Source organism: Cryptomeria japonica, chromosome 2 (assembly GCF_030272615.1).
Source record: "Cryptomeria japonica chromosome 2, Sugi_1.0, whole genome shotgun sequence".
In the NCBI taxonomy this organism is placed as follows: Eukaryota; Viridiplantae; Streptophyta; class Pinopsida; order Cupressales; family Cupressaceae; genus Cryptomeria; species Cryptomeria japonica.
Genome location: NC_081406.1, coordinates 107,482,140 through 107,626,318, shown reverse-complemented (window position 1 = coordinate 107,626,318; position 144,179 = coordinate 107,482,140). Strand labels below are relative to the sequence as shown.

General features: G+C 35.4%; 1 protein-coding gene across 1 annotated transcript; it reads right to left on the bottom strand.

Annotated features, from left to right (window-relative positions):
* Nucleotides 1-34,502: 34,502 nt before the first annotated feature.
* LOC131859402 (heat shock 70 kDa protein 18-like) lies at nucleotides 34,503-122,343 on the bottom strand. Its single transcript, XM_059213097.1, has 4 exons — nucleotides 121,219-122,343; nucleotides 50,214-50,228; nucleotides 44,756-44,791; nucleotides 34,503-36,329 (listed from the first exon to the last, which is right to left on the bottom strand). The coding sequence occupies exons 1-4, from the start codon at nucleotides 122,341-122,343 to the stop codon at nucleotides 34,503-34,505; spliced, it is 3,003 nt and encodes a 1,000-aa protein (XP_059069080.1).
* Between the last annotated feature and the right edge of the window lie 21,836 nt (nucleotides 122,344-144,179).

Genomic DNA, 144,179 nt, shown 5'->3' with positions numbered 1-144,179 from the left:
GTGAATATGAATATAGAACATGATCCAAAGACTCAAGTGTCTCCTCTAAAGATAAAGATACGTCCAAATTTTGTACATAAGGATCCATAATCACATCAAACTTGAAAGAATGATCATGTAGAGAATGAACAAGAGGGTCAAAGTGCTCCCTCACAACAACTAGAGAAGAATCATCTCCATCATAGAGAATATAAATATCTTCAATGATGGCCCCCAAATCTGGAATCTAGGACTCCACAAGCAAACATGCAATATCTGCCAAGTAATAATCCCAGGGACTTGTAGCTAGAAGACAAGGTATATCTTATTGCATTGAATCATAAGAAGCCAAATTGTAGCAACTCAAGTATCATTAAGAGCTGCAATATTAGTTTGGTATCAATAGGCGGTGATGAAATGCAAGGCTCAAGAACTATATCATATATGACAACACCCAAGTTCAAGCAACCAAAGTTCTCCTCAATATCAAAAATGCTTGCTCGAAGTATGATCATCATATAAAGAATTAAACTCATGAATAGGAACAAAATCTGTTCAAAAGGAGTACAATTGAGATACATGATGCACCACCCTAGTATCAATGGTAGCTCTACTCTCCAAGTCTCTAAATAACTGAATCAGGTGTGAACTCTACGATCTACCTTGTTGTGCCATGAGTGATTTGATAGATGGAAATAAGATTGTTTGTCAAGTGAGGTACACAACACATCATTGAAGTTTCCATCACCAATAGAAATATATCCTTTCTCAATCACATCCATATATGTATGGTTTCCCATCAAAATCAGTGGCATGTTGCAAGTCTCAAATGAAGAAAACATAGATTATGAAGATGCCATATGATGAGAAGCTCCTGAATCTAGAATCCATCTCCTTGAATCATGACCTATAGTAGCACAAAGAGTTGGTTCTTTACTTGTCCCAAAAGTGTGACTCGTTCCCTTATCAAATTCTTTTTCTTTGGAAGAAGAAGCTAAAGTAGACATTCTAGAAGGCAATCTGATTCTATTCTTTTCAAGAAGATGCTTCCATCATCAATATCCTTCTTGTGACAATGGTATTCATCATGTCCTAACTTCTTGCAATATTCACAAGTAATATTATCCTTCTTGTATGATTTCTCACTAAGAGAAGATGTAGATTCCTTTTATCGAGGTGAGGAAGATTGTGCTCTATCCTTCTGTGGCTTTCTCTTTGCTTTCTTTTAATTCTTGTTGGAACCTTTCTCATGATTAGCCACCAAGGCATGCGATTTGGATGACTTGAGAATGCCCATTGTGTTCAAATTTTCTTTTTCAAGCATCAACATATCTGTGAATGAAACAAAGGATGGTGTAGTATAGGCATTCCCCATTGTCAACTGATGAGTGTGGAAACTAGAAACAAAAGTTGCATACTTTGAAGAAGCTTGTCCAACAATTTGAAGACCAATTGTGCATCCTCCTTCTTAATGCCACAATCCTTGAGTTGTGCTCTTAGCTCATTTTCTTTAGTTACATAGTCTTGGATTGTATCAAAATCCTTAGGATCTAAATTTGTAAGATCATTATACAATTGACCAAACTTTTTCCAAGCATCTTTAACTATCTTACACTTATCAATATGAAAGATAAAATCATTTGATACATACTTCCTCAATGTTGAAAGAGCCATAGTATTTTTAGTGAGTCATAGCATTTGAGCATTTGGATCATCTTTAGTATTCAATGGTGCTTAAAAAGTTTCATCAATGTAATGAGTTAGTCTTTTTTCATTAAATTACTCAATGCTTTAATTTTCCATTATGCATAATTATGTGGAGTTAAAAGTGAAAATTTAGGAGAACCCATATCTAAAAATGAAAAAGAACAAGAGATATAGAGAGGCACAATCACACAAGACACCCCCCAATTCACTTAATCAAAGAACCCCCCCCCATCCCCAAAATGACGATTTGGCACTTTATACTTAGTGCGTGTACAATGACCACTTCCAAAATAATGCAAGGTGGACTTCTTCTTTCAATGTTTACAACTATCCAAAGTAGGCTATAGTAGACTCAAATGTCTAATGCAAAAGACCAAACTGAGATCCAACCATTATATAAGCCAAAATAGGCCAAAAATGATCATATGTTGAAAGTGAAAATTCTACTCACAATCACTACAAAATGGTAGGATAAAATTGAAGTAGACCAAAAATTATGCACTTTAAAACTAAATGGCACCTGAAAAGGAGTCCGTATGAGTTCGAACAAAGCCTTCGAAGTTGCAAAAATGGGGATTACTTAGCTACAATAGTGAAAAAATATATTTTTTGAAAATGTTTGCATCAAAATGGAAAAAAAATTATACCATTAGAAAAAGCACAAATTCTACCATAAATAAAAAAAATGCATTGAGAAAGGATTCCAAATGACTAGGATATGAGTGTTTGAAAATCAACTTCAAAATTGAAAAGCTCAACCATGAGCCGGTGGGCAAAATGAATTATTTTACATTCATTATCTGTGGGTTATTTTTTCTATTTAAATACTGAAATGCACAAGCATAATAGAGAAGCATTATAAAGAGTTATGCATAAGTTGAGATGTAGTTGTATTTTGACTAATGCATGCGTTGACAAAACTGTGGACATGTATACATATGGTAGCTTTGACCAGTGTTGATTGGCACCCACTATATGCTAATGTGTTAAAGTAAAATGTGTGAATGTATGTTGATGTGTAAAATTCCAATGTGTGAATTTTGTTGACCTCAATACAAACTAAAAACTTGCAAACCAATATTACCGTGGGTGACCTACAGAAAAATGTGGGTGCGCCAAAGAGAAATATGCCAACTGAGAAATAGCAACGATCCTTATACCACGATCCAATAGATTATAGCTAATGGAGATCATTAAATCAGTAATATTGTCGATGCTAGTAAAGAGGCCAAACAAGATGAAATATGCCAATCTAGCCAAAAAATGCTAGAAACCACCAACTCACTTCCACCAATTAGTGCATCGCTATAAAAAGAAAGGGTTGAGCCTTAGATCTGTGAAATACAATTCTGCAAGATATAAATCCTTCACAAACACCAAATAAGAATCGGCCTCAAGCTCACAAGGAAACCATGATTGAGGCAACATACTTAACCAGTGAATGGAATCTGCTAGTTAAGAAGATTTGCGAGTTGACCAACAAGTTAGGGAAGATTTAGTAAATATCTACCAATAAAAATATTACAACAAACAACACAAGACCTCTTCCAAAGTGCCAACCAAAAGTACATCACAATGTGAATAGACTATATTGAAGTCATGCCAAAAAGTGAAATGTTGATGTAAAGAGTTTGGGTTGACAACCAATTTTTGATTCACTTGCAAATAAATAATTGATAATAATGTTTAGGCTCTAGGCCAAGGAGCTCACTACCCTTAAAGGACTTGTAAAATTAACATGCACAACCTTAGGGAAAGATACAAAGGGCTACACAAATTGTCAAGAGGAACACACTTTCTTCTGAGAAGTGAAAAGGATAAATAAATTGAAATGAACAAGATCTTTGGAGCATGAAATTGTCCTTCATCTACTATATCAAGCAACATATATCATGGCAAACACATCAGACAACTAACACTATCTCAAGGCTCTTCACAAATTATCTTTCGCACTTTTGCTATATGAAATTTTCTTGTGCATCATTCATATCCAGTTCAAATCAATTCACATGCATCCCATACTCAACTCATACATCCACACTCCTATATATACAATATAATTCATTGAAAGTCTCAACGAGGTTAGCCAAAGACAAAATTATACAATATTACATAAATCCAGCCACCTAGACCTATAACATCTACTGCGGTCTACTCCAGGAGATAAAGGGGACCCAAAAATATCACAACACATCCTTTACAAATGATTCCAAAAAATTGCACATGCTAACACATCCTCCAAGGTTGGAATCAAATGAAATATGTAGATAAACAATATAGCATACCAATCAGCTGGCCTGAAACCATTCTCCAATACACAAAACTTAGTGTAGATCTACACACACCATGGTGACACCCATATCAACATCACAACTCCACCAAAGTATATCTAGACCAAAAAGGACATGATCTGCATTTGGTGTGTGTTCAACAATTGGTATTAGAGAAAGGTTCCTAGAGCAGATTTATTTAACAATTGAGGTATAGTTTCATAATTTTCAAAATAGTCCAAGCTTGGTGGTCCTTATTGGTCCCAATTTATAAGCTCAGGGTATACTAAGGGCATGTCATCATTGATCTAGTATAAGTCTTAGGTTGAGGGGCTTATGATCATGACAAAGATTTTATCGAAGTCTATTACATATTTCATTCTCCAAACTACTTATATACACCACTTCTATAAGAGATCAAGGTATAGTATAAATGCAATTATATTTTCTTAGATAAATTTTACATGAATTATTTAATGTGAATATGCCTCCCTTACTAGGACACTTCTCACCAAATAGTTCCTTTGTAATTACTATCCATCAAGGGAATAAATCGAGCTCCTACAATATTACAATGTTGACTATTGGGATTAAAGCTACCCACTACCAATAGAAAACAAACTTAAGCCAAGTGGTGGTATCAATGCAAAGATGCCCAACACAAGTGATCTGGCCAAAGGAAGCGTAGTTGGCCACAAAAGATAATTGGAAGATAGTTCCACCAAAGAGTAAATGTGTAGGAAAAGAACCACCTCGGTAGAGATATTAGTCTTCTAATAATGATGTGACCTTATCTTTGCACAAGGATCTGCCTAGCAGATACAGATCTAGCGAAATAGAATACGCCTCCTCCACATCAATGTATGCAGACATGAAGGTGCCTATCCAGCAAAAGGAATGATTTGCATGCAGAATTAATATACTATCTGATCTGTTAATAAAGCCTCCCTACACAATTTTTTTTAAAAAAAATGCCACAGATGTGTTAAGGTCGATCATGAGCAGAGAGGGCAAATGAGGGTGAATAGATCTCAATAGAAAATTGTGCTCAAGGGAACAATTCACTTCAAAAAGAAAATGCCCAGACCTGACAACACATTCATGAAACAATTGCCTTCTCTTTTACGCCAATGGAAATAAGAACTTCAAAAACAAAGATACGCAAACAATATATAATATGTTGCCGAGAACGCTATAGTACCAAATCTGATAAAAACATTACTGAAAATAAAATATAATAGAATAAAAAATTCTACAAGTTATTGTTGGGGTGGGGGCCTAACAACCATTGACTATTTTTTTTTCTTTTGAAACAATTTTACTCAAAATATAAGTGTATTTATAGTCAAAATTTATGGAAACAACATCTCGGTGTAATGGTAGAGTCATATTTGACCTAGGAAGCTCCAAAAAATTATTTCATCACAAATCTCCCAAAATTACAGGACTATCAATAGCTCTTTGATACCATGTAAGAATTGGCTATGGAGATAGCCACCCAAGGTCTGTAGGCGTATTGAATATCACAATAACAAGACAAAATAATTGAGATAAAAGCAAACCGTATTATCATCAATGATGCAATAAGCTGGACTAGACAAATGTACATAGGAGCCCCCCTTGGTTATAGCCAAGGTGAGTGAATGAGACAATGACAAGTGTCTTTGTCACATGACATGATAAGTTGAGAAAAAATCCATCAACCCACCTAAAGTGGAAAAGTGCAACCACGAAAGGTGGATATGATAAAGAGATATGTTCACCTAAAGAGGAGATTCTCCAACTACTCCTATGAAATTCCCTAAGTAAGCTTAAGTAAAGTGTAATTAGGAACTAGGAAAGAATAAACCAAGGTAAAATACCTTAATTACACCAACAAAAACTATTAGTGTCACATAGTGAGGAGAAAAATATTAGGGCTAAGGAGTGCTAATGCATTACTTGTGAATCTAGATTTTGAAAAAGAATGAGACTAGGTGTAATATGAATACGAGCTCTATCACATAAATCTTGAACAAATTGTTTAAATGGAATGCTATTAGCTAGAGAGTGGGAGTGATGTCAATGAAACTTACAAAATGCATCCTTATTGACATGCTTATAGTAGTTATTCTTCTATCTTATGTAAGGAAAAGTAACATTTTTGTCATGTTTAAGATTCCAAAAGATTCTCTTTGCTAGAATTAAATGTGTATTAACATACATAGGTCTTGTCTTTAATTGAATAGGAGGACTAGGCTTTTGTAACAAAATAATGCTTAATTGTAGCTTTTTTGTGATGAATTTGTAGATGTAAAGTTCTTGTAGTATACTTTTCCTTGTATAATTGTTCTAGATTGAATTGGATTGTAAGGCTTAATAGAATTTATGAAAGATTAAAGATGTTCTTTATATAGATATCACAAGGTTATTTCAAGTATAGGCCAACTGATGCAACCATAATCGGTAAAAACCCTCAGAAGAGTCAACCGACTTATGCAACGAGAGAGACACAATGCACACAATCAGAAAACATAACAAATTCATATAAACGAACCATATTCAAGCCATATAACTTTTGGCAATCATCTGGTAATCATCATATTATCATCAAAGAACATTTGGTAGTTAACTGGTTACATGCAGGCTCTAGGCTAGATACTATCCAACCGGGACTCTAAGAAACAACCAAATCACAACATGCGAATCTCAATCCTTATTATTAGTTCTACTTCCTATGTCCTTACAAATGATTACATAACATCATATTTATACCCACCGGAACATCCGAGTCAGCCTCAAAAGAGTACATTCACCAATGCAGGAAAATGAAATGTGTAATTAGGTCGGCCCTAAGATTTAAGAAATATTTTTGAAAAATAACAACCAAGTGATGCGGATCAACATGAAGGTTGGTCAAATGCCAAGGAACATTGGACAAGAACCAAGATGGATCCACATGCCAAGAATCATGCCGGTAAGGAATGAAAACCAACCAGTAAGCACAAGAACTGTTCTGAGAACCCATAAACAACCAACTGAAAGTGATAAATGACTAGAGAAGAACCCAAATGAACTGGAAATATGGAATCAACCACATGAAACTACCAAGAAACTACAAACAAGATCTGCGATGAAGAACAAGTAACTACCGGTACATACCTGTAATAATACTGAAGATACACAAAGAACTAAACAAGAAAGGAAAATGTTTTTTGGTTGATGCAAGATTGCTTATCGACCGAGGATGCTCTTGCATCAGACAACCTAGGTAGAAAAATATGTTCCATGAGAGGCAACTCATGAACATCTAAAAGGATTCAGAATGAAGATCCCATTCTCATTTTTGATCCAAACATCTTCTTTATCTACCAATCTCTGCTCTATCTCTGTCGGTGCTTCAACTGGCTTCTCTAACCTATGACTCTCTTTGTTTCTCTTTCTTTGCTTCAAATCTGCATGTTGCCTTTGTTTCTGCAATTCTGATTTTTTTCTACCACAAGCCTATATCTAGTTTGTTACCATCAGCTCCCTGTCATCTAGTTCCATCTGTCCATCAGACTCATCTATCAGATCCTTCTGCCAACTCATGTCACCCTCTAGTATAATTTTTGCAACTGGTTCTATTAGATCTTTCTTCAAAACCTCTGGTATAACCTCTGCAACCAGTTCTGTCAAACCTTTTGGTATAACTTCTACCGCCAGTTCTTTCAAACCTTCTGGTATAACTTCTTCCACTAGTTTCCTGCAACTTTTCGAGCAGGACTCGGATTCTTCACCTCCTTGTCTTTCTCCTTCAAAGAAATCAATGTGAACTTCTACCCATCCTTTTCAATAGTAACTAGGTTTCTTCTACAGTCATAAATAGCTCCTCTATCATACTACCAATGTTTTGCCAACAAGACATGACAAACATTCATTGACACAATATCACATAAAAATTCATCTCTGAAAGGCCCAATATTGAAACTCACCCAACACTACTCCTTTATCTCTATCTTGTGATAATCTTGTAACCAACTTACCTCATAAGAACAAGGATGCTCAAGCCTCTTCAACCCAAGCTTCTCAATCATCTCCTCAGATGCTAAATTATCAATAATTCCACTATCTACAATGACCTTGCAATACTTACCACTTGATTTGCATACAATCCGAAAAAGACTCTTCCTCTGAGTAGATCCAATATCCTTTTTTCTGAACATAAGGGATTCTCCTTGCTTCGGTGCACAATCAGATTTGGTACCATCTGGTTCTTCACTTGCCACACAACTTCTTACCATTCCTTGATTACATTCATAGGATCTATGTCTGATTTCTCCACACTTGAAACATTTGTCAAGAAATTCTCTACCGGTACTGCTGCTACCCTTCCTTGGTGTCTTTTGTTCTAGTTCTTTACTCCAGTTTGGTTTTTACTCCTCTTCTTCAACCGATTTCTACATACTATCATTCATCTTGAATTTCTCCTTTCCCTTATTCGGTTGTCTTCTTCTCACCTTCTCCTTAGCCTTCAAAGAATACTGGTAAGCTTCTTCAATTGTTGAAACCTTCAACATACTCATCTCATCTTGAATTTTAAAAGAAAGCCCATTGATGTACCTCGCCACCTTCTCTTTATCCATCTCTTTATGTCCAGATCTAATTACCACCTTGTAGAATTCCTCTGTGTATTCCTTCATAGTCATGTTTCTCTGATTCAGGTTCTACAACTTCTTGAGCAACTTCAATTCATAGTCTCCCAGTATGAACTTGGCCTTCAACCTTGCAACCATCTGTCTCCATTAGGTGATCTTCAATTCACCATTCTCCACTTTGTCTTTCTGCAACTCTTTCCACCACAAGGAAGCATGCTCTTTCAGCTTGGTCTATGCCAACCGGAATCTTTGCAAGTCCTTGACATCCTCAAACTCAAAGTAGTCCTCCAACTCTCCGATCCAATCGATCAAATCCTCCGGGTTCAGCATTTTAGAAAAGTAGAAACCTCAACTTTATGCACTTTACTTGCTTGTGCCACTACTCTTAGGAATCTTTCCTCTCTGTCATCTTCCGGTCCTTCAGTTTCCTTGAGATCTTCACCGATTTCCTCATACTCATCCTTAGAGTTAGAGTTTCTTCGTAAACTAGCCAAAGCATTTTAGATTTCATTCCTCACTTCATTCTTGAAGTCTTCCATCATCTATTCTCACCATTCTCCACTTTGTCTTTCTGCAACTCTTTCCACCACAAGGAAGCATGCTCTTTCAGCTTGGTCTATGCCAACCGGAATCTTTGCAAGTCCTTGACATCCTCAAACTCAAAGTAGTCCTCCAACTCTCCGATCCAATCGATCAAATCCTCCAGGTTCAACATTTTAGAAAAGTAGAAACCTCAACTTTATGCACTTTACTTGCTTGTGCCACTGCTCTTAGGAATCTTTCCTCTCTGTCATCTTCCGGTCCTTTAGTTTCCTTGAGATCTTCACTAATTTCCTCATACTCATCCTCAGAATTAGAGTTTCTTCGTAAACCAGCCAAAGCATTTCATATTTCATTCCTCACTTCATTCTTGAAGTCTTCCATCATCTATTCTACCCTCCGGAGGTTTGTTCTCCTCAGTGACATCTCTCCTTCCACTCCCGTGAACTGCCTCAACTCGGCGATATGACAACTAGTTTCAATTTCCTCCCCTCGGCAATCTATTGAACACACATGCAACCTGCCTCCAATCGGCAATATGTCCACCTCAAGGAATGCCTCAATATTCACAAATGACTCTTCCACCAGCCAGTCCATAACCAACTCTGATACCAATTGATGCAGCCATAACCGGTAAAAACCCTCAGAAGAGTCAATCGACTTATGAAGCGAGAGAGGCACAATGCAAACAACAAGAAAATATAACAAGTTCATATAAATAGATCATATTCAAGCCATATAACTTCCCACAATCATCCGATAATCATCAGATTATCATCAAAGAACATCCGGTAGTTAACCAGTTTCATGCAGGCTTCAAGCTAGATACAATCCAACTAGGACTCTAAGAAACAACCGGATCACAACATGCGAATATAAATCCTTATTCTCAGTTCTACTTCCTTTTCCCTTACAAATGATTACCTAACATCATATTTATACCCACCAGAACATATCCAGGTCGACCTCAAAAGATTACATTCACCAATGCAAAAAAATGAAATGTGTAATTAGGTTGGCGCTAAGATTTAAGAAATCTTTCCAGAAAATAACAACCAAGTGATGCAAATCAGCAAGAAGGTCAGCCACACACTAAGGAACATCAGACAAGACCCAAGATTGATCCGCATGCCAAGAATCATGTTAGTAATGAAAGAAAATCAATTGGTAAGCACAAGAACTATCTCGGGAATCCAGAAATAGCCAACTGAAAGCGATAACTGACCGGAAAAAAACCAAAATGAGCTAGAAATCTGGAATCAACCACATGAAACCGCTAGGAAACTGTAAAAACAAGATCTGCCATGAAGAACAAGCAACTACCGATACATATCGGTAAGAATACTGAAATTGCATAAAGAACTAAACAAGAAAGGAAAATGTTTTTGGGTTGATGCAAGATTGCTCATCGACCGGGGATGCTCCTACATCACCCAAAAATAACAATCAAGTGTAAAGATTGAGATCCAATTAAGAAAGGTAAAGGCTAACACTAGCAATAGTCAAAATCAAATTCTCTCTTAGTCAAACTAGGGTGTTGGGTGCCCTAGTCCACCCAAAATGGGCCTCCTAAAGGGATGGCCAAGTATTGGAACCCTAAACATAAGACCTAGTCTTGTCCGTTTTATATGTTTGACAATGATTAAGTTGTAGGCACATTAGTGAAGTTTATTGAGTAGCATAGATAGTAAATGGGCTTGAAACAAACTAGGGGAGTTCACACTAAAGCAAGTTCCAAATAGAGTGTGAAATTGTTAAAGTAAACAATTTACGACACTATAGCTACAAAGACAATAATCATGTAAAATGGATGGAAAATAATACTAAAGACCAATGGACCTTTAGGGTAAATCATTTCTTAGGGTCATCAAGTGGCTTCTCAAAGCTTCCCTCCTTTAGCAAGTCAATCTAATTTAAGGTTTCATGACCAATATCAAAGATAAAGATCTACCCTATTTGGCCCAAAAGAACTAAGTCCTTATCAAACTATCTCTCTTGCTAACCATTTTGATGGTTTACCACAAGGATAAAACCTTCTTGATTCCCCTTGATCACAAATTACAAAAAAATCTTTTAGAATGTAAAGATGATAGTTATCCCTTTGTATGTTTTAGTGATAAACACAAAAATAGTTTTGTTTGTGCATAATTTCAAATTCTTAATCTTAACCATTTAAAAAATAGCTTAGTAATTTAGAAATCGGGTTCAAAGTACTAAAATCCTTGTTTTTATCACATCTTTAAATTTTGAGTGTACACTTTGAGTGGACATATGTCAAATTACTATTCAAATTTAGGCATAGTTTATTTTAAATTTTATTTATTCACTTTAATATCCATGATTCATGCAACTCATATGCATAGTGTTGCCCCCATATTTGGCATACCTAAAATTTTAATTTCAAATCTATCTCGGTGTCGAGTAAAAATCCAATGGGTGTTTATGTGTAAGTAATGAGCACGTTGTCCAAGGTCATTACTAGTCAAAATATGAAAAATGTATTTTTTTTGAAAGTGATCAAAAATTGAGGGAAATCAGTTGATAGTGAGGATCTAAGCGTCATTTTGTATCACATGGCCAATTTTTACTTGAACCCAGTTCATACTTTGTCATATTTTAAACTTTCAATTTTTGGTGTCTGTTACCCCAAAATAATCAAAATATCTTATCCTAGAATTCATCATGAGGTGCAAATAATTGTGTGGACCTATTTCCCTACCATTGATGCATGTTTCAAATTTTAGGACCTAACTCCCTATCGTTTGAAAGTTATGTCATTTTTCTCTAGCCAAAGCAATAAATTTAAAATATTTAAATTATTTTTCAAATAATAATTTAATATTTTAAATTATTTTAATATGTCTGGTCATTTGTGATAAAAATTTGTCTAAAAATGTCAGTTGCATTCCTCCTTTATTCTCCTCTGTGATCAATGGTTTATGAGGTCAAAATCATAGTCTTTGAAGAAGAAGGTTAGAAATGCTCACTTTTTGAGCATTCTTAACCTCATTTCTTAACCTTTTGCCAAAATGGCTAGAAATGCTCAGTTTTTGAGCATTCTTAACCCATTTTTCTAACCTCTCACAAAAAGGCTAGGAATGCTCCAAAATTGAGCATCTCTAACCTCATTTTCTAACCTTGTGGGCCCGCTTTGTCAAGAAGGTTAGAAATGCTCAATTCTGGAGAATTCTTAACCTCCTTCATACAAAATTAAAAAAAAAAGAAAAAAGGAAAAAAGAAGAAGAAGCTTCAAGTACCAGGTTATGAATGTTCATCAAATGTATTGAAGAGAGGACATACACTATTGTTGCAAATGAGATGAAACAAACCTTATTGCCTTTGGAGGAGCCTCTTAAGAGTGAAGTTTGTAGTAGTGCTATAATTTATTTGGTAGATGGAAGAAGATTCCTAGATGGGATGAGACATGAAAATATGTGTTTTCCTTAATTCCTAAGAAGATTGAACAATAAGAGCATGAGGAAGAACAACTAGAGGAGATAAGGAAGTTGTTGACAGAGTATGAAGACATCATTTCAGATAATGTACCTGTTGGATTACCACCTATGAGAAGTATTAGTTATGCATGGATCTGATTCCTGGAGCTAGTTTTCCTAATAAAGAAGCACACCGGATAACACTAGTAGAGAATGAGGAGTTGAATAGATAAGTGCAGGAATTATTGAAAAAATGATCGATCAAAGATTGTTTGAACCCTTGTGTAGTGCCAGCAGTATAAGCATTGAAGAAGAATGGAGAATGGAGGATGTGTACTGATTCTAGATCAATAAACAAGATCACAATGAAGTACAAATTTCCCTTGCCTAGGATGGATGACATAATGGATTGTTTGAGTGGAGCCAAATACTACATAAAGATAGACTTGAAAAAGTGGATACCATCAAATCAAAATCAAAAAAGGGGATGAGTGGAAGAAAACATTGAAGACAAATGAAGGACTATATGAATGGTTAGCGATGCCTTTTGGATTGACTAATGCACTGAGTAATTTCATGAGGTTGAAGAATGAGGTATTGAAGAAATTATTAGGTAATTTTGTTATTGTGTTCTTGGGATTGAAGAAATTATTAGGTAATCTTGATTTTCCATAAGACCAAGGAAGAACATATGTTGCATTTGAGACAAGGTTTCTAGAGGCTGAGAGATGAGAAGCTGTTGATAAACATTAAGAAGTGAAGTTTCATGAAGGAAGAGCTAGTATATTTGGGATTTGTGATATCAATGGATGGATTAAAGATGGAACCTGAGAAGGCAAGAGTAATTGTTGAATGACCTACACCATAAAGCATTGGAGAGGTAAGATCATTTCATGGATTGGCTAGTTTCTATCTGAAGTTTATCAGAAATTTTAGTTCAATTTGAAGCCCTATAATAGAAGCAATGAGAAGAGATAGGAAAGATTTCAAGTGGACATCTGGATCAAACATGATTTTTGAGTTATTGAAGCTAAAGGTGATAGGGAAACCTGTGTTGGCTTTACCAGATTTTAGCAAAGTATTTCAAGCGGACTGTGATGCTAGTGGAAATGCAATTGGAGCAATACTAAGTCAAGTGGGAAGACTAGTAGCTTAATTCAATGAGAAATTGAATGATGCAAGAAGGATAAATTTTGTGTATAATCAAGAATTTTATGCCATAATTCAAGCATTGAAGAAGTGGAGACATTATTTGTTTCCTAAGGAATTTGTGTTGTATACTAATCACCAAGCTTTGCAATATTTGAATAGTCAGAGTAAGTTGAATCAGAGACACATGACATGGGTAGAGTTGTTGCAGAGTCATACCTTTGTTTTGAAGCATAGAAGTGGAAAGTCAAATAAAGTTGTCGATGCCTTGAGTAGAAGGAGAAATCTATTGACATAGACGAGAGTGGAGGTATTGGAATTTGAGGAATTGAAGAACTTGTATGTGGATGACCTAGATTTTTTAGAACCTTGGAAAGGTTGTAAGGAACCGGTTATGGTGGACAAAAGTAAGTGGCTTGAATTTTTTATTCAAGATGAGATGTTATTTAGAGGAGTCCAATTGTGTACACCCCAGAGATCTATGAGAGAGAATTTGATAAAAGAGAAGCATAATGGAGGATTAGCAGGACACTTTGGTGTTGATAAGATAGTAGCCTTGGTAAGTGAGAATTGCTTTTGGCCTTAGATTCATAAGGATGTCAAGAAATTTGTGCAGAGCTGTAGAATTTTTCAACTTGCAAAAGGTAGTAGTTAGAATGCTGGATTGTATAAGCCTTTGACAGTTCCAGAGAGACGTTGGGAGGACATAAGCATGGATTTAATACTTGGATTACCTAAGACACATAGAGGAAATGATTCAATATCTATGGTGGTGGATAGATTATCAAAGATGGCACATTTTATACCTTGTAAGTAGACAATAGATGTAGTGCATATAACTGACCTATTCTTTAAGGAGGTGGTGAGATTACATGGATTACCTGAGCGCATAGTTTCTAACAGAGACACCAAAGTTGTTAGTTATTTTTGGAGAACACTCTGGAAGAAGATTAAGATAGATTTGAAATTAAGTTCTACTTTTCACCCATAGACTAATGAATAGATAGAAGTAGTAAATAGGAGTTTGGGAAACTTGTTGAGATTCTTAGTTGGAGAGAAAACCAAAAGTTGGGACTTGATGCTTGCACAAGAAGAGTTTGCCTACAACAATTTAGTGAACAAGGGTACCAGAAGAACATCCTTTGAGATTGTTAAAAAAATACATGCCCTAAAGGCATATCATAATTGAGAGACATTCACAATGAAGATAAAAGGTGCGTGGAAGCATAATATTTTTTAAAACATATGAAGACGATACATACTCAGGTCAAACAACATTTGGAGGACATGAACAATAAGTATAAGGAGAAGGCGGATGAGAAGAGGAGACACAAGGAATTTGAAGTTGGAGATGAAGTGATGGTGTACCTAAGAAAAGAGAGATGTCCAGTTGGAGCCTACAATAAGTTGAAGATGAGGGAGTTTGGACCTTGTACGATCTTGAAGAAATTTAATTTTGGAAATGCATATGAAGTGGAGTTACCTGATACTTTGGATATGTCACCTATATTCAACATTGTAGACCTACATCAGTATCATGAGGCATAATCTAGTGAAGACAATGCAGTAAACTTAGAGAATCAAATACCCTAGAAGGTACCAAATCAGATTGAAGATATATTGGATAGTAGGATTGGGCGTAGCACCCAGAGCAACTGGTACAGAGAGTATCTTGTGAAATGGAAGGACAAACTAGTTGAATATTCATCATGGATTTCTCAGGAAGAGGTAGACTGTCTTGGTTTTCCTCTAGCTCCAACAAGGTGAGGGACTCAATTTTCAAACAACCTCGGGTGTCTGAGGCAGGAGTGTCCTCGGTTCTTGGCAATCTTGCATCAACCAATTTTTTTTCTTTTCAGTTTGTTTTATATTAAGTTTAGTTTGTAGTTTAAACATTTATTGCTGTGGTTCCTTGCATTTTCTCACTGAATCTTACCGAGATGGATTATTCTTATGGACATGTTCATCTACCTTATCCTAGGTCCGCGGGACGTTTGGATTCTTTTCCAGCAAGTTATTGATTTTGGAATTTGGGACAATTTTCTGGCTTGTGTACTAGAACTGCATGAACCTATTTGTTATTGGCAAATCTTATAGATCATTTACGTTGCTTGTGGAGCTTCAATTCATTGTTTCCTGCGTTCCTTGGCTTTTGGCTAACCTTCCCTTAGGTCCACACTTTATTCTATGAATTTTTAAGGGGGATTTCTTTTGGTGGAGGCGAACCTAGTTGTTTTACACGTTACATCTTATTCATTGGCATATGTTTGCATCTTGGGTCAATACAGATCACTCTTGATCATATAAATCAATGTAATTGAGCATCTAGAAGAAAGCATAAGAACATATAAGATAAAATCTTAAGGTTGGACTGTCTTGGTTTTCCTCTAGCCACAACAAAGTGAGGGACTCACTTTTCAAACAACCCCAGATATTTGATGTAGGAGCATCCCTGGTTCTTGGCAATCTTGCATCAACCCCAAAAAAATTTCTTTTCACTTTGTTTTTTGTTCAGTTTGGTTTGCAGTTTCAACATTTCTTTCTGTGATTCTTTGCATTTGCTCACCAAATCTTGCGGAGCTAGATTTTTCTTGTGGACATGTTCATCTACCTTATCCTAGGTCCACGAGACATTTGGATTCTTTTTCGGCAAGTTATCACTTTTGGAATGTGGGATAGTTTTCTGGCCTATGTACTAGAACCACCTGGACCTATTTGTTATTGGTGAATCTTGTGGATCATTTTCGTTTCTTGCGGAGGTTCACTTCATTGTTTTTATCATTCCTTAGCTTGTGGATGACCTTCCCTTAGGTCTACACTTTATTCTATGAATTTTTTGGAGGGATTTCTTTGGTGGAGGTCGACCTAGTTTTTTTACATGTTACATCTTCTTCATCGATATTTGTTTGCATCTTGGGACAACATGGATCCCTCTTGATCATATAAATCAATGTAATTGAGAATCTAGAAGAAAGCATAAGAACATAGAATATAAAATCTTAAGGTTAGGAGATCTAGAGTTGGCTCCCATTCTTGCTTGAGCTCAGATATTGTATTTTGAGCATGTTGCAATTAGGCCCGTGGCCGAATCTTGTAAGCCCGCATGTTGCCAATAGTTTGTAATTAATTTTCATGATATGATAAAGTCTATTTTGCATTTTCCTCCATCAAATTGAGATATTTCTACTATGTAACTCTTGCTGCATGGTCCAAACTGTTCTCTTTAAGGACCCTCTTTATGTGACTGCACCAGAGAGATAGATGGGGGAAACAAAGGTGGGTAATGAGACAAGGAGGGAGAGGTGGAGAGAGGGGGATGGAGAGACCTAGAGATACAGAGAGAGAGTGGGAAGGAGAGGTGGAGAGGTAGAGAATAGAGAGAGGGGAGAGAAACAATAAGACAGAGAGATAGAAGAAGATTTAGGAAGGAATGGATAGAGATGGAGTTAAAGAGGGAGAGAAGAGGATAGATGGAAGAATGAAGGAGAGGTAGAGAGGTGAGGGAGAGAGAAGAAAATGAGAGAGGTTGAAAAAGAGAGAAAGAGGGGCAAGGAGGGAGACAAAGAGGTGGAGAGGTGAGAGATCTAGGGGGAGAGATAAAGCTGAGAGAGATAGATGGGAGAAAGAAAGCTAGGTAATGATATAGGGAGGGAGAGGTGAAGAGAGAGGGAAAAAGAGACCTAGAGAGGAAAAGATAGATAGGTTGGGAGGGAGAGGTGGAGAGGGAGAGAATGGAGAGAGAGGGAGAAACACAATAAGAGAGGTAGATAGAAAAAGATAGGGCGAGGGAGGTAGTAATATAGATGAGTTTAAGGAGGGAGAGAGAAGAAGAGAAATGGAAGAATGAAGAGGAGAAGAGGTGGAAAGGTGAGGGAGAGAGAAATTGACAAAGAGATAATGAGGGGTAATGAAGGAGGTAGGGTGGTGGAGAGGGAGGGATGAAGTAAAGAGGTGAGAGAGGCAAGAGACCTAGGGGAAAGATAGAGATGAGAGAGATATATGGGGAGAGAAAGATGGGTAATGAGACAAGGAGGGAGAGGTGGAGAGAGAAGGAGAGAGACCTAGAGAGGAAAATATAGAGGGTGGGAGGGAGAGGTGGAGAGGGAGAGAATGGATAGAATAGAGAGAAAAAAAATAAGAGAGGGAGATAGAAGAAGAGAGAGGGAGGGAGGTAGGGATATTGATGAGGTTAAGGAGGGAGAGAGAAGAAATGAGAGAGAAAAGTTGACAAAGAGAGAAAGAGGGGTAAGGAGGGATGGAGAGAAGTGTAGAGGGAGGGAGGTGGAGAGGTGAGAGATCTAGGGGGGGATAGAGGTGAGAGAGATATATGGGGGAGAGAAAGGTGAGTAATGAAACAACTCCTGATCCCACAATAGTGTTTGGTTACACTTTTTGGCCAAACTTGAAATTGAAATCAACATTTTGAATTAAACCTTCACTTTCTAACACCTATAGTTGCTAAACCATTACGAATTTGAAGATTGTGGAAACTAGTGGTTCATGACAATTTGTTTATAGATTCTCTCTCTCTCTCTCTATATATATATATTAAAAAATTGGAATTATATTGTAATTTTCTGGCATCCCCTTTGATTACTAGTTTTTATAATAAAAACCAATTTAAAAAGTGACATGTATTGTTTAGTGTGTAACTTTTTTTATACGGAGGATAAAATTCTATTTTTTTCAAATTTAGATTTGGAAATACAATATCTATGACATGAATTTGGTTTCATAATATTTTATTTTATTCTTTTTTAAATTGAGTTTTGAAGTCAAACCAATTATAATTTAGACACAGGTGTACTGTCTAGAACATAAATTTCTCCATTTATATTAAAATTCAATTTTTTTGGTGGATCAAGGACATCAATACCAAGTGGCTAGATATTTTTTAGAATTATGTTGGAAAACTACTATTTTCCATATGTGTAGAATGGAGAACTTGATGTTTTGTGAAAAATATATGTTTAATTAAACTAAAAAAATGTATGATAAAGCCAAAATATATTAAAACTATTCTTGCTAGAAATCTTGTTTCAAGGACTATGATCCTACAACTAGGTTTTTCAAGTTGATTCCATTTTCATCCTCAAATGGAGCCTCAAACGAAAAAAATCTACATAAAATTGTAGATGGAGGAGGGCAAGTGAAAAATAAGGAGGTTTGAATGAAAATGCCTTTTGAACCCATCTAATCCCCTTGGAGCTAAGGGATATTCATTCAAAATTTCTTCTTTTAATTAAAAAATTGACCAGCATTGCCTTTGAACAAACCCCTCCATTGATGTGTTCATTTCAAGGTGGGTGTTTGAATGAACACAAAAACCCATTTGAGTGAAGGGTCTCAAAATTTTTTTGACAATTGACAAGTTTTGTTTGTGACTAAAAGTGTAACCCACTTATGTGAAGGGAGAGGTGGAGAGGGAGGGACAAACCTCGAGAGGCGTAGATAGAGAGGGTGGGAGGGAGAGGTAGTCATGGAGAGAATGGAGAGGAGGGGAAAGAAACAATAAGAGAGTGAGACAAAAGAGGAGAGGGAGGGAGGCAAGGATATAGATGGGGGTAAGGAGGGAGGGGGAGATAAATAGGGAGAGAGGAAGAAACGAAGGGGGAGAACTAGTGAGAGGAGAGTTCGTAAAGGGATATGGGTAAGGGGGAAGGGAGAGAGGGGTGGAGAGGGATGGAGAGAACTAGAGAGGTGAGAGACCTAGATGGAGAAAGAGATTTGAGAGACCTACATGGGAAGAGAGAGAGAGAGAGAGGTGAGATATATAGAGATAGATGGAGAGACGTGAGTAATGAAACATGGATGGAGAGGCATAGAGGGAGGAAGCGAGAAACCTAGAGGGGGAAGACAAAGAGGGTAGGAGGGAGAGGTGATGACCTAGACAATGGAGATAGATAATAAGAGAGAGTGGGGAAGGGAGAGAGAGATGAGGGTAAGGAGGGAGGGGCAGATAGAGAGGGAGAGAGGAAGAAAGGGAGGAAGAGACCTAGAGAGGGGAGGGAGGGAGAAGATGATAAACATAATAAAAAACATAGAGAGTAAGAAGAGATATAGGGAGAGGTAGACATGAAGGGAGTGAGAGACATAGGGAGAGAGGAGATAGAAAGGAAGAGATGTGAGAGACCTAGATGGGGAGAGATAAGTGAGGTGGGGGTTTAAGGAGGGAGGATAAGAGAGATGGGGATTTAAGGGGGGAGGGGGAGATAGATAGGGAGAGTGGAAGAAAGGATCGGGATGTCCTTGAGAGGGGAGAGAGAACAGGTGGAGAGGGAAAGAGAGAAATAGAGAGGGGACAAAATACAAAGGGAGAGGTGATGATGTAGACAATGGAGAGGGAGGATAAGAGAGGGAGAAATAATAAGAGAGTGGGGGATGGAGAAATAATAAGAGAATGGGGGAGGGAGATGTATATGGGGGTAACAAGGAAGGTAGAGATAGAGAGGGATATAGGAAGAAAGGGAGGGAGACACCTAGAGAGGAGAGAGAAAAGTGAGAGAGAAGAGGGGGAATGGAAAGATACTCCTCAATCCCATGTACCCTAAATCCTATATCATACACCCTATAAAAGAGAGGGAGAGGTTATGACCTAGAGAGTGGAGGGTGAGAGAAGAGGAGAGAGAGAAGAACAAAGAGAAAGAGAGGATAATTTAGCTCAACCATTTTAAAAATGTATTTTCATTTGGAGTTAGCCAAATTTGGCTACCACCAAATGAAAATGCACAAATTAAAAATGAATTTTCATTTAGTGTGTGCCATATTTAGCACTCACCAAATTATTTACATTGGAAAAATAGTAAATGTTTGGGTTGGATTTGCCTCGAGCATCCAAATCAAAGGTTTGGATGACCATTTCATTCCAAAGACATTTTTTCGATAGGATAGAAAAATTTCACAGGTCTTTGGTCATTGTCTCCATTAGGTTTGCACGATGTGTTTCAATGAAAATTTAGAAAAATACAATGTTGACATTTATCTCTCTTAGTTATCTAACCATATTTTTTTTTAGGTTTTGATTATGTTAAGGTTTTTATCTTTAATTTATTTTATTAGCATGTCTATTTTTTGTCAAAAACTAACATGTGGTATTTCGGGTATAAATTTTTAATGGTTCATCAAATTATGAAACAAATTACATTTTTAGAAACTAGACTCTACTCTACACGTATTGATTTTTATTTTTTTTTGATTAGTTTTCAAAAAGTTTAAGGGGAGCACTCTTAAATTTCTACTTTTTAGGATGTGTCCACTTCAAAAAATAGAAAAAAATCATATATTCATTAAAAATTTAGTTGAAAAAATTCAACATAAACTACATGGTGTTAATAAATTTCTCCGCAAAGTAATTTTTAAAATTCTAAAAAAAGTTAACATTTTAGGGGAGCATAACAAACACTATGCACCACTTTGTCTGCTCCCCCTTTTTGAAGCCCTTAATAATCACAATTTTTAAAATAAATTAGTATTTTAGAAAGTAGATTCAAAGCACTACAACTCTTGTTCTTGTTGCATCTTCAAATTTTGAGAGCAACTGCCTTCATTTTCTTGTCAAAGATAAGACTATGATTTTTTTTTTTAAAATGGCATTTTGAAACCCCCTTGTTGTGTCATAGATTGGTGCATATACTCCATGTATATGTATGTATATGTATATGTATATATACATATATACATAATACACACACACACACACACACACACACACACACACACACACATATGTATATATATACATATATGTATGATCTCTATAGGGCATGGTCAATGAGAGCTTATAATCGAGGATCGACAAACCCTACCAATTCTACCTATGGTTGGTTCATAAAGGTTTTTACATGACTCAATTTACAGTCTCCTTACGAGTGGGGTGTAGGGTCATAGTAGTCTAATGGTTGTTCTATCCTTCCTTACTTTCCACCCACAATTAAGGAACCTGCTAGAATAAGCCATATATATACATATATATATGTGTGTTTGTGTGTGTGTGTACACACACACACACACACACACACACACACACACACATATAGTAAGGGCCAATGTAATGTGTGTGTGTACATGTACATATACACATATACAAAGTTGTGTCACACTTTTATAAAGGAAGGGCTAATGTTGATTTAACTTTTTAAATTAAATCAATAGAAAGTGAAATATATGTTTTGAATTTTGAAATTATGTAAACCAATAAAATTTATATTCTTTAATCTATTTTATGTTTGTAATTTTAAGAAAAAATTAAAAATTATTTGAATGTAGTTTTTTATTAAGTAAGCACTATAATTTGGTTGATGATAAAATGTTGAAATTGAAGTTATACAAGCCACCACACTTTATTTATTAAATTTTACCTTTTTTTCTTCAATTTTTTTGTGCATATTGATAACTTGAAACTTTAGTGCATGAATATATTTTTTACTATTTTTTAGAAATATATATTTATCAATAAATTTGAAAAATTGCATGTGCTGAAATATAACTCTTTCCAATTGCCACCACCTTTTTCTTAATTATTTATCCAAATTAGAAAATAAATAATGAAGAAAATAGAAACATCAACGAAAATGAAATTATAGTTCCAGACTGTTGCACGCTATAGAGACGGTTATCAGAAATAATGCGAAAATGAAAATAAATTCTATGAAAAAATACAGCCATTGAACCATTAATTTGGAAGAGAAGAGACAGTGAGTGCGAAAGTCTGTATTGAAACGGCCGTAGAAAAATGTGTGCATTTAACTTTGGATTTGCAATCATGTTTATCTAAACAGAGATGGTAATCAGAAATAATGCGCCAAGTAAAACGAGTTCAACACGGGAATCAATCATAATCATTAAAAAGAAATGGATGTACCCTGTATCTGTTGATTTGGGTTGATTTTTTAGGGTTCGTGTTGTTGAATTTCGCATTTGCATTTCGAGAGCAGAAGGTCAAGGGCTCATGATAGTAGAGCATAGCATTTCATTCCTTTTTTCCCAATTCCTTATTCAGAAAAGAATCCAAGCACGAACAAGGAGGAATAGAAGGAGTGATACGAAATAGGTGATAACGAAGGAGTGGGAAGTGTTTTGCAGAGGCGGTGATAGCAAAGAAGCGGGAGGTGCAGAGTAGAGGTTGTGATGTGGAAGAACGGGAGAAGCAGAGGAGAGGAATAATTTTTCTTTTTTCTAAAGAGTAGCTCGACTGGGACTGCGAATTTTCGGGATTGCGAACCTGTGTAAGGCTTTTGCAGAAGTGAAAAGCCTATGATGAGCAACATGGACACCTCAGCGATGATGTGGAGGAGATAATATCCTCCACACAGTTTGCCTTCTTATCTCCGTGCTTTCATTAATCTGCATTTACTTTGATTTAATTTTTTCTGGTATTCGAATGTACTTGATCTACATCTCAACCTAACCCTTAATCACACCTCCTTGGTCACTCGTGCAACCCATCTATGGCCTTTGATGGAACTAGAGTCAGATGACGGCGCCTTTAATTTCCCTAGCCCTATCGATCAGGTCCACTCCAATTGAAAAAAAACCTTTGCCGAGACCATTTCTCCATCTACTCATGGAGTCCACCCTAGTGCGAGATTTTTTAAGACTCCTGGAGGTGAACGACCCAGTGAGGAAGGTAAGAGCCCTACCATGCCCTCAAATTCTTTCTTTATTTTGCCAAATGATGAGATGTTGAAAGAAATTGTTTCTGAAAAATCTAGGTTAAGTGATACTGCCATTTTCTTTGTGTTAATATTAAGAAATGCCCACCTAGGAAATTCCTAGATGATTGGTTTCATAATCTATGGAATTTGAAATTAGGGCTTAAGATTTCATTCTATAGGCAAGTCCAGAAAGGTCTTTATATTATCTTTTTTAATAATCATGAATCCCAGGTTGAAATCCTTAAATGACAATACTGGATTATCGAGAACACCTCCTTTCGTGCCCTAGCCTGGTCTTCAGAGGCCGTCAATGAGGAAGTTCTTGTGTTATCAAGCTCTAGATGGGTCATTCTTAAGGATGTCCCTCCCTTCCTTTGGCGTTTTATTCCCCAGGTATTGGAAACATTTGGGAGAATAATTCGGGTTGATGAAACAATGCGTTTAGTCCCTAACCTTGATGCAAGAATACTTATCTCCATCAAACCTGGGGTCGACATCCCTCCACTTCTAAACCTTAACATCAGTGAGGAAACATTTGCTTGCCTTGTTGAAATACTTGGAGGACTAACGCCTATTTTTTGTGCAAAAAAGAAGGGCATCTTCAGAAGAACTGCCTAATCATTAACCACACGAAGCAAAAGAATAACACTAACCTAGTAGGAGCATCTGAAAACCCTAGCACCGATAAGGAGTCAATCCCAAACACAAGAAACCCTCATTCTGCTAGAAACAATACTAACCCTAAAGATAATCCCACCTCAAGCTCGACTCCTGGCCTCATCCCTGTTGAACTAAATCCAATGAATGTTGACTCCACTACCGAACCCCTCAACCCTACTTCCGTTCCCACCAAATTTTTTGAGGGTTCGCCTTTTGACTGTTTTCAAATAGTCACATCAAGAAAGTGAAGATGAAAGAATGCCCAACAACTCGCCTTGAATCAAATCCGAGTTGGTGATCAAATTGCCAATCAGTTGACAACCACTAGCAAATACCCCATCGTGACAAATGATGACATAATAAATGCTTCACAAACTCCAACCACCTCCTTGGTTAAAAATATGGTTAAAAATTTAGAGAAGTCTGATCATGGTGCTGGTGATGCTGGCATGAGTGATAATCCTACGAAAATGATGCTCAGGTCTAAGAGCCCCAAACGATCCAATTTCTCATTATTTGCAGAACTTACCCCTGATGTTAACACCTCCAACCCCACGATAGCATCTATGCTAAATGAAATAGAGGACAACCATATTATTGAAGCTATCTATGCTAATAAGGGTCTAGAAGACATTAAGTCTAGCTCAATGCTCCTTGGCTTTCCAGGCTCCCAAGTGCTTAGGTCGAACATTGTAGAAATTGTAGATGGTAAAAATGAGCTAACTAAGCTTAGTGAGGAAGATGATGACCTCATGAAAGGTTCCTCCATGGCTAAAAAGAAAGGAAGACTTGTTGGTTCCAAGAATAAGAAAAAGTCTGGAGATCAAAATGGTCTCCCAAACAGTCTCTCTTAACCCCCTTTTCTCATGAAATACATCTCATGGAATATTAGAGGCTTGGAGTTGCCTGATAGGAAGTTTGTTATTAAAAGGTTTCTGAATTGTCATAAACATCTAGAATTTTTGATGCTTCAAGAGCTTAAATCCATTGAGTTCTCCCTTGACACTGCGCTTGATTTTATTTGGAGAGATGTGATCAAAATATGCACCAATCATCCTAAGGGAAAGGGTGGAGTTGGTCTCCTCATTAACCCTAAGTGGGCAAATCACATTAGGGATAGGGGCGTCTCCCCATGTAACAGAGTGGCTTGGGCCTCCTTGGATATTAGAGGCTCCTATTTTGGGGCATGTTCTATAAATGCACCTAATGATCATAGGGAAAGAGTGTCCCTCTGGAATTGGTTGGCAGCCCTTCCAGGTATCCCCTAGGTCATGGCTGGAGACTTTAACATGATTGAAAACCAAGATGACAAGGCCAGGGGTATCCCTTTCAAATGGAAGTGCCAAGAGAAACCTCACTGGGATAGGTTTAAACAACACATGCAGTTATTTGACCCCCTTGAGGGCAGCAAATCTGAATCCTTTGCCCTATGGTACACTTGGTGCAATTTTCAGTAAGGCCCCAGCTGAATCTACTCCAGATTAGACAGGTTCTATGTTAATAAATATTTCTTCTCCTTCTCCCCTAACCACTTGGGGAACTCGGTGGCTGTTTTGCCTGTGACCTTATCCGACCATTTCCCTATCATTGCTATCATCAATACTAGGAACTCCATCCCTAACAACAATCCTTTCAATAAGAAGTTTATCCTAAATACCTCCCTACTAAATGGCAAGGATGCCCTAACTGCCATTAAAATGGTTAGACTCTTTAACATGCACTCTCAACATCCCCAATCCCACACCCTTAGATGGAAAAAAAATGTCTCCTCTTGGCAGAAAATATTCCAAAGTATTGGCTAGAAGAAAGCCAAGGATCTCAGGTTTTTGGAAAAAACTCTCACTAATTGGCTCCACTCCTTGGAGCATGAAATACAACTACATCCTTCCTCCTCTGTCCTAGCAGAATGGGTCTTTTAGGCTAGAGACATTCTTAGGAAACATCAATAGGTCAAAATTAGGGGTGCCTTCATCAGAGCTCGTAATCATTGGCTCAAATTTGGAGACAAAGGCTCTAAAGTCTTCTTCAATCTCCTTAAACAAAAACAAAATAGAGAAAAAATTGATAGAATCATAGTTGAGGATAAGGAACTCCTGAACATCAATGAGATCAAAGATGATTTTGAAATTTTTTATAAGACCCTCTTTACCTCAGAGGATAGTGAAGCCTCAAAAGATCCTAGAAATAGGTGTAGTAACATTATCCCAATAAGAATCTCCAAGAATGAAGCTCTCCCTCTCAAGACCAAAATCTCTATGAGAGAAATTGTTGATGCCATTAAAGCCCTCAAGGATGATAAGGCCCCAGGCCTTGATGGACTTCCTGTTGAGTTTTACAAAACCAATATTGAGTGGGTCACCAAAGACTTATATGACATATACATCGAAGCATTTGATAATGGCACCCTTGGGGAGTCCATCAATAGGGGCATTGTTAAACTTATCCCAAAAGATGGGGACAAAGCCCTCATAAAAAACTGGAGGCCAATTACCCTCCTTAATGTCTCCTATAAAATCCTAGCCAAAGCCCTAGCCTCTCACCTTGAGAAAATGCTTCCCAAGTTCATCTGCTTTACCCAAACAAGATTCATTAAAGGTAGGTATATCTTGGAGAACCTTGTCACTAGCTAGGAATCTATGGAATGGGTCAAGACCTCAAACCACGATACTGCTATGTTCCTTGTGGACTTTGAGAAAGCCTATGACAAGGTGGAATAGGGCTTCATCCTCATGATGCTCAGAGCCTTTGGTTTCCCTAGTGAGTTCTGTAAATATGTTCAAATTATCCTCAAAGATGCCTTCACCCTGGTTGAAGTTAATGGGTCACTCCCCCAGCCTATTCCTCTTTCTAGATCCATTAGACAGGGCTGCCCCCTTGCCCCTGCTTTGTTTGTCATTGCCTCAGATGCCCTCTTTTACCTCATAAGAGATGATATCCTATCCCCTAAAGTTCATGGCATTAAGATGCCAGATGACTCTGAATTGCTCAACATACATTTTGCTGATGACACCGCGCTCTTCTTGGAGCTCTTTAGGCATAACATTGACTCCCTCAATAAAAAACTCGCAACCTTTGGCAGAGCCTCTAGTGCTCGTATCTCCAATTCCAAATCTATTCTGCTTGGGTGGAAAGAGGAACCCCCGAACTGGCTTCAATGGTTTGGATACTCATGGGGAGGACCCAATAAAATAGTCAGATACCTTGGTATCCCTTTTTCTATCTCTCCCTCTCTCAAAGACATGTGGATTTGGGCCAAAGAAAAGATTGACAAAAAACTTAACAAATGGGACAATAGGGTTCTATCCTTGGCTGGTAGGATCCAAGTTTGCTAGAAAATCCTCTCCTCCTATAGTTTATACTACTCCCCTGTCTGGATGTTCAACAACTACCAAATTTATGAGATCCAAAAATCTATAGGCGCTTCCTATGGTTTGATGGTAAGGGTAAAAGAAAGGCCCACATGGTCAAATGGATTTGGTGCCACATAGATAAGAAACTTGGTGGGCTGGGACTTAAGGATCTAAGAATGCAAGGAATTTCTCTGGTTGCTAAATGGATATTTCATGCCTTGGAAGGACAAGAACCCTGGAAGATTCTTGTTAGAAATAACATACAAAATGGCGTCCCCAAGTCTGCCAAATCTTGGAAAGCCCTCCCCTTTAGTGATCTGGTAGTAGGTGGATTCTCTGTGTCTGTTCAAGGAACTTGGGTGTTTAAGTCCATTTGGAAAGCCTGGGCGCATGTGCGTAAACTTATTGCCAACTCTAATATTGACTGTAATAAAACCTTGCATGGGGAAAGGTCAATATGGTGGAACCTCTACCATAACTCTAAACCCCTTGCTTTAACCCAAGGATGCTCTGCTAGGTGTTGGTATAATAAGGGCATTAAATATCTCATGGACATCTTGGAACATGATAATATCATCAGCTAGGAGGATCTTAGCAATAATTTTGGCCTCCCTACCTCGCATAAGAGAACCTACAATATGATTAAAAATGCTTGTGCTTGTCGAGATCTTCCTAGGAACACTAATGTAGACACTCACAGATACCTCTCGTTCCGATGGAAGGATGGTTCCCTCCTCTCCAAGGTCAAAGCCAAATCAATTTACAAACTGCTCACTCATGATACCATGGTGATAGATCATGTTAACTCCCTCTGGTATGTTGACCTTAATACCTTTGCTTGGCCGAAAACATTTGAGAAAATATGGAAGTCCCCCATCCCCCCTAAAATCAAATGCTTCAGGTGGCAACTAATGTTGGATAGACTACCTATTAGGAATAACTTTGTTGCCTTCGACCTATGCTCTATATGTAGGAAGCCTGAGACTATGCGGCACATCTTTTTTGATTGCATTTTTGCCAGAGAGGTCTGGTTGATGTTTGGAATCTCCATTACTGAACATGTTTGTACTCTTGATATTATTACTGGATTCATTCATGGCCTCAAGAAGGATGCTAACTTCTCCTGGAAAATTATTTCTTCTTTCATACTTTGGTTTATTTGGAAACTTAGAAATGAGAAAAAATTCCAAGGTACTGATAGGACTCTTACTGGGTTTTTTAAGAAACTCACACGTTATAAAATTGCTGTGCAGGTATGATTTTTGATGAATGTTGAGAGGGAGAAGCTGCTACGTTTCCTCGGGGATGGTCGGACAACCATGTTCATATATGAGATGAAGGATGGCTTTGAATGGGCTAGACTTGCGAAGAACCAGACTGCATTCAATGAGGCTCTAAAGAAGTTGATCAAGGAACTCAGGGACAATAGAGGTCCCTACTTTGATAAGTTCGAGATGTTTACCTAGGTCCTGGAGCAGAAGAAGGTGGTGTGGATGGAAGACCCACAAGGATGGACAACATGGTTGGAAAACTAGGATGAGAGTCAACAATAGGTGTTTAGTAGCTCTTTAGTTGATGTTTGTGGATCATTGTATATACTGTCTCATAAATTTTTTGTTGGTAGGAGGATGTCTATGTTCAGTCGGATAATCTCTCTGGTTGATGGCTGAGGCTCTACCTCCCATGCTCATTTTTGTATAAACTCTCCTTATTTTGGTCCCTCAATATTTAATATAAAAAATTAGAAAATAATTATATCATCTTGACATAGATTCTTTTCTCTATTGCATCATATTCTTTTCAAAAAAATTTAAATAAATTTTAGTATTTTTCCTTGACAAGATAACCAACCTTATATTTTAGTGTTGATGACCTACTTTGAATAAAAATAAAATATAAAGTATAAAAAACTAAATAAAATATTAAAAGATATATTTTGAAAAATTCACCTATAGATCTATAAAAAGTGTATTTTTACATTTCAAAAAAAGTATTATTTATAAGAGTAGGAGTTGAAACATTGCATTTTTTAATTTTTATTTTGTTTTGGTAATTAGACTCAAAGTGGTAATAGATATACATTTAGTAGACACTTCCAATTGGAAAAGTTGTGACCCATATATAACTTAGCTTTAATGAATCTATATAAACCATATGTTTGACTGAAATTATTTTTTAGTTAGAATTACTTAAATTCACTTGTGCTGTTAAGTTGGCTTGAAATGTAATACATATAATATATATACATATATACATATGTATATATGCATGTATATATATACCTATATGTGTGTGTGTGTCTATATATATACACATCTCTGTGTGTGTGTGTGTGTGTGTGTGTGTCTATATATATACACGTGTACGTGTGTGTGTGTGTGTGTGTGTGTGTGTGTGTGTGTGTGTCTATATATATACACGTGTGTGTGTGTGTGTGTGTGTGTGTGTGTGTGAATGTATACAGTGGGCCAAAGCATGGAGTTGTGTCACACTTTGGGCCAATGGAAGGTAGTCTAATTGAATTGAGTTTGGCGTCGAAATGGTGCTGGGAGTCCGACCAGACTAAGTTCGGTCGGACTCCCTTAGTTCAAATGGTGCCATCCAAAAAAAATTCAATTTTTTTTTTAATGTTAGAACTAAGGGTAGTCCGGTTGGACTGCCCTATGTGTCATGTGATGTGGCATAAAAAAGGTCAAAAACTCCATATTTTTGAAACTTTTCACTTCTGCTCAATTTTCTTCAAGCAGAATTTTGTTTTACAAAAATCTAAAAATACCCTTTTGTAGAGCTCAAAGTCATGAATCCGGTCATATAATTTTTTTTACTATTTTGATAATTTTATATATTTTTTATTAATTATACATTTCGAGTAGCTTTTTAATGTTAAAAAATAAATATTAAATGAAATTAAAAAAATATTTTACACTAGATGAGAGAATCTTCTCGAAAAGGGTTGATTTTTTTTTTTGGATAATGATAAATTTGGTAGTCAAAAGGTGACGCTGAATGAAAACTGTCAAATTTAGCTATGTTGCACTTCAAAATATTATAATGAGAAAAATATACATCATTTTTTTTTATTAACATTGCATATATATGTTCTCTATTTGAAAAAAAAAAACCCGAAAAAATAGTCCATTTTCATTTTTTTTTGGTGGCGTCGACTGGAACCCTTGATTTTCAACATTTTTCATTGCTGAAAAATTTGTTTTTGAATTTATTAAAAAATATCAATTTTTTTCCTAAAAAATTTAAAAAATAACAGACATAAATTTCATTAATAATTCTACATTTGATCAGTTTACATAATTTCAAAATTCAATTTAGAAATGCCATTTTTATGCAATTGAAGTTAAACAGTTTCAGTGTTGTTGGCCGATGCCTTTATAAAAGTGTGACATAGGTCTGTGATTTTACCCATGTACACATACATACATACATGTGTATGTGTGTGTGTGTGTGTGTGTATGTGTGTCCAAAATTACTTTGTTGATTCAAACTGATTTATCTTGGGTTGGGAAAGATAGCCCTTCAATCGGAAATAGTGAAAGAAAGGGCCTCACAAACCTTCCAATTTCAAAGAAAAATCACTTATCATTGAAAAAATTTAGACTTGAGTTTAAATTTTCATTTTGTTTACATTAAAAGATAGATTAGGTTTTCATATAAAGAATTTTAAGATATCTCTTTCATTAAAAAATATTCTGGTTGAAACCTTATTGTATAAGTGCATGAGACTTCAAAACTCTATTGTAGTTTGGATCAACAAAGTAAATTTGGACAAAAGTGTTCTACCTAAAACCCTTTGTGTCACATAGTTTTCAAATAGTTTTAGGAAAAACCCATTCTCTTTGAAACTATTATGATGAGCCAAAGTGCAAAACAATTTTAATTTTTTACCCACTTGTAAAGAGATTCATTATTTGAACTATAAATGTATATTTTCATTCCAATTCTACATCTCTTGAAATTACGCTATTATAAGTAGCCCCTCTACTAACTAGAGTCATTATTATCATGACAAGAGAAAATACTTGACCTTATGGATGTTATCATGTTTCTCTTTAGAAATGGTTGCATTAAGATACTATCAGAATATTAGATCTTAGCTTATATTTATTAAATAAATATAGACCTTATGTTTTAGTTACTAGATTAAAGTTGGGAGTTTCTTTATTTGGGAATAATAGAATGCAATACTATATAAGTATTTGCATATTTCTATATAATCACCACAAAGAAATCTAAAATTAATGAATAATAGTTTTACTTTCTAGTAGCAAATATGATGTAGTTATGTTTTAGTGTCGTGCTCTACCATTCTCAATATGGTATTGAGAAATCAATTAGTCCTATCCCTCTACATATGATGTGAGAAGGAATGCAATGAAGGAACATTGTGTGCACTTCAATCTGGTGTCTAAATTAGAGAGAAAAAGGATGCAAAGGGCTTTTTCAATTGGAGAATATGAATTTGTAGGTTCCAGTTTCTATTTAGATAAGTTTATAAAATGATAATCTAATACAAATGTAAGAGATGATCAATGGAGCCTATATGTTGATGTTTGAAAGGAGGCTATCAATCAATAGAAATATTGTGATTTGCAATAGTAGGTGAGGTTGTTGCCACCAAAGGATAAATCACCAAAGTTAAGATAGAAGAAAAAGTTGCCACCAATCTTATTTCTCAATACATCATAGAAATATAAAAAATGATATTCTCTTTTTATTTAAGTTTTCATAGAGAAGAATTTCAAATTCTAGACATTGCCTAAGTGATAGTGAGGAAATTTAAAGGTGTAGTCCATGCTCATGATATAGAGTTGAAACATCTTATTATTAAATACTCCTCTAAATGATTGTTGTTGTTGTTGTTGTGCATTGCAAGGGGCATGAGTCTGGAAAGAACAAAGAGTATGAGTAGAGAATTATTGGAAAGTGCAGGTGTATAACATGTTGTGCTAAGTGCAAAGTGCAAAAAATTCTTCATTATTTTGAGATGGTTTGCAAAGATTTTAAGGCTCACACTAATCTATGATTGACTTGATGCATAGTATAAACCAATTTACTAGAGTTATGTGACTTAATGTTTTAGTGTGTTGCTCTTGTTTAGTTCAAAATATAAAAACAAAAATTAAAATATTATTTACAATATCACATGGTGTGAAAGAGATTGTTGATTGTGGTGTATAAAGGCATTTTGAAAATTTAAGGTTATAGAATCAAAATTCATAGTGATAAGATTTTATTCTCATGAGGAGTGATTTTCCTTTTTTTAGAATTTGTAATTAGAATCATGACATATTGTATTCAAATCAAACCATATTGAAAAAGGTGTATTTTTAATTGAGTCCAACAGTTCTATTATCTACTTGGATACATGTAGTGTATGTACTCATGCAATATATATTACACTTAAGAGAATCTTTAAAGGTTTGAATGCTACATTTGATAATTAAAGAGTAACAACTTCACATTCAAGATTTAAGGAATTTGAGGCAGGAGTATATTTATCATCCCAAGATAGGTTCTCACTAGAAATTGATTCATTGCATGAGAAGAACCACACCTATGCCCCTTCAAGGAGAAAGGGAAGACTAGGATTTCTTTTAAGCACATTGAATTTATTCATATTTAGTTGAGTCTCTTTTGTACAATAAAGGAGTGATTGTTTCTATAGCATTGGAGGAGAGATATTGAAACACTCGAAGAAGATGTGTACTCCTAAAGAAGAGAATGTTCTCTCACGTTCAACGCTATAGAGGGAATTTGATACACTCAAAGGAGAAGGAGATGTTGACTTTCTAAGGAAAGGTGTTATCTCATCATGCAAGGAGGTTAGAAATTGGTGGAGTCAATCTAGTATTTTGGGTGAGTGAAGAAAATTGATGAAGACATTTCATCGAAGTCTCCAAATTGGTTGTGTTCAACTCTTGCAATGTAAATTAATAAATAATAAGTTGATATTTGTTCTCGTAGATAGGTTTTTTTCTAGCTTTTAGTTACAAAATTAGCAAATAATAAGTTTAGAGTTAGTCACCCATGTAGTTTGGGGTACTTTTGAAATCTCATGGGAACACAATGCTATAATAGCATTTGCATGTCTGTATTTATGCCAAATAAATCTAAAATCAATTAACAATATTTTTACTCTCCAACATGTGCAAATATGTTTCTTAAAAATACAACCAAGACAATTGTAAATAATTGTATGGGTACACCAAAGTGTGTGGGAGCCAAGTTTAGGCAAAGGAATAAGTAGATAAGAATGCATGGAGAAAAATAAAGAATACCTTCATATAGATAACGAAGAGAAGACAAAGAGCGAACAACTTCAAATATACATTAAGGTTTGATTTTTAGATTTAAATATGTTAAAGAGTTAACTGATATTCTCTAGACTTGATATGTTGCTGAGTGTGTGGGGTTTAAGACTGACAGACAAAGAGGTAAGAGCCATCCATGTATGAACCGGGGTGCATAGGAAGAAATAACAGAGGTTGGGCTATTTGTGAACTTCGAATGGTGAAGAGAGCAGAGTGTTTAAAAAGAGAAACGAAGAAGGAAAGTTGTGTGAGAGCCGGGAGGAGAGGCCTGTGAGAAAATTTTGTAATGTGATTACAAATCTGTTCTGTTTTGTTAATAAATATGTTCTGTATGTTGCAATCTAATTTTGTATGAAAGTTTTAAGTAAGAGCAGAGAGTCTCTGCTGTATGAAAATTTGTGAGTTGTTGCAGGAGAGATTTTCTTTTCTTCTTGCATCAATAATTCAAGATAAGAATGAATTCGTTCAATTCTATTTTTTTCTCCATAAAAACTTAGCCTTAAAATTTGGCAAAATCTTATTCATACTGTTTTATTAAAAATAGAAATTAGAAACCGCACATAACTCATCCACATTCCAGACTAATTTATGCACAAGATAAGGAACAAGATAACTGCAATAAATATATAATTATTATAATCTATAGAGATATTGCTTTAACATCAAATTGCGTTAAGGAAAACCAAGAGGAAATATCGTATCTACTGGCGCAGATTAGAGAGATCATGGACCTGGTTTTTCTTACATCAAAATTACAAAAAGAGTTCTATCGTTTGTACTATTATCCTACTAGTTGAGTTCAATAATTTTCATTTCTCTTATTTAATAAACTTAAACCGCTTGGGGGAAGATAAACACAGGCATTTCAATTCCAATTCTTTCAATTTGTCTTGCAGTTCAACCACTGTCACAGTGTCGTCCTTTAACCATTCCTCAACTGCAATGATAGTTGATATAAGATCTTCTGCAACATCAGCGTCCATAGAGCCTTCACTCTTTTCTTTCATTGCCCTCTTTTTCATGTTGGACACGTAACATTCAAGGGCGTATTTGGCAACCTGCTTTTTCCTCGCTTCTTCGTCCTCCCTGCGAAATTTTTCTGCGTCCGCTATCATTTTATCAATCTCTTGAGTGTTTAGTCTCCCACCTTCATTACTAATGGTAATCGCATTTCTTGCTCCACTTATTCTGTCGTGGACAGAAACGTTCAGAATTCCATCTGCATCCACTTCAAAGCAAACTTTAATAATTGGCACTCCAGCCGGGGCAGCGGGAATCCCTCTCAATACAAATTTTCCTAGAAAATTGTTGTCTGCAACCAAAGGTCTTTCACCTTCGAAAACTCGAAAGCGTACGGCTGTCATATCGTCATATGCTGTAGTGACGGATGTCTCTTTCCGAGTGGGAAGCGGAGTATTTCGCGGAACAACTACCCTCATCACACCATCATCAACTTCAATTCCAAGACTCAAAGGCGTGACATCCTCCATGACAATGTGAACGTCCTCCTTGTTGAGCACAGCTGCCTGAAGTGCAGCACCATAAGCTACTGCTTCGTCCGGATTTACAGCTCCGCAGAGCTCCTTCCCATCGAAGAAATCTCTGACCATTTCCTGCACCTTTGGTATTCTTGAGGAACCCCCTACTAATATAATATCTTCAATTTGGCTCTTACTTAACTTGGCATCTGCCACGCATCTCTTCACAACTTCCATGCACTTCTCAAATAAATCAAAGTTGAGCTCTTCAAACTTTGCTCTCCTGATCTTCAAGAAAAAATCATATCCTTCGTAGAGCCCGTCAATATCAATTACAGTCTCTACCACTGAGGACAAATTTCTCTTTGCCCTCTCACACTCTGAACGCAGTCGCCGAAGAGCTTTGGCATTCACACATAAATTTGTTTTGTACAACTTGTTGAAGTGTTGGGCACAGTAGTCGAGCATCCTATTGTCAAAATCTTCACCTCCCAAATGTGCCTCTCCCCCAACTGCTTTCACCTCAAATTTGCCTTTTTGAACTACAACAATAGAAACATCAAAAGTACCTCCACCAAGGTCAAACACCAGAATATGTTTCTTCTCTTCCTCAGCTCTACCAAAGCCGTAAGTCATGGCTGCAGCAGTCGGCTCATTGATGATCCGCATTACATTTAGACCTGCAATCCGGCCAGCGTCTTTAGTCATCTTCCTTTGGGAGTCACTGAAGTAGGCAGGCACCGTAATAACTGCATTTTTCACCTCACTTTCTAGATACTGTTCAGCTGTAGTTTTCATTTTCATTAAAGCCATGGATGAGATTTCCTCAGGCGCAAACAGTTTCTTCTGACCCTTGTAATTCACTTCAATCATTGGCTTGTCATTTTTCTGTGAAACAACTGTGAAAGGCCACAGTTTCAAGTCGGCCTGCACAGAAGAATCAGTAAATTGCCTACCAATGAGTCTTTTCACATTGAAGACGGTGTTAAGAGGATTAGAGGAAATTTGAAACTTGGCAGCGTCTCCGACAAATCTCTCTTCGGCTGTGAAAGCAACCATAGAAGGAGTAGTTCTATTTCCTTGGTCATTAACAATGATTTCCACTCTCTCATTCTGCCATACTCCCACGCAGCTATAAGTTGTTCCCAGATCAATGCCGATGGCTTTCTCCTTTCTCTTTCCTTCCATTTGCCTTCCCACTCTTTCTATATCTGCTGGTTGAATAAAATGACAAAATTCTCTACAACAAATGGCCTTTCTCAGTCAGCTGAGAGCCCTGTTTTTACTTAAACTATCAAATTGAAACTTGCAACAGAAAGGCCGATAAGCCAAGTCTACTGCCACCGACTTCTGATATCCTCAATAGGATTTTCCAAGATTCATTTTCTGTAGATGTCATAAGTATAGTTAACAAACACATTATCATGACATATAAACATGTTAAGGCGAAAATAAATTGGGAGTATAAGCCACTGGCCATAAGCAATTCCCCATAAATGATTTCTAAATGTGATAATAATGTACACGAGTAAACCAAACACTATTCTGAGATGTTTGAGTAATTTTGGTTCAATAAGTTGTATTTACAGAATACACATCAAATAGAAACAAATAGTTTGATTAACATTGAATAATAAAAAAATGATTAATATATTCAGTAGTAAATAATGTTGATGTAACATTTTAGTGTAGTCATCTATTTCCTTCTATTTTCCTTTTCATAAAATTAAAAAAAAGATAAAAATTGGACATTTGGCTAAATTTTCAACTCATGCAATATATTAAGTTAAGAACAACACAACAAAAAAATTGTAAGCATGATAATAGAATTCAAGAAAATAGTGTTAAATCAAGGCAAGAAAAAACTGGGATGATTAACTTGGGCATTAAGTACACATGGTAAACCAATGTTCAATATTTTTTAAATGAATTTAAAACTACTATGTATGTTAAATTTGAACTCCTATTATTCCAAACCCTAGATCTACAATGAAATTCAATAAAACATCAATGAAGAACCAACAAACATGCCAAATCATAAAATAAACCAAATGATACCTGCATATATGTTGCTCTCAGATTTTTATGCTTGCATAAGAGCTCAATGGGGAATGGATGTGGTTGTGATGATGTTGAGCTATGATGTAAAGATAAAATCTAAAATGTAAGTATACTCCAAATGCTTGATTGCTCGATGAGTTGATATGATAGAATGAGAGGGAGAGACTCCTTTTATAGAGTTCATCTAAGAAATGGATGGTTGAGATTAAGAGGCAAAAAGGATAAATGAAGGGCCATGATCACATAGGTGAATGTGACAAATAGGATAAAAGGGTAGGTAAAGATTAAGGGAGAAGATTAATAGGTGGAAAGATAAAAGATAAGAATGAACAGGATTAAAAGGTTAAATTAAAATGGATGGCTAGGATTAAGGAGTAGGTATTTAGAAATATGTGTTGACATATGGATAAGAACAAAATGCTAAATGCATTAATTAAATAAATAAATAATATTTATTTAATCAATAGAAAAATATCATACAAATTAAATAAATAAATTATTTATTCAAATTGAAAAAGAAGGAAGGGACCATTAAATAAATAATAACTATTTATTTAAATTAAAAAAAGGAGGATAATAAATTAATTAATTAAATAAAAAATATTTATTTATTAATAGAGGAAGAGGTCACATATATTAAATAAATAAAATATTTATTTAAATTGACAAAGATGGATGAGATTAAATAAATAATAAATATTTATTTTAAATAGAAAGACAAGTTTTAGTGAATTAATTGAATAAATTAAAATATTTATTTAATTAATAGAGAAAAAGGCTAATAAATTAATTGAATAAATTAAAATATTTATCTAATTAAAAGGCAATTTTAGGTCTCTAGCAATTCTTATATTTTTTTTTAGTTTCATCTCTACTCTTTATTCTTTAAAAGTTCTACCCAATTAAAAGTGTTTCATGAAATGAAACTATAACCTTTGTATAAAATATTACACATCTACAATATTGTTGCCTAGTCCTATATGTAGATTCCATGTTTATAGAATAGCCCAATAATACACCTAGTGAAAAAAAAGAAATATAAATGAAGTTGTTGATCAAAAATTGCTAATCCAATGGTTAGTCTTAAGAGAAGAATTTTTATTTAAGCTTACTCATTCTACTCAATTTGCCTATTAATGGGAAGACCACCAAGGTAACAAAAAAATTGTTTAATAATTCATGTTCAGATTGATAGATTATAGAGTTGAACTTATTAATGGATAGTAATAATTCTCCATATATTTGTAGATATAATGACATATTTATATTGAATCTGGCACCTACATATTTTTTGCACAATTGATTGTATTGATTTATGGTATAGGTTGGCTAGTTTCTTCTCAATATAACAACTAATTTAAGGATGGAAAATAAATAAATATTACCTTGGTTGTCATGTCACTTGTATGAACCTTGCCTTTTTGAAGAGCATGAAAAATATATGCATGGCACTTGTAATTGCATGTGGCAGTAATATGAGTGGGCATTATATTTATGTTTATTAGGTGTAACTAAGTCTCTAGATGTCCTATGGCTTATTACCCCCTTTACATATATATTTAATTTAGGTATGTTTTATGATTTTATTACTCATTTTAAAGAGGAAGAAATGTTGTTGACATAAAACAAAAATAAAATATTATAGTAGTTAAATAAAGACAAATGACAATGAAGAATATGAGATGTCCTTTATAGAGACTATCAATATAATTATAGTCTTTGTTATGAAAGTAAAATTTCTCTTTTCTCTTTTGCATTCTAAATGTAGATGTTGAAGAGCTTTGGCACTTGCACATAAATCTATTTTGTACATCTCATTCAAATTTTGGCATAACAAGCGACCATCTTATTGTTAAAATTTACCTTCCAAGGTGAAGCATCAAAACTAATCTCTACTATGGTTTTTCTATTTTTTTAGATTTTTTGTGCATGTCACATCACAATTTTTTAAGGAATCTTCTAGTTTTTGTTTGCATTTTTTTGTAGGTCCTTTGAATTTGCTAGGAAAAGGGGTCTTTCCTATTGTCCCTTTTAAATGGAATCACCTTCCCATTCCTCCATAGTTGTTGTTGATGGTGTTTAAAGCTTAATGGTGTCATCCAATGGCTCCCCTACCTAATGACCAAGGAAATTCATCCTAAGGTGTTTCATGAGGTAAGTCCTCTAATCCACCTCCACATATTGTGTTGCCACTCAATTTTTTTGAGAAGCCTATAAATGGATTGGAAATTTCATTCTTATGGGTTATCTCACAAAACTCCATAAAATATAATTTGTTCAAGATATGCGAATTTTATTTCCAAATTTAGACATTCTTTTTCTTAAAGAGGTTAAAGTTTCTCATTTTTTTCTTTCAATTTATTGTCATGTCATTTGATGTTCTAGTTTTTCTCTTTATTTAAACCATGAAGGTTGTTGGTTGTGGTAGCCAGGGATAACTTTAAGAAACCACCCCCCGGGCAAAAGTGTAAACTCTTGGCGAATTAGACATTATTTTTGGGGGGAAACTTTCATATTGGTGGTGAATTTTTTTTTCAAAATAGGAAAAAAAATTATTTTGTATTGGCAATTTTTTTCTAGGGTACGAAAATTCCATTAAATTCTAGTGAATAATACCTTGTTATGTGGGGAAAATATATATTGTAGGAGGCAAATAATTTTTCGTTTAAAGGAACAAATATATAATTGTATGGGCGGAAATTTCTAGTCCGAAGGAAAAAATTATTTAAATGTATTGGAGATTTTTATCCACTGCTTGAAAATTATTTAATTTGTTTGGCTAATATTTTGTTATTTATAGAAAATTATATATTTTATTGGTGATTTCATGAATTCATTACCATTAATAGACAAGGCACATCACATCACATTGAGTCTGGACCCTGCATGATGTATCAAAAAGTGCAGACTCTTTGACACGTGAAGGGTGACACGTACCTAAAATCCATCAATGATTTAAAACCGTTCGATGATCGTAGATCAATGGCTGTAGTTTTATTTTGGCCCAATTTTCTGAAGAGAACATAGTTCACCAAAAAGTGTCCAGAATGGAATTGGATTCAATAGATACATATCAAATTTCATGATCAATAATGTTGGTCATTTAATATATGTCTAGTCACTAATTGCAATCCACTCTGTCCCCACGACTTCTAATGTGGTACTTGGCAACTTGGTACGGGTTTATAATTGTTTCCAATTTCACACAGTAGTGCATTTATGGGAAAGATTTGCAGAGATGTACGAAAGATTTAAAAAAATTTAAAGAAATTAACATGGTTAGAGAAGGTATTATTACAATCAAGAGCTTAAACTTTTTATATATGATCTCTACTTCTTTCATCTTCAATTAGCCTTTGCCATTTGGTAGATAAATTGTTAGAGCTCGCGGTATTTAAATTCTGCTTCTGGTTGAGGTCTATAGGCTCAGGTTGTTTAATTTGGTAATCTGATTTGTCAAGATGGACACTCCTATCCACTTGAGAAGCATTTCTACGAATGACTAGAGGGCCTTTTTGGGCTCCTTTAAAGACCTAACCCTCCAATCAGTCTGCAAGGAGGTTGGGATGTTCACCAATGAGGCTGTGAGGATGGTGCTGGGTAGAGACTTTCTACGTAACAGAAATAGATACTGTGTTAACACGGACATTACATCTTGGTTCTTGGTATCTCTTCTAGACCTTGGAGGAGACAAGGTGGATATGCTGATGTTGATAAGGAAGGTTTTTAAGGAAGACTTCCTTAGAGATGATGTTACTATTGTCATCCTTGTAGAAGTAGGGGTAGGGATCCCTTGGGCGAGTGAATTAAGAAAGCTTCTCCTCCTTGACCGAATAGTGCCAGTGGCTAGACAACCATTTATTTTGAATCTGAATGCAGAGCAGTTGACGCATCATAGGAAATGGACGCGGATTGGTAGGGACTTTCTTCGGAAATGGTTTCTCTTGGATGGCTTTCCAAACTATAGTTGGCTTGAAGAATTCTCTCAACTTATGCTGTCTGAAGAATTCTACATGGAGGGAGGGGCATATTCTTAGGGTAGACCATCCACTACTTGTGCCCTAGCCCTGACCCCCTAGTAGTTTTTTTTTTGGCTATGTCCTCGTAACCTGAACCTTATAGGCTCAGTGGCTCACTTGTTTTAGCTTTAAATTTTTTGAGGGACTCAAGTCTCAAACATGTTAAAATTGTAAATTTCCAAAACATAAATATTAATGATAATTTTGCAAATTCCAGTTCGTTTCAGTTGGCCTCTTATGGATATAAAAATGCTTTCTATTTCATTTTATTAATGATAGTTTTGCAAATGATTTTTGTCTATGAGCTATGGTATTTCAATATTTTGTTAAACAATGGAAATAAATTTAATACTGTGATCTTTTTTATGTAATGCTTCTTTCTCTTTATTTAATATATATATAAAAATCTAGTTCATTCCATTAATTATTTGTACATTGATTATGGTTGATTATAATTTTATAAATATATTAAAAAAAGATGTTTATCTCACGAAAAATAAGTGAATTAAAAGTCCAAATTACTTGTTGATGAAGTTTTGAACTAGTGCATGTGTGGGTTGGTACATGCTATGATTTATAGTTAAGATTTTGTCATTATGAAGAAATTTGAGACATTTATGAATGGTACATGGGATTTCTTTCATGGAAGAGAACCAATGATGTGAATATATTATTAGAATAGTTTCAAAAAATAGAATTTTGAAGTGGATATATTTTATCATTTATATGTATCAATATACAATGTGGTAATTGGTCCCATTTGTTTTGTATCAAACAAATTAAAGGAATTAATTACTTTACAAAACACCCAATGAATCAGGTATCTTATGAAGAAAGGCATGTCTTCTTATTTGGTCCTATCACTCATTTGATCTTATAATCTATCTTTGAATTTAATATCAAAGTTAATCTATCTTTCGTATATATTTTAATTTAAAGTATATTATAAAGACTATTCAATATACTTTTGATATGATAATCGACAATTTACCCTCTCTTTTAGTCCCTTTGGTGGGCTTGATTTTTCTAGCAATTACAATGCTTTTTTTTTTTTTTTTTCTATATTCAAAATGATGAAATTTTAGAAATTGACCGTTTTACATTTAATTAAATATAATTAAGTCTATAAAGCTCTATTTCGGGTGAAAGTTGAAAATGATTAAACAGACTTAAAAAATAGTCTAGAAAAGTGACTCGAGTGTGGTGACGTGCCCAGAAAATGGAAAAAGTCATGGGACCCACGATAACTGACAACATATACCATCATCCGTTAGATGAGCACAGATCAACGACTTAGGGTGGATTTTGGCCTGAATATGGGAAGTAAACACATTTGTGAGAACTTCGCTCAGAATTGAATGTTTTACATTTAATTAAATATAATTAAGTCTATAAAGCTCTATTTCATACAGACATTGAAAATGATTAAACAGACTTAAAAATCAATTTAGAAAAGTGACTCGAGTGTGGTGAGATGCTCGAGAAATGGAAAAATTAATGGGACCCATGACAACTGACAATATATACCATCATTCGTTGGATGAGCATAGATCAATGACTTAGGGTGGATTTCGGCCCGAATGTAGGAAGTAAACACATTTGTGAGAAATTCCCCAGAATTGAACATTTTATATTTAATTAAATATAATTATTAATTAAGTCTATAAAGCTCTATTTCGAGTGGAAGTAGAAAATGATTAAAAAGACTTAAAAAACAGTCCAGCAAAGTGACTCGAGTGTGGTGACGTGCCCCAAAAATGGCAAAAGTCATGGGACCCATGAGAACTGCCAACATATACCATCGTCTGTTGGATGAGCACAGATCAACGACTTAGGGTGGATTTCAGCCCGAATGTGGGAAGTGAACACATTTGTGAGAATTTAGCCCAGAATTGAATGTTTTACATTTAATTAAATATAATTAAGTCTATAAAGATCTATTTCTGGCGGAAGTTGAAGAATTAAAAAGACTTAAAAAAGAGTCCAGAAAAATGACTCGAGTGTGGTGACGTGCTCAAAAAATGGCAAAAATCATGGGACCCACAACAATTGACAACAGATACCATTGTCTGTTGGATGAGCACAAATCAATGACTTAGGGTGGATTTCAGCCCAAATGTGGGAAGTGAACACATTTGTGAGAACTTTACCCAGAATTGAACGTTTTACATTTAATGTCCTCAGAATTTATACTGAAGCAATGAATGTTTTGTCCTTTGCCAGCGAATAGATATTAATAGTAATTTATAAAATTACAACTGGCTTCTAGATATTTTGCCCTTTAGGTATTACATTTTTACTTTTCAGTGTTTTTAAAATAAGTGACTCATAAATAATAAATAATAATCATATTTCATTTCATGGACAAACTTGAAACCAGTAAATTGAGGGAGATTCAGAAACAACTACTAGATTGAGGAATGCAAGTTGCAACAAAGACTGTTTGTGCCAATCTGGTGAAATAGAAATTTCGGGTAAAATCTAGAGCACGTACATCTCGCCTTTCTTACTTTTTTTTAATCTTGTGGTTCAATTTGAGGGTTAACATTTTTTAGGCTTGTATCTAGCATTATTTTGAATTATTAATAATAACAATGATGGGGAAAACAGGAAGCAGTAGTTCAACAGGAAGCCAAGTGATTTTTTTTTTACCTAACCGAACTGGTTAAAACACCAGGTTTCACTGATGAATACCATGATATTTATGACCTTTCTATCCATGGTGAAAAGCATATCATAGATATTAGATATAGAATGTCTAGTAAGGCAACAGATCCAACCAGGGCAAAATTTAATGTTTTCAACACAATGTTAAAACAAAGAACAAATAAAATCGCATCGTGGGATGCTGGATTGGGAAGCATGGTGTTACCTGAAGTATTCCCGTACCCTGATTTTGTCATGGTCTGAGCCAAAAATCATGATGAAGATTATGTAGCATCCTAAAATTGCGACACTTGCAATTTCAACTGCATTTCGGTCTTCACGATGGCGACGCAACACGCAACCTGAATGGAGACCCCAAAACTTGCTCACGACATTGAAAACTGCATTTCTCAAGCACTCTAGCCTGAACCTCCTTGCACCCTGCTGTCCCGAGAGGTGGGACCAAAGCGCCCAGCACCCTGGTCCCTCAGGACCAGGGCGCTTAGCGCCCTGGACCATGGCGCCCAGCGCCCTGGTCCCTGGGTCCTATTTTGGGCCCGGTCTCCTAAGGAGATTGCGGGTCTTTTTGTTTGCAATTTGGAAATTATATTTCCTGGTCGGCCTAAGGTCGGGAAAATCAGTCTATCAGCCCTAATTGACAAGTATATAAACTACATTTTCTCTCTCATTTGATATATGAAGAGGATATGTGTACAAAGCGTGGAAACTATACTCAAGCATTCAAGCATTCAAGCAATTGATCATTTCAAGTCTCCATTCAAGGCTAAGTGTTGCATTCAAGTCAAGGATTCAACCATTGAAGAGGAGATCACTTACTACATGCTACTACAACATACAACAAACAACAACATCTAAACCTTCGCACATAAGGATACAAACATCCTTAGAACAAGGTATTAGTACTTGTTTTACATTACAGTCATTTACAGCACTTGCTCATTTCTTGGTTAATTCCAAAACCGGGGTTTGACCTAAAGGCAAACCCCTAATCCCTAACCCCCCAATCGTCTTCACTTTTCTGTGTGTAGGTTGCAGGTACGCGGCTGAGATTGAAGATCTGGAATCCTTGTGCAGAGACGAACGGATCCCCCTTCGTTTCATGGATTTTTCGGAGGACCGTGGCGCCGGGCGCCATCGTCCCAACAACTTTTGCTCAAATTTATAGGACAATGCCGTATCGACATTTTACTGCTAATTCCAGGTCCGCAGCTTCATCCTATAACCCGAACTCAGTTTATAAGCGAATCTTTATGACTTTCTATGCATTCCTAGCTTAATTTCCTTAACAACATTCTTTACAAAAGAGGGTAGCCTTGCTTTCCTAACCCTTGAAATTCATTTAGCATCCAATCTTACATTGTGTGGGATTGGATCTTATGAGTTTCAACCCCTCTTTTGAATGTAAAGTCTCTCCCTTAAGTGAAAACCATCGAATCCTAGCGAACCTCCCTTCTTTCTCCTCGGAGTTGGAAGAGGGGAGAGCAACTAGGGTTCGATCGCGATTTTTCTGCTTTACATTTTGGTGAACCCGACATGAACATCCTTTCTGATTTTTCATGCTTAGATCTGAAAATTGATTCCTTGATTACATTTCCATGTTTGATCTTTTGCAAAATTTTAGAGGTGATTGCATAAAAACCCTAAATTTTCTTTTTGAACATTGAACTTGCGAAATGTTTAATTATTAATGCTTGCTTCAGATCTGTTTTTCTATTATAAATTATCAATTCATATTTGTGCTTTAATTTTGAAAATTAAGTGGTTAAATGTCAAAACCCTAATTTTTGAAACCCTCTTAATTCAATCTTTGTCCGACAATTTCACTGATCAAAACATCTCCAAATCAGCTGTAACTTTGGATTCCGCAATAAAATCACAATATCTTTCATCCCTGAAAATTTGGAAAAAAGTTGCGAGGACTGTGGCGCCGAGCGCCATCATCCCTGAGATTTTTTTCGAAATTTCGGGAGCAAGATCTTACTGTATTTTCCTGCTAAAATCCAGAATTTTGGCTGGTTTTATCAATTATAACACTTTCAAAATTACAGTCAAAGTTGGTCTTCTGATTGCTTGGTTTAGGGCTTCTAATCATTCAAAAATCATCGAAATTGAAATTTTGTGTCAAAATTGTGTTCTTACTATCTTAAATCTGAAAATTGTGTTTGCATTCATCCGAAATTTCAGTGCTTTATTCAAATTCTTGCAATTGGTGACTTTTGAAATTAAGTGCTTAATTACAACAACTTTGATTTCCGCTTTCAAAATTGAATTTTGCGTGAAATTGAGTCAATTTTTAAATTTCAAAACTTGCATTGCTTTTGACATTCACTCTAAAATCATAAAATTCAAAATTTCAGTTTCCTTCTCTTTTTTTCAAAATTCAAAATTTTGCATTTTTCGACAATCTTGGTAGGGTTCAATTTTGAGATTGCAACTTTAATTTGGCCTATCTATAGATCATAAAATCCCTCAATTTTTTCAGATTAGCTCTAAAATCATCATACCTTTCATCCCTGCAAATTTTGAAAAAAGTTGCAAGGACCGTGTTGCACTCCGAGCGCCACGGTCCTGAACATTTTTTCCGAAATTTCGGGAGACTGTCGTGATTGCATTTAACAGCTTAAATTTGGAAGATTGGCTGATTTTACTGCAAATTGCTACCTCTAAAATCAAAATCTTTTCTCCTTCTCTAGTGCATGAGTTTTACAACAACAAGCCCTACTTCCACTATTCCCGTTAGACGAAGCCGTAGAATTAAGTCTTTCCGAGGTTTAACAACCGAGGAGATGGAACCTAATTTGAGTAGCCTTTTTAACAAGGACATGGGTAATTCCTCTAATCCTCCTAATGATGAAGAAGCTCTCCATGAGGTTTCTGTTGAACAACTTTCAAAATTGGATAATCAATTTGATGATTTTGACCAATGGATGTCTCATGAGTATCCCGATAGTCAAGCTCTTCCTTTAATTGAGGGTCTAAAACATATGCTTCAAAGTGATAAGAATGGAATTGATATCTTGCGTGGTATTGCACACATTGTGGATTCGAATGTGATGCCTATAAAGAGTTGTGCTGAAACTTTAGGTTATACACAACCTCCCACACAAGTCAATCATTCTATTCCTTTGACAACTCCTATTGCTAGCATACCTACCTTTACATCAAACGTCATGGCTACTTCTATACAAGACATTCCTCCTGTGATTACCAGTCATGGGGGCAATCCCTCTTCTTCAATTAACCCTCTTCCTTCATTCAATCCGATTTCTTCATACATTCCTTCAATGAGTGTTCCTATTACATCTTCACAAATGAACATGACGCAAGGGGGCAATTCATTCAACCATTCCATTCCTCCTTGTGTTCCTCCTATCCAATCATCCCCTATGGTTGACTATCATAGGGTCCCACCACCTTACTCTCTACCTTCTTTCAATAACATAACACCTCCATCCCAATCTAACACACCTAATATGAACTCTTCGACTGAAGCGACCATTAATAATCTTGCACAAACTGTCTCTTCTTTACAGCAACAAATTGCCTCTATGAATCAATCTAAGTTTAGTGTGCCCACATTTGATGTTGCGAGTCCACTTTCTCTTGACATTGTTTGAGCTATCCCTCCTAAACATGTTGAAATCCCGCATTTGGAACTTTATAATGGCAAAGGAGATCCTCTAACACATGTTAAGACTTTTCAAACAATCTGTACTGATTTTGCTTATGACCCAAGGTTGCTTGCGAAACTATTTACTAGAACATTAAGAGACAAAGCCCTACAATGGTATTGCTCGTTGCCTTCTTATTCTATTACTTCTTTTGAACAACTTGCAAATGCTTTCATTCAACAATTTCAAAACAATATAAGTCCTAAAGTTACTTTGATTGATTTAATGCATTGTAAACAAGGTGTTAAAGAAAAAGTGACTGATTTCATTGGTAGATATAAGCATTTGTATGCTCAAATTTCTTTTCCAATGCTTGATAATGATATTCAAAGAATCTTTATTTCTAATTTACAAAAAGATATTCGAGACAAACTTCTGTTTTCTGAGTTTACTTCTTTCCAACAGTTGTGTGCCACTCTTCACAATTATCAACTGACTGTGAGTCAAATGGAACAATCACATCCTATGGCTCCGAGTGATAAGGGTGATAGTAGTCAACAACCATTTGGGAAGTTTAAACCGAACAAATATTCCATCAAATTCAATGAAAACATCATCAACAACAATGTGAATGCAGCATCAGGTGTGCCTCCTATTTCTAAATTTTTCAAGAAAGAAAGAAAGTATACTCCTTTGAATGAATCATTGCATGGTATTATGAATAAGTTATTGGAACAAAATGTGCTTACTCTTCCTCCTATAAGACAAATTGATCCTGCAAAGATTACTTCACCTTATTTTGATCATAAAGCTTTTTGTCATTTTCATCGTCAGCCTGGTCATGATACTGAAAAATGTTTTTCTTTAAAGGGTAAAATTCAAGATTTGATTGATAATAATACTATCTCTATTTCTGGAGTGAATGATAAAGCCAACACATCTACATAGCTCCTCCTAACCAAAATCTTTAGATTTTTACTGATCCATTACCTTCTCATACTTCTCATACTTCTAATGTGATTGAGGCTAATGATTCCTCTCTCTCATCTGATGGTCTTGTGTCTATGACTCCGAATGTGATTAACTTTATAGAGCAGCAAGAAATCCCTAGAGAACCTTCCATCACATTTGATTCTAGTGAAACCATTAGAGCACCTGATGGTCCTTTATACGTAGTTGAAAAAGTCAAGAATACACCTTGCCGTGGAGTGCTTATTGACCCTTCGTGCATGGTTAATATTATTACTGAAGAATTTCTTTTTACTTTGCAATTGAATCAAGTGATCTATGATAAAACAGATGTGGTTGTGAAATTATTTGATGCATTTTCTTCTCCTGCAATTGGTTCTATTACATTACCTATTGAGGTCCATAACAAATCCCTTGATGTGAACTTTGCTATTATTCCATCTTCCGAACAATTTCGTGTGAAGCTTGGCTATCCTTGGCTATCTTCCATGAAGGCTATTGCTTCTCCTATTCACAAGTGTTTGAAATTTCCCCATAATGGTGAAGTTGTTACTGTCAATCATAGTCTCTTTAAACCAGCTGAAAGAACCTCTAGTGTTCCTATTGATTACTTTTGGCCTAAACAATTCCAATCTCTTCCCCCGTGAAGTGATCATCTTTTTAAATATTATCAAAAGTGGAAAACAGATATGATCCTATCTTTAAGTGAACGTAGAACACCTAAACTTGACATTCCTATCATTCTTGAGAAGGAAATTCTTCCTTTGAAAGATAAAACTAATGTCTTTCCTCAAGAAGATTCCCAACCCATCCCCATGGATGTGACTATGTCTATGCCTAATAAAACTTCTAAAAGTAGACCTATACCTCCTCGTCATGATGGACTTGGTCTTCTTCCTAAACCAAAAATTCCTCCTTTATATGGAGCAGTTCCTCCTCTTGCCTTTTATAGAGAAAAGAGACCTTCTTCTTCTCCTATTATCCAGCCTAAGAGACCACAACCTAAACACCCAAGTGATAAGGATGAGAACATTCCTCCTCCTCTATCCTCTCCACTTTCTACTAAGACCAGATGAAATCGTTCTGCATGTGAACGCCGACGAAAACATCATCTTAGGGCTCAAGCAGCTGCTTCTCAAAATTTACGATCTCCAAAAACATCTTCAACAAGCATTATTCCATTTTCTCCTCAGCCGGACATTGAGCCTAAATCTCCTAAACATAAGATGCATGATGGTCTTGATCCTGTGCGAGTTAAAGATCCTATTTCTATAAATCTTGATGATGATATAGATGAAAATGTTATTCATGATGAAAATGTTACTCCTCTTGCTTCTGATAGTGAATATGAACTTGTTGATGTTGATAACCATTTATCTAATGAATTTTCTAAAGCACTTATCCTAGCTCCTAGACAAGAACAACGTGGCTTGGAACATGAACATAGCCCTTGTTTGGATCTTGTGATAGCTCCATCTGCTGTGTTGGATGTTCCTCCTCTAGCGTGTTCCCTGCCTTCCCAAAACATTGATCAGTAAGATCGGGGGGTAGATGACATGCTAGACTAGTTACATTAGCATAGTAGATTCTCTCCCCCTCTCTTTTGTTACTTCTTCTATATGTTATTCTCATTCTTCTATTTGTCGTCCTTAGTGTTGTCTACTTGAGGACGATGCAAAGCATTGAGATCTCTTTGGTCTCTCTCATGTTGACTCAAAAGACACATGTGTTCCCTTCTTCTAGGTGACCTTCCTTGATTGGGGAATGAAGAACAATTATGCATACATACATATGATATATATACATGACTTATCATACAGCATACTGACCCCGAGGAAAGCGAAGTCACCTCGTGCTTTGTGTTTGTATCCTTGGGTTTATCTCACACTTGGGGGCTAAATCTTTGCGATAACGTGCTCCTTTCCCTTCTCCTTTCTTATGTGTATCACTATGTTAAAACAATCACCCCCGTTGAGGCATGTGCGATCGCTTTAACGTAGGGGGGCATACACCCTGTCTATCCTTTCAAGATACTTGAAAATTTCTTGGCGAACTTAGCTTTGCCTTGAAAATTTTTGGTATTTCTTTTGCATGACTCATAGTGAGGGAACCTTACTACTGACAGTCGTGGTTCTCCCTCGTGATCTTCCCTTTTACTTTGTCAATCGAAGTCGTAAGATCCTTAGTCCACTGGGGGCTTGGTGTATCTTGCCTCCTTGACGTGGTGAAAGTCTTTCAATGTTGTTTCCTTGTACTTTACCGGAAGTATGAGCTCACATACTCCCGCTAAAGTGGGGGCTAAATGTAGCGTCCTAAAATTGCGACACTTGCAATTTCGACTGCATTTTGGTCTTCACGATGGCGACGCAACACGCAACCTGAATGGAGACCCCGAAACTTGCTCACGACACTGAAAACTGCATTTCTCAAGCACCCTGGCCTGAACCTCCTTGCACCCTGCTGTCCCGGGAGGTGGGACCAGGGCGCCCAGCGCCCTGGTCCCTGGGTCCTATTTTGGGCCCAGTCTCCTAAGGAGATTGCGGGTCTTTTTGTTTGCAATTTGGAAATTATATTTCCTGGTCAGCCTAAGGTCGGGAAAATCAGTCTATCAGCCCTAATTGACAAGTATATAAACTACATTTTCTCTCTCATTTGATATATGAAGAGGATATGTGTACAAAGCGTGGAAACTATACTCAAGCATTCAAGCATTCAAGCAATTGATCATTTCAAGTCTCCATTCAAGGCTAAGTGTTGCATTCAAGTCAAGGATTCAACCATTGAAGAGGAGATCACTTACTACATGCTACTACAACATACAACAAACAACAACATCTAAACCTTCACACATAAGGATACAAACATCCTTAGAACAAGGTATTAGTACTTGTTTTACATTACAGTCATTTACAGCACTTGCTCATTTCTTGGTTAATTCCAAAACCGGGGTTTGACCTAAAGGCAAACCCCTAATCCCTAACCCCCCAATCGTCTTCACTTTTCTATGTGTAGGTTGCAGGTACGCGGCTGAGATTGAAGATCTGGAATCCCTGTGCAGAGACGAACGGATCCCCCTTCGTTTCGCGGATTTTTCGGAGCACCGTGGCGCCGGGTGCCATCCTCCCGACAACTTTTGCTCAAATTTACAGGACAGCGCCGTATCGACATTTTACTGCTAATTCTAGGTCCGCAGCTTCATCCTATAACCCAAACTCAGTTTATAAGCGAATCTTTATGGCTTTCTATGCATTCCTAGCTTAATTTCCTTAACAACATTCTTTACAAACGAGGGTAGCCTTGCTTTCCTAACCCTTGAAATTCATTTAGCATCCAATCTTACATTGTGTGGGATTGGATCTTATGAGTTTCAACCCCTCTTTTGAATGTAAAGTCTCTCCCTTAAGTGAAAACCATCGAATCCTAGCGAACCTCCCTTCTCTCTCCTCGGAGTTGGAAGAGGGGAGAGCAACTAGGGTTCGATCGCAATTTTCTGCTTTACAGATTAAAAAACAATTGTCAATAAAAATGCTAAAGAGGAAATTCTATCCATAAACGTGGGAGAATTTTCTCGTTTGTTGAACCTAGGGTTTGAAGCACAAAACTCAAACATCCACATTGACCTAGGAAAGCTGGCAAATAATTATGAGAGTTTCGATCCAAGTCACAAAAATTCATTTATCAAATCTCTAATAATGCATGGTATAGGTACTGGTACTCCGTTGGATCAGAATCATAAGCCTCCTTATGATTCTAACATTTTTGTTCCATGGGTTTAGGATACTATTTCCTTGCTAACATTTTGCTTGGGATTGGAAAATGATAGGGAAGTGGGTGCTCTCATTCTTGAAATGATTTTTGATATCCATTGTGTAACTTAGCCAGTAAGATATAATTTTGTTGAGCATGTTGTTCAATCCATGCAAAAACAATTACTAATGATCAAAAAAGGTTCTTGTAAGACATTTAGGTTCTCATCCTACTTGTGTTATCTCCTTCTATCCAAGTATCGTGCAATATTAGAGACCAACAATCTTCAAATTGTGAACTATAATCTTGATGAGAAGACTTGGAATAGAGAAAAGTGTCCAATATATGAATGGACACCAAAGATAAGGATGCATGATAACAGAAAGAACTACAACCATTTTGTAGACTTCTTTTTGGCACCAATGCATAGGGAAATTACTAGCACTCCAATGCCTAGATTGCCTGTGTCTGTAGAGATTGCATTAAACTTGGAAGTCAAATATAATTGGCTGACTGGTTCTTCATGGAAGAATACAATATGTTAAGGTTTTATGGATCAACAGTAAAACCATACATACTTCCAATACATGTGCTAGAGAGGGTATTTGTATTGGAATATGTACGACAGTAGGAGAGCACAGATAGGCACTTCCATGGTTAGCAAAAGAAGAGCATATTTCCTTCCTTTCCTTTCTCATGTGGAGGGTTTACATTTGAGAGAAAAGCATTCAATGTGGCACATGATTTTTTAATAGTTTTTAGCTTTGGTGATGAGGGTCTCTAGCAGTATGATCCAATCGGTGTAGTTCAAGCAAGGCTTAAGAAAAATGGGAGCTCTTCAACATTATGTCAACATGAAAGTAAACCATTGATAGATAAGCTTAGAAACATGGACTCCTAGGATGAAGTTAAAAAGAGATAGAGAAAATTGTTGTTGACAATAACATTTCAATAGAAGAAATGTCATCACAAATTATGGCGTTGCACACACAGAGGACAACAAAGGAGGGCCAGGGCATCCAAAATAGGAGGTCGTACAATTTCTACCAAAAATATGCCAATCCATCTAACAAATCTATTCCGAAAACAATTCTACAAGAATGTAAAGAAATTTATTGGACTCAAACCAAAATAAATGATTTTTGGACTGTGAGGAAGAATCTCGGAGAACCAAAGACCAGTACAAAATTTGAGACCATCGACGAGAATGAAGAGTTTAGCAAATTGTGGAATATGGAGCATCCCACAACAACACATGACAAGAATGAAGATGATAATGAGTATGAGGTTGAGCCTACTCCAACAACTACTACAGTCCCTAAATTATTAGGTGGAGTCAATGATTCCATGAAAGAAAAATATAGCAAACTGGCAAACATTGTGGAAAAAATGGGTTTTGAAGGTGGCAATCTAGGTCCTAGAGGAGAAGGCATTTGGTATCCACTTGAGGTAAAACTTCCATCAAATTTAAAATCAAAAGCTCCTGTTAAACCAGTCATTGGACTTGATCCTTCAGATTCATCACATAAAGGTACTACTCATTACCCTCAGGGTCCACCTACATTTGTTTTAGGTTCAAATCCACAACCACCACTACATCATGGTATTCTCATTGGTGGTCAATCAAGTGCCACTGCCACTAGTGGGGGATCTAGGGATAGTATTCCTATTAGTGTTCAGTCAAGTGCTACTATGATTGATGGGGTTGGCATGGATACTACTATTGAAACTAGTTGTCTTGGTGTTGGACAAGGGCAACAACAAAATATCTCTCGCAAGAGGCCACTAGTGGTAGAAACTCATACTATTCAGAACCCTATATCAAGTTCCACTGACACTACAAATCTATCATTTGCAGCTTCAGATTAGACCCCTCAAAAGATTATAAAATATACACATGAAAGTGACAGTGGGACAAGATCAATAATTGTTGTTGGTAATCCTAGTAACGCATTAGTTAAAACTAGAGGCATAGGTGGAACTAGAGCCTCTATTATTCCCATTTCACCTTTCAAACATTCAAATGCTTCAACAAGCCCAGTTTTTCAATTACGTGATTACTATGATAAATTTGAACACACAACAAATGCAAATAAAGAAAAAAAGAGAGCATTTCATAGGGTTGCCCTGACTGAAGTTTTAGATGAACAACCTGCAACAAACAAGGTATTTCCAACATATGACCCACACAAAGATATGATGGAGTTTATGGTTGTTATGAAACCAACTAAAGATAAAAATCCACCACACAGTCAGATAGATCCCTCTAAATTTCAAGTTAGCACCCTCCAAATGGATTTTTCCAAAGTACATAATGTGGAAAAAATTAGTGTGTCAAAAAGGACTAACGAAGTGGTCTACACTTCACTGCTAAAGTTAGAGAGAAAAAATAAATTGGAGAAACAAATAGAAAATTTACAAGTAGACCTAGCAAGTGAAAAATCAAAGAGGAAAGAAACAGATAACAAGTGCAATGATTTACAGAAAAAGGATAAAAAATTTAGGCTCTGTAGTAGAAATTGCAGAGCAAGAAAAGATGGATGTAGAATTGAAGGACTTGAGAGAAAAACTGGCTAAAAGTAGTAAAAAATTTGATGAGGAAAGAGACAGTTTTCAAAAATTATACAAAAGTTATGAGTTTGCTACTGCCGAAATAAGAAAAATACAAGACCTATTGGATCATGAGAAGGAAAAATCAAAACATTTGGAAAAGGAAGTAGAGGAAGACAAGAAAAAATGTGCACAAATGAAAGAAGACCTGCACAATGCAAATGATAAAATTAAAACTTCGAAGGATAGATTTAAAGATAATATGAAAAATACAACAAAGTATATACAAGAAAAAATTTGGGGACAAATAATGCAGAGTGACAAGTTGTGTGAATGGTTTGAATTGAATGAAAGTCTGGGAATAGTTTATATGAAAATCAAAGGGCACATTGAGAAGAGCATACATGTTTATTCAAAAGAGAATATGGAAAACCATATTTTGCAAGTAGTCTATAGTACCAATGACAACTATTTGGCATCTAAGGGAATTAAGAGCCATATTGATGCCACAGTTAAGACATCATCTATCCTTCAAAAATGCCAAAAACTAAGGGAAACATCAAAAGTTATGGATAAATGTGGCAAAAAGATATTGAAGCTGCAAGAAAAGACAACTACTTTGATTAAACTTGGTTTGCCTAAGACTATTGACCCATCAAATAAATTCATTGGAAAATAATCTTGCAAAACAAACATGGAGATAAAAATGAAGTCTGAGTTAGGCTTGCTTCCTAAGAACACAACTCCCCAAAGCGTTCTAGAATTCATCAAACCATTTACAACTATGAATGGAGTATTGGGTGAAACAGTGATGTCAAGTCACTCTTCTAAATATAGATTGTTGATGAAGTTGCAGTTGACTTTCCATAGTTTAAATAATATTGACCTTCCATTAGACGAAGAGTGGAGCACCCTACAAAAACTGGCACGTAAATCGTAAGAATCATAGTATGTATTGCACAGTTTTCTGCTTTTAGTCTTAATTTCAAGGTTTTATATTTTTTCTGTTTGGAAGTTGGCATCAGTTGAAATAACTATTTTTTGTGAACAAGAAAAAACTAGCACTCGCTATTGCTAATCCAGCCTAGGAATATATGATGCACAGTGCAAACCTTTAGCCTATAAATTTGTATTCTCAAATTCTCCCAAGTTTTAACATTTTTGCATTTCTCTATTTTTGATTACTAGGTTTTGGGCACTACTATTATCTATATTTAATTTTTCATGGATTGAATTAATATTAAATTTGAACTCAGTTTTTTGAACCTGAGACATCAGTCATGTGGCAGTTGTTAAATTGCTAATTTGGTCTGTGATGGCCATGTAAAACTAAATTTGTACTAAAGCTTGAGTTTGGGATTTTGATGTTGAGTCTTCACATGTTGCAAATCAAGTTGAAGTTGTTGTTTCTCCCTTGTTTCTATAAAAGGGAATTCGGGGTCATTTGCAAAAACGTTGTATTGATTTTTGCATGGAGAATCACACAAAGTGGTGTATTGAAAGAATTGTATCATATGGATATATTTTAAAAGAATTAATGAAAATCTAACTTCTCAAACATGTCTAAATAAACATCTCTGTATCAATAAACACATAATGGTCTTTTATTATGCTATTTTGAATTTGGAAATAGAAAGTTGAAAAATACAATTACAAATCAATATTAAATTCTAATTGCAAAAAGTTGAGACTCATAAAATATCATCAAGTTATCAACCATAATAATATGCTTTTGTAATATGAATGATGAGATACAATAATAAGATTAATAAATACCAATCTCTTATAGTTGCCATTCATCCTCATCAAATTCAGAGCTTTCTTGATTCTTGTCTGTGTTTTCTTCACTTTGAGTTTGCATACCTTTGTTGAACTGCATCTCAATGCTACCAATAGGTCCAGTACACGAGTCAATAGTCCCACTAGCAATTTGGTTTGAAGTGTTGCCTAAACCTCTTCTTTCACATTTGGACCTCCAGATTTGCTGTGCCCTATCATAAGGAAAAGTGTGGACATCATATCTAGATGTATAGAGCCTCAAGCAATTTTCCAAATTTTTGTCTAGTTTGTTTCTTAGCTTTGATTTTAGGAACCCCAAAGCACTAAAAAACTATCTCATCTTCCACCGAACCCAATATCATGGTAAGACATAAATCAACAAGCTTCAAATATTCTAGCATTGAATCATGCAACGCTACGTTCTTAGCTGTACATTTCCAAAACCTTGTTATTGATCCCTTTTTGCGAGGGTTCTCCAAATTGTGCCATATTGTTCCCTCATAGTGTATACAAAATGAGATGATTTCTCTCTATGATGAGTTTCATCTAATATTCCATTTATAGTTACTCCATTCAATTCTCTGGATATGCAAAATTGTTTTATCAAAGTCAGTTGAGGCTCCAATATTGAGGAAACACAATAGACATGGCTTCGAGTAGGTTGTCAGGAGGGAATCTTCTTCTAATTTGTGAGGAAAGATCATAGGTAATTTTCTTCATAGAAGTAGTTATAGAATCAACAATCTTGTCAAAATCTTCCCTTGTAACTCTTGGTAGTTGCTTCCTAGGGCGCTTTCCTGGTTCCTCGGGGTCGACCGTGGCATAGAAGTGCATTGGTATCTCAACTCGCCATACATTGGCACATACCTCCCCGTTTGCACCAATTTGTAAGAAGTTATCAGGATTGTTCAAATTTGTGAGTGTCCGCCACTTAACAAATTTTTCATCAGATAGTGTTGGTTGATTTCGATAGAGATTGTCGAGGGTCATGCATGCCATCTTACGCAGCATAGCATATTCTGCAATATACAAAGCTCTTTTTTGGGCATCCTCCATAATATTCCTCATTTCCTCTAGCATTGGTAGAAAAGCTACTAAAGTTAAGAGTGTCTCTAGATTACTTAACCTCTAAAGAAGGTCAGGAAATTTTGGTTGATCTGATTCGTCATGAGTTGTGTGAAATAGTCCAATCAAGGATGAATATTCTAAAAAAAATCGATGTGCTGGACAATCCAAAGAGATTCATCTTGTATCATTATCCTTGAGAAGCTTATCCCATCAGTTATTCCATCAACAAAGTGTTGAAATTTTATAAATTGCTTGGGACTTCGACAAAAGTGTGAGTAGCTCTCTTTGATTAAAATTTCAATTTTTTTTACCGAAGCATACTTTCTCACAATTCCAAAAACTAGATTCATTATGTGATCCATGCAGTGAATTGCATTAATGTACGGTGCAAATCATGTTTCAATATTTATACAAAGACCATTCCTGTGACCTTGCATTACTGAAACTCCATTTTCTCCAACACAAACCAATTTTTTGGCAACCGTCATGTCATCCATACCTCCATATTCAATTAAAATTTTCTTTACTAGTTGAAATAATTTTTTTGTTGTCACACTCTCCTTCATTTTAGCAACAGATAGTAGATGAGGATGGCGGGCACGATTCTATACAGTATAAACATGCATGCATACCCATGAAGTATTGTCTACTGTCGTAACTTCATTCAAAGAAAATGCAATAAAGTTTGTCTCTCTTATTTTTTCCTTTACATCTTCTAGCATAAAATGCAATAAAGTTTGTCTCTCTTATTATAACACATCAAAAATATGATCGCTCACCTTTAGGTCACTAGCAGTTGCTAATGTAGTCAACATCAATGATTTTCCTTGGTCTGAAACTTTGCTATTGATCAGAATTCAGAGCCTAGAACCCACCAGATTGTGTAGAGATAGATTTGATCTTTGAATGTATTTATACCAATCCTTATATGGAAAATTCTATGGGAATTTTATATGGTATACAAATATTTGGTGAATCCCGCGTAACTATAACAAGACTTATGTAATTTTTGAGGCAATTATGGGTTGTCCAAATAATTGGCAAAAGTTGGGGTGAATGGAGACACACGTCGGTATAATGTCAGGCAAATTGAGTCCTCCTAGCTAACAAATCTTCATATTCCTATAGGTGAATTATGGTCATCTATTAAGGCAACCTCGGAGAGTGTAGGCGAAAAAATTAAATTTACTGTGCGTCCATCGTATATTGTATTGGAATAATCCTCGCATAGAAAAATTTAATTACATACAACATATGATGATCGGGCCATGAATTTGATGGAAATTGATAATTTTCTAGCGACATGGCCACCCCTAGTCAGTATAAAATATTCGCCATTTCCCAGGTCGCCGACGTGAAAAATTCGCCATTGGCGAATATTCACCACTAAAGTAATCTCTGGTGGCAGAGTTGTTGCCTCCCTCTCCCCTACATGGTATCATCTTTTGGTTGATCATAGATGTGACCCAAATAATAGAGTGGTATTGGGCCCTTTTCCATATGTGTAATTATTAATTTGAAGTAATTAATGTCTATTCCTTTGATGATGCCATCGAAAGATTGAACCTTTGGTGTTACATATTTAATTTGATGCCAACCACCACTTTGGTTGTGCATGAGGAAGTTTTTATATGATTCAATTGCCCCAAAGTAAATGTGAAACTCTTCCTATATGCTTGGCAACTTGAAAAAGGGATGCTTGGTTCTACACATGTCATACATTGAGTCTTTTCAACCGTAACTCTGACTTTCACATAGGTCAATCACCTTGGTACACATGGACCAAATTGAAAGACATGGTTGAGAGAGTTTTAAAATGATTTGATTGTACCATAATTTTGATACAATCCCTCTTTACTTTTGCTAATTGTCATTCCTTACCCATCAAACCATTAGTGGATGTTTTCTTGTCTCACCACTTCTCTATATGATTTAATAGTGAATATAAATTGTGCCTTCTTAAGCTATGAAGGGTCAATTCTTCCTTAATATGGCTTTGCTTACTCACAAGGCCACATCCGCTCATGTCCAACATGTCAAGAATATTGACCAATACCCCTTACATGATATTATTTTGATCAAGCGGAGGAATGTTGTCATAATTATTATTGCTAGTTTCTTCATATTTTAGGGTTTAAATTGGCCTTCTACCATTGCTTCTCATATGATGCTAAAATTAGGATGCTTTTCAAGTAGTCATCACCTCAGAATCTCAATTGTTTGATCCTATTGCCCAACTTTGGCTTTCTCAACTATACCTACAATGAAAATTGTAGATGCAGATTATACCCACAATTCTCAAATCAATTCCAAATTATAGTAGCTCAAAATTAGTAACAAGGTTTCAAAGGAGTTTTTCTAGGCTTTATGTGCATGCCATACCTCTCATACTATAAGACAATTCATGGAGGTCATCAAATCCTTCATGGATCACCAAATATTCTCTAAGCTTTTGTTGGACATTACTAAATTATCTTTGTGGCCCAAGATAATACTTATAGAGGGTATCTTGGATTGTAGCAATATGTCAAGGGTATCTTTTGTTAGCTATCCGATGCTCAATGCATTTTTTGCGATCACTTATTTTCTTAAGATGACCTTGAAGAAGTTGTTTCTCCAAGTGTAGTGAAAAATCTCCTAACTTTGACAAATTCCCCTATTATTTTTACAAAGACTTTTAGGACACTATTGTTAGTGATCTCCATAAGGATTTTCTACAATCCATGTATACTGGGTCATTAGGAAATTTTATTGACAAAGACAATATTAAATTAATACCTAAAACTAGAGATCTAGAGGGCATTAATAATTGACACCCTATACTTCTATTGAATGTCTCCTATGCATACCGACTCACTAGGAAATTTGATTAATGAAGGAAATATTAAATTCATACCTAAAAATAGGGATTTGGAGGACATCAATAATTGGCACTCTATCACTATGTTGAGTGTCTCTTATGCATATTGGGTCATTAGGAAATTTGATTAGAAAAGCAAATATTACATTCATACCTAAAACTAGAGATCTAGAGGACATAAATAATTGGCATCCTATCACTCCGTCGAATGTCTCCTATAAGGTCATTCCCAAAGAATTTGCTCTCAAGCTATGCTCAATGTTACAACTTTTTTTAAGACCTAAACAAACAAGATTCATCAAATCTTGGTATATCCTAAACAACATTATAGTGTTCAAGGAATAAAATGGGGTTAGCATTCTCAATAGCCTTCTATTTTCATCAAAATCATTTTTTTTAAGACTATGACCACATAGAAATCCCCTTCATTCTTGCCATGCTACAAAACCTTGGTTTTGACCTTTCTTCAATCATTTTTGGTACTCTTTGTCAATGCCTCAACATGAATTACCATCTTATATCAACAATATTAATTTTGTGGCACAAGGAATGCTTGATAATTGAGGGTAAATTCTTAATAATCATAATATTATACATGTTCCAATACATACAAGAAGGGAACAATTACAGGGTAATTATAGAATTTTGTGTAGGATGTTGTAATTAGAATAATTATGTAAGAATAATGTAATATGTGCCAACATTTCCCCCTTATTACATTGTTCTTTCAAATATACCTTTGTAAACACAAACTTCACCTTGCCAAGGGATACCTCTTAAGATTTAGACCACAAAACTTGTGATTACGTAAAATAAATACATGTTTTTGAGAAGAAATTCTGTTGGGAAAATAGGTGTTGCACACCTTGCATAATAATGTTCATAATTGTAATATTTATTTATTATGTGAGTTTCTCATAGACATGTAATGTATTATTTATTCATTTGATGTTGCATATGGGTGTGTAACATATAGAGATTCCTTGGGAATATTATCAGGGCCACTTGATGAGTTGTATTGTAACATTGTAACATTATATTGTATTTATTTAATATTAGGGAAATATATTTAAAAAGAGAAAACTTAATACCCAATATTAAATGCGGGGTCAAGGTGTAGTTAGCACATATTTTTTTCACATGGTTTTGTGGCACACAGTTTTACATTACCACTACTTGTTTTTGTGTGAGCTTTTGTCTCTAAAAGAAAGCATATGTTTAGTGGTTAAGTTTGGCCAATGGTTTTGAGCTATCATTATATTGAGTCCTTTAGAGGATTGCATTTTTAAGAAAGACATAGGATGTGTGGATTAATGCTTGGACACATGGGAATGCATTGGAGGGCTTGATGTTTAAGATGTATTCATTGTAACTCTATGTTGTCTTATGGCTAAATAATATAATGGAGTATGGATGCTTTTGGAGTTTGGGTTTTTCCCTCACGAGGGTTTTCCTAGGATATATCTTGTGTTATCTTTTGGATTGTCTATTTTGATCTTTACATTATGGTGATTCTATAAGATTTTATGCATTCTTTTCTCTCATGGGTTATGTAGGAAATAAATTATTTTTTATAAAGATAAATGGGTTTTACATGGACCCGAAACCAAAAGTTTTACATAAACCAATCATCAGCCAAACAGACGTGAACCAACATCAAAATAGGGGAGCACCCCCAAACAATCACGAAAGCAAAAGAGATGTAGACTAACAAGACAAAACAAAAGAAAAACCCTCAATTAAGAGAGTGCATCAGATCCTTGTTCTTCTAGATGGAAAACTTGTTGATTTCCTCTAGCTCCTCCATAATGAATCTGGAGGTACCCTTGTTGCTGCTCCTGCTTCTGGTTCTGGAACTAGGACCAGTGGTTTTGTTGTCTCCAGTAGCCATATCTTCCCCTCTAAGATCTTTCACCGATTCACTGTGGTAGGATCTATAATCAACAACCATGGCATTGATCTTTTCAAGCCCCTTTATACTGTTATTCATGGTTTCTTTGCTTATGTCAACCATGTTCTTGAGGCTTTTCTTTATCTCCACCATAGACTGTACCACCTTTTCAATTATTTATTCATGATTGCATTTCATCACCTCGACATCCTGGGAGAGCTTTTGGGTCATAATCATGAGTTTCTCGGATTTGCTGGGCTCAGGTGAAGAAGTGAATATTTTAATAATCTCTTTAACCCCCACTTTAAGGGTATTAATTTCTCTCTCCACCCACTTCCAGTAGCTCTCCTAGCTTCTGGTAGCTTCCATAACTAGGTTCATTAGATTACCAGTCCTCTGTATCCCACTGTTGTCTTCTTTGGCCATGGTACCCTTTTTTTCTTTCAGGACATTGATGGGGATGCCCAATTTTATTTCCTGATCCAAATTCTTCAGACCATAGTCCTTAGCTACCAGCTTCTTTTTTTAAGAGAGGGGCTCGGCCTTAGAAATCAGTTTGCTGGTGGTTTTGTATTTTTTGGCCACCCATCTAGGAGGATTCTTACTGCTAAACGTCCCAGGGGTGACCATCATCTCCCCTTCTTCTGCAGGATTATAATCAGGGTCATTAAGAGGAATGGCACCCCCACTATCCTGCAAATCCATATCCGAGTCAGAGACATCTTGGATATTAGTCTGTTGGCCAGTCTCAGTTAGAGAGGGCACAATTTCAAGGGACTTAGCGTACTCCATGATGAGCACAATAAGCCCTTCGTGGAGAATAGGGTTGTTTGGATTTTCCAAATGTTTTTCCAAGCTATTTTCTAAAGAGGAGGCCAGATAGAAAGGAACATAAATGATTTTACCATGCCTAAAATGATTGGAAAAGATGTTGGCATATCTACCATCGAGCGTAATATACCTCATGATTAACTCAGCCATGTCTTCCTAGGGAGCCATAAGATCTATCTTGTTGTAGCCTCCATCAGCCATCTTGGTGACTCTAGAGTGCTCCTTGCCTTTGTCAGAGAAACTCATCAAGTCCTCCTCCCCAATTTTCCTATCCCTATAAAATCTTTTTCTAGTCATCGCTAGACCAGTGACCGTCGCCACCAAGGTTTCATCAATCTGATACTCGGCTCAATAAGCCCTCAGGTTCCCTTTTTTTATGAAGTCGATCCAGGAAGGGGATGATTCCCCCATCAACAACTTCCTGCCACACATCCTTGTTTTCAAAACCATTTCTCGCAAGTAGATGGTTCTTGCTTGTTATTGTCCCCACCCATTATGCTCCTGGTTGCCGAATAACAAAAAATGGGCCACACCAGAAAAGGCTCCAAACAGTCACACGAAATGGGCCACACCAAAAAAGTCTCCAAATAGTAGCAAAAAATGGGCCACACAATAAGATAGAAAATCCAAGCACCAAGGAAGTTTCTAGATCTTTAGTTAGGGAAAACAAAAAAGAGCCATTTCCCCATCAACTCTATCAAATCATGATGAAAGATCATTGATTAACACAGGTGGGCGTAATCATCATTGGCCAGCTCGCATAGGTTTTTGGGGAAAGAATCCCTACTACTCCACCATTTGGTCACCACATATCCCACCACCGGATTGGCCAATAGATCCATTACTTTATTTCCTTCCCGGTGTACGTGCGAGATTTTGAAATCTGCCAACTCAGTTATTACATCATGACAATCCTTGATCAGATTAGTTGTCATCCAGCTAGGATCCGTGAGTCCACTCAGATAGTTGATAGTGTTTAGCAAGTCAGACTCCAACCAAACTTTAGTAAAGCCTTCTTTTTTTGCCATGTGTAACCTAATGTGGGTAATGTTGGCTTCCGCATAGTGGTTTAAAGCATTATTTCCTAACAATTTATTGTTAGTATGTGGGTTTAAAGCATTATTTCCTAACAATTTATTTGAAGAGATAGATCCTAAATAAAATGGAACTTCATCTTGAGATACCTCATAGCCCTCATAAAAGTGTATCTCCAAGATCAATTCTTAATATCTCAATCTTAATTCTTAAATTACTCTTAAATTAGAGACACTAAATTATTTGAAAATAATCCATATTGAGGTCTACAAACATAGGTCTCCATCATCTTGTCTCTAACCCTCATAAGGGTTTTGATTATCGATCATGGTCTTGTGAATTCTTTGATAAACAATCCATATTGAGTTCAACACCAAACCCCTTGTGTACCCAAAAATTAAACTCAACAATACATGTATTCTTTAGAAACTATCAACATCAAAAAGAAAATCTGAAGGAAAGAAAGAAAGGAAAGTAGAAAATAATTCTCATGAAAAACACCATCTCAAAGAGAAGCCTACATGAGATGATGGAAAATCCTCTATCCTTCAATGCCTCCAGCCCCCAGCCTCCTCAATGACTTTGTTACACTTTGTCCATTTGAAGTTTCAAACAAGTCTTTGGAGGCCTCATCCTCATAGTGAGAATTGTAAAAGGATGTTTCAAATCTAGTAAACCTTGTCATTCTAATTTTTGTGTAATTGTGGCCATAATAACATGCAAGATCAAGCTCATTATTCTTATCAAAAAAATATTTCCACTCCAAAGATCTTCGTAAAGCAAACAAGGTTGTATCTCAATCCCCTTATGAAATATCCTAGCTTTATGCATCATGACAAGCTTTCTTCCAAAAGTGTCATATGGCTCAACCTAATGCAACATGCTCATTGTTTCTTTGTTCATATCATTAAGGATCTTCCTCAATTATAGTAGTTTCATAAACATTCTTGTCTTGTCATATAAAGTAGAAACCCCATGCACAAAAACAATCCAGTATGAACTCTTTATTATGTAAGGACCTCCATCATTTCAATTAACATAAATCACTAGATTCATAAATTCAAGCATAATTTAAATGAAAATGCATACATACACAATCCTATGAAGAAAACTTTGGATGTAGATATTAACTCCCTTATCTATCCTTTAGTTTCATGCATAAAATGTCTATTCATTAATGCAATACAATATCCTACAAGATTAACATTTTCCTTTATATTGAAAAAGCCATATTAATAATACCATTGTATTATAAGTGAAACAAAAATTGCCATTAGTGATTAAAGCTATAGTCACATTACAATACTATTAGCCACTATTATATAGAATAAAATTGCATAGTTTGGACTACTTACATAAAAAATACTAATGCCTACTTTTTTCTTAAAAATAATATACTTTAAAGTATTATTCCTTATTAACAATAGAATATGACACTATATAGTTATGAATATATACAAATATTACTCCATAATTTTGGTATACTTAGGCCTCCATACTCCTAAAGAGTGGTTAATTATTTCAATATTAACAAATAGTATCCTTGACATGGATTTCCGGTCCACTTACTTAATCGAGTTCAATCATCTATAATGACATATCCACAAAACAAAACATAATCATGCTATATGTCTACTGGTTAGGGGATGTCTTCAATTTCAAGAGTGAAGCGTCTATTAAATAAAAAATAAATATATGATTCTAATTATATCCTACTTCACATTCTCTTCTACTATTCAAAAAGCTAAAAAGAGCTCTTCAATTTAGAAGATTTTAAATCATAATTCAAATGGCTCATATTACCTTTAATCCAAGCACAATTCTAGTGAACTTTAGCAATTCTTATCAGACCTAAACGAAGGGGATGTCTTCAATTTCAAGAGTGAAGCGTCTATTAAATAAAAAATAAATATATGATTCTAATTATATCCTACTTCACATTCTCTTCTATTATTCAAAAAGCTAAAAAGAGCTCTTCAATTTAGAAGATTTTAAATCATAATTCAAATGGCTCATATTACCTTTAATCCAAGCACAATTCTAGTGAACTTTAGCAATTCTTATCAGACCTAAACGAAGGGGATAGTTATAATCCAAAGCTTATTTAGCCAAGTGATTAGTAGAGTAAGTAAATTTCATAATGCAAATAATAACTCAATGAATTTAATTCTAGATCTAAGCTTATTCTACATGCATGTGTAAGGGGGGATGGCTTCAACAACACACGCTAAGTGTTGGTTGCTTAGCGTGGCTGGTGTGGGGCCCATTGAATCCATTGCTTCACTCACTGCTGTTTCTATTTCCCCCAAATAGTCCTGTAAACTGTAATAGTTAGCAGTCAAGCACCCAATTCCCACCCATAAGACCAACTAAACCAAATTCAAATTGCAATTGTCGCCCTACATAAGTTAATGATGTGGTTCTTCATCCGGTCAAACACAGGTTGTCAAGAATCTATTATCAACAATGAATGGAGTCGTCACAGACATAAAAGAGTTTTTAATGAGAAATCCAAACATTCATGGGGATTCGACACTAGAACAAAGAACATAGTGAAACTCTTTGGCTACTGCTCACAAAGTCTGTTAATGGAGATGGGCACAACAGATTAGGGTTTTGTTAAGTGAAGAGATGATGAATAATGGAGGAGATGACATTTTTGTAAAGGATATGCTGGATGGGAGATTAGAGTAATTGTCGATAAGATGTATTTGCTAAAGATGGCATTTGAGCTGGCCTCAATGCTTACGACCTCTTGGTAGGACTTTTAGTTGGCCTCAATGCTTACAGCCTCTTCACATATAATTCTTCTGTGCAATTGGAACAAGAGAGTTGGGCTTCTATGTCAATGGATTTCAAGGATAGATCCGCAGGAAAATACAAAGATTTCTTTGCAACACACTGACGAATTGCGAGTTATTCTGACAGGCTTTGGCTATTCCATTCGCTGAAAAAATTATGTTCGTCCTCAAGATTGCATTTTTATTCCTGATCAATGTTAATCTCCCACTTTTGCCTTTGTTTGATGAGTTTTTCAGTGGACATGAGGGATTTTACTCCATTGATATTCATTGCATTTTGGGTTTGTATCTCAATGTTCTCTCTTTATATTTCATATACTTTTGGAGGGACAAAAAGAGAAGTCATTTTCGATGAGGGCCAGTGTGTGGGTGGCAGCCCACTCCTTCGCAACCGCAGCAATGCGACCCTCTCCATGATTCCAATAGAGGAATTTAATTTTCTCAATAAAATGTAAAATTAAGACCCTGCTTAAAATCAAAGAAAGATATTCTCTCCTCTTCCAAACATGCAGAGCAGCTGATAATGGGGAAAAACAACAATACCAACCAAACGCCCAAAGCCATTTTCATTACTGTCCAAAACCAGAAAAAGGTTGAGCTATTATAATTCTCAGTATGAGAGAATAGAAGAAACATTCATCATTTCATGTCTCAAACCACACATTTCTCACATCGAAAAAGCGTATCACATTAAAAAACTTAGCTCCCCATGCCTGAGTACAAATTTGAACACAACTAATATTCAGCTATTTTTATTTGTATTTAATGCGAATAAATTGAAATAATCAACTATTATTAGATTTACTTGTGTTAAATGTGAATAAATTGAAATAATCAATAATTTTTAGATTTATTTGTGTTTAATAATAAATTGAAACATTCAACTATTTTTTAGATTTAAATTAAATTCAAATAACAACTATGAGGAGATTGGTTTTCATTTGTCTAATTTTTTGGTATGATAAGGGTTTATTTTAATTTTTGTTGCAACCTCTACCCATTTTTTATCATTGAAATGGTTGACAACACAACGTGATTTATACAAAGTCTTGAGGTATGTCACTTGCATGGTTTTAATGAATTTTTTAAGCAACAATTGTAGTTCTATTGTGTTAGGATTTCGTAATTTTTTCTTGCAAACTTTGCCCATTTATTTTTTATCAACATAATTGAGAGCACGACACAATCCATGCACAATATTGAGGTAATCCACTTCAATGTATTTAGTTGATTTTATTATTTTTAAAATTGTACACAACTAGGTCATTTTTTCTTTCATTCTCTTTCTAATACCTTAAACCTTGATATTTTGAAAGTGACGTTTTGTTTTATGCCAGTAGAATAAAAAAATATCTCTATAGAGTTCATGTTGGTTCAGCCATTTTTTTTTTGTTGTGATGGGATTTCATAATGTTTTCTTGCAAACCTTTCCCATTTTTTTTCCATCGGTTTTATTGACATCACAACACAATTTATGCAAAATCTTGAGGTAAGTCACTTGATATTGTTGTAGGAAATTTTATTTTTTTGGAATCTATACCTGACCAAATGAATTTTTCATTTTATTTATTTTCTAACCATAAAACCATGATATGTTTAGATTGTCTTTTTGTTAGTTAAACATTTTCAAGTATTAGTTTGTATTTGAAGTAAAAAAAAGAAGAAGGGGTTATAGTTGCAAGGAATGCACTAATAATTTTAATCGTTTCTTCATAAAATATATAACAACTCTAATCATAGATGTGCCCAATTACTTAGGTTTCCATGCCAACCCCAAGAATTAAATAAATTTCATCAATTACATAAACTGTTACAAATGTTTAAGTACAACAATATTTTAATCTTGGTCTAAGCCTAACACCTAAGGATGTAAAACAAAAACATTTAAACTTATTAAATAGTTTATACTCCTAGCTTCAACAATTCATATGATGTTATTAGATTGGTGTTGAATATTCTAACTTCATAATGACATAAAATGCAAAATTTAAGGAAAACATATTCAAGGATACAATGATAGGAATGCAACATAAGTACACACAACCTCATTGAGCCTTGAGGTTTGATGGTTCTATTTATATTATGGAGGTCATTTGTAGTTTCAAAACAGAAAGAAAGGAAATTGCAACCAATATAACCACTTTTTAAGGATTTTTTAGACAGGAGGTTCACTACCACATCTTTTCAATTAATGTGTGCAGACCCAATGTACCTAAGTTGTTTGATAGGGCTTGGTATTCATGAACTAAATAGGTTATATTTTATATATTTTTTTCTCTTTGACAATCTAAAAGGTTGAATCTATTAGTTGAGTTTATGCCTATGGTTCTTTTGAATTATTTTTGTCCTTAATGGTGTTCCATATGTATGCATGAAAGTTTTCTTCTCTTGTATGTACCATCTCTTTTAATATTAGTAATATTTTAGCTACAATTTCTAGTTTACTTCACTATAGATTATTTCAATTCTTCAAGAGCTTTTATCAACAATTTTTAAACATTATATCAATTAATATATTATAATGTAAAAATTCTAGATTTCAATAATTAATTTCAGGTTTTCTATTCAATTTATATTTATTATATATCCTATTAGAACTTAAAACTTAATATACCATAGAATTAAGATTCTTATTGGCACATTTATTATAAGGGTTTAAATAAGTGCTGCAAAGAAACCTTCCTTGTCTAGTAAAAAATGTCTTCAATTTTTTTGAAAGAATTTGAAACTTGAAAGTATATTAGCTCCCTGCATTGATCCATATCTATGAAGAACTTATCAGGAAATATCTCCAAATATTTATGATGAAATCCTCAAGATGAAGTCAACCATTTGCCACAAAACCAAGAGAATTAATAGTGCCATGTGGTAGGAATGGTGATGTGCATCCAAGAACTAGACATGTGTGACCATAATTAATGAGAGAAAATAAGCTGACTTTGTCAATGCACTTTCCATTATTTCACTATTCATAAGAAAAGTCTAGATGAGATGGCACCATTTCCAACTTTATTTTCTACCTTACTAAATAAATGTACTTACAAGGAATAGAATAATTGTGTCAAGAACAAATTTTATGACTCACTTATATTTGCAAAAGTAAAGCTCTTGAAGAGGTATCTTATAAATATGTTAAAATTTTTCCTCTTTAGTAGAATATTTAACCCCAATGTTATTAGGTAGCATGTTACATATACACACAAAACTTTAAACCCAATAGGGTGATATAAGCTTATAAGAAGAATCAAACAAATGATTAACATAAAGAATTTCTATTTCTGTGAGTCTTTAAACAAATGCGATCACCTTTTCTTTTTGAAACTGCCAAATATAATCATTATGCATTGCCTTCTTGGGTTTGAATTGGAATGATGATTGGAATCAAATGATTCCAATTTCTTTCAGCTACCACATTCATCTAGCATTGCCTTTTCCTTTATAATTTCTCAATTTTTCTTAGCATTTTAGCTTTATTGAAGATGGTCTCTTTGAGTCATTTCATTTTTCTTGAAATTGGCACCCAATCTTCCTTTCAATACATGTTATATTTTATTGCAAATTCAATCTCACCCCTAGCACAAATATCTTTATAGATTTATAATGTATAAACAACAAAATGAGTATGTGCACCAACATGGTGAACAAAAAAGTGGCCACTCAACTAAAAAAAATCCAGGTAACACGTTTGGGTTACTTAAAAATTCAAATAAATCAAATCCAATACAACTCAAAAATTTGAACCTTAATGAGTACAAGGTTTAAGAATTAAAACCTCATATACATTAAACTTGTTATAAAACAACAATTCGTATTTTAAAATATAAGTGACCTGATCGTGATTATAATTTTTTTTAAAACAACCAAGTGGGTCATTTAAACTCATGGCCGACAAGAAAAAGACAAAAAACCTCTCGAAAAAGAAAAACCTCCCGGCAAGTGGGTCATTTTAATTGGCTTTTATTTAAAATTTGACAATTCTATTTTGATTAATAATTTTTAAAATTGATATTAGATTCTCAAAACACTAGCGATGAACAAATTTTTCCTTGTGATGACCCTAAGGAAGACCCATAGGATAACCCTTAGATTTCTCTAAAAAATCATCCAAAAAAATCTCAAGACAATTTATTAGGTCATCTAGTGCAAAATAGAGTCACTATTTCTCAGTTAGTATCTACACTGAAGACCTCAGAACACCAACATGATGCATTGGTTGCCACAAGCTTAGAATCAATGGTGACAAGTGTTGATGAAGTTGCCAAGCAACTAATTGGAAAACATAGAGGGAGTCATGTTATTCATATTGCAAAGAACTCAACCCTACATTCTAAAAATAAACGTATACAAGTCAATTTCATATGATCAATTTTAGATGATGGAAAGTTGTAGCTGGAAAAGATATACACTAGCCAAAATTCTATAAATATTTTAACAAAGGATGTAACTTATGAAAAAATGAGTTTTTTTCCAAGTTTCTATTGGCCTTGACACATGATAATTTAGTGGAAATGAGAAACAAGCCAAGTCCAGATACACTAATCCAATGGGAGCTACAAGTGCAATTGTGTTTTTCTAGGATCAGTCTCCAAGTGGGAGATTTTTTGGTGTGGAGCTTGATCAGTTTCCAAATGGGAGATTGTTAATATGTAGTGACTGATCATTCTACTAGGCTTAAATTTTTTGGTGACTTTGTCAACTATGCCCCCCCCTCTAGAATACTATGGTGGTTGCTCCTTCCCAGGGGTTTAGTTTGGTGATGGGTGTTATGTGGTTGGTTGTGGCCTCAACCATTTGGATCCTTTTGCATACTCATTGTGCCTTGTCGATTTGGGATTTTCTATTCTATTCCGTTGGCCCTATTAAGGGGGGATGTTTACTGAACAGGGGGGTCTCCTTTGGTGCTATGGGTATTTTGGATGGGATAATCTTGTCTTCCTCTCTAAGAGACTAGGTTTGCGGTCCCTTCAATATTGATAAGGATTTTGGTGGTGTTTATTGTTATGTAGGTGTAGGATCATTTTAACTTTGGTTTATTATTTGGGGCCTTCTCTCCTTTGTTGTTCCTTGTAGGGATGTTGTTCCCCAATGTTTATATTGACAGTTGGCTTATTGAGGTGGCCTATGTTGGTTTCTTTATTTGCCTTTTTGGCAAAAGGTTAGAGAAAGCCTTCCAAAATTTGGTTGTTGTTGTTTGTCCCCTTGGCTGGTTTGTTCCTAGCTTAAGGGTGGTTGTTAAGGATGTTTAGAGGTGCATTCCTAAACCCCTTTGTTCTAATTAGGTAGATTTGCGTGTCTGAGATTTTGGTGACCTTTCCTTTCTTGTCAAAGACCCAATAAGCATTATAAAGAAAAAGGGAGAGTCAATTTTATGTTTTAAAAAAGGTGTAACTCCATTTCCTAAAATCCCTAAGGAAGAGAGGCCATATGTATTAGTTTGTGCTGACATGTTTTGTCAATCTTTTGAGTATGGGGTAAACGTTTTTCTAAAGGAGCTTAAGCCTTCAAATCTTGAATAGGATTTTTGTTTTAGTTTTCAATCACTTGAGGTGGTTTATGACTAAATTGAAACTATAAGTATGGGCTATAAATATTTTCTATCTCCTACAAGTTTAAAGGGGCATACAAACCTTCTTTAAAATTTACATCATATCACTCCAAGGACCAATGGCATAATTAAAAATGTGGATGAGCATGGATCATGCTTTTATTACCTATAATTTTCTTGTTCTAATAAATATGTTTTGGTGGTTTGATCATAGTTGTGTAAGAGATGGTGACCAATTCATGCCTAGACATGTGAAACATTTCATACTATAGCTAAAAAAATAAAGGCATCATCGGGGCGAGTATAATCAACCCTCCACAAAAGTTATCAATAGTTTTTCTTAAACAATCATTATTAGTGTTGTGTTCCATCTTTTCTTTAGGTCTTTGTTGTCTCTAAGTGTTTAAAATTTCCAATTTTGAGGGCTTAAGGGTCATTATGAAGAGTTTGGTCTTTCCCTTAAGGTGCCTTAAATTTCTAATTTGCATGTTGATGATATATATATGGACTTGATTCATGCAGATGATTCAAGAATGGGGTAATCTATTAGTGCATGTAATAAGAATATGTGTTGGGTATCCTTGTGTCGAAGAACTTAATGAGTATACAAGTGAATATGAGGCATTTTAGTTTGACGAGGTTATAATTCACTTACTAATTGTGAATTAGTTTCACCTATGAGTGAGTCTTTAATTTGGAACATCAATGAGTGTGTGGAGTTAAGTGGAATACAAAGGTTAACTGAAATTGAAGATCAACATGTTGCACTTTAGTTTGAAGGTATACCTAAGTTTGAAATATTTTAATTTGAGGTGCACAAAGAGATTATTTTTTGCAAGTTAGAACTAGATGGAGTTTGTGGTGTTTAGTTTTAGTCTTAAATCACTTGATAAACTATGAGAAAATGACAAGTTCTATTTTTTAGAAAAAAAGGTTCCCTTTTTTTTTAACAGAAAAAAAAACAGATTCAACTTATTATACTAATCAATAATGTTATCTATGTAAAAATGATTTGAAATTATTTGAATTTAATTTATATACACATATATGTAAATGCATGGATAACTATCCCCAAAATGATTTTGATATATTCATTTTGTATTCAATAAAAAAAAATAAAAAATTTTATAATCATATATGAATATTGTCATTTATTAAAAATATATATTATAATAATATAACTGAGATTTAAAAATATTATACTTAAAGATGTTTAGAAATTTATTAATTTTGAGTATTTGAACAAAACTAAAGACCAATATATGATTTTTCTTTTGTTTATCTACCGCGCTAAAAAAGATGAATGAATTCCCCCTTTGTATCTGCTTTCTTCATCCTCCTCCATGCGTAGCACCCCCGCAAAAAAGACCATGGATACAGGGCACCGCCGTAATTAAATAAAGCAACTAATTTTTATCCCCATGCACCTAAAATTTAGCATGCAAAAGGCATGAAAAAGATGAAAAAGATTCATTTCCAGAAACAGCTCCACCAGCTCTGGAATTTGACAAGCTATATGGTCGTTTTTTGGTTTTTTAATTTTTGGATCTTATATGACAATTTTAAAAAATATTAGATCCTATGCTATATATAACACTTCAAATTATTAATAAAGTAAAAAAATATTGTGGATAATATTTTAATTTAAATATTGATATATTATTTTAGAATGTTTATTATAAAAATATAAATTTACTTAAAAAATAATGAGAAATATTTGTTTCTAATTATATTTTAATTTAAATGCTGATATATTATTTTAGAATGTTTATTATAAAAATAAAAATTTATTTAAAAAATAGTGAGATATATTTGTTTCTAATTTTATAATATTTTAATATGAATTTCAAAATAATTTGTATTTTCTTATATGAATTTAGAAACTTAGTCAATTTATTTTTAAAATATTTTTAAGAAGATTGTCTCAAATATCAAATTAGAAACTTATCATAATTGAAATACTAAAATATAATTATTTCTAATTTAAAAAATATTTTAATATGAATTTTTAAAGCTGTTTCTATTTTCTATTATAAATATGAATTATGTTCTTATTCTCTTTTATTTATCAATAAAATATATGTTTGTAATTTTAGTTCATTTTTCTTTTTAAATAATATTTTACACATAATTAATATATTGATTTTTATTTAGGTACTTCAAAAATATGTCTTCAAATAGAAAGAGACAAACTACCATTGGAAAAATGTATAGGTGGACCAAAGAGAGAAGGGTTTTGGCAATTCAATGTTAAATGAACACTCTCATAATAAGCATTTGAAAGAAACATTTTAAAATTTTTTTAGGACCACTTTTAGATAATAGTTCAAACGAAGAAACATATCAATTTGGGGAAGGGGATATCATTATTGATAATGTAAAATGAAAAAAAGCATGATAGTAAGATAGTAATGAAATGCAGTTATTGTGAGAAGGATAAAACAAAGAGGATGGATTTTTTTGACAATTATTATTTTTCTTAAAAGGTCAAATGAAAGACATTGAAATTATAGAACCATCATAAAAAAATGATATGACAAGTAGGGGTGGCCGTTAAATTCTCGGCTTGCACTCCACTACTACACGTTGCCAGGATGACATGCACTACTTTATCTTAAACTAATTAATTATTACTATTTTGACATTAACAATTGTTTAAGATAATAAAGAAGTAAATATAAAAAAATAGGGTTATGACAATTAGTTCCACTTCTTTGAATCAATTTTAAGGCTTCAATGTTTACTACCATCTACTAACTTTCCACTTGATTTTGATACTTAATTCAAATTTTCTTTTGAAATATTGTTATGAAAGAAACAATATTTTAAAATAAATTTAAATAATCTTTAATATATAATAAAATCTAAAATCTTATTCAACTTATATCTTCAAAACAAAAAATCATTATGTTCTTCTTAAAAGTTATAAAAATTGGAAGCCATCACAATACTTAGGCTTATCCTCTTACCTAGATAAATGACTACTTCAAAAATTTTATCAACCATCCAACTATGTATTTGTGTTATCCATTTTCTGAACTAAATCTAGGTGTTCTTATGAATTTTTCTGGATTCGATTGTGTGTATTGTGTGGATTCGATTGTGTGTATTTTTTTCCATCAGCGTTTCCAATCACACTCCGTGATTCGAAACGCTGATGGAAAAAAGTACACACAATTGAATCCAGAAAAATTCATAAGAATATAAAATGAATTGTAGAAATCTCATAGCTTAAATCTAGGTGATCGTTATTACTATTCGTGAGTCCTCTTGCACTTTGCAAGTATCTATGAATTTGAGAAATGGTGGCAACTGCACATAGGGCATCTCTTTTCTTTTTTAACTCGCCATGAATTCTTTTGTTTTCACACCTTTTGCAAATCTATCTCAGGCACTATTCCTACAACCATTGTAAATGCACGGTCTAGTAGCACTTTTTTATTGAAGATCAAAATGCTGTTCACAAAATGCAAGACAATATACTGTGAAACGCTAACAACATATGAAACAGTAATAGCAACACACAATCACCTTTTAATTCAGAGCATTGGTTTGGCGAAATAGTAGAAGTGTTCAAGCAAGGGCAGTATTAAACTTCTATGTTGGCTTCCCCTGTCCAAGAGTTGCTATGCTTTGTTGGGCGCAGATTTCATATTGCTCTGATATCAAATGAAGCACGAGGAATGCTCGATAACTGAGGTTAAATGCTTAATAATCATAATATTAGACGAGGTCCAATATATACAAGAAGGGAACAATTACAATGTAAGTATAGAACTTTGTAATTGTAGAATATTATGTAACAGTAATGTAATAAGCCGACATTTTCTTTGGAATTTCTTAGTCTTTGTCCTCTCATCTCAGCTCTTTGTGTTTTAGTTGTGAAAGGGTTCAAGTTGTATTTCTATATTTAACATATACCAATAATTTTTTATTGGCCACTTAGCTGATAAATCTTTCCTCACTCTTCAAAAGAGGAAGAGAGCATCAAACAAACTCTCAAGTGTCTTGATATCTTTTGTCAAGCATTTGGCTCCATCATCGAATGACATAAAACCCTTTGCTATAGGCAATATTTATCCTCTAACCCCGCCTACCTAGCCTCATACTAGCGGAAATGGGTTGAACATGGAGAAACATTTAGGGGTACGGGCATACGTTTTGCCTTCTACATTAGCCCTTTTAATCTTTATCTTGTTGTCCTAGCAATATTTGAGAAGAAACTTCAATATTGGATTACCAAGCCCCTCTCTTTAGTTTGTAAGTTTCAAATGTGCTCCAAACTTTTAGTTCACACATTTACTGGTCTTAATGCTGGGATCCTTTTAACGCCTATTTGAAAGTTGAAAAGATCCCCAAAGATTTCCTTTGGTCCTCTAGTGATCAACATTATGGTTTTCACTAGGTCTCTTGGGAATTCAGTTGTTTACTATGGGAATACACATGGTAGCTTGGGATTACTTTATATTCACCAAAAGGATATGGCCTTATGTGTTAAATAGATAATTATGCTCTTACTGGAAATGAAGCTTAGATCATTCTTGTGTGCTATTTCATTTACTCTAGCTTCCCTTGTGTTTTTTCAACTTGGAAAGGCCTAGACATTAGTACTCTCCTTACCATAAAAGAATAAGTTCACATACAAGGTAATTTATTTATCAAAATCATTGGGAAGCTCTCAAACCATTAATCAATGCTCCACATGATGGTATTAGTTATTCAATAGTCAAGATCTCCTAAGTCATTGGCTCTCTCACCATGGACAATATTTTTGAGATTCTTTAAAAGAGGAATTAGAACCTTACCATATCTTATCCATCTAGTCACCGATAATTTACTGCCTTGGCCAATTTTTAAAGTAAAATTTTGACTATCCAATCAAGGCTAAGGGACTCCCTACATCATTCTAGATTTGATTCCCCTATCCTTATTGAATAAATTGGGAGTGCATTGTGTCAAAACCTATTGAAAAAATAGAAAGGGTATCCAAACACTCCCTTTTAGAGTTACAAATCCATTAAAGAATGTTCTTGTCTCTCACCTCATCTGCATATGGTGGACCAGCTTAATTTTTGCTAGCAATTACAATACTCTAATGAGTGTAGTATAGTAAATTGTATACCCTCACAATTTCATGATATAGGAGAGAGAGAGAGAGAGAGAGAGAGAGAGAGAGAGAGAGAGAGAGAGAGAGAGAGAGAGAGAGAGAGAGAGAGAGAGAGAGAGAGAGAGAGAGAGAGAGAGAGAGAGAGAGAGAGAGAGAGAGAGTAATTGGGAGCAAGATTATAGGAGATAAGACATCACTAATTTTGACAGAACAAGCCCCCAAGCTTAAGATCTTAACTCACACAATCATGTACAAGGGAGGACATACAAAATAAAAGAAAAGAAAAGGAAAAAAAACCAAAAAGACACATAAACGAGGTTAGTACTAAAAAAACATGGCTACAAGTCAACTAGCTAAAGATACCTCAATAATTAAAATGTCTCAACTGGTAATATCATTCCTTGAATGCTATTACAAGAGCACACAAAATCATATGAAAATAGAAAGAGCATTCATAAAAATGATGAGACATGAATCCATGATCCAATAGTTAGCAAGGTGTGTTATGCTATGGGTTCATCCCAAAGAGAGAAGGAGACATGGATTCCACTAGCTAGCAAATTGTGTTATGCTAGGTGATCCATGGAGAAACAAAACATTTATTGGACAACCAAGTGTGTTATGTTATGTGATCTATGTGAAAAAGAAAGGAGAGTCAAATTGGTCTAGGAAGGTGTGTTATTATAGTTGACTCATGCTAAAAAGAAAGATTACAAAACAAAAATCACTGTTTGCAAGGCAATCTAGTGAAAAATGGGTGCCGTAGTGACACCGAGGTAAGGATAAACAAATAAAATTCATTGTTTTTATGGAAAGCCTACTACAAAATGGGTACTGCAGTAACACTAAGACAAAGATCACCAAACAAAGCTTTCTATTTGTAAGGAAATACTACTGCAAAATGGGTGTTTTAGTTACACCAAGATAAGGATAACCAAATAAAATTTGTTGTTTGTAAGGAATTACCACTATATAATGGCTGCGAAGGTGACACTAAGACTAGGATAACCAAACATAACATTTTGTTTGGATATAAATCCTGCTGTAAATTGGGTCTTGTAGTGACACCAAGACAAGGAGCAAAGAGGCCACACATATGCCCCCCTTTAAGATCTAAAAAATAGTCCTATGTCGATGCCTTAAGGTAGAAAGGTAACATAACAAGAATAAACACCTTCATCATCAGGGAGATATCCTTTAAGCAATGATGCACATACACTCCAAGCGATAAAGAGGGCACAACTCTTTTAAGAAAGGAGGACATAGTTGTAAAATAGATATCTGGTGACAAGTGTAAAAGGATTCTTTTGAGGGGTACATAATTAACAAAGGAGGAAGAGATCTTTTTCGAAGATATCTACCTCTAATAGAAGATTTAAAAAAAAAAAACCGTCTTCAACCAAAGGGGAGGGAAAGACACCAAGGATACACACCTTTTCTATTGCTAGGAAATAGGATTCTTGATGAAGGATTACATGCTTTCAATAGTAAGGAGGGATCATTTATAAAGACAAACACATTCAAGCAAGGAAGAGGTCCTAATTAGGGAAACATGCCTCAAAGCAAGGTAAAAATCCTTGTGAAGGAAGGAGAATTATATACAAGGATTGATATCCTTATAAAAGATGCAACTCAACAAAGGAAACACAAATCCTTAGAAAAAGAGAAAAAATGGAAAACTATTATTGGACCTAAGTGTGGAGACAGTAATAATATTATGTAGCTATCCAAGTATGATTGCACATGAAATTGTACCACCATGAATGCCAAAGAACCCTTAAAAATGGAAAGTTGTAAGAATTGGCTATGAAGATAGTCACCCAAGTTCTAGAGGCCTATTGAATAACATAATAACAAGAGAGAATAATAGAGACAAGAGAAAATTGTATTCTCATCAATGATGCAATAAGCTAGACTAGAAACTTGTACATAGGAGACTTCCTTGGTTATATAGCCAAGCTGAGTGAATGATATAATTATAAGTGTTGTTGTCTCATGACATGATAAGTAGAGCAACAAGATATCAACCCACCTAAAGTAGAAAAGTGATCACATGATAACACCACTAAAGGTGGTCACCCACAAAAGGTGGAAAAGTACAACTATGAAAGGTGGATATGATAAAGTGATAAAGTGATATGTTCACCTAAAGTAGAGATGCTCCAACGACTCCTATACAATTCCCTAAGTAAGCTTAAGAAAAGTGTAATTAGGACCTAGGAAAGAATAAACCAAGGAAAATTGCCTTAATTACACCAACACTCCCCCTTAAGTGCAACTTAGGGGGATGTAGACTCAAGCTAACAATGCAATATGGGTTCTGGCTACTAGGCCATGTTAGGTACCCATGTACAAATGCAATGCAATTTGTCACAAATAGATAAATGAATGAAACTCAGTGGGGTAAAACTCCCCACGAAAAGAGAGATGGAAATACAAGAAATCTCAAAGAAGAATGAGAAGGATAAAATCCCATGTAAGGAAAAATCCCCCTCATAAGAGAGAAGAAGAGAGACCAAGTATCCCCCCCCTCTAATTTAGAATGTGCACCAATGGTAGAAGATCAAAATTGAATGAAGAAGCTATTCTATAAGCATCAGACAACATTTCTCCCCTTAGGACGAAACAAGACCAAAGGTGTATGTTTGAACCTTATTCTTGAACCGCAGGATGTTTGGACCTTTCTCCAACAAGTTATCACTTCCGGATTCCGAGACAGTTTTCTGGCTTAGAACACTAGAGCCACTTGGACCTATTTACTATTGGCAAATCTTGTGGATCCTTTCCATAGCTTGTATAGCCCTAGTTCATTGATTTCTATGTTTCTTGGCATGTAGATGACCTTCCCTCTGATCCACACTTCTCCCTTTGGATTTTCTAGAGGATTTTCATTGTTGGAGGCCGACCTGATACTTTTACATGTTTGATCTCATTCTTTGGCATTTGATCCCTCTTGGGCTAACACGGATCTCTCTTGAAGCATATAAATCAATGTAATTAAGCATCACAATTGATTATAGAGAGTATAGAAGATATATCTTAAGATTTAGAGGTCCGAAGTTGACTGATTCTATAATTGAGCATGTATGTAGTAGGCTAGTGAGCCAAATCTTGTAGCTTGGATGTTACCAGTCATTTGTAATTAGTTTTCTTGATATAATCAATCAATTCTGCATTGCATCCATCATCTCGTCTTTTTTTCATTTTGTTTTACTCTTGTTGCATAGTCTAGATAGATCTCATTGAGGTCCCTCCTAACCGTGACTGCACCAAGTAGTATTAGAGTGAGATTTCATTCCAAAGATTATGTTGTCCTGTAGATTTTGTTGTAGGGTAGAAGACTATGAATTCAACCTGTAGCTATAGAGGACTAGCGTGAAGATGGCACAAAGAGGAAATAGGAATGGTGGAGCGCATGGTAATGGAGACCCTACTGTGATGGAAATGTTGAGAGGAATTGCAGCCTAGTTGGAAGCTGTTGAAATAGTCTAAAGAAGAGGTTGACATATTAGAGATGTGAGTGAAGATGAAGAAGAATAAGAACCGGCTGAAGAAGTAGCAAATCCATCGACGATTGATCCAGATGAAGAGAGGTTATTGAGGGTTTTGTGTAGGGTGAAAACTAAACCATATTTTACCCCACCGAAGTATGATGGAAAGTTGGATTCAGATGAATTAATGGATTGGATCTCAGAGATGGAGAAGTATTTTGATTTTGAGAACACCGTAGAAGAAAGAAAGGTGAAATATGCCTATACTCGGTTGAAAGGTCATGCATCTCTTTGGTGGGTAAATTTATAGGTTGATAGACATAGAAGAGGAAAAGAGAAGATCAAATCATGGGAGTAGATGGTTTCCAATTTGAAATTGAAGTTTATGCCAGTTGATTACCAAGTAAATCTATTCTAGAAGTTATAGAACTTGAAGAAGAAAGAATCAAGTACCGAAGCATTCTATAAGTTGAATATTAGATCTGGACATGTTGATGATGAGGCTGAACAAGTTGTGAGATATTTGAATGGATTGTGGATGTCTATAAGGATAAACTCAGTTTGATCAAGTTCCAAAGTGTGGAAGAATATTACCAATATGCCTTGAAAGTAGAAGAAAAGTTGAACAAAAGACATGAGCAGAGATAGAGAGGTAGAGGTGGAAGGTTTTCCAAAGGAAGATTTCAAGGAGGAAGAGGATATCTTGGAGGAAGAGGAACTTGTACAGATCAAAACAAGGACAAGGAAGTAAGTAAAGATGGTAGTTCATACTAGAAGGATGATAAAAATTTCTACCAGAGGAGAGAACCTAATGGTTACTAGAATGAAGGTTTTGGAAAAGTGTTTAGAAAAACGCTTTAAGTGCTGAGGAGAAGGACATCATTCTTTTGAATGTAAGAAGACATAGAACACTGGAAGAACAACATTGGTAGAAGAAAGCCCCACCAGATCAACTAACAAACTGAAAGATGGAGAACTGTTGATGATGAGGAGAGTCTTGTGTCATATCGGAGAGGATGAAGAGCCCTTGCAGAGGAGAAATTTGTTTAGGACCAGATGTAAGGTATCCTGTAAGTGTTGTAAAGTAGTTATTGATAGTGGTAATTTAGATAATATTGTTTTAGAAGAGATGGTAAATACATTGAAGCTGGAAAGATTGAAGCACCCTAAGCCTTATTAGATAGCATGGATTCAGGATGATCATAAGTTGTTAGTAAGTGAGCAATGCTTGGTGAAATTGAAAATTGGAAATTATCATGATAAAATTTTGTGTGATATTATGCCTATGGATATTTGTCATATTTTGTTGGGAAGACGTTCATAGTTTGATAGACAAAAAATACACGATGGAAGAAAGAACATATACACTATTTTAGCAAATGGGATCAAACAAACCTTGTTACCCTTGGAGGAGCCCCTGAAGAGTGAATTTTGTACGAATGCTAAAATCTATTTGGTGGATGGAAGGAAATTCCTGGATGGAATGAGACATGAGAATGTGTGTTTTGCCTTAGTTCCTAAGAAGACTAAGAACCTGGAACATGAAGAAAAACTGGAGGAGATAAAGGAGTTGCTGACAGAGCATGAAGATATCATTTTAGATAATGTACTTGATGGATTATCACCTGTGAGGAGCATCAGTCATTGCATGGACTTGATTCCTAGAGCTAGTTTGCCTAATAAAGCTGCACACTGAATGACACCGATAGAGAATGAAGAGTTGAATAAACAAGTGTAGGAATTGTTGAAGAAAGGTTTGATCAGAGAATTTTTGAGTCCCTATGCAGTGCCAGCTATGTTAGCACCTAAGAAGAATGGAGAATGGAGAATGTATACCGTTTCTAGAGCAATAAATAAGATCACAGTGAAGTACCGGTTTCCTTTGCCTAGGATGGATGACATAATGGATTTCCACTCAAATAATACACAAAGATAGACTTGAAGAGTGGATATCATCATATCAAAATCAGAGGAGATGAGTGGAAGACAACATTCAAGACAAATGAGGGATTGTATGAATTGTTGGTGATGCCTTTTGGATTGACTAATGCACCAAGTACTTTCATGAGATTGATGAATGAAGTACTAAAGAAATTATTGGGTAACTTTGTTATTGTATATTTGGATGACATTTTGATTTTCCAGTAAGACAAAAGAGGAGCATTTTTTTTATTTAAGACAAGTTTTGCTGAGGTTTAGAGAAGAGAAGTTGTTGATAAATCTAAAGAAGTGTAGTTTCATGAAGGAAGAGTTAGTCTATTTGGGATTTGTGATATCTGCGAATGGATTGAAGATGGACCTTGAGAAGGTAAAAGAAATTGTTGAATGGCCTACACCGGAAATCATTGGAGAGGTAAGATCGCTCCATGGATTGGCTAGTTTATATCGGAAGTTTATCATAAATTTCAATTCAATTTGTAGTCCTATGTCTAAGACAATGAGAGGAGATAGGAAGGAATTCAAATGGACAACTGGAGCAAGTAAGAGTTTTGAATTGCTGAAGCATAAGGTGATTGAGCAACCTGTGTTAGCTTTACCATATTTCAACAAAGTATTTCAAGTAGACTATGATGCAAGTCAGAATGCAATTGCATCCATGTTAAGTAAGGAAGGAAAAGTAGTAGCTTATTTAAGTGAAAAGTTGAATGATGCAAGAAGGAGATATTCAGTGTAGGATCAAGAATTTCATGTCATAGTTCAAGCCTTGAAGAAGTGGAGACATTACCTATTGCCTAAGGAGTTTTTGTTGTATATCGATCATCAAACCTTGCAGTATTTGAATACTCAGAGTAAGTTTAATCAGAGACATATGAGATGGGTAGAATTCTTGCAGAGTTACACCTTTGTGTTGAAGTATAGAAGTGGGAAGTCAAAAAAATTTGTTGATGCATTGAGTAGAAGGAGAAATTTGCTGATAAAGATGAGAGTGATAGTGTTAGGATTTGAGGTGTTGAAGACCTTGTATGATGATGACCCGGATTTTGCAAAACCTTGGAAAGCATGTAGAGCATTGGTTATGGTAGAAAGAAGTAAGTGATTGGAATATTTCATTCAGGATGGGATGTTATTCAAATTATTTCATTCAGGATGGGATGTTGTTCAGAGGAGCTTAGTTGTGTATACCTATGAGTTCTATGAGGGATAATCTGATAAAGGATAAGCATAGTGGAGGATTAGCCGGACACTTTGGTGCTGACAAAACAATAGTATTGGTGAGTGAACATTACTTTTGGCCTTAGATTCAAAAGGATGTCAAAAAATTTGTGTAGAGTTGTAGAGTTTGTCAAGTTGTGAAAGCTAGTAGTCAGAATGTGGGATTGTATAAGCCTTTGATGGTTCCAGAGAGACCCTGGGAGGACATAATCATGGATTCCATACTTGGATTTCCTAAGACACAGAGAGGAAATGATTCTATAGTTGTGGTGGTGGATAGATTCTCAAAGATGGCTCATTTCATACCTTGTAAGAAGACATCAGATGTAGTATAGATATTTGACTTATTTTTCAAAGAAATGGTGAGATTGCATGGATTACCTAAGAGAATAGTTTCCGATAGAGACAGTAAGTTTGTTGGTTATTTTTGGAGAGCACTTTAGAAGAAGATGAAGATAGATTTGGAGTTCAGTTCTACTTTTCACCCATAGACTACTGATGGACAAACATAGGTAGTAAACCGGAGTTTGCGAAATTTTTTGAGATGCTTAGTTGGATCAAAAACCGGAAGTTGGGATTTGATCCTTGCACAAGAAGAGTTTGCCTACAATAATTCAGTGAACAAGAGTACCAAAAGAACACCTTTTGAGATTGTTACCGGAGCACACCCTAAAGGTATATTAGAATCGAGGGATATCAGTAATGAAGACAAGAGGAGTGTAGAAGTAGAAGAATTTGCAGATCATTTGAAGGCCTTAGATATTTAGGCCAAGCAACACTTGGAGGAAATAAATAACAAGTATAAGGAGAAAGAAGATGAGAAGAGAAGACATAAGGAATTTGAAGTTGGTGATGAAGTGATGATGTATGTGAGGAAATAAATATTTCCAGTTGGAGCCTATAACAAGTTGCAGATGAGGAAGTTTACACCTTGCAAGATCTTGAGGAAATTGAGTTCCAAAAATGCATATGAAGTGGAGTTACTAGATAGTTTGAGTATTTCACCTATATTTAACATTATAGATCTACATCAGTATCATGAATTAGAATTCAGTCAAGATACTATTGCAGACTTGCAAAAGCAGTTGTCGTTGAAGGAAAAAAATTAGATTGAAGACATTTTGGATAGTAGGATTGGGTGTAGTACCTGAAGCAGTCAGTACAAGGAGTATCTTGTGAAATGGAAGGACATACCAGTTGAAGATTTATCTTGGATTTCTCAAGCAAAGGTGGACTGCCTTGGTTTTCCTCTAACCCCAACAAAATGAGGGACTCACTTTTTCAACAACATCGGATGTCTAATGTAGGAGCATCCATATTTCTTGGCAATCTTGCATCAACCAAAAACATTTCTTTTTTAGTTTGTTTTCTTTTTTATAGTTTCGGTATTTATTTCTGAATTTTCTTGCATTTGCTCATTGAATTTTGCGGAGATGGATTTTTCTTGCAATCATGAATATCTTCCTTATTCTTGAACTGTGGGATGTTTGGATCTTTTTCTGGAAAGTTATCGATTCCAAATTTCGTGACAATTTTTTGGCTTAGAACACCAGAGCCGCTTGGACCTATTTGCTATAAGTGACTCTTGCGGATCCTTTCCATAGCTTGTAGAGCCCTAGTTCATTAATTACTATGTTCCTTGGCATGTAGCTGACCTTCCCTCTGATCTGCACTTCTCCCTTTGGATATTCTAGAGGATTTTCATTGGTGGAGGCTGACTTGGTGCTTTTACACATTTGATCTTGTTCTTCGACATTTGATCCCTCTTGGGCCGACGCGGATATCACTTGAAGTATATAAATCAATGTAATTAAGCATCATAATTTATTCCAAAGGATATAGAAGATATATCTTAAGGTTTAGATGTCTAGAGTTGACCGATTATGTAATTGAACATGTATGTAGCAGGCCAGTGAGCCGAATCTTGTAGACTGAAGGTTACTGGTCATTTGTAATCAGTTTTCATGATATAATCAACCAATTCTGCATTGCCCCCATCGTCTTGTCGTACTTTTGTTGTGTCTTACTCTTGCTGCACGGTCCTAATAGATCTCATTGAGGTCCCTCCTAACCGTGACTACACCATGTAGTAGGCCACACTTTCCAAAAAGACATTCCAAGATCTAGTGAATATGAATATAGAACATGATCCAAAGACTCAAGTGTCTCCTCTAAAGATAAAGATACCTCCTCCAAATTTTGTACATAAGGATCCATAATCACATCAAACTTGAAAGAATGATCATGTAGAGAATGAACAAGAGGGTCAAAGTGCTCCCTCACAACAACTAGAGAAGAATCATCTCCATCATAGAGAATATAAATATCTTCAATGATGGCCCCGAAATCTGGAATCTAGAACTCCACAAGCAAACATGCAATATCTGCCAAGTAATAATCCTAGGGACTTGTAGCTAGAAGACAAGGTATATCTTATTGCATTGAATCATAAGAAGCCAAAACTGTAGCAACTCAAGTATCATTAAGAGCTGCAATATTAGTTTGGTATCAATAGGCGGTGATGAAATGCAAGGCTCAAGAACTATATCATATATGACAACACCCAAGTTAAAGCAACCAAAGTTCTCCTCAATATCAAAATGCTTGCTCGAAGTATGATCATCATATAAAGAATTAAACTCATCAATAGGAACAAAATCTGTTCAAAAGGAGTACAATTGAGATACATGATCCACCACCCTAGTATCAATGGTAGCTCTACTCTCCAAGTCTGTAAATAACTGAATCAGGTGTGAACTCCACGATCTACCTTGTTGTGCCATGAGTGATTTGATAGATGGAAATAAGATTGTTTGTCAAGTGAGGTACACAACACATCATTGAAGTTTCCATCACCAATAGAAATATATCCTTTCTCAATCACATCCATATATGTATGGTTTCCCATCAAAATCAGTGGCATGTTGCAAGTCTCAAATGAAGAAAACATAGATTATGAAGATGCCATATGATGAGAAGCTCCTGAATCTAGAATCCATCTCCTTGAATCATGACCTATAGTAGCACAAAGAGTTGGTTCTTTACTTGTCCCAAAAGTGTGACTCGTTCCCTTATCAAATTCTTTTTCTTTGGAAGAAGAAGCTAAAGTAGACATTCTAGAAGGCAATCTGATTCTATTCTTTTCAAGAAGATGCTTCCATCATCAATATCCTTCTTGTGACAATGGTATTCATCATGTCCTAACTTCTTGCAATATTCACAAGTAATATTATCCTTCTTGTATGATTTCCCACTAAGAGAAGATGTAGATTCCTTTTATCGAGGTGAGGAAGATTGTGCTCTATCCTTCTGTGGCTTTCTCTTTGCTTTCTTTTACTTCTTGTTGGAACCTTTCTCACGATTAGCCACCAAGGCATGCGATTTGGATGACTTGAGAATGCCCATTGTGTTCAAATTTGTTTGTTCAAGCATCAACATATCTGTGAATGAAACAAAGGATGGTGTAGTATAGGCATTCCCCATCGTCAACTGATGAGTGTGGAAACTAGAAACAAAAGTTGCATACTTTGAAGAAGCTTGTCCAACAATTTGAAGACCAATTGTGCATCCTCCTTCTTAATGCCACAATCCTTGAGTTGTGCTCTTAGCTCATTTTCTTTAGTTACATAGTTTTGGATTGTATCAAAATCCTTAGGATCTAAAATTGTGAGATCATTATACAATTGACCAAACTTTTTCCAAGCATCTTTAACTATCTTACACTTATCAATATGAAAGATAAAATCATTTGATACATACTTCCTCAATGTTGCAAGAGCCATAGTATTTTTAGTGAGTCATAGCATTTGAGCATTTGGATCATCTTTAGTATTCAATGGTGCTTAAAAAGTTTCATCAATGTAATGAGTTAGTCTTTTTTCATTAAATTACTCAATGCTTTAATTTTCCATTATGCATGATTATGTGGAGTTAAAAGTGAAAATTTAGGAGAACCCATATCTGAAAATGAAAAAGAACAAGAGATATAGAGAGGCACAATCACACAAGACACCCCCCAACTCACTTAATCAAAGAACCCCCTCCCATCCCAAAATGACGATTTGGCACTTTATACTTAGTGCGTGTACAATGACCACTTCCAAAATAATGCAAGGTGGACTTCTTATTTCAATGTTTACAACTATCCAAAGTAGGCTATAGTAGACTCAAATGTCTAATGCAAAAGACCAAACTGAGATCCAACCATTATATAAGCCAAAATAGGCCAAAAATGATCATATGTTGAAAGTGAAAATTCTAGTCACAATCACTACAAAATGGTAGGATAAAATTGAAGTAGACCAAAAATTATGCACTTTAAAACCTAATGACACCTGAAAAGGAGTCTGTATGAGTTCGAACAAAGCCTTTGAAGTTGCAAAAATGGGGATTACTTAGCTACAATAGTGAAAAAATATATTTTTTGAAAATGTTTGCATCAAAATGGAAAAAAAATTATACCATTAGAAAAAGCACAAATTCTACCATAAATAAAAAAAATGCATTGAGAAAGGATTCCAAATGACTAGGATATGAGTGTTTGAAAATCAACTTCAAAATTGAAAAGCTCAACCATGAGCCGGTGGGCAAAATGAATTATTTTACATTCATTATGTGTGGGTTATTTTTTCTATTTAAATACTGAAATGCACAAGCATAATAGAGAAGCATTATAAAGAGTTATGCATAAGTTGAGATGTAGTTGTATTTTGACTAATGCATGCGTTGACAAAACTGTGGACATGTATACATATGGTAGCTTTGACCAGTGTTGATTGGCACCCACTATATGCTAATGTGTTAAAGTAAAATGTGTGAATGTATGTTGATGTGTAAAATTCCAATGTGTGAATTTTGTTGACCTCAATACAAACTAAAAACTTGCAAACCAATATTACCGTGGGTGACCTACAGAAAAATGTGGGTGCGCCAAAGAGAAATATGCCAACTGAGAAATAGCATCGATCCTTATACCACGATCCAATAGATTATAGCTAATGGAGATCATTAAATCAGTAATATTGTCGATGCTAGTAAAGAGGCCAAACAAGATGAAATATGCCAATCTAGCCAAAAAATGCTAGAAACCACCAACTCACTTCCACCAATTAGTGCATCGCTATAAAAAGAAAGGGTTGAGCCTTAGATCTGTGAAATACAATTCTGCAAGATATAAATCCTTCACAAACACCAAATAAGAATCGGCCTCAAGCTCACAAGGAAACCATGATTGAGGCAACATACTTAACCAGTGAATGGAATCTGCTAGTTAAGAAGATTTGCGAGTTGACCAACAAGTTAGGGAAGATTTAGTAAATATCTACCAATAAAAATATCACAACAAACAACACAAGATCTCTTCCAAAGTGCCAACCAAAAGTACATCACAATGTGAATAGACTATATTGAAGTCATGCCAAAAAGTGAAATGTTGATGTAAAGAGTTTGGGTTGACAACCACTTTTTGATTCACTTGCAAATAAATAATTGATAATAATGTTTAGGCTCTAGGTCAAGGAGCTCACTACCCTTAAAGGACTTGTAAAATTAAGGTGCACAACCTTAGGGAAAGATACAAAGGGCTACACAAATTGCCAAGAGGAACACACTTTCTTCTGAGAAGTGAAAAGGATAAATAAATTGAAATGAAAAAGATCTTTGGAGCATGAAATTGTCCTTTATCTACTATATCAAGCAACATATATCATGGCAAACACATTAGACAACTCACACTATCCCAAGGCTCTTCACAAATTATCTTTCGCACTTTTGCTATATGAAATTTTCTTGTGCATCATTCATATCCAGTTCAAATCAATTCACATGCATCCCATACTCAACTCATACATCCACACTCCTATATATACAATATAATTCATTGAAAGTCTCAGCGAGGTTAGCCAAAGACAAAATTATACAATATTACATAAATCCAGCCACCTAGACCTATAACATCTACTGCGGTCCACTCCAGGAGATAAAGGGGACCCAAAAATATCACAACACATCCTTTACAAATGATTCCAAAAAATTGCACATGCTAACACATCCTCCAAGGTTGGAATCAAATGAAATATGTAGATAAACAATATAGCATACCAATCAGCTGGCCTGAAACCATTCTCCAATACACAAAACTTAATGCAGATCTACACACACCATGGTGACACCCATATCAACATCACAACTCCACCAAAGTATATCTAGACCAAAAAGGACATGATCTGCATTTGGTGTGTGTTCAACAATTGGTATTAGAGAAAGGTTCCTAAAGCAGATTTATTTAACAATTGAAGTATAGTTTCATAATTTTCAAAATAGTCCAATCTTGGTGGTCCTTATTGGTCCCAATTTATAAGCTCAGGGTATACTAAGGGCATGTCATCATTGATCTAGTATAAGTCTTGGGTTGAGGGGCTTATGATCATGACAAAGATTTTATCGAAGTCTATTACATATTTCATTCTCCAAACTACTTATATACACCACTTCTATAAGAGATCAAGGTATAGTATAAATGCAATTATATTTTCTTAGATAAATTTTACATGAATTATTTAATGTGAATATGCCTCCCTTACTAGGACACTTTTCACCCAATAGTTCCTTTGTAATTACTATCCATCAAGGGAATAAATCGAGCTCCTACAATATTACAATGTTGACTATTGGGATTAAAGCTACCCACTACCAATAGAAAACAAACTTAAGCCAAGTGGTGGTATCAATGCAAAGATGCCCAACACAAGTGATCTGGCCAAAGGAAGCGTAGTTGGTCACAAAAGATTATTGGAAGATAGTTCCACCAAAGAGTAAATGTGTAGGAAAAGAACCACCTCGGTAGAGATATTAGTCTTCTAATAATGATGTGACCTTATCTTTGCACAAGGATCTGCCTAGCAGATACAGATCTAGCGAAATAGAATACGCCTCCTCCACATCAATGTATGCAGACATGAAGGTGCCTATCCAGCAAAAGGAATGATTTGCATGCAGAATTAATATACTATCTGATCTGTTAATAAAGCCTCCCTACACAATTTTTTTTTTCAAAATGCCACAGATGTGTTAAGGTCGATCATGAGCAGAGAGGGCAAATGAGGGTGAATAGATCTCAATAGAAAATTGTGCTCAAGGGAACAATTCACTTCAAAAAGAAAATGCCCAGATCTGACAACACATTCATGAAACAATTGCCTTCTCTTTTACGCCAATGGAAATAAGAACTTCAAAAACAAAGATACGCAAACAATATAATATGTTGCCGAGAACACTATAGTACCAAATCTGATAAAAACATTACTGAAAATAAAATATAATAGAATAAAAAATTCTACAAGTTATTGTTGGGGTGGGGGCCTAACAACCATTGACTATTTTTTTTTCTTTTGAAACAATTTTACTCAAAATATAAGTGTATTTATAGTCAAAATTTATGGAAACAACATCTCGGTGTAATGGTAGAGTCATATTTGACCTAGGAAGCTCCAAAAAATTATTTCATCACAAATCTCCCAAAATTACATGACTATCAATAGCTCTTTGATACCATGTAAGAATTGGCTATGGAGATAGCCACCCAAGGTCTGCAGGCGTATTGAATATCACAATAACAAGACAAAATAATTGAGATAAAAGCAAACCGTATTATCATCAATGATGCAATAAGCTGGACTAGACAAATGTACATAGGAGCCCCCCTTGGTTATAGCCAAGGTGAGTGAATGAGACAATGACAAGTGTCTTTGTCACATGACATGATAAGTTGAGCAAAAATCCATCAACCCACCTAAAGTGGAAAAGTGCAACCACGAAAGGTGGATATGATAAAGAGATATGTTCACCTAAAGAGGAGATTCTCCAACTACTCCTATGAAATTCCCTAAGTAAGCTTCAGTAAAGTGTAAGTAGGAACTAGGAAAGAATAAACCAAGGTAAAATACCTTAATTACACCAACAAAAACTATTAGTGTCACATAGTGAGGAGAAAAATATTAGGGCTAAGGAGTGCTAATGCATTACTTGTGAATCTAGATTTTGAAAAAGAATGAGACCAGGTGTAATATGAATACGAGCTCTATCACATAAATCTTGAACAAATTGTTTAAATGGAATGCTATTAGCCAGAGAGTGGGAGTGATGTCAATGAAACTTACAAAATGCATCCTTATTGACATGCTTATAGTAGTTATTCTTCTATCTTATGTAAGGAAAAGTAACATTTTTGTCATGTTTAAGATTCCAAAAGATTCTCTTTGCTAGAATTAAATGAGTATTAACATACATAGGTCTTGTCTTTAATTGAATAGGAGGACTAGGCTTTTGTAACAAAATAATGCTTAATTGTAGCTTTTTTGTGATGAATTTGTAGATGTAAAGTTCTTGTAGTATACTTTTCCTTGTATAATTGTTCTAGATTGAATTGGATTGTAAGGCTTAATAGAATTTATGAAAGATTAAAGATGTTCTTTATATAGATATCACAAGGTTATTTCAAGTATAGGCCAACTGATGCAACCATAATCGGTAAAAACCCTGAGAAGAGTCAACCGACTTATGCAACGAGAGAGACACAATGCACACAATAAGAAAACATAACAAATTCATATAAACGAACCATATTCAAGCCATAGAACTTTTGGCAATCATCTGGTAATCATCATATTATCATCAAAGAACATCTGGTAGTTAACTGGTTACATGCAGGCTCTAGGCTAGATACTATCCAACCGGGACTCTAAGAAACAACCAAATCACAACATGCGAATCTCAATCCTTATTATTAGTTCTGCTTCCTATGTCCTTACAAATGATTACATAACATCATATTTATACCCACCGAAACATCCGGGTCAGCCTCAAAAGAGTACATTCACCAATGCAGGAAAATGAAATGTGTAATTAGGTCGGCCCTAAGATTTAAGAAATATTTTCGAAAAATAACAACCAAGTGATGCGGATCAACATGAAGGTTGGTCACATGCCAAGGAACATTGGACAAGAACCAAGATGGATCCACATGCCAAGAATCATGCCGGTAAGGAAGGAAAACCAACCAGTAAGCACAAGAACTGTTCTGAGAACCCATAAACAGCCAACCGAAAGCGATAAATGACTAGAGAAGAACCCAAATGAACTAGAAATATGGAATCAACCACATGAAACTACCAAGAAACTACAAACAAGATCTGCCATGAAGAACAAGTAACTACCGGTACATACCTGTAATAATACTGAAGATACACAAAGAACTAAACAAGAAAGGAAAATGTTTTTTGGTTGATGCAAGATTGCTTATCGACCGAGGATGCTCTTGCATCAGACAACCTAGGTAGAAAAATATGTTCCATGAGAGGCAACTCATGAACATCTAAAAGGATTTAGAATGAAGATCCCATTCTCATTTTTGATCCAAACATCTTCTTTATCTACCAATCTCTGCTCTATCTCTGTCGGTGCTTCAACTGGCTTCTTTAACCTATGACTCTCTTTGTTTCTCTTTCTTTGCTTCAAATCTGCACGTTGCCTTTGTTTCTGTAATTCTGATTTTTTTCTACCACAAGCCTATATCTGGTTTGTTACCATCAGCTCCCTGTCATCTAGTTCCATCTGTCCATCAGACTCATCTATCAGATCCTTCTACCAACCCATGTCACCCTCTAGTATAATTTTTGCAATTGGTTCTATTAGATCTTTCTTCAAAACCTCTGGTATAACCTCTGCAACTGGTTCTATCAAACCTTTTCGTATAACTTGTACCGCCAGATCTTTCAAACCTTCTGGTATAACTTCCTCCACTAGTTTCCTACAACTTTTCGAGCAGGACTCGGATTCTTCACCTCCTTCTCTTTCTCCTTCAAATAAATCAATGTGAACTTCTACCCATCCTTTTCAATAGTAACTAGGTTTCTTCTATAGTCATAAATAGCTCCTCTATCATACTACCAAGGTTTTGCCAACAAGACATGACAAACATTCATTGACACAATATCACATAAAAATTCATCTCTGAAAGGCCCAATATTGAAACTCACCCAACACTACTCCTTTATCTCTATCTTGTGATAATCTTGTAACCAACTTACCTCATAAGAACAAGGATGCTCAAGCCTCTTCAACCCAAGCTTCTCAATCATCTCCTCAAATGCTAAATTATCAATAATTCCACTATCTACAATGACCTTGCAATACTTACCACTTGATTTGCATACAATCCGAAAAGACTCTTCCTCTGAGTAGATCCAATATCCTTTTTTCTGAACATAAGGGATTCTCCTTGCTTCGGAGCACAGTCAGATCTGGTACCATTTGGTTCTTCACTTGCCACACAACTTCTTACCATTCCTTGATTACATTCATAGGATCTATGTCCGATTTCTCCACACTTGAAACATTTGCCAAGAAATTCTCTACCGGTACTGCTGCTACCCTTCCTTGGTGTCTTTTGTTCTAGTTCTTTACTCTAGTTTGGTTTTTACTCCTCTTCTTCAACCGATTTCTACATACTATCATTCATCTTGAATTTCTCCTTTCCCTTATTCGATTGTCTTCTTCTCACCTTCTCCTTAGCCTTCAAAGCATACTGGTAAGCTTCTTCAACTGTTGAAACCTTCAACATACTCATCTCATCTTGAATTTTAAAAGAAGGCCCATTGATGTACCTTGCCACCTTCTCTTTATCCATCTCTTTATGTCCAGATCTGATTACCACCTTGTAGAATTCCTCTGTGTATTCCTTCATAGTCATGTTTCTCTGTTTCAGGTTCTACAACTTCTTGAGCAACTCCAATTCATAGTCTCCCAGTATGAACTTGGCCTTCAACCTTGCAACCATCTGTCTCCATTGGGTGATCTTCAATTCACCATTCTCCACTTTGTCTTTCTGCAACTCTTTCCACCACAAGGAAGCATGCTCTTTCAGCTTGGTCTATGCCAACCGGAATCTTTGCAAGTCCTTGACATCCTCAAACTCAAAGTAGTCCTCCAACTCTCCGATCCAATCGATCAAATCCTCCGGGTTCAGCATTTTAGAAAAGTAGAAACCTCAACTTTATGCACTTTACTTGCTTGTGCCACTGCTCTTAGGAATCTTTCCTCTCTGTCATCTTCCGGTCCTTCAATTTCCTTGAGATCTTCACCGATTTCCTCATATTCATCCTCAGAGTTAGAGTTTCTTCATAAACTAGCCAAAGCATTTCAGATTTCATTCCTCACTTCATTCTTGAAGTCTTCCATCATCTATTCTACCCTCCGGAGGTTTGTTCTCCTGAGTGACATCTCTCCTTCCACTCCCGTGAACTGCCTCAACTCGGCGATATGACAATCAGTTTCAATTTCCTCCCCTCGGCAATCTATTGAACACACATGCAACCTGCCTCCAATCGGCAATATGTCCACCTCAAGGAATGCCTCAATATTCACAAATGACTCTTCCACCAGCCAGTCCATAACCAACTCTGATACCAATTGATGCAGCCATAACCGGTAAAAACCCTCAGAAGAGTCAATCGACTTATGCAGCGAGAGAGGCACAATGCAAACAACAAGAAAATATAACAAGTTCATATAAATAGATCATATTCAAGCCATATAACTTCTGACAATCATCCGATAATCATCAGATTATCATCAAAGAACATCCGGTAGTTAACTGGTTTCATGCAGGCTTCAAGCCAGATACAATCCAACTAGGACTCTAAGAAACAACCGGATCACAACATGCGAATATAAATCCTTATTCTTAGTTCTACTTCCTTTTCCCTTACAAATGATTACCTAACATCATATTTATACCCACCAGAACATATCCAGGTCGACCTCAAAAGATTACATTCACCAATGCAGAAAAATGAAACGTGTAATTAGGTTGGCGCTAAGATTTAAGAAATATTTCCAGAAAATAACAACCAAGTGATGCAGATCAGCAAGGTGGTCAACCACACACTAAGCAACATCAGACAAGACCCAAGATTGATCTGCATGCCAAGAATCACGTCAGTAATGAAAGAAAATCAATTGGTAAGCACAAGAACTGTCTTGGGAATCCAGAAACAGCCAACTGAAAGCGATAACTGACCAAAAAAAAACCAAAATGAGCTAGAAATCTGGAATCAACCACATGAAACAGCTAGGAAACTGTAAAAACAAGATCTGCCATGAAGAACAAGCAACTACCGATACATATCGGTAAGAATACTGAAATTGCATAAAGAACTAAACAAGAAAGGAAAATGTTTTTGGGTTGATGCAAGATTGCTCATCGACCAGGGATGCTCCTACATCACCCAAAAATAACAATCAAGTGTAAAGATTGAGATCCAATTAAGAAAGGTAAAGGCTAACACTAGCAATACTCAAATTCAAATTCTCTCTTGGTCAAACTAGGGTGTTGGGTGCCCTAGTCCACCCAAAATGGGCCTCCTAAAGGGATGGCCAAGTATTGGAACCCTAAACATAGGACCTAGTCTTGTCCATTTTATATGTTTGACAATGATTAAGTTGTAGGCACATTAGTGAAGTTTATTGAGTAGCATAGATAGTAAATGGGCTTGAAACAAACTAGGGGAGTTCACACTAAAGCAAGTTCCAAATAGAGTGTGAAATTGTTAAAGTAAACAATTTATGACACTATAGCTACAAAGACAATAATCATGTAAAATGGATGGAGAATAATACTGAAGACCAATGGACCTTTAGGGTAAATCATTTCTTAGGGTCATCAAGTGGCTTCTCAAAGCTTCCCTCCTTTAGCAAGTCAATCTAATTTAAGGTTTCATGACCAATATCAAAGATAAAGATCTACCCTATTTGGCCCAAAAGAACTAAGTCCTTATCAAACTATCTCTCTTGCTAACCATTTTGATGGTTTACCACTAGGATAAAACCTTCTTGATTCCCCTTGATCACAAATTACAAAAAAATCTTTTAGAATGTAAAGATGATAGTTATCCCTTTGTATGTTTTAGCGATAAACACAAAAATAGTTTTGTTTGTGCATAATTTCAAATTCTTAATCTTAACCATTTAAAAAATAGCTTAGTAATTTAGAAATCAGGTTCAAAGTACTAAAATCCTTGTTTTTATCACATCTTTAAATTTTGAGTGTACACTTTGAGTGGACATATGTCAAATTACTATTCAAATTTAGGCATAGTTTATTTTAAATTTTATTTATTCACTTTAATATCCATGATTCATGCAACTCATATGCCTAGTGTTGCCCCCATATTTGGCATACCTAAAATTTTAATTTCAAATCGATCTCGGTGTCGAGTAAAAATCCAATGGGTGTTTATGTGTAAGTAATGAGCACGTTGTCCAAGGTCATTACTAGTCAAAATATGAAAAATGGATTTTTTTTGAAAATGATCAAAAATTGAGGGAAATCAGTTGATAGTGAGGATCTAAGCATCATTTTGTATCACGTGGCCAATTCTCACTTGAACCCAGTTCATACTTTGTCATATTTTAAACTTTCAATTTTTGGTGTCTATTACCCCAAAATAATCAAAATATCTTATCCTAGAATTCATCATGAGGTGCAAATAATTGTGTGGACCTATTTCCCTACCATTGATACATGTTTCAAATTTTAGGACCTAACTCCCTATCGTTTGAAAGTTATGTCATTTTTCTCTAGCCAAAGCAATAAATTTAAAATATTTAAATTATTTTTCAAATAATAATTTAATATTTTAAATTATTTTAATATGTCTGGTCATTTGTGATAAAAATTTGTCTAAAAATGTCAGTTGCATTCCTCCTTTATTCTCCTCTGTGATCAATGGTTTCTGAGGTCAAAATCATAGTCTTTGAAGAAGAAGGTTAGAAATGCTCACTTTTTGAGCATTCTTAACCTCATTTCTTAACCTTTTGCCAAAATGGCTAGAAATGCTCAGTTTTTGAGCATTCTTAACCCATTTTTCTAACCTCTCACAAAAAGGCTAGGAATGCTCCAAAATTGAGCATCTCTAACCTCATTTTCTAACCTTGTGGGCCCACTTTGTCAAGAAGGTTAGAAATGCTCAATTCCGGAGAATTCTTAACCTCTTTCATAAAAAATTTTAAAAAAAAGAAAAAAGGAAAAAAGAAGAAGAAGCTTCAAGTACCAGGTTATGAATGTTCATGAAATGTATTGAAGAGAGGACATACACTATTGTTGCAAATGAGATGAAACAAACCTTATTGCCTTTGGAGGAGCCTCTTAAGAGTGAAGTTTGTAGTAGTGCTATAATTTATTTGGTAGATGGAAGAAGATTCCTAGATGGGATGAGACATGAAAATATGTGTTTGCCTTAATTCCTAAGAAGATTGAACAATAAGAGCATGAGGAAGAACAACCAGAGGAGATAAGGAAGTTGTTGACAGAGTATGAAGACATCATTTCAGATAATGTACCTGCTGGATTACCACCTATGAGAAGTATTAGTTATGCATGGATCTGATTCCCGGAGCTAGTTTTCCTAATAAAGAAGCACACCGGATAACACTAGTAGAGAATGAGGAGTTGAATAGATAAGTGTAGGAATTATTGAAAAAATGATTGATCAAAGAATGTTTGAACCCTTGTGTAGTGCCAGTAGTATAAGCACTGAAGAAGAATGGAGAATGGAGGATGTGTACTGATTCTAGATCAATAAACAAGATCACAATGAAGTACAAATTTCCCTTGCCTAGGATGGATGACATAATGGATTGTTTGAGTGGAGCCAAATACTACATAAAGATAGACTTGAAAAAGTGGATACCATCAAATCAAAATCAGAAAAGGGGATGAGTGGAAGAAAACATTGAAGACAAATGAAGGACTATATGAATGGTTAGCGATGCCTTTTGGATTGACTAATGCACCGAGTAATTTCATGAGGTTGAAGAATGAGGTATTGAAGAAATTATTAGGTAATTTTGTTATTGTGTTCTTTGGATTGAAGAAATTATTAGGTAATCTTGATTTTCCATAAGACCAAGGAAGAACATATGTTGGATTTGAGACAAGGTTTCTAGAGGCTGAGAGATGAGAAGCTATTGATAAACATTAAGAAGTGAAGTTTCATGAAGGAAGAGCTAGTATATTTGGGATTTGTGATTTCTACGGATGGATTAAAGATGGAACCTGAGAAGGCAAGAGTAATTGTTGAATGACCTACACCATAAAGCATTGGAGAGGTAAGATCATTTCATGGATTGGCTAGTTTCTATCTGAAGTTTATCAGAAATTTTAGTTCAATTTGAAGCCCTATAATAGAAGCAATGAGAAGAGATAGGAAAGATTTCAAGTGGACATCTGGAGCAAACATGATTTTTGAGTTATTGAAGCTAAAGGTGATAGGGAAACCTGTGTTGGCTTTACCAGATTTTAGCAAAGTATTTCGAGCGGACTGTGATGCTAGTGGAAATGCAATTGGAGCAATACTAAGTTAAGTGGGAAGACTAGTAGCTTAATTCAGTGAGAAATTGAATGATGCAAGAAGGATAAATTTTGTGTATAATCAAGAATTTTGTGCCATAATTCAAGCATTGAAGAAGTGGTGACATTATTTGTTTCCTAAGGAATTTGTGTTGTATACTAATCACCAAGCTTTGCAATATTTGAATAGTCAGAGTAAGTTGAATCAGAGACACATGACATGGGTAGAGTTGTTGCAGAGTCATACCTTTGTTTTGAAGCATAGAAGTGGAAAGTCAAATAAAGTTGTCGATGCCTTGAGTAGAAGGAGAAATATGTTGACATAGACGAGAGTGGAGGTATTGGAATTTGAGGAATTGAAGAACTTGTATGTGAATGACTTAGATTTTTTAGAGCCTTGGAAAGGTTGTAAGGAACCAGTTATGGTGGACAAAAGTAAGTGGCTTGAATTTTTTATTCAAGATGAGATGTTATTTAGAGGAGTCCAATTGTGTACACCCCAGAGATCTATGAGAGAGAATCTGATAAAAGAGAAGCACAATGGAGGATTAGCAGGACACTTTGGTGTTGATAAGATAGTAGCCTTGGTAAGTGAGAATTGCTTTTGGCCTTAGATTCATAAGGATGTCAAGAAATTTGTGCAGAGCTGTAGAATTTTTCAACTTGCAAAAGGTAGTAGTTAGAATGTTGGATTGTATAAGCCTTTGACAGTTCCAGAGAGACGTTGGGAGGACATAAGCATGGATTTAATACTTGGATTACCTAAGACACATAGAGGAAATGATTCAATATCTATGGTGGTGGATAGATTATCAAAGATGGCACATTTTATACCTTGTAAGTAGACAACAGATGTAGTGCATATAACTGACCTATTCTTTAAGGAGGTGGTGAGATTACATGGATTACCTGAGTGCATAGTTTCTAACAGAGACACCAAAGTTGTTAGTTATTTTTGGAGAACACTCTGGAAGAAGATTAAGACAGATTTGAAATTCAGTTCTACTTTTCACCCACAAACTAATGAATAGATAGAAGTAGTAAATAGGAGTTTGGGAAACTTGTTGAGATTCTTAGTTGGAGAGAAAACCAAAAGTTGGGACTTGATGCTTGCACAAGAAGAGTTTGCCTACAATAATTTAGTGAACAGGGGTACCAGAAGAACATCCTTTGAGATTGTTAAAAAAATACATGCCCTAAAGGCATATCAGAATTGAGAGACATTCACAATGAAGATAAAAGGAGCGTGGAAGCATAATAGTTTTTAAAACATATGAAGACGATACATACTCAGGTCAAACAACATTTGGAGGACATGAACAATAAGTATAAGGAGAAGGTGGATGAGAAGAGGAGACACAAGGAATTTGAAGTTGGAGATGAAGTGATGGTGTACCTAAGAAAAGAGAGATGTCCAGTTGGAGCCTACAATAAGTTGAAGATGAGGGAGTTTGGACCTTGTACGATCTTGAAGAAATTTAATTTTGGAAATGCATATGAAGTGGAGTTACCTGATACTTTGGATATGTCACCTATATTCAACATTGTAGACCTACATCAGTATCATGAGGTATAATCCAGTGAAGACAATGCAGTAAACTTAGAGAATCAAATACCCTAGAAGGTACCAAATCAGATTGAAGATATATTGGATAGTAGGATTGGGCGTAGCACCCAGAGCAACTGGTACAGAGAGTATCTTGTGAAATGGAAGGACAAACTAGTTGAATATTCATCATGGATTTCTCAGGAAGAGGTAGACTGTCTTGGTTTTCCTCTAGCTCCAGCAAAGTGAGGGACTCAATTTTCAAACAACCTCGGGTGTCTGAGGCAGGAGTGTCCTCGGTTCTTGGCAATCTTGCATCAACCAATTTTTTTTATTTTCAGTTTGTTTTATATTAAGTTTAGTTTGTAGTTTCAACATTTATTGCTGTGGTTTCTTGCATTTGCTCACTGAATCTTACCGAGATGGATTATTCTTATGGACATGTTCATCTACCTTATCCTAGGTCCGCGGGATGTTTGGATTCTTTTCCAGCAAGTTATTGCTTTTGGAATTTGGGACAATTTTCTGGCTTGTGTACTAGAACTGCATGAACCTATTTGTTATTGGCAAATCTTATAGATCATTTACATTGCTTGTGGAGCTTCAATTCATTGTTTCCAGCGTTCCTTGGCTTTTGGCTAACCTTCCCTTAGGTCCACACTTTATTCTATGAATTTTTAAGGGGGATTTCTTTTGGTGGAGGCGAACCTAGTTGTTTTACACGTTACATCTTATTCATTGGCATATGTTTGCATCTTGGGTCAATACAGATCACTCTTGATCATATAAATCAATGTAATTGAGCATCTAGAAGAAAGCATAAGAACATATAAGATAAAATCTTAAGGTTGGACTATCTTGGTTTTCCTCTAGCCACAACAAAGTGAGGGACTCACTTTTCAAACAACCCCAGATATTTGATGTAGGAGCATCCCTGGTTCTTGGCAATCTTGCATCAACCCCAAAATAATTTCTTTTCACTTTGTTTTTTGTTCAGTTTGGTTTGCAGTTTCAACATTTCTTTCTGTGATTCTTTGCATTTGCTCACCAAATCTTGCGGAGCTGGATTTTTCTTGTGGACGTGTTCATCTACCTTATCCTAGGTCCACGAGACATTTGGATTCTTTTTCGGCAAGTTATCACTTTTGGAATGTGGGATAGTTTTCTAGCCTATGTACTAGAACCACCTGGACCTATTTGTTATTGGTGAATCTTGCGGATCATTTTCGTTGCTTGCGGAGGTTCACTTCATTTTTTTTATCATTCCTTGGCTTGTGGATGACCTTCCCTTAGGTCCGCACTTTATTCTATGAATTTTTTGGAGGGATTTCTTTGGTGGAGGTCGACCTAGTTTTTTTACATGTTACATCTTCTTCATCGAAATTTGTTGGCATCTTGGGACAACATGGATCACTCTTGATCATATAAATCAATGTAATTGAGAATCTAGAAGAAAGCATAAGAACATAGAAGATAAAATCTTAAGGTTAGGAGATCTGGAGTTGGCTCCCATTCTTGCTTGAGCTCAGATATTGTATTTTGAGCATGTTGCAATTAGGCCCGTGGCCGAATCTTGTAAGCCCGCATGTTGCCAATAGTTTGTAATTAATTTTCATGATATGATAAAGTCTATTTTGCATTTTCCTCCATCAAATTGAGATATTTCTACTATGTAACTCTTGCTGCATGGTCCAAACTGGTCTCTTTAAGGACCCTCTTTATGTGACTGCACCAGAGAGATAGATGGGGGAAACAAAGGTGGGTAATGAGACAAGGAGGGAGAGGTGGAGAGAGGGGGATGGAGAGACCTAGAGATACAGAGAGAGAGAGAGTGGGAAGGAAAGGTGGAGAGGTAGAGAATAGAGAGAGGGGAGAGAAACAATAAGACAGAGAGATAGAAGAAGATTTAGGAAGGAATGGATAGAGATGGAGTTAAAGAGGGAGAGAAGAGGATAGATGGAAGAATGAAGGAGAGGTAGAGAGGTGAGGGAGAGAGAAGAAAATGAGAGAGGTTGAAAAAGAGAGAAAGAGGGGCAAGGAGGGAGACAAAGAGGTGGAGAGGTGAGAGATCTAGGGGGAGAGATAAAGCTGAGAGAGATAGATGGGAGAAAGAAAGCTAGGTAATGATATAGGGAGGGAGAGGTGAAGAGAGAGGGACAAAGAGACCTAGAGAGGCAAAGAGAGATAGGTTGGGAGGGAGAGGTGGAGAGGGAGAGAATGGAGAGAGAGGGGAGAAACACAATAAGAGAGGTAGATAGAAAAAGATAGGGCGAGGGAGGTAGTAATATAGATGAGTTTAAGGAGGTAGAGAGAAGAAGAGAAATGGAAGAATGAAAAGAAGAAGAGGTGGAAAGGTGAGGGAGAGAGAAATTGACAAAGAGATAATGAGGGGCAATGAAGGAGGCAGGGTGGTGGAGAGGGAGGGACGAAGTAAAGAGGTGAGAGAGGCAAGAGACCTAGGGGAAAGATAGAGATGAGAGAGATAGATGGGGAGAGAAAGATGGGTAATGAGACAAGGAGGGAGAGGTGGAGAGAGAAGGAGAGAGACCTAGAGAGGAAAATATAGAGGGTGGGAGGGAGAGGTGGAGGGGGAGAGAATGGATAGAATAGAGAGAAAAAAAATAAGAGAGGGAGATAGAAGAAGAGAGAGGGAGGGAGGTAGGGATATTGATGAGGTTAAGGAGGGAGAGAGAAGAAATGAGAGAGAAAAGTTGACAAAGAGAGAAAGAGGGGTAAGGAGGGAGGGAGGTGGAGAGGTGAGAGATCTAGGGGGGGATAGAGGTGAGAGAGATATATGGGGGAGAGAAAGGTGAGTAATGAAACAACTCGTGATCCCACAATAGTGTTTGGTTACACTTTTTGGCCAAACTTGAAATTGAAATCAACATTTTGAATTAAACCTTCACTTTCTAACACCTATAGTTGCTAAACCATTACGAATTTGAAGATTGTGGAAACTAGTGGTTCATGACAATTTGTTTATAGATTCTATATATATATATATTAAAAAATTGGAATTATATTGTAATTTTCTGGCATCCCCTTTGATTACTAGTTTTTATAATAAAAACCAATTTTAAAAGTGACATGTATTGTTTAGTGTGTAACTTTTTTTATACGGAGGATAAAATTCTATTTTTTTCAAATTTAGATTTGGAAATACAATATCTATGACATGAATTTGGTTTCATAATATTTTATTTTATTCTTTTTTAAATTAAGTTTTGAAGTCAAACCAATTATAATTTAGACACAGGTGTACTGTCTAGAACATAAATTTCTCATTTATATTAAAATTCAAATTTTTTGGTGGATCAAGGACATCAATACCAAGTGGCTAGATATTTTTTAGAATTATGTTGGAAAACTACTATTTTCCATATGTGTAGAATGGAGAACTTGATGTTTTGTGAAAAATCTATGTTTAATTAAACTAAAAAAATGTATGATAAAGCCAAAATATATTAAAACTATTCTTGCTAGAAATCTTGTTTCAAGGACTATGATCCTACAACTAGGCTTTTCAAGTTGATTCCATTTTCATCCTCAAATGGAGCCTCAAAAGAAAAAAATCTACATAAAATTGTAGATGGAGGAGGGCAAGTGAAAAATAAGGACGTTTGAATGAAAATGCCTTTTGAACCCATCTAATCCCCTTGGAGCTAAGGGATATTCATTCAAAATTTCTTCTTTTAATTAAAAAATTGACCAGCATTGCCTTTGAACAAACCCCTCCATTGATGTGTTCATTTCAAGGTGGGTGTTTGAATGAACACAAAAACCCATTTGAGTGAAGGGTCTCAAATTTTTTTTGACAATTGACAAGTTTTGTTTGTGACTAAAAGTGTAACCCACTTATGTGGAGGGAGAGGTGGAGAGGGAGGGACAAACCTAGAGAGGCGTAGATAGAGAGGGTGGGAGGGAGAGGTAGTCATGGAGAGAATGGAGAGGAGGGGAAAGAAACAATAAGAGAGTGAGACAAAAGAGGAGAGGGAGGGAGGCAAGGATATAGATGGGGGTAAGGAGGGAGGGGGAGATAAACAGGGAGAGAGGAAGAAACGAAGGGGGAGAACTAGTGAGAGGAGAGTTCGTAAAGGGATATGGGTAAGGGGGAAGGGAGAGAGGGGTGGAGAGGGATGGAGAGAACTAGAGAGGTGAGAGACCTAGATGGAGAAAGAGATTTGAGAGACCTACATGGTAAGAGAGAGAGAGAGAGGTGAGATATATAGAGATAGATGGAGAGACGTGAGTAATGAAACATGGATGGAGAGGCATAGAGGGAGGAAGCGAGAAACCTAGAGGGGGAAGACAAAGAGGGTAGGAGGGAGAGGTGATGACCTAGACAATGGAGATAGATAATAAGAGAGAGTGAGGAAGGGAGAGAGAGATGAGGGTAAGGAGGGAGGGGCAGATAGAGAGGGAGAGAGGAAGAAAGGGAGGAAGAGACCTAGAGAGGGGAGAGAGGGAGAAGATGATAAACATAATAAAAAACATAGAGAGTAAGAAGAGATATAGGGAGAGGTAGACATGAAGGGAGTGAGAGACATAGGGAGAGAGGAGATAGAAAGGAAGAGATGTGAGAGACCTAGATGGGGAGAGATAGGTGAGGTGGGGGTTTAAGGAGGGAGGATAAGAGAGATGGGGATTTAAGGGGGGAGGGGGAGATAGATAGGGAGAGTGGAAGAAAGGATCGGGATGTCCTTGAGAGGGGAGAGAGAAAAGGTGGAGAGGGAAAGAGAGAAATAGAGAGGGGACAAAATACAAAGGGAGAGGTGATGATGTAGACAATGGAGAGGGAGGATAAGAGAGGGAGAAATAATAAGAGAGTGGGGGAGGGAGAAATAATAAGAGAATGGGGGAGGGAGATGTATATGGGGGTAACAAGGAAGGTAGAGATAGAGAGGGATATAGGAAGAAAGGGAGGGAGACACCTAGAGAGGAGAGAGAAAAGTGAAAGAGAAGAGGGGGAATGGAAAGATACTCCTCAATCCCATGTACCCTAAATCCTATATCATACACCCTATAAAAGAGAGGGAGAGGTTATGACCTAGAGAGTGGAGGGTGAGAGAAGAGGAGAGAGAGAAGAACAAAGAGAAAGAGAGGACAATTTAGCTCAACCATTTTAAAAATGTATTTTCATTTGGAGTTAGCCAAATTTGGCTACCACCAAATGAAAATGCACAAATTAAAAATGAATTTTCATTTAGTGTGTGCCATATTTAGCACTCACCAAATTATTTACATTGGAAAAATAGTAAATGTTTGGGTTGGATTTGCCTCGAGCATCCAAATCAAAGGTTTGGATGACCATTTCATTCCAAAGACATTTTTTTGATAGGATAGAAAAATTTCACAGGTCTTTGGTCATTGTCTCCATTAGGTTTGCACGATGTGTTTCAATGAAAATTTAGAAAAATATGATGTTGACATTTATCTCTCTCTTAGTTATCTAACCATATTTTTTTTTAGGTTTTGATTATGTTAAGGTTTTTATCTTTAATTTATTTTATTAGCATGTCTATTTTTTGTCAAAAACCAACATGTGGTATTTCGGGTATAAATTTTTAATGGTTCATCAAATTATGAAACAAATTACATTTTTAGAAACTAGACTCTACTCTACACGTATTGATTTTTTTTGTTTTTGATTAGTTTTCAAAAAGTTTAAGGGGAGCACTCTTAAATTTCTACTTTTTAGGATGTGTCCACTTCAAAAAATAGAAAAAAATCATATATTCATTAAAAATTTAGTTGAAAAAATTCAACATAAACTACATGGTGTTAATAAATTTCTCCGCAAAGTAATTTTTAAAATTCGAAAAAAAGTTAACATTTTAGGGGAGCATAACAAACACTATGCACCACTTTGTCTGCTCCCCCTTTTTGAAGCCCTTAATAATCACAATTTTTAAAATAACTTAGTATTTTAGAAAGTAGATTCTAAGCACTACAACTCTTGTTCTTGTTGCATCTTCAAATTTTGAGAGCAACTGCCTTCATTTTCTTGTCAAAGATAAGACTATGAATTTTTTTTTTAAAATGGCATTTTGAAACCCCCTTGTTGTGTCATAGATTGGTGCATATACTCCATGTATATGTATGTATATGTATATGTATACACACACACACACACACACACATGTATATATATACATATATGTATGATCTCTATAGGGCATGGTCAATGAGAGCTTATAATCGAGGATCGACAAACCCTACCAATTCTACCTATGGTTGGTTCATAAAGGTTTTTACATGACTCAATTTACAGTCTCCTTATGAGTGGGGTGTAGGGTCATAGTAGTCTAATGGTTGTTCTATCCTTGCTTACTTTCCACCCACAATTAAGGAACCTGCTAGAATAAGCCATATATATACATATATAAATGTGTGTTTGTGTGTGTGTGTACCCACACACACACACACACACACACACACATATAGTAAGGGCCAATGTAATGTGTGTGTGTGTGTGTGTGTTTGTGTGTGTGTGTGTGTGTGTGTGTGTGTGTGTACATGTACATGTACATATACACATATACAAAGTTGTGTCACACTTTTATAAAGGAAGGGCCAATGTTGATTTAACTTTTTAAATTAAATCAATAGAAAGTGAAATATATGTTTTGAATTTTGAAATTATGTAAACTAATAAAATTTATATTCTTTAATCTATTTTATGTTTGTAATTTTAAGAAAAATTTAAAAAATTATTTGAATGTAGTTTTTTATTAAGTAAGCACTATAATTTGGTTGATGATAAAATGTTGAAATTGAAGTTATACAAGCCACCACACTTTATTTATTAAATTTTACCTTTTTTTCTTCAATTTTTTTGTGCATATTGATAACTTGAAACTTTAGTGCATGAATATATTTTTTACTATTTTTTAGAAATATATATTTATCAATAAATTTGAAAAATTGCATGTGCTAAAATATAACTCTTTCCAATTGCCACCACCTTTTTCTTAATTATTTATCCAAATTAGAAAATAAATAATGAAGAAAATAGAAACATCAACGAAAATGAAATTATAGTTCCAGACTGTTGCACGCTACAGAGACGGTTATCAGAAATAATGCGAAAATGAAAATAAATTCTATGAAAAAATACAGCCATTGAACCATGAATTTGGAAGAGAAGAGACGGTGAGTGCGAAAGTCTGTATCGAAACGGCCGTAGAAAAATGTGTGCATTTAACTTTGGATTTGCAATCATGTTTATCTAAACAGAGATGGTAATCAGAAATAATGTGCCAAGTAAAACGAGTTCAACACTGGAATCAGTCATAATCATTAAAAAGAAATGGATGTACCCTGTATCTGTTGATTTGGGTTGATTTTTTAGGGTTCGTGTTGTTGAATTTCACATTTGCATTTCGAGAGAAGAAGGTCAAGGGCTCATGATAGCAAAGCATAGCATTTCATTCCTTTTTTCCCAATTCCTTATTCAAAAAAGAATCCAAGCATGAACAAGGAGGAATAGAAGGAGCGATACGAAATAGGTGATAACGAAGGAGTGGGAAGTGTTGAGCAGAGGCAGTGATAGCGAAGAAGCAGGAGGTGCAGAGTAGAGGTTGTGATGTGGAAGAACGGGAGAAGCAGAGGAGAGGAATAATTTTTCTTTTTTCCAGAGAGCAGCTCAGCTGGGACTGTGAATTTTCGGGATTGTGAACCTATGTAAGGCTTTTGCAGAAGTGAAAAGCCTATGATGAGCAACATGGACACCTCAGCGATGATGTGGAGGAGATAATCTCCTCCACACAGTTTGCCTTCTTATCTCTGTGCTTTCATTAATCTGCATTTACTTTGATTTAATTTTTTCTGGTATTCGAATGTACTCGATCTACATCTCAACCTAACCCTTAATCACACCTCCTTGGTCACTCATGCAACCCATCTATGGCCTTTGATGGAACTAGAGTCAGATGGCGGCACCTTTAATTTCCCTAGCCCTATCGATCAGGTCCACTCCAATCGAAATAAAACCTTTGCCGAGACCATTGCTCCATCTACTCATGGAGTCCACCCTAGTGCGAGATTTTTTAAGACTCCTGGAGGTGAACGACCCGATGAGGAAGGTAAGAGCCCTACCATGCCCTCAAATTCTTTCTTTATTTCGCCAAACAATGAGATGTTGAAAGAAATTGTTTCTGAAAAATCTAGGTTAACTGATACTGCCATTTTCTTTGTGTTAATATTGAGAAATGCCCGCCTAGGAAATTCCTAGACGATTGGTTTCATAATCTATGGAATTTGAAATTAGGGCTTAAGATTTCATTCTGTAGGCAAGTCCAGAAAGGTCTTTATATTATCTTTTTTAATAATCATGAATCCCAGGTTGAAATCCTTAAATGACAATACTGGATTATCGAGAACACCTCCTTTCGTGCCCTAGCCTGGTCTTCAGAGGCCGTCAATGAGGAAGTTCTTGTGTTATCAAGCTCTAGATGGGTCATTCTTAAGGATGTCCCTCCCTTCCTTTGGCGTTTTATTCCCCAAGTATTGGAAACATTTGGGAGAATAATTCGGGTTGATGAAACAACGCGTTTAGTCCCTAACCTTGATGCAAGAATACTTATCTCCATCAAACCTGGGGTTGACATCCCTCCACTTCTAAACCTTAACATCGGTGAGGAAACATTTGCTTGCCCTGTTGAAATACTTGGAGGACTAACGCCTATTTTTTGTGCAAAAAAGAAAGGCATCTTCAGAAGAACTACCTAATCATTAACCACAAGAAGCAAAAGAATAACACTAACCTAGCAGAAGCATCTGAAAACCCTAGCACCGATAAGGAGTCGATCCCAAACACAAGAAACCCTCATTCTGCTAGAAACAATACTAACCCTAAAGATAATCCCACCTCAAGCTCGACTCCTGGCCTCATCCCTGTTGAACTAAATCCAATGAATGTTGACTCCACTACCGAACCCCTCAACCCTACTTCCGTTCCCACCAAATTTTTTGAGGGTTCGCCTTTTGACTGTTTTCAAACAGTCACATCAAGAAAGCGAAGAGGAAAGAATGCCCAGCAACTCGCCTTGAATCAAATCCGAGTTGGTGATCAAATTGACAATCAGTTGACAACCACTAGCAAATACCCCATCGCGACAAATGATGACATAATAAATGCTTCACAAAATCCGACCACCTCCTTGGTTAAAAATATGGTTAAAAATTTAGAGAAGTCTGATCACGGTGCTAGTGATGCTGGCATGAGTGATAATCCTATGAAAATGATGCTCAGGTCTAAGAGCCCCAAACGATCCAATTTCTCATTATTTGCAGAAGTTACCCCTGATGTTAACACCTCCAACCCCACGACAGCATCTATGCTAAATGAAATAGAGGACAACCATATTATTGAAGCTATCTATGCTAATAAGGGTCTAGAAGACATTAAGTCTAGCTCAATGCTCCTTGGCTTTCTAGGCTCCCAAGTGCCTGGGTCGAACATTGTAGAAACTGTAGATGGTAAAAATGAGCTAACTAAGCTTAGTGAGGAAGATGATGACCTCATGAAAGGTTCCTCCATGGCTAAAAAGAAAGGAAGACCTGTTGGTTCCAAGAATAAGAAAAAGTCTAGAGATCAAAATGGTCTCCCAAACAGTCTCTCTTAACCCCCTTTTCTCATGAAATACATCTCATGGAATATTAGAGGCTTGGAGTTGCCTGATAGGAAGCTTGTTATTAAAAGGTTTCTGAATTGTCATAAACGTCTAGACTTTTTGATGCTTCAAGAGCTTAAATCCGTTGAGTTCTCCCTTGACACTGTGCTTGATTTTATTTGGAGAGATGTGATCAAAATATGCACCAATCATCCTAAGGGAAAGGGTGGAGTTGGTCTCCTCATTAACCCTAAGTGGGCAAATCACATTAGGGATAGGGGCGTCTCCCCATGTAACAGAGTGGCTTGGGCCTCCCTGGATATTAGAGGCTCCTATTTTGGGGCATGTTCTATAAATGCACCTAATGATCATAGGGAAAGAGTGTCCCTCTGGAATTGGTTGGCAACCCTTCTGAGTATCCCCTGGGTCATGGCTGGAGACTTTAACATGATTGAAAACCAAGATGACAAGGCTGGGGGTATCCCTTTCAAATGGAAGTGCCAAGAGAAACCTCACTGGGATAGGTTTAAACAACACATGCAGTTATTTGACCCCCTTGAGGGTAGCAAATCTGAATCCTCTGCCCTATGGTACACTTGGTGCAATTTTCAGCAAGGCCCCAGCTGAATCTACTCCAGATTAGACAGGTTCTATGTTAATAAAGATTTCTTCTCCTTCTCCCCTAACCACTTGGGGAGCTCGGTGGCTATTTTTCCTGTGACCTTATCCGACCATTTCCCTATCATTGCTATCATCAATACTAGGAACTCCATCCCTAACAACAATCCTTTCAATAAGAAGTTTATCCTAAATACCTCCCTGCTAAACGACAAGGATGCCCTAACTGCCATTAAAATGGTTAGACTCTTTAACATGCACTCTCAACATCCCCAATCCCACACCCTCAGATGGAACAAAAACGTCTCCTCTTGGCAGAAAATATTCCAAACTATTGGCTAGAAGAAAGCCAAGGATCTCAGGTTTGTGGAAAAAACTCTCACTAATTGGCTCCACTCCTTGGAGCATGAAATACAACTACATCCTTCCTCCTCTATCCTAGTGGAATGGGTCTTTTAGGCTAGAGACATTCTTAGGAAACATCAACAGGTCAAAATTAGGGGTGCCTTCATCAGAGCTTGTAATCATTGGCTCAAATTTGGAGACAAAGGCTCTAAAGTCTTCTTCAATCTCCTTAAACAAAAACAAAATAGAGAAAAAATTGATAGAATCATAGTTGAGGATAAGGAACTCCTGAACATCAATGAGATCAAAGATTCTTTTGAAATGTTTTATAAGACCCTCTTTACCTCGGAGGATAGTGAAGCCTCAAAAGATCCTAGAAATAGGTGTAGTAACATTATCCCAATAAGAATCTCCGAGAATGAAGCTCTCCCTCTCAAGACCAAAATCTCTATGAGAGAAATTGCTGATGCCATTAAAGCCCTCAAGGATGATAAGGCCCCAGGCCTTGATGGACTTCCTGTTGAGTTTCACAAAACCAATATTGAGTGGGTCACCAAAGACTTATATGACATATACATCGAAGCATTTGATAATGGCACCCTTGGGGAGTCCATCAATAGGGGCATTGTTAAACTTATCCCAAAAGATGGGGACAAAGCCCTCATAAAAAACTAGAGGCCAATTACCCTCCTTAATGTCTCCTATAAAATCCTAGCCAAAGCCCTAGCCTCTCGCCTTGAGAAAATGCTTCCCAAGTTCATCTGCTCTACCCAAACAAGATTCATTAAAGGTAGGTATATCTTGAAGAACCTTGTCACTAGCTAGGAATCTATGGAATGGGCCAAGACCTCAAACCAAGATACTGCTATGTTCCTTGTGGACTTTGAGAAAGCCTATGACAGGGTGGAATAGGGCTTCATCCTCATGATGCTCAGAGCCTTTGGTTTCCCTAGCGAGTTCTGTAAATATGTTCAAATTATCCTCAAAGATGCGTTCGCCCTGGTTGAAGTTAATGGGTCACTCCCTCAGACTATTCCTCTTTCTAGATCCATTAGATAGGGCTGCCCCCTTGCCCTTGCTTTGTTTTTCATTGCCTCAGATGCCCTCTTTTACCTCATAAGAGATGATACCCTATCCCCTAAAGTTCATGGCATTAAGATGCCAGATGACTCTGAATTTCTCAACATACATTTTGCTGATGACACCACGCTCTTCTTGGAGCTCTTCAGGCATAACATTGACTCCCTCAATAAAAAACGTGCAACCTTTGGCAGAGCCTCTAGTGCTCGTATCTCCAATTCCAAATCTATTCTGCTTGGGTGGAAAGAGGAACCCCCAGACTGGCTTCAACGGTTTGGATACTCATGGGGAGGACCCAATAAAATAGTCAAATACCTTGGTATCCCTTTTTCTATCTCTCCCTCTCTCAAAGACATGTGGATTTGGGCCAAAGAAAAGATTGACAAAAAACTTAACAAATGGGACAATAGGGTTCTATCCTTGGCTGGTAGGATCCAAGTTTGCTAGAAAATCCTCTCCTCCTATAGTTTATACTACTCCTATGTCTAGATGTTCAACAACTACCAAATTTATGAGATCCAAAAATCTATCAGGCGCTTCCTATGGTTTGATGGTAAGGGTAAAAGAAAGGCCCACATGGTCAAATGGATTTGGTGCCACATAGATAAGAAACATGGTGGGCTGGGACTTAAGGATCTAAGAACGCAAGGAATTTCTCTGGCTGCCAAATTGATATTTCATGCCTTGGAAGGACAAGAACCCTGGAAGATTCTTGTTAGAAATAACATACAAAATGGCGTCCCCAAGTCTGCCAAATCTTGGAAATCCCTCCGCTTTAGTGATCTGGTAGTAGGTGGATTCTCTATGTCTGTTCAAGGAACTTGGGTGTTTAAGTCCATCTAGAAAGCCTAGGAGCATGTGCATAAACTTATTGCCAACTCTAATATTGACTGTAATAAAACCTTGCATGGGGAAAGGTCAATATGGTGGAACCTCTACCATAACTCTAAACCCCTTACTTTAACCCAAGGATGCTCTGCTAGGTGTTGGTATAATAAGGGCATTAAATATCTCATGGACATCTTGGAACATGATAATATCATCAGCTGGGAGGATCTTAGCAATAATTTTGGCCTCCTTGCCTCGCATAAGAGAACCTACAATATGATTAAAAATGCTTGTGCTTGTCTAGATCTTCCTAGGAACACTAATGTAGACACTCACAGATACCTCTCGTTCCGATGGAAGGATGGTTCCCTCCTCTCCAAGGTCAAAGCCAAATCTATTTACAAACTGCTCACTCATGATACCATGGTGATAGATCATGTTAACTCCCTCTGGTATGTTGACCTTAATACCTCTACTTGGCCAAAAACATTTGAGAAAATATGGAAGTCCCCCATCCCCCCTAAAATCAAATGCTTCAGGTGGCAACTAATGTTGGATAGACTACCTATTAGGAATAACTTTGCTGCCTTCGACCTATGCTCTGTATGTAGGAAGCCTGAGACTATGCGGCACATCTTTTTTGATTGCATTTTTGCCAGAGAGGTCTGGTTGATGTTTGGAATCTCCATTACTGAACATGTTTGTACTCTTGATATTATTACTGGATTCATTCATGGCCTCAAGAAGGATGCTAACTTGCTCTAGAAAATTATTTCTTCTTTCATACTTTGGTTTATTTGGAAACTTAGAAATGAGAAAAAATTCCAAGGTACTGATAGGACTCTTATTGAGTTTTTTAAGAAACTCACACGTTATAAAATTGCTGTGCAGGTATGATTTTTGATGAATGTTGAGAGGGAGAAGATGCTACGTTTCCTCGGGGATGGCCGGACAACCATGTTCATATATGAGATGAAGGATGGCTTTGAATGGGCTAGACTTGCGGAGAACCAGACTGCATTCAATGAGGCTCTAAAGAAGTTGATCAAGGAACTCAGGGACAATAGAGGTCCCTACTTTGATAAGTTCGAGATGTTTACCCAGGTCCTAGAGCGGAAGAAGGTGGTGTGGATGGAAGACCCACAAGGATGGACAACATGGTTGGAAAACTAGGATGAGAGTCTACAATAGGTGTTTAGTAGCTCTTTAGTTGATGTTTGTGGATCATTGTATATACTCTCTCATAAATTTTTTGTTGGTAGGAGGATGTCTATGTTCAGTCGGATAATCTCTCTGGTTGATGGCTGAGGCTCTGCCTCCCATGCTCGTTTTTGTATAAACTCTCCTTATTTTGGTCCCTCAATATTTAATATAAAAAATTAGAAAATAAATATCATCTTGACATAGATTCTTTTCTCTATTGCATCATATTCTTTTCAAAAAATTTAAATAAATTTTAGTATTTTTCCTTGACAAGATAACCAACCTTATATTTTAGTGTTGATGACCTACTTTGAATAAAAATAAAATATAAAGTATTAAAAACTAAATAAAATATTAAAAGATATATTTTAAAAAATTCACCTATAGATCTATAAAAAGTGTATTTTTACATTTCAAAAAAAGTATTATTTATAAGAGTAGGAGTTGAAACATTGCATTTTTTAATTTTTATTTTGTTTTGGTAATTAGACTCAAAGTGGTAATAGATATACATTTAGTAGACACTTCCAATTGGAAAAGTTGTGACCCATATATAACTTAGCTTTAATGAATCTATATAAACCATATGTTTGACTGAAATTATTTTTTAGTTAGAATTACTTAAATTCACTTGTGCTGTTAAGTTGGCTTGAAATGTAATACATATACTATATATACATATATACATATGTATATATGCATGTATATATATACCTATATGTGTGTGTGTGTCTATATATATACACATCTATGTGTGTGTGTGTGTGTCTATATATATACACATGTGTGTGTGTGTGTGTGTGTGTGTGTGTGTGTGTGTGTGTGTGTGTGTGTGTGTGTGTGTGTGTGTGTGTGTGTGTACAGTGGGCCAAAGCATGGAGTTGTGTCACACTTTGGGCCAACGGAAGGTAGTCTAATTGAATTGAGTTTGGCGCCGAAATGGCGCTGGGAGTCCGACCAGACTAAGTTCAGTCGGACTCCCTTAATTGAAATGGTGCCATCCAAAAAAAATTCAATTTTTTTTTTAATGTTAGAACTAAGGGTAGTCCGGTTGGATTGCCCTATGTGTCATGTGATGTGGCATAAAAAAGGTCAAAAACTCCATATTTTTGAAACTTTTCAGTTCTGCTCAATTTTCTTCAAGCAGAATTTTGTTTTACAAAAATCTAAAAATACCCTTTTGTAGAGCTCAAAGTCATGAATCCGGTCATATAATTTTTTTTACTATTTTGATAATTTTAAATATTTTTTATTAATTATACATTTCGAGTAGCTTTTTAATGTTAAAAAATAAATATTAAATGAAATTAAAAAAATATTTTACACTAGATGAGAGAATCTTCTCGAAAAGGGTTGATTTTTTTTTTTGGATAATGATAAATTTGGTAGTCAAAAGGTGACGCTGAATGAAAACTGTCAAATTTAGCTATGTTGCACTTCAAAATATTATAATGAGAAAAATATACATCATTTTTTTTTATTAACATTGCATATATATGTTCTCTATTTGAAAAAAAAAAACCCGAAAAAATAGTCCATTTTCATTTTTTTTTGGTGGCGTCGACTGGAACCCTTGATTTTCAACATTTTTCATTACTGAAAAATTTGTTTTTGAATTTATTAAAAAATATCAATTTTTTTCCTAAAAAATTTAAAAAATAACAGACATAAATTTCATTAATAATTCTACATTTGATCAGTTTACATAATTTCAAAATTCAATTTAGAAATGCCATTTTTATGCAATTGAAGTTAAACAGTTTCAGTGTTGTTGGCCGATGCCTTTATAAAAGTGTGACATAGGTCTGTGATTTTACCCATGTACACATACATACATACATGTGTATGTGTGTGTGTGTGTGTGTGTATGTGTGTCCAAAATTACTTTGTTGATTCAAACTGATTTATCTTGGGTTGGGAAAGATAGCCCTTCAATCGGAAATAGTGAAAGAAAGGGCCTCACAAACCTTCCAATTTCAAAGAAAAATCACTTATCATTGAAAAAATTTAGACTTGAGTTTAAATTTTCATTTTGTTTACATTAAAAGATAGATTAGGTTTTCATATAAAGAATTTTAAGATATCTCTTTCATTAAAAAATATTCTGGTTGAAACCTTATTGTATAAGTGCATGAGACTTCAAAACTCTATTGTAGTTTGGATCAACAAAGTAAATTTGGACAAAAGTGTTCTACCTAAAACCCTTTGTGTCACATAGTTTTCAAATAGTTTTAGGAAAAACCCATTCTCTTTGAAACTATTATGATGAGCCAAAGTGCAAAACAATTTTAATTTTTTACCCACTTGTAAAGAGATTCATTATTTGAACTATAAATGTATATTTTCATTCCAATTCTACATCTCTTGAAATTACGCTATTATAAGTAGCCCCTCTACTAACTAGAGTCATTATTATCATGACAAGAGAAAATACTTGACCTTATGGATGTTATCATGTTTCTCTTTAGAAATGGTTGCATTAAGATACTATCAGAATATTAGATCTTAGCTTATATTTATTAAATAAATATAGACCTTAGGTTTTAGTTACTAGATTAAAGTTGGGAGTTGCTTTATTTGGGAATAATAGAATGCAATACTATATAAGTATTTGCATATTTCTATATAATCACCACAAAGAAATCTAAAATTAATGAATAATAGTTTTACTTTCTAATAGCAAATATGATGTAGTTATGTTTTAGTGTCGTGCTCTACCATTCTCAATATGGTATTGAGAAATCAATTAGTCCTATCCCTCTACATATGATGTGAGAAGGAATGCAATGAAGGAACATTGTGTGCACTTCAATCTGGTGTCTAAATTAGAGAGAAAAAGGATGCAAAGGGCTTTTTTCAATTGGAGAATATGAATTTGTAGGTTCAAGTTTCTATTTAGATAAGTTTATAAAATGATAATCTAATACAAATGTAAGAGATGATCAATGGAGCCTATATGTTGATGTTTGAAAGGAGGCTATCAATCAATAGAAATATTGTGATTTGCAATAGTAGGTGAGGTTGTTGCCACCAAAGGATAAATCACCAAAGTTAAGATAGAAGAAAAAGTTGCCACCAATCTTATTTCTCAAAACATCATAGAAATATAAAAAATGCTATTCTCTTTTTATTTAAGTCTTCATAGAGAAGAATTTCAAATTCTAGACATTGCCTAAGTGATAGTGAGGAAATTTAAAGGTGTAGTCCATGCTCATGATATAGAGTTGAAACATCTTATTATTAAATACTCCTCTAAATGATTGTTGTTGTTGTTGTTGTGCATTGCAAGGGGCATGAGTCTGGAAAGAACAAAGAGTATGAGTAGAGAATTATTGGAAAGTGCAGGTGTATAACATGTTGTGCTAAGTGCAAAGTGCAAAAAATTCTTCATTATTTTGAGATGGTTTGCAAAGATTTTAAGGCTCACACTAATCTATGATTGACTTGATGCATAGTATAAACCAATTTACTAGGGTTATGTGACTTAATGTTTTAGTGTGTTGCTCTTGTTTAGTTCAAAATATAAAAACAAAAATTAAAATATTATTTACAATATCACATGGTGTGAAAGAGATTGTTGATTGTGGTGTATAAAGGCATTTTGAAAATTTAAGGTTATAGAATCAAAATTCATAGTGATAAGATTTTATTCTCATGAGGAGTGATTTTCCTTTTTTTAGAATTTGTAATTAGAATCATGACATATTGTATTCAAATCAAACCATATTGAAAAAGGTGTATTTTTAATTGAGTCCAACAGTTCTATTATCTACTTGGATACATGTAGTGTATGTACTCATGCAATATATATTACACTTAAGAGAATCTTTACAGGTTTGAATGCTACATTTGATAATTAAAGAGTAACAACTTCACATTCAAGGTTTAAGGAATTTGAGGCGGGAGTATATTTATCATCGCAAGATAGGTTCTCACTAGAAATTGATTCATTGCATGAGAAGAACCACACCTATGCCCCTTCAAGGAGAAAGGGAAGACTAGGATTTCTTTTAAGCACATTGAATTTATTCATATTTAGTTGAGTCTTTTTTGTACAATAAAGGAGTGAGTGTTTCTATAGCATTGGAGGAGAGATATTGAAACACTCGAAGAAGATGTGTACTCCTAAAGAAGAGAATGTTCTCTCACGTTCAACACTACAGAGGGAATTTGATACACTCAAAGGAGAAGGAGATGTTGACTTTCTAAGGAAAGGTGTTATCTCATCATGCAAGGAGGTTAGAAATTGGTGGAGTCAATCTAGTATTGTGGGTGAGTGAAGAAAATTGATGAAGACATTTCATCGAAGTCTCCAAATTGGTTGTGTTCAACTCTTGCAATGTAAATTAATAAATAATAAGTTGATATTTGTTCTCGTAGATAGGTTTTTTTCTAGCTTTTAGTTACAAAATTAGCAAATAATAAGTTTAGAGTTAGTCACCCATGTAGTTTGGGGTAATTTTGAAATCTCATGGGAACACAATGCTATAATAGCATTTGCATGTCTATGTATTTATGCCAAATAAATCTAAAATCAATTAACAATATTTTTACTCTCCAACATGTGCAAATATGTTTCTTAAAAATACAACCAAGACAATTGTAAATAATTGTATGGGTACACCAAAGTGTGTGGGAGCCAAGTTTAGGCAAAGGAATAAGTAGATAGGAATGCATGGAGAAAAATAAAGAATACCTTCATATAGATAACGAAGAGAAGACAAAGAGCGAACAACTTCAAATACACATTAAGGTTTGACTTTTAGATTTAAATATGTCAAAGAGTTAACTGATATTCTCTAGACTTGATATGTTGCTGAGTGTGTGGGGTTTAAGACTGACAGACAAAGACGTAAGAGCCATCCATGTATGAACCGGGGTGCATAGGAAGAAATAACAGAGGTTGGGCTATTTGTGAACTTCGAATGGTGAAGAGAGCAGAGTGTTTAAAAAGAGAAACGAAGAAGGAAAGTTGTGTGAGAGCCGGGAGGAGAGGCATGTGAGAAAATTTTGTAATGTGATTACAAATCTGTTCTGTTTTGTTAATAAATATGTTCTGTATGTTGCAATCTAATTTTGTATGAAAGTTTTAAGTAAGAGCAGAGAGTCTCTGCTGTATGAAAATTTGTGAGTTGTTGCAGGAGAGATTTTCTTTTCTTCTTGCATGAATAATTCAAGATAAGAATGAATTCGTTCAATTCTATTTTTTTCTCCATAAAAACTTAGCCTTAAAATTTGGCAAAATCTTATTCATACTGTTTTATTAAAAATAGAAATTAGAAACCGCACATAACTCATCCACATTCCAGACTAATTTATGCACAAGATAAGGAACAAGATAACTGCAATAAATATATAATTATTATAATCTATAGAGATATTGCTTTAACATCAAATTGCGTTAAGGAAAACCAAGAGGAAATATCGTATCTACTGGCGCAGATTAGAGAGATCATGGACCTGGTTTTTCTTACATCAAAATTACAAAAAGAGTTCTATCGTTTGTACTATTATCCTACTAGTTGAGTTCAATAATTTTCATTTCTCTTATTTAATAAACTTAAACCGCTTGGGGGAAGATAAACACAGGCATTTCAATTCCAATTCTTTCAATTTGTCTTGCAGTTCAACCACTGTCACAGTGTCGTCCTTTAACCATTCCTCAACTGCAATGATAGTTGATATAAGATCTTCTGCAACATCAGCGTCCATAGAGCCTTCACTCTTTTCTTTCATTGCCCTCTTTTTCATGTTGGACACGTAACATTCAAGGGCGTATTTGGCAACCTGCTTTTTCCTCGCTTCTTCGTCCTCCCTGCGAAATTTTTCTGCGTCCGCTATCATTTTATCAATCTCTTGAGTGCTTAGTCTCCCACCTTCATTACTAATTTTAATCGCATTTCTTGCTCCACTTATTCTGTCGTGGACAGAAACGTTCAGAATTCCATCTGCATCCACTTCAAAGCAAACTTTAATAATTGGCACTCCAGCCGGGGCAGCGGGAATCCCTCTCAATACAAATTTTCCTAGAAAATTGTTGTCTGCAACCAAAGGTCTTTCACCTTCGAAAACTCGAAAGCGTACGGCTGTCATATCGTCATATGCTGTAGTGACGGATGTCTCTTTCCGAGTGGGAAGCGGAGTATTTCGCGGAGCAACTACCCTCATCACACCATCATCAACTTCAATTCCAAGACTCAAAGGCGTGACATCCTCCATGACAATGTGAACGTCCTCCTTGTTGAGCACAGCTGCCTGAAGTGCAGCACCATAAGCTACTGCTTCGTCCGGATTTACAGCTCTGCAGAGCTCCTTCCCATCGAAGAAATCTCTGACCATTTCCTGCACCTTTGGTATTCTTGAGGAACCCCCTACTAATATAATATCTTCAATTTGGCTCTTACTTAACTTGGCATCTGCCACGCATCTCTTCACAACTTCCATGCACTTCTCAAATAAATCAAAGTTGAGCTCTTCAAACTTTGCTCTCCTGATCTTCAAGAAAAAATCATATCCTTCGTAGAGACCGTCAATATCAATTACAGTCTCTACCACTGAGGACAAATTTCTCTTTGCCCTCTCACACTCTGAACGCAGTCGCCGAAGAGCTTTGGCATTCACACATAAATTTGTTTTGTACAACTTGCTGAAGTGTTGGGCACAGTAGTCGAGCATCCTATTGTCAAAATCTTCACCTCCCAAATGTGCCTCTCCCCCAACTGCTTTCACCTCAAATTTGCCTTTTTGAACTACAACAATAGAAACATCAAAAGTACCTCCACCAAGGTCAAACACCAGAATATGTTTCTTCTCTTCCTCAGCTCTACCAAAGCCGTAAGTCATGGCTGCAGCAGTCGGCTCATTGATGATCCGCATTACATTTAGACCTGCAATCCGGCCAGCGTCTTTAGTCATCTTCCTTTGGGAGTCACTGAAGTAGGCAGGCACCGTAATAACTGCATTTTTCACCTCACTTTCTAGATACTGTTCAGCTGTAGTTTTCATTTTCATTAAAACCATGGATGAGATTTCCTCAGGCGCAAACAGTTTCTTCTGACCCTTGTAATTCACTTCAATCATTGGCTTGTCATTTTTCTGTGAAACAACTGTGAAAGGCCACAGTTTCATGTCGGCCTGCACAGAAGAATCAGTAAATTGCCTACCAATGAGTCTTTTCACATCGAAGACGGTGTTAAGAGGATTAGAGGAAATTTGAAACTTGGCAGCGTCTCCGACAAATCTCTCTTCGGCCGTGAAAGCAACCATAGAAGGAGTAGTTCTATTTCCTTGGTCATTAACAATGATTTCCACTCTGTCATTCTGCCATACTCCCACGCAGCTATAAGTTGTTCCCATTTGCCTTCCCACTCTTTCTATATCTGCTGGTTGAATAAAATGACAAAATTCTCTACAACAAATGGCCTTTCTCAGTCAGCTGAGAGCCCTGTTTTTACTTAAACTATCAAATTGAAACTTGCAACAGAAATGCCGATAAGCCAAGTCTACTGCCACCGACTTCTGATATCGTCAATAGGATTTTCCAAGATTCATTTTCTGTAGATGTCATAAGTATAGTTAACAAACACATTATCATGACATATAAACATGTTAAGGCGAAAATAAATTGGGAGTATAAGCCACTGGCGTCGGTAATAAGCCACTGGCCATAAGCAATTCCCCATAAATGATTTCTAAATGTGATAATAATGTACACGAGTAAACCAAACAATATTCTGAGATGTTTGAGTAATTTTGGTTCAATAAGTTGTATTTACAGAATACACATCAAATAGAAACAAATAGTTTGATTAACATTGAATAATAAAAAAATGATTAATATATTCAGTAGTAAATAATGTTGATGTAACATTTTAGTGTAGTCGTCTATTTCCTTCTATTTTCCTTTTCATAAAATTAAAAAAAAGATAAAAATTGGACATTTGGCTAAATTTTCAACTCATGCAATATATTAAGTTAAGAACAACACAACAAAAAAATTGTAAGCATGATAATCGAATTCAAGAAAATAGTGTTAAATCAAGGCAAGAAAAATCTGGGATGATTAACTTGGGCATTAAGTACACATGGTAAACCAATGTTCAATATTTTTTAAATGAATTTAAAACTACCATGTATGCTAAATTTGAACTCCTATTATTGCAAACCCTATTTTCAACTACCAAACCCTAGATCTACAATGAAATTCAATAAAACATCAATGAAGAACCAACAAACATGCCAAATCATAAAATAAACCAAATGATACCTGCATATATGTTGCTCTCAGATTTTTATGCTTGCATAAGAGCTCAATGGGGAATGGATGTGGTTGTGATGATGTTGAGCTATGATGTAAAGATAAAAGCTAAAATGTAAGTATACTCCAAATGCTTGATTGCTCGATGAGTTGATATGATAGAATGAGAGGGAGAGACTCCTTTTATAGAGTTCATCTAAGAAATGGATGGTTGAGATTAAGAGGCAAAAAGGATAAATGAAGGGCCATGGTCACATAGGTGAATGTGACAAATAGGATAAAAGGGTAGGTAAAGATTAAGGGAGAAGATTAATAGGTGGAAAGATAAAAGATAAGAATGAATAGGATTAAAAGGTTAAATTAAAATGGATGGCTAGGATTAAGGAGTAGGTATTTAGAAATATGTGTTGACATATGGATAAGAACAAAATGCTAAATGCATTAATTAAATAAATAAATAATATTTATTTAATCAATAGAAAAATATCATACAAATTAAATAAATAAATTATTTATTCAAATTGAAAAAGAAGGAAGGGACCATTAAATAAATAATAACTATTTATTTAAATTAAAAAATAGGAGGATAATAAATTAATTAAATAAATAAAAAATATTTATTTATTAATAGAGGAAGAGGTCACATATATTAAATAAATAAAAGATTTATTTAAATTGACAAAGATGGATGAGATTAAATAAATAATAAATATTTATTTTAAATAGAAAGACAAGTTTTAGTGAATTAATTGAATAAATTAAAATATTTATTTAATTAATAGAGAAAAAGGCTAATAAATTAATTGAATAAATTAAAATATTTATCTAATTAAAAGGCAATTTTAGATCTCTAGCAATTCTTATATTTTTTTTTAGTTTCATCTCTACTCTTTATTCTTTAAAAATTCTACCCAATTAAAAGTGTTTCATGAAATGAAACTATAACTTTTGTATAAAATATTACACATCTACAATATTGTTGCCTAGTCCTATATGTAGATTCCATGTTTATAGAATATCCCAATAATACACCTAGTGAAAAAAATGAAATATAAATGAAGTTGTTGATCAAAAATTGCTAATCCAATGGTTAGTCTTAAGAGAATAATTTTTATTTAAGCTTACTTATTCTACTCAATTTGCCTATTAATGGGAAGACCACCAAGATAACAAAAAAATTGTTTAATAATTCATGTTCAGATTGATAGATTATAGAGTTGAACTTATTAATGGATAGTAATAATTCTCCATATATTTGTAGATATAATGACATATTTATATTGAATCTAGCACCTATATAATTTTTGAACTACTGATTGTATTGATTTATGGTATAGGTTGGTTAGTTTCTTCTCAATATAACAACTAATCTAAGAATGAAAAATAAATAAATATTACCTTGGCTGTCATGTCACTTGTATGAACCTTGCCTTTTTGAAGAGCATGAAAAATATATGCATGGCACTTGTAATTGCATGTGGCAATAATATGAGTGGGCATTAAATTTATGTTTATTAGGTGTAACTAAGTCTCTAGATGTCCTATGGCTTATTACCCCTTTACATATATATTTGATTTAGGTATGTTTTATGATTTTATTACTCATTTTAAAGAGGAAGAAATGTTGTTGACATAAAACAAAAATAAAATATTATAGTAGTTAAATAAAGACAAATGACAATGAAGAATATGAGATTTCCTTTATAGAGCCTATCAATATAATTATAGTCTTTGTTATGAAAGTAAAATTTCTCTTTTCTCTTTTGCATTCTAAATGTAGATGTTGAAGAGCTTTGGCACTTGCACATAAATCTATTTTGTACATCTCATTCAAATTTTGGGCATAACAAGCGACCATCTTATTGTTAAAATTTACCTTCCAAGGTGAAGCATCAAAACTAATCTCTACTATGGTTTTTCTATTTTTTTAGATTTTTTGTGCATGTCACATCACAATTTTTTAAGGAATCTGCTAGTTTTTGTTTGCATTTTTTTGTAGGTCCTTTGAATTTGCTAGGAAAAAGGGTCTTTCCTGTTGTCCATTTTAAATGGAATCACCTTCCCATTCCTTCATAGTTGTTGTTGATGGTGTTTAAAGCTTAATAGTGTCATCCAATGGCTCCCCTACCTAATGACCAAGGAAATTCATCCTAAGGTGTTTCATGCGGTAAGTCCTCTAATCCACTTCCACATATTGTGTTGCCACTCAATTTTTTTGAGAAGCCTATAAACGTATTGGAAATTTCATTCTTATGGGTTATCTCACAAAACTCCATAAAATATAATTTGTTCAAGATATGTGAATTTTATTTCCAAATTTAGACATTCTTTTTCTTAAAGAGGTTAAAGTTTCTCATTTTTTTCTTTCAATTTATTGTCATGTCATTTGATGTTCTAGTTTTTCTCTTTATTTAAACCATGAAGGTTGTTGGTTGTGGCAGCCAGGGATAACTTTAAGAAACCACCCCCTGGGCAAAAGTGTAAAGTCCTAGCGAATTAGACATTAATTTTTGGGGGAAACTTTCATATTGGTGGTGAATTTTTTTTTCAAAATAGGAAAAAAAATTATTTTGTATTGACAATTTTTTTCTAGGGTACGAAAATTCCATAAAATTCTAGCGAATAATACCTTGTTCTGTGGGGAAAATATATATTTTAGGAGGCAAATATTTTTTTGTTTAAAGGAACAAATATATAATTGTATGGGCGGAAATTTCTAGTCCGAAGGAAAAAATTATTTAAACGTATTGGATATTTTTATCCACGGCTTGAAAATTATTTAATTTGTTTGGATAATATTTTGTTATTTATAGAAAATTAAATATTTTATTGGCGATTTCATAAATTCATTACCATTAATAGACAAGGCACATCACATCACATTGAGTCTGGACCCTGCATGATGCATCAAAAAGCGCAGACTCTTTGACACATGAAGGGTGACATGTACGTAAAATCCATCAATGATTTTAAACCATTCGATGATCGTAGATCAATGGCTGCAGTTTTATTTTGGCCCAATTTTCTGAAGAGAACATAGTTCACCAAAAAGTGTCTGGAATGGAATTGGATTCAATAGATACATATCAAATGTCATGATCAATAATGTTGGTCATTTAATATATGTCTAGTCACTAACTGCAATCCACTCTGTCCCCATGACTTCTAATGTGGTACTTGCCAACTTGGTACTAGTTTATAGTTGTTTCCAATTTCATACACTAGTGCATTTATGGGAAAGATTTGCAGAGATATACGAAAGATTTAAAAAAATTTAAAGAAATTAATACGGTTAGAGAAGATATTATTACAATCAAGAGCTTAAGCTTTTTATATATGATCTCTACTTCTTTCATCTTCAATTAGCCTTTTCCATTTGGTAGATAAATTGTTAGAGCTCGCGGTATTTAAATTTTGCCTCTAGTTTAGGTCTATAGGCTCAGGTTGTTTAATTTGGTAATTTGATTTGTCAAGATGGACACTCCTATCCACTTGAGAAGCATTTCTTCGAAGGACTAGAGGGCCTTTTTGGGCTCCGTTAAAAACCTAACCCTCCAATCAGTCTGCAAGGAGGTTGGGATGTTCACCAATGAGGCTGTGAGGATGGTGCTGGGTAGAGACTTTTTGCATAACAGAAATAGATACCGTGTTAACACGGACATTACATCCTGGTTCTTGGTATCTCTTCTAGACCTTGGAGGAGACAAGGTGGATATGCTGATGTTGACAAGGAATGTTTTTAAGGAAGACTTCCTTAGAGACGATGTTACTATTGTCATCCTTGTAGAAGTAGGGGTAGGGATCCCTTGGGCGAGTGAATTAAGAAAGCTTCTCCTCCTTGACTGAACAGTGCCAGTGGCCAGGCAACCATTTCTTTTGAACCTGAATGTAGAGCAGTTGACGCATCATAGGAAATGGGCGCAGATTGGTAGGGATTTTCTCCGGAAATGGTTGCTCTTGGATGACTTTCCAAACTATAGTTGGCTTGAAGAATTCTCTCAGCTTATGCTATCTAAAGAATTCTACATGGAGGGAGGGGCATATTCTTAGGGTAGACCATCCACTACTTGTGCCCTAGCCCCGACCCCCTAGTAGTTTTTTTTTTGCTATGTCCTCGTAACTTGAACCTTATAGGCTCAGTGGCTCACTCGTTTTAGCTTTAAAGTTTTTGAGGGACTCAAGTCTCAAACATGTTAAAATTGTAAATTTCCAAAACATAAATATTAATGATAATTTTGCAAATTTCAGTTTGTTTCAGTTTGCCTCTTATGGATATAAAAATGCTTTCTATTTCATTTTATTAATGATAGTTTTGCAAATGATTTTTGTCTATGAGCTATGGTATTTCAATATTTTGTTAAACAATGGAAATAAATTTAATACTGTTGATGGTCGTGCCCACAAAAGGATATGAAAATCATAGTAAAACCTTTCCTGGGAATTGGGCATTCCAACAGGTGACCAATATCTCTCTCTGTAGACGTTCATTTACTTGTCAAACCAGGGGACGTATACTTTAAATGGCGCAGCAAAATATATGCACTAGGAACTCATTTTGGTCAAATCTTAACGAAAATACATACTGGAAAGAAATTCTATCTACGCTATAGGAAGGTAATGCAAAGCTCTTTAACTCAACTATGATTTGATTAAAACAGAAACCATGATAACTACAACTGAAACACAAACTATGAACTAGCCTTATGCTGCAGGAACAGGCACAGTGATGGATTCCTTGTGCTGCAGGAGCAATGTAAAGCTGAGTTTGTATAAAAAACTTTAAAGATGAAAGCAAACTGAAGCTTAACAGGAAAGAACAACTAACTAACTAGCTACAGATACCTACTAAGTGGGCCCCCTTAGCAAGCATCTCGTGATTACATAGATGCTAAACTCAGAACTTCATTGAACTTTATTTATAAAAATAGAATGATATACATTGTTTTGTTGATATGGAAACTAACAACAAACTCTATCTCTGGTTAAATAGATTCTGTCTTTCATTATCATATTGATTCTTACATGACATCTACTACTCTGATTCTATCCTATTCTAACTCTCTTCTTGCACAGGAGGAGAAGCTTTATTTAAAAATAGGAGAGCAACTAACTAACTAACCCCATCAAAGAAAGACGTGGAAGTAAAACATATCCTCGAATCAAGGAACAAACTTCATAAATGAATTTATGCATTCAACCCGATCCAGAGAGAATCTAGCGCTCCACTCTTTGTCATTAAAATTCTTTCCCATGGTTCGGGCCAAAGAGTCTTCGCCGGAGCTTCCTCGAAGTCGTGCAGGAAATGGACTTTACTGCAAGGCCGAGATCGGCTGCACTTGACTTGATCGTTCTTCAACAACCTGCGAAACAAAAGGTAACAGGCAACAGAAAAGGCGTATGGCACATACACGATATCTATTCATTGATCACACATTTTAAATCTACTTCATCATTCAAAAACTGTATACGATATACCAGTCATTTTAGGGAATCAACGGGGCAATAAATGCAATCAAGTCAACACAATGAGCTGCAGGAATATAAAAGTATCTTGCTACAGGACATCCCAAAAAGGTTTCAACAAAGTTTGAACATCCATGAAATAACAAAAGTAAAGGCATTTAAAAGTTTATCATAACATCCAAATTATGAGCATATTTTAAGCTCATCAACTGTGATCTTTTTTATGTAATGCTTCTTTCTCTTTATTTAATATATATATATAAATAATCTAGTTCATTCCATTAATTATTTGTACATTGATTTTGGTTGATTATAATTTTATAAATATATTAAAAAAAGATGTTTATCTCGCGAAAAATAAGTGAATTAAAAGTCCAAATTATTTGTTGATGAAGTTTTGAACTAGTGCATGTGTGGGTTGGTACATTCTATGATTTATAGTTAAGATTTTGTCATTATAAAGAAATTTGAGACATTTATGAATGGTACATGGGATCACTTTCATGGAAGAGAACCAATGATGTGAATATATTATTAGAATAGTTTCAAAAAATAGAATTTTGAAGTGGATATATTTTATCATTTATATGTATCAAAAATACAATGTGGTAATTGGTCCCATTTGTTTTGTATCAAATAAATTAAAGGAGTTAATTACTTTACAAAACACCCAATGAATCAAGTATCTTATGAAGAAAGGCACGTCTTCTTATTTGGTCCTATCACTCATTTGATCTTATAATGTATCTTTGAATTTAATATCAAAGTTAATATATCTTTCGTATATATTTTAATTTAAAGTATATTATAAAGACTATTTAATATACTTTTGATATGATAATCGACAATTTACCCTCTCTTTTAGTCCCTTTGGTGGGCTTGATTTTTCCAGCAATTACAATGCTTTTTTTTTTTTTTTCTATATTCAGAAGGATGAAATTTTAGAAATTGAACGTTTTACATTTAATTAAATATAATTAAGTCTATAAAGCTCTATTTTGGGTGAAAGTTGAAAATGATTAAATAGACTTAAAAAATAGTCTGGAAAAGTGACTCGAGTGTGGTTACGTGCCCAGAAAATGGCAAAAGTCATGGGACCCACGATAACTGACAACATATACCATCATCCATTGGATGAGCATAGATCAACGACTTAGGGTGGATTTTGGCCTGAATATGGGAAGTAAACACATTTGTGAGAAATTCGCTCGAAATTGAATGTTTTACATTTAATTAAATATAATTAAGTCTATAAATCTCTATTTCGTACGGACGTTGAAAATGATTAAACAGACTTAAAAAATAGCTCAGAAAAGTGACTCGAGTGTGGTGAGATTCTCGAGAAATGGAAAAATTAATGGGACCCATGACAACTAATAATATATACCATCATCTGTTGGATGAGCATAGATCAACGACTTTGGGTGGATTTCGGCTTGAATGTAGGAAGTAAACACATTTGTGAGAAATTCCCCCAGAATTGAACATTTTACATTTAATTAAATATAATTATTAATTAAATCTATAAAGCTCTATTTCGAGTGGAAGTAGAAAATGATTAAAAAGACTTAAAAAATAGTCCAGAAAAGTGACTCGAGTGTGGTGACGTGCCCAAAAAATGGCAAAAGTCATGGGACCCACGAGAACTGCCAACATATACCATCGTCTGTTGGATGAGCACAGATCAACGACTTAGGGTGGATTTCAGCCCGAATGTGGGAAGTGAACACATTTGTGAGAATTTAGCCCGGAATTGAATGTTTTACATTTAATTAAATATAATTAAGTCTATAAAGCTCTATTTCTAGCGGAAGTTGAAGGATTAAAAAGACTTAAAAAAGATTCCAGAAAAATGACTCGAGTGTGGTGACATGCTTGAAAAATGGCAAAAATCATGGGACCCACAATAATTGACAACATATACCATTGTCCGTTGGATGAGCACAAATCAACGACTTAGGGTGGATTTCAGCCCAAATGTGGGAAGTGAACACATTTGTGAGAACTTCACCTAGAATTGAACGTTTTACATTTAATGTCCTCAGAATTTATACTGAAGCAATGAATGTTTTGTCCTTTGGTGGCGAATAGATATTAATAGTAATTTATAAAATTACAACAGGCTTCTAGATATTTTGCCCTTTAGGTATTACATTTTTACTTTTCAGTGTTTTTAAAATAAGTGAATCATAAATCATAAATTATAATCGTATTTCATTTCATGGACAAACTTGAAACTAGTAAATTGAGGGAGATTTAGAAACAACTACTAGATTGAGGAATGCAAGTTGCAATAGAGACTCTCTGCGCCAATCTAGTGAAATAGAAATTTTGGGTAAAATCTAGAGCACCTACATCCCGCCTTTCTTACTTTTTTTTAATCTTGTGGTTCAATTTGAGGGTTAACATTTTTTAGGCTTGTATCTAGCATTATTTTGAAATATTAATAATAACAATGATGGGGAAAATGGGAAGCAGTAGTTCAACAGGAAGCCAAGTGATGTTTTTTTTACCTAACTGAAGTGGTTAAAACACTAGGTTTCACTGATGAATACCATGATATTTATGACCCTGCTATCCATGGTGAAAAGCATATCATAGATATTAGATATGCAATGTCTAGTAAGGCAACATATCCAACCAGGGCAAAATTTAATGTTTTCAACACAATGTTAAAACAAAGAACAAATAAAATCACATCATGGGATGCTGGATTGGGAAGCATGGTGTTACCTGAAGTATTCTCTTGCCTTGATTTTGTCATGGTCTGAGCCAAAAATTATGATGAAGATAAAAAAACAATTGTCAATAAAAATACAAAAGAGGAAATTATATCCATAAACGTGGGAGAATTTTCTCGTTTGTTGAACCTAGGGTTTGAAGCACAAAACTCAAACATCCACATTGACCTAGGAAAGCTAGCAAATAATTATGAGAGTCTCGATCCAAGTCACAAAAATTCATTTATCAAAGCTCTAATAATGCATGGTATAGGTACTGGTACTCCATTGGATTAGAATCATAAACCTCCTTATGATTCTAACATTTTTATTCCATGGGTTTAGGATACTATTTCCTTGCTAACATTTTGCCTGGGATTGGAAAATGATAGGGAAGTGGGTGCTAGCATTCTTGAAATGATTTTTGATATCCATTGTGTAACTCAGCCAGTAAGATATAATTTTGTTGAGCATGTTGTTCAATCCATGCAAAAACAATTACTAATGATCAAAAAAGGTTCCTGTAAGACATTTAGGTTCTCATCCTACTTGTGTTATCTCCTTCTATCCAAGTATCGTGCAATATTAGAGACCAACAATCTTCAAATTGTGAACTATAATCTTGATGAGAAGACTTGGAACAGAGAAAAGTGTCCAATATATGAATGGACACCAAAGATAAGGATGCATGATAACAAAAAGAACTACAACAATTTTGTAGACTTCTTTTTGGCACCAATGTATAATGAAATTACTAGCACTCCAATGCCTAGATTGCTTGTGTCTGTAGAGATTGCATTAAACTTGGAAGTCAAATATAATTGGCTGACTGGTTCTTCATGGAAGAATACAATATGTTAAGGTTTTATGGATCAATAGTAAAACCATACATACTTCCAATACATGTGCTAGAGAGGGTATTTGTATTGGAATATGTACGACAGTAGGAGAGCACAGATAGGCACTTCCATGGTTAGCAAAAGAAGAGCATATTTCCTTCCTTTCCTTTCTCATGTGGAGGGTTTACATTTGAGAGAAAAGCATTCAATATGGCACATGATTTTTTTATAGTTTTTAGCTTTGGTGATGAGGGTCTCTGGCTGTATGATCCAATCAGTGTAGTTCAAGCAAGGCTTAAGAAAAATGGGAACTCTTTAGCATTATGTCAACATGAAAGTAAACCATTGATAGAAAAGCTTAGAAACATGGACTCCTGGGATGAGGTAAAAAAGAGATAGAGAAAATTGCTGCTAACAATAACATTTCAACAGAAGAAATGTCATCACAAATTATGGCGTTGCACACACAGAAGACAACAAAGGAGGGCCAAGGCATCCAAAATAGGAGGCCGTACAATTTCTACCAAAAATATGCCACTCCATCTAACAAATCTATTCCCAAAACAATTCTACAAGAATGTAAAGAAATTTATTGGACTCAAACCAAAATAAATGATTTTTGGACAATGAGGAAGAATCTCAGAGAACCAAAGACCAGTGCAGAATTTGAGTCCTTCGACAAGAATGAAGAGTTTAGCAAATTGTGGAATATGGAGCATCCCACAACAACACATGACAAGAGTGAAGATGATAATGAGTATGAGGTTGAGCCTACTCCAACAACCACTACAGTCACTAAAATATTAGGTGGAGTCAATGAGTCCATGAAAGAAAAATATAGAAAAGTGGCAAACATTGTGGAAAAAATGGGTTTTGAAGGTGGTGGTCTAGGTCCTAGAGGAGAAGGCATTTGGTATCCACTTGAGGTACAACTTCCATCAAATTTAAAATCAAAAGCTCCTGTTAAACCAGTCATTGGACTTGATTCTTTAGATTCATCACATAAAGGTACTACTCATTACCCTCAGGGTCCACTTGCATTTGTTTCAGGTTCAAATCCACAACCACCACTACATCATGGTATTCTCATTGGTGGTCAATCAAGTGCCACTGCCACTAGTAGGGGATCTAGGGATAGTATTCCTATTAGTGTTCAGTCAAGTGCTACTGTGATTGATGGGGTTGGCATGGATACTACTACTGAAACTAGTTGTCTTGGTGTTGGACAAGGGCAACAACAGAATATCTCTCGCAAGAGGCCACTAGTGGTAGATACTCATACTATTCAGAACCCTATATCAAGTTCCACTGACACTACAAATCTATCATTTGCAGCTTCAGATCAGACCCCTCAAAAGATTATAAAATATACACATGAAAGTGACAGTGGGACAAGATCAAGAATGGTTGTTGGTAATCCTAGTAATGCATTAGTTAAAACCAGAGGCATAGGTGGAACTGGAGCCTCTGTTATTCCCATTTCACCTTCAAACATTCAATTGCTTCAGCAAGCCCAGATTTTCAATTACGTGATTACTATGATAAATTTTAACACACAACAAATGCAAATAAAGAAAAAAAGAGAGCATTTCATAGGGTTGCCCTGACTGAAGTTTTAGATGAACAACCTGCAACAAACAAGGTATTTCCAACATATGACCCACACAAAGATATGATGGAGTTTATGGTTGTTATGAAACCAACTAAAGATAAAAATCCACCACATAGTCAGATAGATCCCTCTGAATTTCAAGTTAGCACCCTCCAAATGAATTTTTCCAAAGTACATAATGTGGACAAAATTAGTTTGTCAAAAAGGATTAACGAAGTGGTCTACACTTTACTGCTAAAGTTAGAGAGAAAAAAACAAATTGGAGAAACAAATAGAAAATTTACAGGTAGACCTAGCAAATGAAAAATCAAAGAGGAAAGAAACAGATAACAAGTGCAATGATTTACAGAAAAAGCATAAAAAATTTAGGCTCTACAGTAGAAATTGCAGAGCAGGAAAAGATGGATGTAGAATTGAAGGACCTGAGAGAAAAACTGGCTAAAAGTAGTAAAAAATTTGATGATAGATTTATAGATAATATGAAAAATACAATGAAGTATATACAAGAAAAAATTTGGGGGCAAATAATGTAGAGTGACAAGTTGTGTGAATGGTTTGAATTGAATGAAAGTCTTCGAATAGTTTATATGAAAATCAAAGGGCACATTGAGAAGAGCATAAATGTTTATTCAAAAGAGAATATGGAAAACCATATTTTGAAAGTAGTCTATAGTACCAGTGACAACTATTTGGCATCTAAGGGAATTAAGAGCCGTATTGATGCCACAGTTAAGACATCATGTATCCTTCAAAAATGCCAAAAACTAAGGGAAACATCAAAAGTTATGGATAAATGTGGCAAAAAGATATTGAATCTACAAGAAAAGACAACTACTTTGATTAAACTTGGTTTGCCTAAGACTGTTGACCCATCAAATAAATTCATTGGAAAATAAGCTTGCAAAACAAACATGGAGATAAAAATGAAGTCTGAGTTAGACTTGCTTCCTAAGAACACAATCCCCAAAGCGTTCTAGAATTCATCAAACCATTTACAACTATGAATGGAGTATTGGGTGAAACAGTGATGTCAAGTCACTCTTCTAAATATAGATTGTTGACGAAGTTGCAGTTGACTTTCCATAGTTTAAATAATATTGACCTTCCATTAGACAAAGAGTTGAGCACCCTACAAAAACTGGAGCATAAATCGTAAGAATCATAGTATGTATTGCACAATTTTCTACTTTTACTCTTAATTTCAAGGTTTTATATTTTTTCTGTTTGGAATTTGGCATCGGTTGAAATAACTCTATTTTATGAACAAGAAAAAACCAGCACTCGCTATTGCTAATCCATCCTAGGTATCTATGATGCACAGTGCAAACCTTCAGCCTCTAAATTTGTATTCTCAAATTCTCCCAATTTTTAACATTTCTGCATTTCTCTATTTTTGATTACTAGGTTTTGGGCATTGCTATTATCTATATTTAATTTGTCATGGATTAAATTAATATTAAATTTTGAACATGAGACATCAGACATGTAGCAGTTGTTAAATTGCTAATTCGGCCTGTGATGGCCATGTAAAACTAAATTTGTACTAAAGCTTGAGTTTGGGATTTTGATGTTGAGTCTTCACATGTTGCAAATTGAGCTAAAGCTGTTGTTTCTCCCTTGTTTCTATAAAAGGGAATTTAGGGTCATTTGCAAAGGGTTCTGAAACTTTGTATTGATTTTTGCATGGAGAATCACACAAAGTGGTGTATTGAAAGAATTGTATCATATGGATATATTTTAAAAGAATTAATGAAAATCTAAGTTCTCAAACATGTCTAAATAAACATCTCTGTATCAATAAACACATTATGGTCTTTTATTATGCTATTTTGAATTTGGAAATAGAAAGTTGAAAAATACAATTATAAATCAATATTAAATTCTAATTGCAAAAAGTTGAGACTCATAAAATATCATCAAGTTATCAACCATAATAATATGCTTTTGTAATATGAATGATGAGATACAATAGAAAGATTAATACATACCAATCTCTTATAGCTGCTATTCATCCTCATCAAATTCAGAGCTTTCTTGATTCTTGTCTGTGTTTTCTTCACTCTGAGTCTGCATACCTTCGTTGAACTGCATCTCAATGCTACCAATAGGTCCAGTACATGAGTCAATAGTCCCACTAGCAATTTGGTTTGAAGTGTTGCCTAAACCTCTTCTTTCACATTTGGACCCCCAGATTTGCTGTGCCCTATCATAAGGAAAAGTGTGGACATCATATCTAGATGTATAGAGCCTCAAGCAATTTTCCAAATTTTTGTCTAGTTTATTTCTTAGCTTTGATTTTAGGAACCCCAAAGCACTAAATTTTTGTATAGTGTTGGTTGATTTTGATAGATATTGTCGAGGGTCATGCATGCCATCTTACGCAACGTAGCATATTCTGCAATATACAGAGCTCTTTTTTGGGCATCCTCCATAATATTCCTCATTTCCTCTAGCATGGGTAGAAAAGCTACTAAAGTTAAGAGTGTCTCTAGATTACTTAACCTCCGAAGAAGGTCAGGAAATTTTGGTTGATTTGATTCATGACGAGTTGTGTGAAATAGTCCAATCAAGGATGAATATTCTGAAAAAAATCGATGCGCTGGACCATCCAAAGAGATTCATCTTGTATCATTATCCTTGAGAAGCTTGTTCCCATCAGTTATTCCATCAACAAAGTGTTGAAATTTCATAAATTGCTTGGGACTTCGACAAAAGTGTGAGTAGCTCTCTTTGATTAAAATTTCAATTTTTTTTACCGAAGCATACTTTCTCACAATTCCAAATGCTAGATTCATTATGTGATCCATGTAGTGAATTGCATTAATGTACGGTGGAAATCAAGTTTCAGTATTTATACAAAGACCGTTCCTGTGACCTTGCATTATTGAAGCTCCATTTTCTCCAACACAAACCAATTTTTTGGCAACCATCATGTCATCCATACCTCCATATTCAATTAAACTTTTCTTTACTAGTTGAAATAATTTTTTCACTGTCACACTCTCCTTCATTTTAGCAACAGATAGTAGATGAGGTTGGCGGGCACGATTCTATATAGTATAAACATGCATGCATACCCATGAAGCATTGTCTCCTATCGTAACTTCGTCTAAAGAAAATGCAATAAAGTTTGTCTCTCTTATTATAACACATCAAAAATATGATCGCTCACCTTTAGGTCACTAGCAGTCGCCAATGCAGTCAACGTCAATGATTTTCCTTAGTCTGAAACTTTGCTATTGATCAGAGTTCAGAGCCTAGAACCCACCAAATTGTGTAGAGATAGATTTGATCTTTGAATGTATTTATACCAATCCTTATATGGAAAATTCTATGGGAATTTTATATGGTATACAAATATTTGGCAAATCCCATGTAACTATATCATGACTTATGTAATTTTCAAAGCGATTATGGGTTGTCCAAATAATTGGCAAAAGTTGGGGTGAATGGAGACATGCGTCGGTATAATGTCGGGCAAATTGAGTCCTCTTGGCTAACAAATATTCATATGCGTATAGGCGAATTATGGTCATCTATTAAGGCAACCTCGGAGAGTGTAGGCGAAAAAAATAAATTTACCGTGTGTCCATCGTATATTGTATTGGCAAAATCCTGGCATAGAAAAATTTAATTACATACAACATATGATGACTGGGCCATGAATTTGATGGAAATTGATAATGTTTTGGCGACATGGCCACCCCTAGTCGGTATAAAATATTCACCATTTCCCAGGTCGCCGACGTGAAAAATTCACCATTGGTGAATATTCACCACTAAAGTAATCTCTAGTAGCAGAGTTGTTGCCTCCCTCTCACCTACATGGTATCATCTTTTGGTTGATCATAGATGTAACCCAAATAACAGAGTGGTATTGGGCCCTTTTCCATATGTGTAATTATTAATTTGAAGTAATTAATGTTTATTCCTTTGATGATGCCATCGAAAGATTGAACCTTTGGTGTTACATATTTAATTTGATGCCAACCACCACTTTGGTTGTGCATGAGGAAGTTTTTATATGATTGAATTGCCCCAGAATAAATGTGAAACTCTTCCGATATGCTTGGCAACTAGGAAAAGGGATGCTTGGTTCTACACATGTCATAAATTGAGTCTTTTCAACCGTAACTCTGACTTTCACGTAGGTCAATCACCCTGGTACACATGGACCAAATTGAAAGACATGGTTGAGAGAGTTTTAAAATGATTTGATTGTACCATAATTTTGATACAATCCCTCTTTACTTTTGCTAATTGTCATTCCTTACCCATCAAACCATTAGTGGATGTTTTCTTGTCTCGCCACTTCTCTATATGATTTAATAGTGAAGAGAAAATTGTAGCTTCTTAAGCTATGAAGGGTCAATTCTTCCTTAATATGGCTTTGCTTACTCACAAGGCCACATCCGCTCATGTCCAACATGTCAAGAATATTGACCAATACCCCTTACATGATATTATTTTGATCAAGCAGAGGAATGTTGTCATAAATATTATTGCTTGTTTCTTCATATTTTAGGGTTTAAATTGGCCTTCTACCATTTCTTCTCATATGATGCTAAAATTAGGATGTTTTTCAAGTAGTCATCACCTCAGAATCTCAATTGTTTGATCCTATTGCCCAACTTTGGCTTTCTCAACTATACCTATAATGAAAATTGTAGATGCGGATTATACCCACAATTCTCAAATCAATTCCAAATTATAGTAGCTCAAAATTAGTGACAAGGTTTCAAAGGAGTTTTTCTAGGCTTTATGTGCATGCCATACCTCTCATACTATAAGACAATTCATAGAGGTCATGAAATCCTTCATGGATCACCAAATATTCTCTAAGCTTTTGTTGGACATTACTAAATTATCTTTGTGGCCCAAGATAATACTTATAGAGGGTATCTTGGATTGTAGCAATATGTTAAGGCTATCTTTTGTTAGCTATCCGATGCTCAATGCATTTTTTGCAATCACTTATTTTCTTAAGATGACCTCGAAGAAGTTGTTTCTCCAAGTGCAGTGAAAAATCTCCTAACTTTGACAAATTCCCCTATTATTTTTACAAAGACTTTTAGGACACTATTGTTAGTGATCTCCATAAGGATTTTCTACAATCCATGTATACTGGGTCATTAGGAAATTTTATTGACAAAGACAATATTAAATTAATACCTAAAAGTAGAGATCTAGAGGGCATTAATAATTGACACCCTATACTTCTATTGAATGTCTCCTATGCATACCGAGTCACTAGGAAATTTGATTAATGAAAGAAATATTAAATTCATACCTAAAACTAGGGATCTGGAGGACATCAATAATTGGCACTCTATCACTGTGTTGAATGTCTCTTATGCATATTGGGTCATTAGGAAATTTGATTAGAAAAGAAAATATTACATTCATACCTAAAACTAGAGATCTAGAGGACATAAATAATTGGCATCCTATCACTCCATCGAATGTCTCCTATAAGGTCATTCCCAAAGAATTTTCTCTCAAGCTATGCTCAATGTTACAACTTTTTTTAAGACCTAAACAAACAAGATTCATCAAATCTTGGTATATCCTAAACAAAATTATAGTGTTCAAGGAATGAAATGGGGTTAGCATTCTTAATAGCCTTCTATTTTCATCAAAATCATTTTTTTTAAGACTATGACCACATAGAAAGCCCCTTCATTCTTGCCATGCTACAAAACCTTGGTTTTGACCTTTCTTCAATCATTTTGGGTACCCTTTGTCAATGCCTCAACATGAATTACCTTCTTATATCAACATTATTAATTTTGTGGCACAAGGAATGCTTGATAATTGAGGGTAAATTCTTAATAATCATAATATTATACATGTTCCAATACATACAAGAAGGGAACAATTACAGGGTAATTATAGAATTTTGTGTAGGATGTTGTAATTAGAATAATTATGTAAGAATAATGTAATATGTGCCAACATTTCCCCCTTATTACATTGTTCTTTCAAATATACCTTTGTAAACACAAACTTCACCTTGCCAAGGGATACCTATTAAGATTTAGACCACAAAACTTGTTGATTACATAAAATAAATACATGTTTTTGAGAAGATAATTTTGTTGGGAAAATAGGTGTTGTACACCTTGCCTAATAATGTTCATAATTGTAATATTTATTTATTATGTGAGTTTCTCATAGACATGTAATGTATTATTTATTCATTTGATGTTGCATATGGGTGTGTAACATATAGAGATTCCTTGGGAATATTATCAGGGCCACTTGATGAGTTGTATTGTAACAATGTAACATTATATTGTATTTATTTAATATTAGGGAAATATATTTAAAAAGAGAAAACTTAATACCCAATATTAAATGTGGGGTCAAGGTGTAGTTAGCACATATTTTTTTCACATGGTTTTGTGGCACACAGTTTTACATTGCCACTACTTGTTTTTGTGTGAGATTTTGTCTCTAAAAGCAAGCATATGTTTTGTGATTAAGTTTGGCCAATGGTTTTGAGCTATCATTATATTGAGTCTTTTAGAGGATTGCATTTTTTAAGAAAGACATAGGATGTGTGGATTATTGCTTGGACACATGGGAATGCATTGGAGGGCTTGATGTTTAAGATGTATTCATTGTAACTCTATGTTATCTTATGGCTAAATAATATGATGGAGTATGGATGCTTTTGGAGGTTGGGTTTTTCCCTCATGAGGGTTTTCCCAGGATATATCTTGTGTTATCTTTTGGATTGTCTATTTTGATCTTTACATTATGGTGATTCTATAAGATTTTATGCATTCTTTTCTCTCATGGGTTATGTAGGAAATAAATTATTTTTGATAAAGATAAATGGGTTTTACATGGACCCGAAACCAAAAGTTTTACATAAACCAATCATCAGCCAAACAAACATGAACCAACATCAAAATAGGGGAGTACCCACAAATAGTCACGAAAGCAAAAGAGACGTAGACTAACAAGACAAAACAAAAGAAAAACCCTCAATTAAGAGAGTGCATCAAATCCTTGTTCTTCTAGATGGAAAACTTGTTGATTTCCTCTAGCTCCTCCATAATGAATCTGGAGGTACCCTTGTTGCTGCTCCTGCTTCTAGTTCTGGAACTAGGACCAGTGGTTTTGTTGTCTCCAGCAGCCATATCTTCCCCTCTAAGATCTTTCACCGGTTCACTGTGGTAGGATCTATAATCAACAACCATGGCATTGATCTTTTCAAGCCCCTCTATACTGTTGTTCATGGCTTCTTTGCTTATGTCAACCATGTTCTTGAGTTGTTCCACCTTTTCAATTATTTGTTCATGATTGCATTTCATCACCTCGACATCCTGGGAGAGCTTTTGGGTCATAATCATGAGTTTCTTGGATTTACTGGGCTCAGGGGAAGAAGTGAATATTTTAATAATCTCTTTAACCCCCACTTTGAGGGTATCAATTTCTCTCTCCACCCACTCCTAGTAGCTTTCCTAGCTTCTGGTAGCTTCCATAACCAGGTTCATTAGATTAGTAGTCCTCTGTATCCCACTGTTCTCTTCTTTGGCCATGGTACCCTATTTTTATTTCAGGACATTGATGGGGATGCCCAATTTTATTTCCATATCCGAATTATTCAAACCATAGTCCTTAGCCGCCAAATTGTTTTTTTAAGAGAGGGGCTCGGCCTTAGAAATTAGTTTGCTAGTGGTTTTGTATTTTTTGGCCGCCCATCTAGGAGGATTCTTACTGCTAAACATCCTAGGGGTGACCATCATCTCCCCTTCTTCCGCAGGATTATAATCAGGGTCATTAAGAGGAATGGAACCCCCACTATCCTCCTAATCCACATCCGAGTCAGAGACATCTTGGATATTAGTCTATTGGCCAGCCTCAGTTAGAGAGGGCACAATTTCAAGGGACTTAGCATACTCCATGATGAGCACAATAAGCCCTTCATGGAGAATAGGGTTGTTTGGATTTTCCAAATGTTTTTCTAGGCTATTTTCTAAAGAGGAGGCCAGATAGAAAGGAACATAAATGATTTTACCATGCCTAAAATGATTCAAAATGGTAAAATGATGGGAAAAGATGCTGGTATATCTACCATTGAGCGTAATATACCTCATGATGAACTCGGCCATGTCTTCCCAGGGAGCCATAAGATCTATCCTATAGTAGCCGCCATCAGCCATCTTGGTGACTCTAGAGTGCTCCTTTCCTTTGTCAAAGAAACTCATCAAGTCCTCCTCCCCAATTTTCCTATCCCTATAAAATCTTCTGATAGTCATCGCTAGACCAGTGACTATCGCCACCAAGGTTTCATCAATCTGATACTCGGCTCAATAAGCCCTCAGGTTCCCTTTTTTTATGAAGTCGATCTAGGAAGGGGACGATTCCCCCATCAACGACTTCCTGCCACACATCCTTGTTTTTAATCCATTTCTCGCAAGTAGACGGTTCTTGCTTGTTATTGTCCCCACCCATTATGCTCCTAGTTGCCGAATAATAGAAAATGGGCCACACTAGAAAAGGCTCCAAACAGTTGCAGGAAATGGGCCACACCAAAAAAGTCTCCAAATAGTAGCGAAAAATGGGCCACACAATAAGATAGAAAATCTAAGCACCAGGGAAGTTTCGAGATCTTCTATTAGGGAAAACAAAAAAGAGCCATTTCCCCATCAACTCTATCAAATCATGATGAAAGATCATTGATTAATGCAGGTGGGTGTAATCATCATGGGCCAGCTCGCATAGTTTTTTGGGGAAAGAATCCCTACTACTCCACCATTTGGTCACCACATATCCCACCGCCAAATTGGCCAATAGATCCACTACTTTATTTCCTTCCCGGTGTACGTGCGAGATTTTGAAATCTGCCAGCTCAGTTATTACATCATGACAATCCTTGATCAGATTAGTTGTCATCCAACTAGGATCCGTGCATCCACTCAGACAGTTGATAGTGTTTAGCAAGTCAGACTCCAACCAAACTTTAGTAAAGCCTTCTTTTTTAGCCATGTGTAACCTAATGTGGGTAATGTTGGCTTCTGCATAGTGGTTTAAAGCATTATTTCCTAACAATTTATTGTTAGTATGTGGGTTTAAAGCATTATTTCTGAACAATTTATTTGAAGAGATAGATCCTAAATAAAATGGAACTTCATCTTGAGCTACCTCATAGCCCTCATAAAAGTGTATCTCCAAGATCAATTCTTAATATCTCAATCTTAATTCTTAAATTACTCTTAAATTAGAGACACTAAATTATTTGAAAATAATCCATATTGAGGTCTACAAACATAGGTCCCCATCATCTTGTCTCTAACCCTCATAAGGGTTTTGATTATCAATCATGGTCTTGTGAATTCTTTGATAAACAATCCATATTGAGTTCAACACCAAACCCCTTGTGTACCCAAAAATTAAACTCAACAATACATGTATTCTTTAGAAACTATCAACATCAAAAAGAAAATCTAAAGGAAAGAAAGAAAGGAAAGCAGAAAATAATTCTCATGAAAAACACCATCTCAAAGAGAAGCCTACATGAGATGATGGAAAATCCTCTATCCTTCGATGCCTCCAGCCCCCAGCTTCTCAATCATCTCCTCAGATGCTAGATTATCAATAATTCCACTATCTACAATGACCTTGCAATACTTACCACTTGATTTGCATACAGTCCGAAAAAGACTCTTCCTCTGAGTAGATCCAATATCCTTTTTTCTGAACATAAGGGATTCTCCTTGCTTCAGTGCACAGTCAGATCTAGTACCATCTGGTTCTTCACTTGCCACACAACTTCTTGCCATTCCTTGATTACATTCATAGGATCTATGTCCGATTTCTCCACACTTGAAACATTTGCCAAGAAATTCTCTACCGGTACTACTGCTACCCTTCCTTGGTGTCTTTTGTTCTAGTTCTTTGCTCCAGTTTGGTTTTTACTCCTCTTCTTCAACCGATTTCTACATACTATCATTCATCTTGAATTTCTCCTTTCTCTTATTCGGTTGTCTTCTTCTCACCTTCTCCTTAGCCTTCAAAGCATACTGGTAAGCTTCTTCAACTATTGAAACCTTCAACATACTCATCTCATCTTGAATGTTAAAAGCAAGCGCATTGATGTACCTCGCCACCTTCTCTTTATCCATCTCTTTATGTCCAGATCTGATTAGCACCTTGTAGAATTCCTCTGTGTATTCCTTCAGTCATGTTTCTCTATTTCAGGTTCTACAACTTCTTGAACAACTCCGATTCATAGTCTCCCAGTATGAACTTGGCCTTCAACCTTGCAACCATCTATCTCCATTGGGTGA

What these genes read in the sequence shown, in the direction of transcription:
- LOC131859402 (XM_059213097.1), bottom strand. Translation starts at nt 122,343, where the DNA reads ATGGGAACAACTTATAGCTGCGTGGGAGTATGGCAGAATGACAGAGTG. An exon ending in TGTGCGAAGGTTTAGATGTT is followed by an intron (nt 36,330 to 44,755) that starts GTTGTTTGTTGT and finishes AAGAGAAAGGAG; the next exon opens with AAAGCCATCGGCATTGATCT.